The 144,179-nt window shown below is 39.4% G+C and overlaps 1 protein-coding gene and 2 pseudogenes across 4 annotated transcripts; 2 read left to right on the top strand and 1 right to left on the bottom strand.

The window, feature by feature from the left end:
* The first annotated feature begins 39,345 nt into the window (after positions 1 to 39,345).
* Positions 39,346 to 97,751, top strand: FTMT (ferritin mitochondrial). 4 transcript variants are annotated; one of them, XR_012124978.1, is made up of 3 exons: positions 39,346 to 40,564; positions 59,346 to 59,418; positions 82,864 to 83,039. XR_012124978.1 is itself a non-coding variant. In XM_073221511.1 (3 exons), exon 3 carries the CDS (start codon positions 96,387 to 96,389, stop codon positions 97,104 to 97,106), a length of 720 nt encoding a protein of 239 aa, XP_073077612.1. In that variant the 5' UTR covers positions 39,352 to 40,564; positions 59,346 to 59,418; positions 96,114 to 96,386; the 3' UTR covers positions 97,107 to 97,751. The 4 variants fall into 4 exon arrangements, 3 of the variants coding, with proteins under 3 accessions (XP_073077612.1, XP_073077614.1, XP_073077613.1); XM_073221511.1 differs by lacking the exon at positions 82,864 to 83,039 and adding an exon at positions 96,114 to 97,751 and having other exon boundaries at positions 39,352 to 40,564; XM_073221513.1 differs by lacking the exons at positions 39,346 to 40,564; positions 82,864 to 83,039 and adding exons at positions 48,952 to 48,996; positions 96,114 to 97,751.
* A 12,789-nt stretch (positions 97,752 to 110,540) lies between these two features.
* LOC108396699 (zinc finger CCHC-type and RNA-binding motif-containing protein 1 pseudogene) lies at positions 110,541 to 111,313 on the bottom strand (annotated as a pseudogene).
* Positions 111,314 to 126,508: 15,195 nt separating this feature from the next.
* LOC108396697 (U2 small nuclear ribonucleoprotein auxiliary factor 35 kDa subunit-related protein 2 pseudogene) lies at positions 126,509 to 127,831 on the top strand (annotated as a pseudogene).
* Positions 127,832 to 144,179: the final 16,348 nt, after the last annotated feature.

The following is a 144,179-nucleotide window of genomic DNA, read 5'->3' as shown; positions in this document are numbered from 1 at the left end:
ATACTTAAGTCATGCCAAAATATAAATACAGATTTTAAAAAGCCTGTAGTAGTATTTCCCCAGGTGTGTTCTATGGCATTTTTCTGTGATATGTTAGTAAAAGTACTAGAGAAAAATGCTCTTGCTCAACTAAGTCAGAAAGCACTAAGTTAACAGAATTCTTTTTGACTTCAGGACTTCTCAGAACATTTGACATGCTCAAACATTTACTGAATTTAAAAGGCAATATATTGTGTGGAGTTTCATATCTCATTTGATCTGGAAACCATAGCACCGAGCGTCCATTTGAAGATGTGTTGCACAGCACATTATGGGAAATACTGGTCTGTTATTCATGAAGCAGATAAATGTGTAATGGAAATGTGCAATGGCAAGCCTATACTTTCTGTGACGATGGTGTGTGTTAGAGATCGTGAAACAAGCAGCTCTCCTGTACTCTTTTTTTTTTTTTTTTTGAGAGGGCATCTCTCATATTTATTGATCAAATGGTTGTTAACAACAATAAAATTCTGTATAGGGGACTCAGTGCACAATCATCAATCAACCCCAAGCCTAATTCTCAACAGTCTCCAATCTTCTGAAGCATAACGAACAAGTTCTTAGATGGTGAACAGTGCAAGGGCAGTCATCACAGAAACTTTCGGTTTTGATCAGGCATGATGAACTATAAACAATCAGGTCAAATATGATTATTTGTTTGATTTTCATACTTGATTAATATGCGAATCCCACATTTCTCCTTTTTATTATTATTATTTTTAATAAAATGCTGAAGTGGTAGGTAGATGCAAGATAAAGGTAGAAAACATAGTTTAGTGCTGTAAGAGGGCAAATGTAGATGATCAGGTCTGTGCCTATAGACTAAGTATTAATCCGAGCTAGACAAGGGCAACAAAACATCCACGGATGCAGAAGATTTCTCTCAAAACAGGGAGGGTGAGGTTCTAAGCCTCACCTCTGTTGATCCCCAATTTCTCACCTGATGGCCCCCCTGCGACTGTGCCTGTCTTAGGTTGTTCCTCCCTTGAGGAAACTCTCCTGTACTCTTAATCAGCACACAAAATGAGAGGTCTTTGGGCTACACATGAGGAAAAGGAGTTATTTTCTGCAAGTCAATGGACACTAACTGATGCCAGATCATTTTATGACTTGCTTTTGCCCACGAGTTTCTATAGGCCAATATGAAAGGACTCACAGGCCCTTTAATCCACATCATTGTGAAAAAGGAAAGTTAAAAGGAATGGTGTAGAATTTTAGGTTATACAACTGTGTTTTGGGTCACAGTGTTATTTAAAGTGAAGCTTATTTGGAGAAATGCAATACAATAAAGTTTAGTGATCATTGTAAGATAACTTAAAGTCATAAAATAAGAGTCAGGCATTAAATAAGCTAATTTATATCTTTGAGATACATATAAAAAACAGTTAACATTCAAAGTGCAGCCTAAGTTTTTCGAGTATGTACTTCCGTGGAGAAAACTACAAAATACAGACTGAAGTTTATTATTCAGACAAGCACAATGCCTCTTTGGATATTAGGCTTCCATGTAAGTCACTTATTAGCATATGACTTTGGATGAAGTACTTCTCTTCATGTGCAGAGTGCTCAGAAGCCAAATGGGAAAAATTATAATCATCACACATACACACACACAAACCATATAGTCATTGTGAGGATTAAAGAAGTTAACAGATATAATACATTTAGGACAATTCTTGGCACAGAGCAAAGTTTCAATATGGTTTAGACACAATCGTTGTCATCACTATCATTATTATGCTAAGCTCTCTGCTAGCATATAGCATATATTTGGGGATGCTCACAAAAAAAGCCAGCGAGACAAGTTCTCTGCTTTCCAGAAGTTAACAACCCTGAGAAAGATGTAAATCAATCAAAGAAACAAATGCAAACTTATGCTGCAGTGAAACAGTGCACTGCCATGGACTCTAGTAGGGGGCCCACTATATCTAGGCTGGTTAAGGAGAATACCTCAGAAGACATTTCTAATGGTATTTAATGAACAAATAGATGCCAGCCATGTGAAGAATGTGGGAAAGTGCCTTCCAGGTAAAAGAACAGGACATGGAAATGCCTTTAATAGCAAAAAAATTAGAGAGTCTCAGCAGGAACAAGAGACACACTCATGCTAGGCTATTTAGAGGTGGAATTAGTGAAAGAAGCATTTATACAAAGTTATGAACAGGGAGGGCAGCATCATGGGTCTGATAGTGAAAAAGCTGTTTCCACCCCTAAGCCAAAGGGCGGGAGAGGGCAGTGGTTTCCAGAAGGCAGAGGGAGGGAGGAATGCGGATCAGGTTGCCTTGAGAAACCTCGACCAGCTACAAGAGAGAACAGCCAGGGAAGAAATAACCTCTCCCTCAGATCTCCTGCTAAGGCACCCTACTAGCCAACCCAGGGGCCCAAGAGACAAGGACACCATCAATGTAGTGTATAAAGGTCAGTCTCCTGGGGCAGAGAGCAAGTTGGAGGAAGAAGGAGGGACAATAGGGCCAATGAAAGATATCTAGCAATGCGAATTAGAGTAACTGGAAAAAAGACTAGTATGAATGGAATATAGGGATTGAGCAGAGGAATGAGGACCCAAATTGAGCACCCAAATGAGGGTGGGTAGACAGGCAGTGCATGATTTACTCAGGGGCACCAAAAGGGGTTAGATTTTATTCCAAATGCAATGAGAAGGCACTGAAGGGTTTTCAGAAGGGAATGATGTGTTTTCTCAGCCTAGAATGTGGAGAACAGATTGCAAGAGAGTAAGTGGAACTAGGGAGACATGTACAGAAGGTGTGGCAATAAGCTAGACAAAAGCATGATGATGGCCTGGATTAGGTGGGGAGCAGTGAGCACAGGGAGAAGTGAGCACCTTCAAGTTTAGGGTAGAACTGACAGGACCTTCTCGTGGATTTGCTGTTTGGGTAAAAGGAGCTATCAGTGATACTTACTGGATTTCCAGCTTGAGCAATGGCTTGAACGTAGTAGCTACAGGGGTAAGACTGGGAAAGAATAGATTTGAAATTAGACGATAAGAGGGTTGGTCTTGGATATGTTAAGTTTGAGATGACGCTGAGACATGAGGTGAAGATGTCACATAAGAGCAAAATAGCTCAGTCCTAGCTCAGAGAAGCCTTGTAAGAGAGTCATCAGAATTATTGGTGATCAACAACATGCTAGGAGAATACATGCAATCATCCAGAAACAGTATGTATTAGAGAAAAGGAAAGAGTGTTTCCAATGTACCTAGGTCATTTTCATCTAAACCAATTGAGTCCTCAAAAGAGAAAAACATTTTTTCGTGCCATAGACAGCAGTAGTGGTACTATGAAACCTATGGACCCCATCTCAGAATAATTCCTCCCAATGTACAAAGTAAAATACACATGATAATAAAAGAAAACAATTATTTTGAAATACAGTACTTCTCAATTAATATCAAATTTATAGCATAGTAAGTTATTTGTTCATTTTTAATGTATTAGGTTATGATGGAGGTCAATCTAGTAACTGCCACAAATTCAAAGCAGCGATAAGCCTAGGTGATGCTTTGTAATATCTGTAACAACTGGAATATGGTATGAAAACAATGTTATTTTGACTAATGACAAAGGCACAGATACCTTCATCCTCTTCTTTATGTGCCTATATTCAAAATGAAGCAAAAATTCCTTGGTAAGTTTCCACACAGATATCTGTTTAGCCATGTCAGCAAGGAAGTGTGTGTGTGGCATTTCCTATGAATGAATAACATGAAAATGCATATGGAACATGAGACAGTAATCCTGCAGCAATCGCAGTTACTCTTCGCATGGTCCTTGTCCTCTGCGTTATCTCTGTCCTCAGAAAGGCAGGTGGAAATCCAAGTGCCTTACAGCTGCTCTTTCCTCCACTCATCAAGCAGCATCCTGACCTGACCATGGGCCAGGGCATAAAGCATCCCTTGAACCTGCTAAGCTCTCTACATGGAGCTTATGTCACCTAGGTCACCGCACGGTTTGGTTCCTTAAATCACTGGGATCTCTAATCAAATGGGACCTCAGCCATGAGGCTTTCCCTCACCGCATAATACCACATACAGTCCCTCTCTCCACTAATGTCTACCTGCCTTTTTTTTTTTTACAGCACTTACCACTGCTTGAAATTATATTCTGAGGAGGGAATACTAGTTTATTGTCAGACACCAGATGGTAAACTCCATAAGGCTGTGGCTTGTTCTTGGGCACAGCTGCTTTCACAGAACCTACACGAGCAACTGGTGCACAGTAGCAAATCTCTACGTATGTGTGGAGGTAATTAATCTTCTTGATGGTTAAGGGGACACTTGTCCTTGACTGGTTGTGGCCATGACTGCCACTCTACTTTACACATGTCTGTGTCTCTCGATATCCATCTTGCACCTGTGATGAAATGCATCCCTGGCCCTTGTATAATTTACAGGAAGTCTCTCTTGTGATTACATCTTCCTATTTCATCCCCACCTTCTGTTGAAGTGCCCTGTCTTCACCCTCGGGAAAGCTCAGATCTCGGAGTAGAAACTCTGTTTAGATGCCGTACTCCAACGTAACGTCCTGTTTACCTCTGAGGACAGTGGCACCATCACACTGTACATTCGTGTACCAGGCTAGAAAGGGACTTTGCCCCACAAGCCACTGGTGTCTGAAAAGTCCTTTGGGGCCACCTAAAAAATACAATTAGAGGAGAATGTTTCATGATGGTTCGAGGAGCCCAGCTTTGGATATGTAGAATACTAAGTGCTTATAATGTAACTAAATAGACACATTGAGAAAACAGTTAAGAATGTAAGTATTAGGAGCTGGGAGTCATAAGCATATAGGAGGTTGTATTCACTGAGCTGTGGATTTTGTCTCCCAGGAATATGAAAATACAGACAGCAAAGGGACCCTAAAAACACCAACATTTAGCAGAATTATGATGATTTTCTTTGCTATTAAAATTCACAATTTTCTATAATACAAAAGCAGAGATGTCTGGAGAAGAAGAAAAAGCAAGTTGCTTGAGAGCGGTTATCAGTATGATCTTTTGCTCTCAAGTGGATTTTTGTATAGAACAATAGCTATTGAAGTGTGGCAGGACCCTTTAAAAATAAACTAACCTCCAAGATGAGTTCATGGGACACTAACAGATACTCTTGGGACGAAGCAATGGAAACCTCCCACTGCTTGTCAACCAAACCTGCACCAAGCCAGGACCTAGACTGAGCCGCACTACAGTATCAAGTGCTCAGCACTGCTTTCTGTCAAGTGCTGCCTTTTGATGTCTTGCTCCTGACAGGTAGCTGTTTCCAGCAAGGCCATCAACAACCGTCAGATGGTAGAAGCTGAACATGCCAAGGTCCACTGGGGCTCCCATGCTTTTGCACAGCCTGTCCTCTTGATGTAGAAGCATTTCCCTCTCCACACTTCCCTTTCCCACCTCCTCCGCACCTGGGCAAACACTCCCCCTTCGTCACCCCCGTGCCTGCCTTTAGTCATTGCTCATGCAGTGCATGTTCCTGTTCAGCTCTCTCTGACCCAGGAGTCTCATGTTCACCACCATCATCTAACCATCTATCAAACTATGTCAGCCAATTTGTTAGCTTGCAAGGCAAGCAGTCTCAGACCCTTCACAGATTTTGACAGAAGCAAAGAGTGATGTGTCCAAATACCCTCAAAATATATCTACCCACTTTCTGACACCTGATAGTCCATTCCAGTTTCCAGATTTACCCTAGGCCTTGCTAAATTCCAAATATTCCTTGAGAAGAAAAAAAGAAAAAGATCACATAGGAAAAAAAATTAACAAAGCATAGGATCACAATTCTAAGGATATTATGAAAAAGATGCCATTGAGTCATGAATGGAAGAAATGGATACATCAAAAGTGTCTGCTGTTACCCAAGGCAAACTTCTTCCCACCAAATTATTTTGATGCCAGTATTTCTGTTCCAGCTTAACTATTTTTATATTTTCAGTATTCATTTTGTATTTTCTCCAAATTCACCAGCCTCAGCATGGAAGAAAACATCTATAAACCACCACATTTTTTCAACTTAGGGAAAATAACCTCTTCTTCATTGATTTATTACCAAAATCCTTGAGCAGTTTCAAGAAAGTTTTGGTTTCTAATATTTTAATCTTGAAATAATTTAAGGTGAGTTCTTAAATTAAGAATTGGAGTAAATCAGCAAAGGAATTAACAGTGCCTAGCAAGGATACATTTTAAAAAATTTTTACTGAAAAAGATTTAAATCACTGTTAACTTAGACTTATAGAACAATGTTAATAAAATTCTCACCAGTTATACTTTTTAGTTATCATTAAAAATCTCCATATACTTCATGGATATTATGATAATTAATGTTTACCCTACTCCTGGGATATGAGTGAGCATGTAAATTATTCTATTATATAATTAGGGACCCAGGGCTTACAGCCAAGTATTCTGTCACTTTCCTAAGAGGGAAACTTTCTAAACCATAAATAGAAACCGAGAGTTAACTGCACTGCTTATATCTGGACAGTCTATCATAAGGCCCCATGGGTATAATGGTAGGAGAGTTACTATGAATTTTAACAGCTTTCTGAAATCTTTATGATGGAAGCCTGTATTTAGGCTTCTAATCACCTTGAATTTAGCAGTCATATTCAGGTATTTCTGGCATTCTGTGTATGGGAAAATATACATGTGTTGATGTTGTACTGACAAAACGTGTTCTTTCAATTCATTAATTAATTAGTTTTCATTATAATGCTTCAAAGATTGCCCTGGGATTTCAGCTCAGTAGTCTGGGAATTCTCTGTGGTTAATGTATTCACAGTAAAACTTGTGAACTTCCAATCAGAAAGATGGGAATTCAAGAATGAGAGAGGAGAGCCAAGCCAATGTTGGGCAGAGTGAGGGCAAGTACATTAAAACTGCACCTCCAGGTATGCTTCCCAGGTACCCCTGCTACAACAGGTGATACTGGGAGTGGTCCTAGATAGAAAGCACTGAGATGCGGGTTTGGAAGTGGATCTTGCTACCCACCGGCAATGAGGACCTCCACTGCTAATGGCAGATGGGGACCTACCATCGCTGGTCCAAGTGGCCATCCAGTTGTTAAAACTCTCCAGAGCCATAAATAGGGATGTCGTGCCAGTGGCAGAAAATAAATTAGGAGGTGCATTATTTTGAGTATCTGAGAAACAGGGAAGAAATAGGAACTATAAGACAATATAACTGGGTGGTTATTACTAAGAATAATTGATGTTCAAATGTAAGATAAGAACAGAGAGAGCAATTAGTTTCTGATTGATAATTAAGTATGAAAGCCAGAGGACCTCCCTGGTAGCTCACAAAGACTCACTAACCTCTTGCAGGAGGCCGAGTAAATTGACCCAAGACTCAGCTGGAGCAGCCTAACTCCAAATAAGATTAACCCCTCAAGCAAGGCAGATCTGCTCTGTCAGCCTAAGAGCTCTGTTTGTACAATAATGACACCAAGCTGCTCTCCGTGGGACCCAGAGCTGCAATGTGACTAGCTAGGCTACTCGGGTGAATCAGCTGACAGACCGGACAACATTCACGGTTTGGGCAGTGGGAAAAGATGCCACGTGCCACCTTAGGGAGTGAAACCACAATGCGAACCGACGGCGCTGTTGGGCTAGGCCGTGCTATCTGTTGCCAAAAACACACAACTCCTGAGAAACAATTCCTGACATGCTACTGAGCTACGGAGCTTGCCCAGGAGGCCCGGACAGACCTCGCTGCCATAGCTGCCCATCATGAGTTTGGTACTCTCAGACCCACCAAGTCATATGAACAAGTGGGCCAGCAACAATCTGCCTTGGATGGCGTAGCACAGCAGAACCAGGAGTCACAGGAGCGTGGAGCCTACACTTCCCCATCATGGCTGTTGCACCCGCAGAGCTCTCGGTGCTCACACCTATGGTCACGTGAGGGGTCTCTCACGACCAGCTGATCAGGGCAGGAAAGCCTGGGGTGAGGTTCAGAAGTGGTTTAGCTTGGTATGCGGATGCAAGGCAAATATGGGCAGTGGTTGTACTGGCCTCACTCCGGGTGACTTGCAAGACAGTAGAGAGAGAAAAATCACCCAATATGCAGAACTTTGGGGCAGTGCCCCTGGTCATCCACTTTCTGTGAAAAGCAAAGTGGCCTAAGAGAAAACCTAAAAAGGGCTTCCTCTCCCATGGATAAGAAATATTTTGCTGTTCAGTTGAATCACATGCTTGGATTCTAGTCAAATGATCATGCTTCCTTTTTGTTGCGTATATGATCAGAAATAGAAACTCTAGCTCCATGTATTTTTTTAGGCTTTCTGAAAACCCTGGGCCAAATAAGACCTAATTGTGACATCTCTGCTGACCATCATTAAAGAAAACTGTTTTTTTAATTGGATTTTGGTTTTAGTTATAGAGCAGGCATTAGAATCCCATCTCATGACTCGCTGACATTAATTTGTTGAGTATGCAGTTATACATACAAGAAAAAAGAGTCCTGTGTTTGGTTTTGATAAAAAGGATGTAGATTTCACTGAATCCCAAGGACAATAGGGACTTTATTTGATATTGTTTCCTCCTCATAAAATACCTTTTCCCAACCTTCACCTTCCTTGGAAATTTCTACCCATTCTTTAGAGTAGAACTCAAATTCTACTTTGTGGAATGAATCATCCCTCACCTCCAGATTAGGTTAGGATTCCTATTAAATACTGCCATTCCAAACTAGCTTCTTGTAGAACCTATTACAATTTTAATTAAATAATTAATAATTAATTATTTTCCTAATAGAATATAAGCTAACTGATGTCTGTCTTGTTCCTCACTGTAACACTATTTTCCAATTAAAAACCAAAATATTTCAGTAATAGGTATTTTCCCTGATTCTCGTTTCCCATTTACACTTCTTTACAATGCCTTGCTGTAACCCTCAGGGGTGTTTTGTTGAAAAGAAAGTACATGGTTGGTATAAAATAGATTGACAGAGAGGTATGGATATGAACTTTTAAAAGCAAACACAAGTATGAGACAGATCCTAGGGAACGTCTGTTCACTGGGACGACATCTCTTGGGCATGCTCCTAGATTCAGCGCAGCTCTCCTCTCTGCTCTCATCTTCTTGCTCTTCTTTCCATTTCCACCCTAGAGCCTCTCATATCTTTTCATTACAAAATTATAGGTTTAGCCAACTGGGGTCAGAAAAGATGCTAGTTATTAATGCCTAAAGGAGTTACCCTTCCCAGGACCATTTACATTTTAGTAGAAATCTATTAAAGATAAATAGGCTCAGGGCCCAAAGGAATGATGTTCAGATGATTGAATTTCACACATGCAGAGAGATTTGGTCACCTTATCTCACTTTTTATCATCTTTTATGTTTGGAGCATGAAAAGTATACTGTCCATGAATACTTAAAGATTGCCATGTCTAGCTCAGAGATCTTGATGTGTTTTGTTTTACCAATCCTCAGAAGGCAGAAGGGCAACATTTTTTACAGCTCTACTCTTATTTGTTCCCTTTAAATTATTATAACATCAAAGCATCTTTTGAGAAAAAGAAAATATAAGCAGCAACATGAATGCAACTATTTTCACTTTTGCAAATTTCATGTATGTCTTTACATAATACAAAATATGTTAAAACTATAATCCCAGTTCCATACAAATTTGTAATCTACTTTAATTTACTTTCAGAATATAGCTTCCCATGATTCTATATGGTTTTCATAGTTACTCATTTTAATAGCTGAATAATTTTCCATTAACCTGATGTAACATAATTTACCTTTATGTTCTTAAAATTAAGCCTATTAATATTTCAGTGAACATATAGCACATGTAACTTTATACTATTTTTTAAATTAGTCCTGTGGAGTTAAATACTAGTAGAGTATTAAAGACAAACAGAACATTCCTATGTCTCTTTATTATTATGATTGTCTCCTTATATCTGCTCTCCAAAATTCTTGTATCAATTATAATTTAAACCATTTTAATAGGGCATCAGACCCTTAAGAAATGAAGTAACCTACCCAAAATAAAAAGCTTTATTAGTTATAGAGCAGGCATTAGAATCCCATCTCATGACTCCCTGACATTAATTTGTTGAGTATGCAGTTATACATACAAGAAAAAAGAGTCCTGTGTTTGGTTTTGATAAAAAGGATGTAGATTTCACTGAATCCCAAGGACAATAGGGACTTTATTTGATATTGTTTCCTCCTCATAAAATACCTTTTCCCAACCTTCACCTTCCTTGGAAATTTCTACCCATTCTTTAGAGTAGAACTCAAATTCTACTTTGTGGAATGAATCATCCCTCACCTCCAGATTAGGTTAGGATTCCTATTAAATACTGCCATTCCAAACTAGCTTCTTGTAGAACCTATTACAATTTTAATTAAATAATTAATAATTAATTATTTTCCTAATAGAATATAAGCTAACTGATGTCTGTCTTGTTCCTCACTATAACACTAAAACAGTATCTTATGAACAAGCCCTTAATATTTATTGAATGAATACCCAACAAATGGAGCATATGACTTATGGTCAAATTAAAATATTAAAGCAGTACTGAATCACACTCACCAAAAATATTATCTTTTATCTAAAAATTTTCCAGTGGAAACTTCCAGTTCAAAATGATGAAATCATTGTAAGCATTTTAGGTTATTGACTCCAAAAATCACAGTAAAATGAGCCTGGTGGTGTGGGGCCAGGGGTATTTCTTTTGTCCAAACCAGCCTTAGTCCTAAATGGGCCCTATGTCCCTGGGTCTCAGGGTGTAGCTTCCTCTGGGGTATACAATAATGAAGACCTGAAAATGTTTTAGCTTGGAGCCAGCAGTTATTGAAATTGGGGTAGGGTAGGGAGAAACATCATGTGTTAATCGTAGGGCTACTGAAAAAACACCCAGATTTGCTCCCAGCTAGGCACCTAAAATCTACTTTACAAGGAGAAAGATTTTCCTAGTGGCCATTCATGCTGTTGAGTGTTAGGAATGGGGAGAGCGGCAGGTTAAAGCCTGACGTGATGCTAAACCTCCTCAGGAGACCTGCAGGAGTGCCCTTGGGGAGGTGGCAGGAGGGAAAGCACCCCCCTTGGGGTAAACCGTGTTCATGACTTCCCGCCAGGGAAGAGCATGTTCGCATTAGCGGCTTTCATGGATGAAAGACTGCCTTGGGTATTCCCCAACTTCGCAACAAAAGTTGTTTTCTGAGTGACAAAATCTTTATGCTCAAAGAAAATTCATATCTAAGCATTCTGCTGAGAGTAGAAGCATTAGGGTAGGCAGGCATATGACTTCTGACTAGAATCTACCTATGCAAATCAGCAGAGGCCTTTATCCATAGACAGGAGCAGTCAAACAAGGACCACCATAGTACTTAATAAAAATAACAGGAAAAACACATATTTAGTTTCCAAGTTTTAAAAACAGAACCTTGGGCCAAATGTCCATATTGTAAAGAGAAGCTAACTCAAGAAACAAACAAGCTTGCTCTAGTTTTATAACAAGAGAGATGAAAGAAGATTATTACTGAACGTTCTTCTTCCAGGATTTAGAAAGCTGGGAAGAACATTTGTATCTACCATAAAAACAAGAAAATGCTGGACAAATTAAAGAATATACATATAATTTTAAAAAATCTATTAGCTAAGTCCTCAAGGTAATGGAATAACCTAAGATCCAGGGGAAGACAGGTCCCTCCTCAGAGAGAGGGGGTGTGAGCTCTGGCAGAGCATGGGGGGAAGAAATTCAGGCACCGTACGAGCAAGTTATGATTATGAGAATTCAGGCAAATTCATTTTTAATTGCTTTATTAGTTAGCATTCTCCAGAGAAACAAGACAAAGGAGAAAGAAACAGAGAAATAGAGAAAGAGATTTTAAGGAATTGGCTCATGCAAACAATTACAGAGTCTGGCAAATCTGAAACTTGCAGGATGGGCCAGTAGGCTGGACACCCAGGAAAGAGCTGATGTCACAGTTCAAGCATTTCTCGCATGGCAAAGGGGTCATCTGCAGGCAGAATCCCCTCTTGCTCAGCAGAGGTTAGACTTTTGTGCAGACCTCCAATGATTGGATAAGGCCATGCCATATTACGGAGGGCAATTGGCTTTACATAAGGTTCACCTATTCAAATCTTAATCTCACCCAAGAAAACTCTCACAGAAATATCCAGAAAAATATCTGACCACATATACATAGGTTCACCTATTCAATTCTTAATCTCACCCCACCCAAGAAACTCTCACAGAAACATCCAGAAAAATATCTGATCACATATCCAGGCACTATGGCCCAGCCATATTGACACATAAAATGAACCATCACAATTGCTGAAGTCTGAATGTGGGCTAGCAGGAGAGATGAAACTCTTGGGAAGCTATAGACAAGGAAATTTACTCCCACTCACAGGCTCCTTTCCAGTGATCTCCACTAGGTGTTCATGAGAAAGACTGGGGCAAAGGGAGACTGAGGAGAGCCTTCCTTGGCATTGTGGGTCTACTAGAGTGAAGGGATTGTTACTGGGAGAAAGGCCTAAAGCTGCAACCAGACCCTTCTCTGCACAACAAAATCTTCAAGCTCCTCAGGTATAAAAGGAAGTCCTGCCACCCTGGCACACAGGTGCAGATGCGCTATGGCTGAAGGAAAAATCCTACCACTGACAGAGGACCAAGAAATATATTCCTGGGTCCAGAATCCTATAGCAACCCAACACTCACTTATGGGGAAAGGCAGGAAAACTAGTCCAGCACAAAACTGCACAATGTACAAGGCAGAGATTGGCTGCGACGGGGACATGGTGCAGGACCCCAGAGGAAGCTGCACCCTGAGACCCAGGGACATAGGGCCCATTTAGGACTAAGGCTGGTTTGGACAAAAGACATACCCCTGGCCCCACACTACCAGGCTGGAGAACACCAAGGACATGCAACCACATTTCTGCAGCAGAGGCTAAAGCGTCAAGAGACACACACTGTGGCACAAGGAAAACCAAAAACTGAAAGTACAAGGAAACATTGAGAAAAGCCTTCCAGCAAACCAGCCCCCAGCTTCAACATGAGGAAGCACTACAGCTGTTCAAAGCTGGTGGGGCATTGAGGGTAATTATAGCAACCGAAAATTTCAAACTCAGATCAACTTCCACCAAGATAGACTAGGTACCTTATACTAAGGGCATAGCATTAGAAGAGACCTACTCATGTCTATCAATAAATATTATTTCATGCAGCTTTCCTGTACTACACATTATACTCATAATCTAGTAAAAAATTATGTGACATACGTACACTGAAAATAACTCACCATCCGAAGACAAAGAAATCAACAGAACTGGACTCAGAGATGACTCAAATGCTGAAGAACACAGTAGAGGATGACAAAGGGGAAAAAAAGGAAGTCTAAGAAACAATTTTAATAACTGAAAGCCAGATTTAAGTCTTCAGATTTTAAGGGATATTTAAATATATAGCATAATCAATTTGAAAAAATCTAAACTATCCTAGAGATTTATCCTAGTAAAATTCAGAACCCCAAGAAGGAAAGATAAGAAAAGATGACTTGGGCCATAGTGCCTGGATATAAGTTTGTTAATAGCACCTAAAAAGAAAAATAGCTACTTTCAAAAGTATAAAAATAAGATTTGCCTCAAATTTCTTGTCAGTGAGTGTTATTGGAAACTAGGATATAGAAAAATGTCTTCAAATTGTTGAAAGCAAGAGAATTTGAATCTAGAATTCTATATTAGAAACACTAGATTTGATTTTGAAAGCAAAAGAAAGGTATTTACAGTTATAAAAGAATAAGAAAAGATGAATTGAAGGAATAAAAAAGAACAACAAAAAAAGAAATCTAATAGAAAGGTAACAAGAGATCCACAAAACAGTGACAGTAACTCAGGGGGGATCTGACATGAAACTGTAGAATGACAGTTTTTGGGTAGATTTAGAGAGCAGTCCATCCCAACCAGACCAAATAAAAAATATGACTAATAGGCTGCATTTTCTTAATGATAATCCATAGTTGAATTAGATCACCAAGTAAAAAACCATTTGTGTGAGTGCTCTAAATTGCTAGTTTACCATATCACAAGTCAACTAATATGTTAGGGGGGTATTTTTTACAGAAATTCCTCGGTTCTTGTCCCCACAGCAACAAAGAAGTGAAGGGCAGAGACACAGTAGTGAAGCAAAATACAAGTTTTATTTAAAGTTACTTAAAGAGAGAAAAAGTACAGGCAACCTCAGGGAGGAGAGGTGCCCTGAAAGGTTGAAGAAAGTGTAAGAGGAGCACACTGAAAGGTTGGGAAAAAGTCAAAGTTACGCCCTTACAGAATCAGGCGACCTCAGAGAGAGGAGTGCACCAAAAGGCTGGGGCTTCCCCTTCTTAAGGATTTTTCAGGAATGTGACAAAGGGCTAGGGGTCTGGACTTGTTAAGTGGTCTCTGAATATTTAGAATTAACTAGCACAAGAAATTTATTGCTCTGATTTTTCCCTGAGATACGCACCATCTTGGTCTGGGAGGATATCAAACAAGAATCCCTGCCTAGCCCCATAAGGTGAGCTGAGCTATTATTGTCTGTTCACTAAAGGGTAAGTTAAGAATCTTACTTCTTAACTTCCTGGGTTTTAAAATGCAATCTTATCTTTGAGATGGAATCCTTCCTGCCTTTTACTATGTTGTTTACAGCTGGGCCTGCTTGCTAAATTAGTTGCCCAGGTTGCAAATTATTTGATTAGGGGATGGGGGAGGAAACACTGCATACAGGTAAAGTTAAAAAATAAGCTGGGCCTGCATGATTAACACTATAAAGACATGGGCTATGCTGAGGTATACTCCTTTATCTGGGGAATATTCAAACATTTTCTGGCCAAGTTGCTCCTGGCTTTTTGATATTTAACTGATTAATTGATTAACTCTGAGTCTTTTCTGGGTTTCTAGTTTTAACTGGTTAACTTTTTGAGTCCCTTGTGGAGGGCTTAACTGGCCTTAATGCTCTTTCCAACCTGTTCATATCTATTTATCTGCCTAACAGATAAACTCTCATATTGATAAATAAAGAAGGTTCAAGACAGACACTTAGAATCATGGACAAAGGGAGTAACAGTTATTACCTCAAGAAATAAGATTATAGGATGAAATAGAGGTAACTTTCTACTTTTCATATTCCACTCTTGGTAAAGCTTGTGTTTATTTAACTATGTAAATATGTTATTTGTATAGTGATTATAAAGATATAAGAATGGGAACCCCAATGATTGCAAAACATTCATAGTTTCCCAACTTTTTAAACCTCCATGAACTGTTTGGACTTGTCAAATTAAATCTGGTGTGCCCAGCCATATAACTGTTACATGCAAATTATGTTTATGCAAAATAAATACCATTAAAATAAAGCAGAAGAGGGGAAAGGGGGTGGGATTAAGCAGAAGAAAAGATTCAGCAATTACAGCTTAAAGTATTATTTATTTTTAAAATATGCAATACAATAAAAACCCCTTTGGGTTCAATGAAAGTCTGGCAGTTTATTAGATTTGATTGGAGTGATATTAGACTTGAAAATGTGTGCCTTTGGGACTTAAAAACAATTATCGTTGAAAAGCAACTATTCATTGTTCATATCACAATAATGAAATTCTAAGTAATAAACCATTATTTCTACATATTCATAAATTGAAAGTAGAACTTACAGTTCTTGAATCCATGTTTAAAGTGGAATAATTCTAAAATGAGATTAATCAACATCTCTACTCTAAACCCTAAAAGGAACTTACCATTTTCTTGCCTTTATTACTGAAATGAACCCATTCCTTTCATAATTTTCTGGAGTTAAAAATGCACAAAACCATTTGATATTAGTCTGCTGTGTTATAGTAATAAACAACCCATAAGTCTCAATGGCTTAGAATGACAAAGGATTGTTTCTCATTGTTGTTTTGCTTGGGGTCCCCTGTTCCCCAAGTCCTTTTATTTGAGAATCCAGGCTGAGGGTGAGACATCTGCCTGGGACAAGCAATTCTCATTGCAGGGGGGAAATGATCAGGAGAATTGGTGGAAACAGACACCATGGCTGTTGAAGATTTCTGCTTGAATGTGCTTATTTAACTTGTGATGATCATATTCCGTTGGCCAAAATGCAACACCCATGGGGAAGAAATCTCTGTGTCACACAGTGGGCACAGCAAGTTACATGGATATGGATGAGAATAACAATCCTCTTTCAAAAAGAGGTAAATTTCAGGAAACACTAATGCAATCTCCTGTAATCCCTTTCTTTTCCTTTTTTACTTCACACTCTGTCACACTCACTTTGGGACTGTATGCCAGATGATGAAGTATTCCACAGAGGAACTGGAAAGCTGGATGGGGTTGAATTCTTGCCAAAAGTTGAGCTGCGTAAATTGAATAATGAAACTATTTTAATCTTCCTTAACTCCACAGAAATTCTGTGTTTTTGTTAAACTGATGCTTCAAATTATCTTTTAATTATATGATAAAATCGTAGATTTATGATTATTTCTGTATATAATTTTTAAAAGGAGAATAAAAAATAAATATATGAGATACTTTAATTAATCACAAGATTAAAATGGGAGCTGAATTGGACATCAGATGAGTTCTGAATATTTATTTTCTCAGCTGAGCAGAAAGAGCTGTGTAATTCCAATCAGAGCTGTGCAAAACAGACAACTCAGAGAAGAGTTTTGTAGGAAATAATAGAATTTGTCATACTATGTGATTTTTCTCCATCTGTATGTGGCGTATAAGCAGGTCAGACTGCAGACTCTGAATCTTTATCAATATCATTGTACAGCATTTATTAGTAACAGTTGTCCTGAATCTCTTACCCAGCTATCATCATCAATCAATAGAATGCCTGGTGTTAAAATTCTGGCACTACTTAACAACAAATGATTCAAAGAGAAAATGTTCTCACCTAGATAGAGGATAGGAATAAAAATATATTGTGATGGTTATTTAGTGGTTTTTATTACAAAACTCAAGGCAGAAAGTATAGCTGTTATTCTGCAAAAAAAAAAAAACTAAAATAGTACTCAGAAGGTACTGATTGCTCTAAATAACTAAAAACTGTAACATACATATATTCACCTCTGTATCTTGTCATTTTATATTCAAATCCAAGGCTGCACAGGTGGGGAAAATGTCCTTTTCTTCTTCAATTTTAAGGCAAAATACTCAACTAATAACGTAAGGTTTCCAAGTAAAACCATATGATGCATACCTAATTTTATTTTCCTTCATTAGTAGCATTATTGTAATTGATAAAAAGTAAGCCAGATGTATATACAGGGAAAGTCCATGGGATGAAGGGGAGACAAATTGAAGTTTTTGACAAAGTAGGAAATATGACAGTAAAAATATCACTGTAAATTTCCCATTTCTGTTTCATTTTGTAAAAATGCATTTAATATATACTGAGAACATACAAAAAAGTTTCTGACATGGGGAGAAGTGTATTATAAACAGTCCAAATTTGAATCTCAGTGCATGTAGCTATGAGAAAGTCAAGTTGTTGGAGCATCATGTATAAAATGGGGAACGTAAGATGTACCTCAAAATATTGTAAGAATTAGAGAGAATGCATATAAAGAACCTAGCAAAGTTCTCAGAACATAAGTGGCATTCAATTTTTGCAAATTTTTAATTCTCATTATGGGTGGTTTAATCTTTTTTCATATTAGTAAATATTAAAAATATCAATAAGCTACTCTGGTGCTTAAACAGTCTATTCAAAACATTTGGGGAGGGTAGTCTATGCAAGACAATGTATTAAGAGTTACAAGGGATGCAAAGAGAAAAGGGGACTTGTTTTCATCTTGTATAAATATGGTAGTGAAGAGAAATGAGAGGACTTGGCTAGAATAAAGCTAAGTCATTTTGTTGTCACTTTTGTGACTAAGGACAGTCTTATGCATTCTGGATATTCCTGCATGTATGGGACAAACAGTGACCTTTCTATACATGTTTTATCATGGTACAGTGGGAAATAGATATTTGGTCTTTGTCCCTAATTCCTGACGCAAGCTTCTAAATCCCCTGTAATTTACTGAATGATAGGAGCCTTTTTTGCTCTAATAAGGTGATGGTGGGTGGGATCCTAGATACCTTCAGGGTAAGGCTGGTCAGCAAAAAGACCAAGGATGATAGAAGTGTTGAACTTGCAGTGCCTCCTCTAGATCTCTCTGGAGATGGCTGAGAGACCACAGGCTTTGGTATCACTTATGGCCAGTGACTTAATCAATGGTGCCTATGCAATGAACCTTCCATAAAAACCCTAAATGATGAGGTTGGAGAGCTTGCAGGTTGGTGCACACGGGAAGCTGCTGGGTGGGTGGCACACCCACTTCCCATATACCTTGCCCAGTGTATTTCTTTCATTTGGCTGTTCCTGAGTTATATCCTGCATAATAAACAAGTCAGAGTAAGTAAAGTGTTTTCTTGAGTCCTCTGAGTTGTTCTAGAACACAATCAAACTTGAGGCAGGTCACAGAAACCCCCAATTTATACCCAATTGGTCAGAAGTACAGATAGCAAACCGGGACCTGTGATTGGCGTCTGAAGCGGGGCTGGGCTCCTCCTCCTCCGGGTCTGTGTGGGCTTCAGGTAAGTAGCATCAGAACTGAATTGAATTGTAAGACACTTGGTTTATGTCCAGAGAGTTCGTGAGTTGGTCAGTATGGGGAAAAAATCTCTACATAGTTGGAATCAAAAGTTTTAAGGGGAAGGTAAGTGGAAATAGTAGGTAAAAAACAAAAGAAGACAAAATACTAATAGGAAAGATATTTCAACTGATTCCTATTTCTCTAAAAGGAGAGAATTCATGGGAAGACAGGATTCCAGAGCAGTTTGATACACTTTAGGACACATAATGAAGGTTTCTTTATTGACTTTCTCAGTCAAGGAATTTCAATGGTGTTGTGAATTCCCTAGGTGGGGCAGGACGAGGGAGAGATGTTACTCCTGAGATGTCCTAGACATTACTAACAGCAGGATAAATCAAAACTGGGGCAAACATAATGGCTAACAACAGCTAAGGTTTAGTCCAAGGAGGTGTTAAACTCTTATCTAGGGTTTTATATGTATTTCAGTCTTCTTCCTAATATTTTTTATAGTATGTATATATACATACATACATACATATATATATGTGTGTGTATATATATATATATAAAATCAGTCATTAAACAGGACACTGGCTTGTATTTTATGCTGAAATTCTAATGAGCAACAACCCAAAGCAGCACCATTTACTCCCCAGAACAGTCAGATTTTCTAGGACCAGTCAAACAAAGCTAAACTGCAAATGTCACGAGGAACTATGGGTAATAGGAATAGGAATAAAATTATTTGTCTAGAGAGGAAATATTTGCCTAATAAATGCTTTAAAATATTTATTTTATTTCAATGATAGGAAAATAACAGATTTTAATTATATTGAATTATTGAGTCTAAAAATTAAGACAAAACCTTGAAAGGTATCCTTTTATAATTATATGGGTAATATTGCACATGGTTTATAGAATGTAGAGACTAAACTGCTTCTGGTATTTCCCAAGATAGGCAATCATTTCATCTTTATCTAACTAACACATAAGAAATGACAACAGATTAAAATCGCAGTGTGTACTCCCATTAAATATATTAGTCTGTCAACTATAATTAAATATATCAAATAGAGCAAAATTCTGACCCATAGAGAAATAGAAAGTATAGAGTCATATTTTAGGAATTTTCAAACTAAAGAAGAAAAATAGAAATTAAAGAAATAGACCCAATGCTAACATTCATTCTCCAAAATAATAAAACAATATTTTATTAACATGCTGTAATTAAAGTATGAACTTTAATACAATCATTTAAAAAGCCAAACTATAAATAGTATGACAGAAAAAATGTGTTTACATGCATGCTTTGGATAAATATTTTTTTGTTATGCACTTATTTTGTGTCAAATAAAAATCTTAACCACAGTATCTAATACCAAGGCAAGATGATTCCTTTACCTGGAGTGAGAACATCCCTGGGGAATGTAACATATCAAGAGAGTTCAGCACTGCTGACTCATATTTTAAAAGCTTTCATTACCTGAAACTGACAAAGGTGGTATCAGAAAAAAATTGTTTCTTGGTTTAGATTAGCATGAGGTCACAGATTTGCCACTGGAGAGCAGGAGAGCATCTTCATACAATCCCCTTCATTCAAAAGTATTATGTGTTATGATTTCCTGTTCACCCCTAGTCTCTCTTTTCTTCTCCTCTTTCTGATTTCAAGTGTTCACCTGTGAGCACTCATCTGATATTTCTACTCAAATACTCTGTTGTCTAAAATTTCTATGCACAGTATTCCCACCCCAGAGGATAATAATGGCAATAAAAATAAAAATAGAAAAAGATGAGTGTGTAACTAGTTGTTGTCATTGTTAAACACGACCATATGGAAATGCCATTATCATCATTGTTCCTGAAAAAGCTGAAAATTAAAATGGAAAACCATTCAGAACATAAAAAACAAAACCCAATAATGAAAATATATTTAATTTATAAATAAAAGTAATTAGTATCTTTGGATAAATAATTAACAAATAACTCCTGTATAAGGAAAATCAAAATGGCATATGGGAACAGATTATTCTAGAAGATTATACAAAGGAAACAAAATTATACATTCAGTAAGAATTAATGGGTACCTATCAAGTATTAAGTCAGCCAGGATGTTAATTTTGACTGTCACAATGGGGTGGTTTGCTGTTTTTCTCTTTCATCCAAGAAGAAAATGAATTTGCTAATTGAGAGTTCTGTATTATGAAGTGGTTTCCCCCAGAGTTTTCTTCCTTCCATTTCACTGTTCCTACATTCAAGAAAATACACAAAATATTATTTGCTGACCCAGTTCTTAGTTAATTTTAAATGATCTCTTCAAAATCTCGTTAACTTCTCACAGGCTCAGAACAAAAGAAATGATTAAAACTTCTCATCTGTATTGCAAAAAAATTTGAGAACATAAAGTTTACACCCTACAGAGCTAGTGATAATTGCAACAGAGAGGTGGGGGAAAAAATTAAAAATCATGAGAAAAGTAATTCTTAATAGCTGAGTTCACTATTCACTGTCAGGAACGCAGTGCTGTTGAAGTGTTCAGAAAGCCATCAGAACCTGCTGGGGCCAGGAGGTACTGATTTTCAATTCATAGCAAAATCATGTGAGCATCTCATTTGGAAAGTTCATGACCCAGTTCTGAAGGAATATTCTACATATTTATTTGCCTTGAACTCAGCTCAGCCAGTCTTTTTTTCCTCCTCAATCAAAAGGCCATGATTTTAGGACATCTTTCTCAAGAAAATGTATTATCTTTTTAGTGTGACAGTAAAGAATCTGAGAGTCTAGGAACTTCCTAGTTGGAATATATTGAAATTGGAAGTGGTGGTGAAGTCTAAAACACATAATGAACCCTAGATTCAATCTACATATCCCCAAAAAAGAAAATGCATTTAAAAAGTCCTACTCAAATCACATATATCAAAATTGATGAAATGTAGCTACCAGTGAGGCCTCTGGTATTATTTAACTCAGAGCATCATCAACAAAGCTGATGGGAAGACTGTCAGGAATCAAACTATCTGCTGAATAAACTGCTGTGTAGATGCTGCAATGAGAGGTAAGGAAGTAACATTAATTTGGGGATCACCACTCAGTGGCAAGTTATTTCTATTTTAAAATTCAAAATAGAAGACAAATACCTTCAATTAAAAATTTCAAATTCAGCACAGCTTTGTACCACTAGAATTGTACATTAACTTTATTCAGTTTTTAGTGGCTTGTGTAGCTTAATATTCACTATCTCGTGCCTCATTTTCTTCCCTTGTAAAATGGGTGAGACAATTCATACTAAGGTTGCTATGAAGATCAAATGAGCCAATATGTGTAAAACAATTACCTTGGTACCAAGAAAATATTCAAATAATAGCATATCATTACCCCAATATGAAAAAAAACCCTGGTATTTATTCTAGCCCTATTATATTCTGGGTGCATTCTATTACTTTTTATTTAAATTTTCACTAATTCTCTAGCAGCTCTAAAAGTTTTTATTACTATGCCTGATCTATAGGAAAAAAAGACACAGAGGGATTTGATAGGCTATAGAATTACTAAATAGAAAGATCAGGATTAAAATGAATGTTTGCTGGACCCCAAAACCCATCTAATTTCAACTATACCAAACTGGTCTTCAAACTTTACATAAGTAAGGACACATAAAAATCTCCTGGGGAATTTGTTAAAATAGTTGCTGGATCTCATCAAGAGAGGCTAACTGAGAAAGTTGAGGTGATAACCATGAATTTGTCTCTGTAACAAGCTTATAAATGATATGGATTCTCTTGTCCAGGGACCTCATTTTGACTGAACCATGACATTACAGACTCTCAGAAAAGGCAAGAGAAACTGGGAGTAATTGCCTCCCTGTTTGAGGGATCTTTATGAAAACCTAGAGACTGATATATCAAAAGGCTAGATAACATACTTATATTCAATGTTATCATTTAATTATCCAGGCCAAAGGTTGACTTTAGTATTGTATCTGGGCCAATTGCATTTCTTCTTCATTAAATGGGAGTTTTGAATCCCCTCTGTTTAAAAAAAAAATCACTCTCAAAACATTCTTTGTTTTCTCAATTCCCTAGTAAGCCAAAGAGAAGAATCTTCAGGAATCTCTAAACAGGAAGATTTTACAAACTTTATCTTTAGAATAAAATAATTGATAAAATATGCAAATAAACACAATATTCACAGTAAAATGCTGTGCCTTTACTGCTGTAGATGTATAGCACACACAGTACACATAATGACTTCACATGGGACTTGGTAAGGATTCTGAGTATTAATTCATTTCTATGAAGGTACTTTTACCTAGAGGAAGTAACTCAGTTATCCTAGTCTTAAAAATACTTCAAGGAAAAGACTCAACAAACCTTCTGAGTAGCAGATATTACCTTTTAAAAATATTTCTAAATACATCTGTTGAGAAAATGGGAATTTCTGACCAGGATTCCTGCCTGGCCTTAATAGCAGCCATTGTGTGTGTAACAAGAGCCCATTTGCACACTTTTGGGATGTTTCCTAGGGTCAGAGCCACTGGTCAGTCATGGTAGTACCAGCCCAGGGGAGGGATGGATAGGAAACACCCATTCTCTTCTCCCCTCACTTCATGGTATGTAACTGGTCAGGCATTTGCCAGTCACCAGAGACCTGCCCACAGAGTTCCTCCTGGTGCTAGGAGTGGGGAAACAGCATGTGATTGGGAAGAGCTGGGGAGAGAGGAGAGACTGAGACCTACTGCATGACAATAAACCCACTTTTAAACCCCCAACTTCTTGCCTTTGCCTTTATTTGGTCTCATTGATTTCATAGGGAATTTGCCCCAGTGGAGAACCCCCTCTGCCCAGAGCAACAACATCTATTGATCAAAAAATGATAGGGAAGACCCATGAAAGAGAAAGCATACAATTAAACAACAAATTGTGCAAAATCTGAGGCAGGTGATCATGCATTCATTCACTCCAGTCTATCTGAACTCATTCTGTGGTGAAAAATTCAGCTGCCTGTGTATTTGACTTTTCAGCAGTTCTATTTATTAGAAAGTTTTCTCTTTTATCCCAAAGTAGTTGACCTATAAGCCCAAAATCCTAAGCAAACATTTGCATATGTTGCCAAGTGCATCTGCCATCAACTCAGTGACTCAGAATAGGTTCTGACCATTGACTTACCTCATGAATTCTGTCTTCCTGCAAAATGTCATTCTTCCTCTCTGTGCCACTGTGAATTTTATAGCCTAAAAGTTCAATACCTCCTCAACATATCAACCTTCCTGTTAATTCGAAAGCAGCAATCCACCCTCCTCCAAATGACAAGTCTTCCCTTTTACAGACTAGACATTTCCAGTTTTCCCCACCAATATAATGTACTTTCTAGATACTTGTGGTTTTTCTCTCCTCCAGACTTGATCGATAGGTATTTTGAGCCATCTTACTACCCACAGCATTTTTATGTAACTGAATTCATGTAATTAATGTTCTCTAAATATAAATCATACCATGTGTAAGTTAAAATATAATTTATTAACAGGCGGAGGACCTGAACAGACATTTCTCCAAGGAGAGAAATACAGATGGCCAACAGGCACATGAAAAGCTGCTCCACATCACCAATCATCAGGGAAATGCAAATCAAAACTACAAAGAGATATCACCGGTTAAAATGGCCACTATCCAAAAGACAAGAAATACCAAGTGTTGGCAAGGATATGGAGAAAAGAGAACCCTCCTACACTGTTGGTGGGAATATAAATTGGTGCAGCCACTGTGGAAAGCAGTATGGTAGTTCCTTGGGAAACTACAAATAGAAATACCATTTGACCCAGTAATTTCACATCTAGGAATTTACCCCCAAAAAACAAAATTCCTGATTCAGAAAGATGTGTGTTTATCACCCTATGTTTATCACCAATTCACAATAGCCAAATTATGGAAACAACCTAAGTGTCCATTAACAGATGAATGAATAAGATGTGGTACATACACAATGGAGTATTATTCAGCCATAAAAAAAGAAATCCTGCCATTTGCCACATGGATAGACCTAGAGGGTGCCCCATATACGTACATCATAATATGATCAGTGAAATAAGCCAGGCAGAGAAATACAAATTCCATATGATTTCACTTATTTGTGGCCTATAAAAACAAAGAAAAACAGAATGAACAAAATAGCAGTGGATTCATAGACATGGAGAAGGGACTTGTGGTTACCACTGGGGAGGGGTTGGGGTGGGTGGTTGGAGATAGTGAAGGGATAAAGTGGCACAAAAATTCTCAATCATAATATAAGTTGGTCACAGGGATAATAGTAGAGCATAGAGAATATAGTCAATGATTCTGTAACATCTTCCTATGTTGACAGATAGTAACTGCCCTAGAGGGAGGTGAGGTTTTAATAATATGGGTAACTGTTGAACCACTGTGTTGTGCACTTGAAGGCAATATAAGATTGTATATCATGAACATGTAACTCCATGGTGATGATGAAGAGAAAGGCAATTATGATTATAATGACAATGAAGTAAAACAGTTCCAGAACACCGAGTGACTAGCATATAGTAAGAGCTAAATAAATGTCAAGTTCAAACGAAAAAAAAAAGATTGAGTGAATATCAAGGATATTTCAATAAAAAAAGAAAAAATAATTTATTGTTCTTCCAGGATTTATACTAATAAATGAAGAGCATTTTAAAGGTTCAATTTTATATATTCCTTATATTATATATATAATATGTAATATATATATTAGTACTACTCTATTTGGCCTAATGTTTAATCTCACCCTGGAAAAAAATCAAACAGTTCTATAGATATTTTACATTTTTCACATGCTCTGTGTTAGTGTACTTAACTGCATCTCATAATAAGTCACACAAAATAGAATAGTATACATTAATACAAATAGGAATCTTCATGCTTAATCTAATTAAACATTATATTGTTCTTAATGGCAAAAGAATTTAAACATCTTTCCTCCCAACTTGAAGACTTCCAGGCAACATACAGCAGCAGTTTTAAATTATCTGCTCCTAAACTGTACATTGTGCTGTGAGGTTGTAGAACAGCACACATGCAGAAAATGAAACTTCAAGAGTGCCCAGGGACAATATACGCTGTAAGAACTGACACAAGTAAAGGAATTTCTACTGTAAGGACTCAGAGAATAGATAGGATAGACAGTAGCCAAGTGGACTACAAATTGTACCATATTCTGTTACAGCACATTGTCCTTTGACATATTATGCATAAGGCAAGAAGATGTGTATTACTTTTAACATTATTTAAGGGTACTAAAAGTCAGTTTGCTGTCAGAAATAACTAGAAAGACTTAAATAAAAATACATTTAAATCAGAATCCTGATTATCAATTCATTCCTATATATCTATTGCTCACTTGGCTAAGGCTCAAAGGGACCGCAAATTTTAATGAATTTTGATGAGGGAAAACAAAGAGAACACAAAAATAGATGTTTGATGATGGAGCAAACTGAGAATTTTGCCCAGCATTTGATGCCCTATGGTTTTAGGATAGCTATAAAGATACTAATCATAATTTTACTAAATATATTTTTTTGAGGACTTACAATGTAATTGGCACTGTGCTTAGTATATCAAGTACATCACCTCATGTATTCCTCATAACCACCATCAGACAGGTCAGGTGTTGCCGAACTAGAGCGTGGGAGCAAAATCTGACCTGCCACCTGTTTTTGTCAAGTTTTATTGGAACATAGTCATGCTCATTCATTTACATATCACCTATGGCTGTTTTCACCCTACATAGCAGAGATGGGTAGTTGTAGCAGACATACATCCTGCAAAGCCTAAAATATTTGCTTACAAAAAGTTTGCCAACTTATGAGATAGATGCTATTGATTTTACTTTTTTTTCAATTGAGGAAACAAAGGCATCCAGTTTACTGTGGTAGGTGATACTTTATGATTATCTTTGAATAACAGTAAAACTCTCTTGGGTTACATTACAACCATATAATTAATCGACCTCTCATCGAAAGAAAGTGTGTAGTTTTTCCTCTATGGTCCATATAATCTCAGATAAAATCTCACAGAGGAAGATTTTAACAAACATGTAACTAAATGTTTTTACATTTGCATATTCAGCCTTTCAAATGCATAGATGGTGATGAATAATTAACAAATTATTTTCAAGTTCCAACTAATTTCCGCCCCCCATCCCAGCCATTTTCCTTTCTCTTTTATAAAGTGAATCTAACTTACATTGTAAAGACTTCATATGAAAGAAGGTATTTGCTTGGGAAAGCCTGAATTCCAAAAACGCTGTTATAATTTGAGAATACAAGTGCTTTGGAGAGAATACTAAATCAGCCGACTGGACAATTCAGAAGTTTATGATTAAAAAAGTATTTTTAAAAAACTAAATAGCATGATAATTCATAAAGGCTATATTGGTACCTTAAATGATTATCTTTTAAATTAAAAAAATTATCTATCTTTAGTTAAAGGAGGAGGCACTATCACCACTAAACTATCAAATAATTACATTCCCCATAAACCCTCCTTATTCCTATAATTTCCCCTTTTAGCTTAATCTAGAAACCATCTTTTTTGGATGTACAATTCTACTATGTGTTTTTATCTTCTTTTATCTCAATTCTCAACATAACAATAATGGTTAAAAACAAAAAAAAAGCACAAGAAGCAGAACAAAATCCTATTCTAAGCCACCTAAAAACTACTTGAGTCCAGATGGTAGAAACGTAAGGGGAAGGGGAAAAATAGTTAAATGTATTACACACCCTGTTAGTTGCCTCAAGCTTACTTAAAATAGCAGATATCTTGCATTTTTGTTATTGACATGTTAATGAAGGCTGATTTATAAGTGACAAAAAGCATGTCGAAATGTACTCATAATATGCCTTTATGCATGTATCATCCTTAACATACATATTTTCCTCCTACCACTCACAGTTTTAAATGTAAAATACAATTTAATATGAATTGAATGGCTCATATTCAAACAACTTTCCAATTTTATATATAAATTGTTGCAGCTTTTGCTATCTTGCTTCAAATAGACTCCAGGAAATGTGTGACTTCTTGCAGCTCAAGAACTTAAAAGAAAATTATAGTTTCTGATGCAAAGTCGTATTCTTAAATTGTTATAAATTCAGAAGAAAATGATCAGTTCTGCTATTTAGCAAGTTTAGTAGCATCTCAGCTTTTGTTAGCCAACTCTTTTTATACAAGTTGATACACAATTCTGACAATAGATCAAGGTATTTTCCCCTTACACAAAGTCTACGAAGAGCACAAAGTATGCCAGTTTATATTCGAAGAACTGGGTGCCTCTCTGAAATAACTTTAGGATTGCTATAGCAATGGGTACTAACACTGAATATGTGATAACCATAAATCACTGAATATCTCTAATTATCTCATTTGTTCATGGTTCTCCAAAATGAGGACCGTTAACTTCAAGTCCACAAATACCCTTCAAGAAGTCCATGAACTCTCTGAAATTTTATAGGAGCCATTTTTTTCCCCCTGGAGAGAGGATGCCCATCTATCATTAGATTTAAAAAATCAGAGACATTAGTAATATCAAATTGTTTGGGATATTGAGATTTTGTTTAAATCATAATGAAGTCTGTCACATAAATATTAACCTCTGGCATTATAGCAAATAACCAACATATAGAAAAATATCTTTAGTAGCCTTTGAAGGGTAGTCACCAAGCAGTTTTCTCACACCTGATGGTGATATTTTTTCTCTTCTCCTACCTCTGTACATTTAAGATGAGTTTAAATACATTGGTCATTTCAAATCATATTTTATTACTATATTGACTGTTAAAGTCACCAAAATATTTTGTCTTTAAAGTCACCATAATTTTACATTTCCCTTATTTTTTGATTTTCCAAATGTAGGAAAGGTCATAGGTTATTTTCACTTATTAATCCTTTCATTCACTCATTTCTTATCACCACATATAGAGTTCTTTGTTCCCAACAACAGAATCCCTTCTAAGCAGAAAAGGACTTATTAAGGGCATTAGGAATTTTTATTTCAGCCAAAGAACCAAATTGGGATACTAGACAGCCAGGATAATTGCAGTCAGAACATAACTTCAGTACTGTTCTAGTAAAAATGTCACTGTGACTTCTGCCTGCCACCTCTTACACTATGGATCAAATATTTGACAGCTGCTACAAGAAGCTGATTTCCCAGACTCTGTTAACACACTAACGTCTTGTAGCTTCTTCTTGGATAGACCAGTGGAAATGTTGGGAGAAGGCTGGAGAAAAGAGTTAGCTGTGGCATTTATTCACTTAGGTCCCTCTCTGTTCTGCTAGGTCTCCTCAGTAAGGCTGTTCTTCAAGGCACCTTGCCTTGTACAGCTCCCTCTCCCTCTCTGTTCCAAAACAATACCTGTTTCTTATTTCCTTACAGTACAGTTAGAAGTCATCTTTGCTGTTGCTAGAATAGGGCTCTTACTGTATTTATTGGGATCTCCTATATGCTATCCAGACCTTTATAATCAGTCCCCTTGTAAATAGTGTGTCCTTTGTTTTCTGTTGAGATTCAGAATGATCAAGACCAGACTTGCACTTTCTTATGAAGACATGTTTTACACCCTAGAAAAATCAATATTCTCCCCACAAGATGCTTTCTCCCTACACTCAACTGCACATAAGGGAACTTAATCCTACAAGTCTCAGCCATAAATCTGCCTGGTAATCCTCAGATAACATGAACATAAGTTGCAAGGAGTTTGAGAAATTTCTTTTATCTTTTAAGCCTCAATAATTTATGAAAGTTCACCAGATGGAGATAGAGTGGGCACTGCATGAACCAGCACATCATTTTCCACTAAAAAGCACTAATATATATATATATATATATATATATATATATTTACTTATTTATGAAAAGTTGACCTGCCATGAAGTAATGTTTTCTACAGTATTTATCATTTATGTGCTTTGCCTGTATTGTTGTACGCAGATTGTACATTAGTAATCAAAGAGGGTAACTCAACAGTAACCAAGAAGCTGTGTATATTAATTATCAATAGCATAGTAAGACTGAAAAAAGCGAATATATGCCAGAATATATTTTTCATCTTTGTAATAGAAGTTTATTCTACCAAATACATCCTCAAAAATGTAGATATGAGAAAAATTCCATTTATTTTGTGAATTCCATGGGAGCAGAAAATATTAGACTGTGGCCATTGGACTACAGTCATGGAGAATATTTCCAGGATGTGATAGAGTTTTTTAAATGACCACAATTCTTCATTTCTCCAATGAAGAGTCAGTGTCTATTTCCTCAACACTTGAATGTGGTTGAGCTATGAATTGCCTTGGTCAATAGGATATAGCAAATTGTAGTGCAAGCAGAGATTTGAAAAGCATTTGCATAGTTCAATACTCATTAGATACTCCTGGGATCTCTTGTCCCCACCCTCATAGAAGCCTTGGCTAGCCTGCCAGATGACAAGAGACACATGACTTAGTTACCCCATCTGTCTAGGTACCAGCCAGCCAATCACCAGACAAGTTTGGGAGGCCATCCTGCATTAGCCACCCTCCAACAACCTGCCAACTAACAGCAGGCACATGAGTTAGCTCAGCTGAGCCGAGCCGAGCCAAGCCCACCTCATGGCCAAAGAGTCAACACTGAGGTCCAGACCAAATTGCAGACCCACAGAATAATCAGCTAAAATAATGGCTGTTTTTCAAGTGACTAAGTTTTGCAGGTTTATTGTTATTTATTTATTTATGCAAACAAGCCAATAGATGAAAAGTACCTAGAAGGAGTGTGGTTTTGTTAACTAACCTAAAATACATGGCTCTGAATATAGGACTGGGCAGTAAATTGAAGCTGGGAAACCAGTGAGGAGACTGTTGCAAAGGCTGACCCATGCTATGCACTGAGAAAAACTGGAAAGAATATTACTTGTAAAAATACATCAAGAGAATCATACACCATGATCAAGTGAGATTAATCTCAGGGATGCCAAGATGGTACAACATTCAAAAATCCATCAAAATCACCTACCACATCAACAAAAAGAAGGACAAAAACCACATGATCATCTTTATAGATGCTGAAAAAGCATTCGACAAAATTCAACATCCATTCATGACAAAAACTTTCAATAAAATGGGTATAGAGGGCAAGTATCTCAACATAATAAAGGCCATATATGACAAACCCATAGCCAACATCATACTTAACAGTGAAAAGCTGAAAGCTTTTCACCTAAGATCAGGAATGAGACAGGGATGCTCACTCTCCCCATTTCTGTTCAACATAGTACTGGAGGTCCTAGCCATGGCAATCAGACAAAACAAAGAAATAAAAGGCATCCAGATTGGTAAAGAAGAAGTCAAAGTGTCACTATTTGGAGGTGACATGACATTGTACATAAAAAACCCTAAAGACTCCAATCCAAAACTACTATAACTGATATCTGAACTCAGAAAAGTTGCAGGATACAAAATTAATACACAGAAATCTGTTGCTTTCCTATACACTGATGATGAACTAGCAGAAAGAGAAATCAGGAAAACAATTTCATTCATGATTGCATCCAAAAGAATAAAATACCTGGGAATAAACCTAAACAAGGAAGTAAAGGACTTTTACCCTGAAAACTACAAGACACTCTTAAGAGAAATCAAAGAGGACACTAACAAATGGAAACTCATCCCATGCTCTTGGCTAGGAAGAATTAATATTGTCAAAATGGCCATCCTGCCTAAAGCAATCTACAGATTCAATGCAATCCCTATCAAAATACCAACAGCATTCTTCAACAAACTGGAACAAATAGTACTAAAATTCATATGGAACCACAAAAGACCCCAAATTGCCAAAGAAATCCTGAGAAGGAAGAATAAATCTTGTGGGATTATGCTCCCCAACTTCAAGCTCTACTACAAAGCCACAGTAATCAAGACGATTTGGTACTGGCACCAGAACAGACCCACAGACCAGTGGAACAGAATAGAGAGTCCAGATATCAACCCAAACATATATGGTCAATTAATATATGATAAAGGAGCCATGGACATACAATGGGAAAATGACAGCCTCTTCAACAGCTGGTGTTGGCAAAACTGGACAGCTACATGTAAGAGAATGAAACTGGATCATCATCTAACCCCATACACAAAAGTAAATTCAAAATGGATCAAATACCTGAATGTAAGTCATGAAACCATAAAACTCTTAGAAAAAAACATAGACAAAAATCTTTTGGACATAAACATGAGCAACTTCTTCATGAACATATCTCCCTGGGCAAAGGAAACAAAAGCAAAAATGAACAAGTGGGACTATATCAAGCTAAAAAGCTTCTGTACAGCAAAGGACACCATCAATAGAACAAAAATGCATCCTACAGTATGGGAGAATATATTCATAAATGGAATATCCAAGAAGGGGTTGACATCCAAAATATATAAGGAGTTCACACACCTCAACAAACAAAAAGCAAATAATCCAATAAAAAAATGGGCAGAGGATATGAACAGACACTTCTCCAAAGAAGGAATTCAGATGGTCAACAGGCACATGAAAAGATGCTCCACATCGCTAATCATCAGAAAAATGCCAATTTAAAACCACAATGAGATATCACCTTACAGCAGTAAGGATGGCCACCATACAAAAGACAAACAACAACAAATGTTGGCGAGGATGTGGAGAAAGGAGAACCCTCCTACACTGCTGGTGGGAATGTAAATTAGTTCAACCATTGTGGAAAGCAGTATGGAGGTTCCTCAAGAAACTAAAAATAGAAATACCATTTGTCCCAGAAATTCCACTCCTAGGAATCTACCCTAAGAATGCAGGAGCCCAGTTTGAAAAAGACAGATGCACCCCTATGTTTATAGCAGCACTGTTTACAATAGACAAGAAAGCAAGCAACTTAAGTGTCCATCAGTAGATGAATGGATAAAGAAAATGTGGTGCATATACACAATGGAATATTATTCAGCCATAAGAAGAAAACAAATCCTACCATTTGCAACAACATGGATGGAGCTGTATACAGGGTATTATGCTCAATGAAATAAGCCTGGTGGACAAAGACAAGTATCAAATGATTTTGCTCATTTGTGGAGCCTAAGAACAAAGCAAAAACTGAAGGAACCAAACAGCAGCGGACTCACAGAACCCAAGAATGGACTAACAGTTACCAAAGGGAAAGGGAAGTGGGAGGATGGGTGGGAAGGGAGGGATAAGGGGAATATGGGGCATTACGATTAGCACACATAATGTAGGCAGGGGGCACAGGAAAGGCAGTATAGCACAGAGAAGACAAGTAGTGATTCTATAGCATTTTACTATGCTGATGAGCAGGGCTACTATGGGGTATGTGGTGAGGACTTGAAAATAGCGGGAATCTAGTAAGCACAGTGTTGCTCATGTAATTGTAGATTAATGATACCAAAAAAAAAAGATGTACTCAGGGGAAAGTATGTAATATAGTCTTAAATGCATTTGTTAGAAAACAAAAATGCATTTAGCTTAGGAAATTAAAATATAAACCAAAAGAGAGTAGAAAGAAGAAATTCAGAAAGATAAAAGCAGAAATTAATGTAAAAGCAAACCAATTAATGTGAGACTCTGATTCTTGTCTTAGCCACTAACAAATTTGATCAAGAAGAAAATGATTACTATTATTATAAGAGCTAAAATCGGGCACCATGTTCCAGGTACTGTGCTAAGCACTGTAAATATATTTTCTCATTTAATTTTCATGTCCACCTGATAGGAAAAGATACTATTACTATCCTAAATACATCCTTTCCCCTTCCTGTTCTATTTTCTTCTTTAGTACTTCTCTCTAACATACCAGATAATACCATGTGTCTTACTTTTTCATCTCATTCAATGTTTGTGCTAACAGGACATTTTTATATTTTGTTCATTGCTGTCTTCTCAATACGTAGGCTGGTGTCTGACATGAAGTAGACCCTCCAAATTTTTTTGACAAGTTAGTGACATAATCCCTGTTATACAGATGTAGAAATTGCAACAAAACAGTTAGTTGCCCAGGATTAACCATATGGTAAGTAGCATCACTAGAAACATGAGTTAGCCGGGTGATATCAGAGGCCATATTGCTAATATTATACCACATTACCTGTTATTATTAGTGTTATTAGTTATTATCATGACTATAAATACACAGGATATGAAAATTATAAATGAATAAATGTACATAAAAAAAGAATATTACTTGTACTAACATGGAAGACAGATGATTTATCTGATAAATCTGTGGGCATTGACAAGATAGCTTCCAAGCAAAATGTTCAGAGGGTCTGTTGGCTTCTTTTAGCTTCTGGGATAAAATAGCCTACAAGACAGATATAAGCTAAAAAGAACTGTTAGGTTTTCAGACAGAATTTACAGGGAAAGCAAAAGGGCAGTTGGACTAGAAAATGAAATTGTTTCTCATCTCCAGTATCTCCAATTGGCGAATTATTTTCAAAATAAAATGCAGATTGAACTGAGAACAAAGATCAGATAGAAGACGCATCTGTAAAACTCTGTCAAAATCCTGAAAGATTCAGGGAGGTACCAGATGGCCTCTCTGAGATACACACAAGGCTTCTCAGAATAGTAAGTATGTGGTTACCGAAAAGCTTAACCCCTTCTAAAGGGCACTTATTAGGTTAAAGAGACAGTCTCAATAACAATTGAGATTTTAAATTTTATTGAATAGACTAGAATTTCATATATGGAAAGTCTACAAAATGTTTATGGGAATTACCAGTAGAAGGGCCACTAGTTTAGATTAAAAAGAACTGAGACTGTTAAAATTAAAAACAAACAAAAAATCCTCTGTATCTCAACTTTCTATGGGAGGAAGCAAGATGAGAAAGCTACTTAGTTGCAAACACAGACAAATTTTGTGGAAAAAAACAAGAACATTTCAAAGGATAGAGCTAAGAGTCCAAAGGATGGAATCTAGATCCATGGAGAACTGCAAACCAGGAAACCACTCCCAAGGAAAAGTTAGGAATTTTGTTTTGAGAAACCACATCTATGGAGCAGCACTGGGTCCTAATCAAGAAACATTTCCTCGCTGGAATTAGAAGATCTGACAGCATTTGCCCTGTGGGATTTCAAAATTACAGGGATCATGCCTGCTGTCTGCCTCTTGTTCTTCGCCTTTTTGGATGGAAAAATCCACTGTAATCATCCCTGTCTCACCTTATAGGCTGGGGACAGATAACTTGCATTTTTAGCTCACAGTTTTCTTTAGTTCATAGGAGTAAGAGGAACACATCCAAGGATCCATATTCAGACCTTATTTAAATCATGAGATTCTGGACTTACAGCCTAAAGCTGGAATTAAGTGAGACTTTTTGGGGAGTGTAGGAAAGAGATTAAGTATTCTGAAAGTGAGAGGAAAGTAAATTAATTGTGATCAAGGGAGAGACTGTAGTCGATTATTAAAATACAACTATCCCCTCCTCTTATATAAAGGCCAAAAATATATGCCCATCTCTTAAACCCAGGTATGCCATGTAATTTGCTGTGTAAATGAGAATTAGCAAACATGCTACAAGCATAGGTTTTGAAAAGCTCTTGCACATTAAACCTTACCTACTTGTTGCTCCTCAGACTTGGCCACTAAGCCAATACACCCAGGTTAGCCTGCCGGTCAGTAAGAGACACATGACATTGTTCCATTTATCCCCACCTGAGAGTGATCAACAGCCGATGTGAATAAATTCACCCACAGTCAGCCAGGACTTAATAGCCTGCCAAGTAACAGCTGAGCAATTAGTAAACCCAGCGGAGTTCAGCCCAGCCCAGCCTTAAGAACTGCCCAGCACAAACTGCTAAACGAAACAAAAGGTCTTTGTAAGTCACCGTATTTGTTACACTAGTTTGTTACACAGCAAGGGCCAACCAATATACAGGACTAATCTACTTCCATAGAGACATCTGGATGTAATCTTGAAAGAACAACATGAAAGTCTTCTATATCCTCTATGGAGAAGTCTGGAAATCAAGGTTGTTGAAGATTAGATTTTTTGTTTATTTGTTAAAAGGCAGACATTTAAAAAATGTATGTCGACTATCACCCAGGAAGTAATGTCTTCAAACCCAGAGAGAATACATTATACTGGGGAAAAGAAAGTTCAGAGTTAGAGTTGAAAGATGTTGGGGAGGAGGTCATCCAGAGGACATGACCTCTGGCTGACCTGAGCCCTGGCTCTGGGCAGTTGGAGGCTCCTTACCACTCACAACCCCACCCTGCCTTGGAATGTACCTCTGCTCACCATTCCCACAGTGGGAGCTGTTTTCGAGGACAAAGCCTTAAGAGAGCAATGTGTTGCTGAGACCATCTGGAGAATATACATGACTGAACCCAGTTAAAACCTCTATAGTAAAAGCTTTTAGGATTCTGGTGGGCATGTGTGGAAATCTACTTGTTTTGAGAGATGGTATAACAGAAAAGGAATGAAATAATCATGAACTCTCTAGAGTTTCTTAAATACATAAGAGGTAAGCAGCTAAGATGCAATGAAAGGCTATGAGAGGGAAGTTTGTGACCCATGAAGTTGATACTGCAGGAAGCTTGAATGAAAAGTTGAAAGGCTTTATGATTAGCCAGACTAGATAGACAGTGAGGCATCGCCATACACTATTTATGCAGCTCTTTACTCCTTGCTCAATCCACCCCCATGGGATACAGCAGTAATAAAAAGTAATACATGAAAGTTCAATTGAATTATACTAAGCAGCATATATAAGGGTTGGTAAATTGCATGCCAGTCACTGTTACACAATTAACTCAATAAAATCTGGCATAAAGTATGCTTAAGAGAACCAAGAAATACAGTTAAAATACAGAGGGGCTGGAAAACACTGCTCCTACTTCACCTAACATAGCACCCCAACCTCCCAGGTTCATCCTGTGACCCCGGAACTTGCTTTATTTTTCTTCACAGCATTCTTCACATTTTGACGTGTTGCATACTATTTATTTCTTGAGTGCCTCCCTCGTTAGAATTGTTAGAAAGTGCGTGAGTCCCAGGAGAACAAGAAGTTTGTGTTGTCTGCTGTATCTGGTGCCCAAGGCTTCAATGTTGGTGGGCTAAACAAGGACAAACCTGAGTGGGCGCTTTACTCTAGCGTCTCACAAATAGGCATGATTAACTTTTCTGATCCAGGTGTTTTGGGTTGTGCTTTAGGTGACCAAAAAGTGGAGAAGTGCCAGAAGGAGAATCAAGTACCAAACCTTTGCTACCAGGCCCTCGTGGATGTGAGTTAAGTCCCAAAGAGTTAGCGTTTAGGCGAACCCCCCACGGCCGAGCCACATGTTTCCAGTGAGGCGCTGCTCCGCCATCCACGGCAGTGACTGAGTGGGCGTGTGGAGCCAGCTGGGGACAGGCTGGGTGGGAGGGGGCCCTAGGGCCCTGGGGCCCTGTCTCCCAGGGACAGTAACACGTGCTCGGCCCTCCTGCTGGAGGGGCAGGGCTGTGCTGTGCGGCTGGGGGAGCAGGGCTGTGCTGTGCGGCTGGGGGACAGGCCGCCCAACTCCTACCAGCCAGACTGCCTGATAGCGCGTAAAATGTACGTGCGTGTGTCACTGAACCACACGCCTCCAGCTAGATGTGAATCTAGACGAACAAACTTGTTTATCAGAAATTCAAACCTAACCGGCGTTCCGGACCTCAACGGCTGCCCTTCCTGTGCTGCGCAGGCCTGGCCCCCGCCGCAGGAGTCCAAGGCATTGCTGAGCCCGCCAGGAGGGGTACCCCAGCCCGTCTGCCCCGCGGGCCCCCAGGTGTTGGGTGGCGGGCGGGGCGGGCCTCACCACGCGGTTCTGCTCCCCCAACCCGGAGTGGGCCCACCCCCAGTGCTGCCGGCCCGGGGCCGCGGATCACCCGCCCTGCGGAGGGAGGCTCCGGGCCCAACAAGCAGACCCCCGCGCAGCAGGGCCGGGCCGAGCGGGGTGGAGGCCGCCAGGGGTGAAGAGGCCGAGAGCATGGCTGTACTGAGCGGAGCGGCCGGCCTCAGGCCAGATGCCGACCGGGCGGCACCGCGACGGGCCGAGCGGGGGGCCGGTGGGCGGAGCGGGTGCTCTGCGGGCAGATGCGGACGGCGTGAGGGCCTGAGGGCGGGATGGACGGGCACCTGTGGGCGGGGGTGGGGGGCCAGGGGTTGGTGCGGCTCCTACCCCCATGGGGGACACGCGGGGTCCTGCCGGGTGCAGGGCTGCCGGGCCGCTGACTCTGTTTGTGGGGTCACCGAGGGTCTTGTTTCCCCCTTTCGTGTTTTTCAATGGCGGTTGAGCTGGAGGAAGAAGGGAGGGGACCTGTACCTCCCCAAGGCCTTTCCTGAGCTGTTGTACACCAGGCTCAGCTTTGAAACATTTACAAAATTTTTTAAAAATGTCAATTCGAAATAACTTCAGAATTTAAAAAAGTGAAACGAATGTGAAGAATTAGCACAGCTATTCACCTTGGTTCCCATACATTAGCATCTTGCTTACCAGAATGGCTAGCAAAGCCAGGACACGAACGTCTATGGTCTCAGAATCGTTCACTCCTCTCGCCCTTTCTGTGGCCAAGGACCCAAGTCAGGCCGAGTTGCATGTTGTTGTCCTATCCCATTGGGAAAATTTACATTTTAAACAGTGGAGGGCCCCTTCCCCCTAAGAGCCTTCATAGTGGCCCTAGGAGCACCAGGTCTCAAAGAGTTTTCTTCTGGGTGCCAGGGTCAGTCGCGAATATCTGGCTGTGCCTCTGGGTAGCTCTGCACAGGGGGTCTCCCTTTGCACTTTGACCCTTCTGGCCCCCGGCACTCAACCTCTGCTGGTCCTCTTCCTACATCTCAGGTTGATCACCTTCTGTCCCCTGGACTCTAAAATTCCTCCTTCCTATCTCATTTTAACATCTCATTTTAACAAGTTTATTCTGATTGTGGTGTGGACAGCTGGCAGAGGCAGACAGAAAGGCAGATGGTGGCACCTATGGAGAAAAGTGGGCAGGCCGAGGGGGATTTAAAAACGTGAGACAAGTCTGGGTTGAGTGGGGGACAGGGGAAGGGCTGATGAGGGAGGGAGGACTCCTGGGACTCAGGCTGAGATGAATGGCTGGGGTAGGGTGGTGCCATTCCCAGAGGCTGGGAGCACTAGGTGACTGGGTGCCTTCATGTACCAGGAGTGGTGTTGGCTTCTGGGGCCACAAAGGTAAGTAAGTTCTGCACCTGCCCTGCCACCTGGGCATGCGGTGGGGCCTGTGTGGAGTGACAGAGGTGAGAGTGTGAGAGAAGGACACTGCAGGGGTCAGCCTGAGCCAAGGCAGGGGCTGCTGGGCAAGGCTGGGCACCTGGTTCTGAGTGCTTCGACCTTCCTCCAGGGCTTGAGGGAGTGTGACCCGGGGAGGCTCCTGATAGGCTGTGCGGAGGGGCGGGTGTCTGTCCTCACCAGCTGGAGGCTGTGTGAGTGGACAAGGCCCAGCCTAGGGCACAACAGAGAAAAAGATGATGAGATGAGTGGCTGAGGATTGGTGGGACTCTGAAAAGGCAACATGGATCACACTCCCTGACCCAAAGCTGGCCACATGTGGGAAAAAGTCAGTCTGACTCTTATCAAACGCACTGAAACTTCACTTCCTACTTACGTACCCCTTAGTCAAAAATTTCTGTGGCAAATATATGGCTGCTACGGTAGGTGAGAGAAACAGATCACAGTGAGTCTCACATCATTTCAGATTTTGCTGCCAAGCATTTGTTGACAAGTTCTGAAAAAATGTTCAGTGTTCACCGAAGTTTTGACTTCTAGGAAATGTGGGTTAGAGGTTATGGGTCTGAAATGATACCTACACATACAGAGAGCCAGTTGTGTGTGCAGCACACACATTGGCTCTTACTGCCTTCACAACGATCCTGTGAGGTCAGTACTGTGAAGATCCCATTTTACAGGTGAGGAGATGAGGGCACAGAGAAGGTAAGTGATGTGCCTATCATCACACAGCACATCACTGTTGGCTCTGTAGTTCACATCCTTACCAGACTGCAGACTTGGGAATGGGAGGTCTGGTTGGGCAATGAGCTTTCCTCCCAAGCTGGGAGTTAAGTGCAATCTAAGTCCAGCAGACCAGAGGAGGACGTGGGTGGGGAGGCGCCCTGTGGACAAGCAGGTATGTGGGCTGGCTGGGCTTTGAGAAAGTTCAGGTAAACAATGTCATAAAGTTTTTTAAGGAGCTTCTTCATGGAGTCTATAGAGGGGAGATGACTGCATTCTGATTTTCTTCCTCTACCTGTGCAAGATACGTGTGCTCTAGAGCCCCACAGATAAATGCTTTCTGCCGGCCACTGCCTTGTCCCTGCAGACATAGAGTTGCTTACAGTTGTGCAGGTACCCCTGTGAGTGTGCAAAACATGCATGTGCTGTGCACACATGTGAGTGTGCAAAACCTGCATCGAGATAAAACAGAGGAATAGGTTAAGAAAAAAATGGGACAATTTTGAATATCCCACTCAGTTTAAGAAAGAGAACCTTATCAAAACCTTACAAAGCCCCTGTCTGTCTGCCCCAGTCGCCTCTTTATTCTGCAGAGGTAACTGCTGTGCTCAGGTGCCTCTTAACCACTTTCTCACTTTTCTTTATAGTTTTACTGTGTATACGTATGTATTTCCAGATAATATATATGTTTTAGTCTTGTGTAACTTTTGGTCCTTACAAAATGAAATCACTATAGCCCATTTTCTGTTTTTTTGTTTTGTTTGCTTGGGTGTTTCTGAGATTGGATCGGCGATGTGCGTGACTGAAGTTCTTCATTCGCTTTCCCTCTTGTATTCCATTGCATCCATTCTGTTGGTGGAGTGAGGCTGCCTCTGGTTTTTGCTCCCGGAAAGAAACTGCTGCCATGGGCGTTCTTGCCCTGGTCTCCAGTGTACAGGTACGGAAGTTCCTCTCGGCCAGTGGTTCTCAAACTTGATGGGATTGGCGTGGGGAGGGGAGCTCAGGGGATGGGGACACAGGTTGTCATAACTGGGAGGCCGGCTGCTGCTCTGTCCCTGGGTGGAGGCCAGGCATACTGCTAAGCATCCTGCTATGCCCAGGGGAGCTCCCTCCTCTCCCCGCTATGCTCTCCTGCACACTGAAGAACTGTCCGGCCCCAAATGCCAATGCCAAGGCTGAGAAACCCTGCTCCCGGTGAACACTGAAGGTGGGCTGTGGGTCGGTGGGGTTGTGCACGTCCAGCTTTAGTAAACACTAATGCACTGTTCACATTCCTCCAGTACCACAGGGCCCTTGCATTATTCATTTTAACCTGATACTGCCTACCCTTAAAATTTTTGCCAACATGGTACATGTGAAATGATATTTCATGGTTTTAATTTCATTTCCTGAATAGTCATGGGATTGAGCATCTTTTCATGTTTGCCTCCTGTTTATATTTCTTCTGAGAAGTGGCTCCTGGTATCCTTTTGTCCATTTTCCTGTTGTGTTATCTGTGCTTCTCAATTATTTGTGGGATTTCTTTGTATATCCTAGATTCTATCTCCTAGTTATGAATCCCTTATATTTGTTGCGTATAACTATTCTTCTGATGAAAGAAAAGTCCTTAATTTGAATGTGGTAGAATTTATTGATCATTTTCTTTGTGATTAATGCTTTTTGTGGGCAGATGGGGTTCCTGCCTGTTGCCCCAGTGAATGGGGGTCTCTGCCTCGAGCAGGGCTGGTGCCAGGTCACAGACCGGGGACTAAAGTCAGCAGGTCTGCTGCCAGGCTCAGACGTGTATGTCTTCCACAGATTCACTGGGAGACTGTGGCAGAGAGGGGCTGAAACCAAGTCTCAGAACACTTTGGGGTTCACACCCTGTGCTGAGGTTAGCAGGCCAGCAACCAGAGGCACTGGGAGTGCAGGATTGAGAACAGGGCTAAACCCTGGACACAGGGCTGCTTCAGGATCTGTACTGGTCCCCGGCTGGTGGGCCTGTTATCTGGAAGTATGGACAGTGGCTCTCCCTGATTCCCTTCGCACATGGGCCTGGACCTGAGTGGGGGCCCCTTTAATTTGTAGGCCAGACTGTGTTTGCTGAGCTTGCCAGCAGGGGCTCGAGCCTGTCTTTTCAGAGCAGTCTCCTTCATCGTGGTGTTCTCTGGGCTCTGAGCCTTCTTCATGGTTCCCAAAGCTCCCATGAAGGCGCCGTAGTCCGTGGCTAGCTACCAGGTCACAGCGTGCATAGGGTGATGCACACTGGGGGCTCCCATCCCACTGTCATGGTCATGATATCACTGCTGCTCTCTGTCTGTTAGGACCAAACACGTCAGTTCAACGTGCAGGTCTTAGCGATGTTGTCTGATCATTAATCATTGGAAGAGGTGTGCCAAAATCTCTCACTGATGATCGACTGGTCAATTTCTGTCATTGTCTTCATTTTTACTCTATTGTGAAGTCGTGTTATTAGATGCATAAAGTTTAAAATTATATTTTTCTGGTATGTCAAAACTTTTTCCCTTATCTTTCTGGCTATGCTGTTTTTTATTTTGTTTTATGTTATTTTTAATTGTAAAAAGCACATAAAATAAAATGAATTACCTTAACCACTTTTAAGTGTACATTTTAGTAGTGGTAAGTATGGTAGCACTGTTGTGCAATCATCTCCAGAGCCTTTTCATTTTGCAACCCTGAAACTCTGTACCTTTTCAATATCAACTCCACATTTTCTCCTCCCTCCATCCATGGTAACCACCATTCTACTCTGTATTTCAATGGATTTAAATACTTTAGATACATCATATGAGTGAAATTCATCTTTTGGTGACTGGTTTATTTCACTTAGGGTATTACCCTCCTTTCTTCCATGTTGTAACATATGAAAAGATTTATTTCCTTTTTAAGGCATAGTAATACTCAGTTGAAGATATATACCACATTTTTTTATCCATTTGTCTACAGAGGAGCATTAACTCCCACCTTGGCTATTGTGAATAATGCTGTTATGAACATGCGTGTCTCTTTGAGACCCTGTTTTTAATTCTTTTATCCCCAGAAGTGGGATTGCTGGATCATATTGTAGTGCACTTCTCAATTTTTTGAGGAACCTCCATACTGTATTACATAGTGGCCACACCATTTTACATTTCCATTAGCACTGCACAAATATTCTAATTTTTTGACATTCTTGCTAGCATTCTTATTTTCTGTTTTTTTCTGTGGTCAGCCTAGAGAGGGTGAGTTGATATCTCATTGTGGTATTCGTTTGGATTTCTCTAATGATTAATGATAGTGATATTGAGCATTGCTTCCTATTTATTGGCCATTCATATATCTTCTCTAGAGAAATAGCCACACAGGTTCTATGTTCATTTTCTAATTGTTTGTTGTTAAGTTGTAGGAGTTCTCTTTATATATTTTAGGTATTAAATTTTCATCAGATGTACGATCTGCAAATATTGCCTTACATTCCTTGAATGTCTGTTGGCTTTCTTGATTATATCCTTTGATGTACTTTTAAGTCTGATATAGTCTCATTTGTATATATTTGCTTTTCTGCCTTGGATTTTGATCTCATACTCAAGAAATTATTGCTAGATCTACTGTCATAAATCTTTTCCCCTATGTTTTCTTCTAAGACTTTTTGTATATAAGTGCCCAACTTTATTCTTTTGCATGTGGAGACCGTCTTTCCAACCCCGTTTGTTAAAATAAACTGCCCTTTCCTTATTAAGTGGTCTTGGTATTCTTTTTGAAGATTTTCTAACTCAGCACATGAGGGTTTATTTCTGGCTGTCTACTCTGATTCATTGGTCTATATGGCTGTCTTTATGCCAGTACCACTCTGTTTTGATATCTGTGAGTCCTCTAACTTTGTTCTTTTTCAAAATTTTTTGGCTATTTGGGGGTTCCTTGATATTCAGTGTAATTTTAGGATAGATATTTTTTATTCCTGCAAAAGCCACCATTGGCATTTTAATAGAGATTTCATTGACTTTGTAGATCACTTTGGATAGTATTGATATATTAGCAATATTAAGATTTCTAATCCATGAACACAAAACATCTTTGCATTTTTTGTGTGTTTTTCTAAAATTGCTTTCATTGATTTTTTTTCTTTTTTTGCATTGTACAACTCTTTCACCTCCTTGGTCAGGATTGTTCCTAAGTATTTTACTCCTTTCAATGCTGTGGCAAATGGAGTTGTTTCTAATTTCCCCTTCAGCTTGTTCATTGTTAGGGTATAAAAATGCAACTGATTTTTGTGTATTGATTTTGAGTTCTGAAACTTTGCTGAGTTTATTAACTTTTCTTTTGGGTCTTTAGGGATTTCTATATTATAAGATCATGTCACTGAAAACAGAGATAATTCTAATTCTTCTTTCTCATTCAGATCCTTTTATTTATTATTCTTGCCTAATTGCTGTGGCTAGGATTTCTAGTACTATGTTGAATAGAATGGCCAGAGAAGGCATCCTTGGTTTGATCTATTCTTAGAGAAAAAAGTTTTCAGTCTTTCACTATTTCATATGATGTTAGTAAATTTTTTTTCACAAATAGACTTTATTATGTTGAGGTGGTTTTCTTCTGTTCCTAGTGTATGAAGTTTTTATCATGAAAGAGTGCTGGATCTTATTAAGTGTTTTTTCTGCACCAGTTGGTATGTATGTATGTTTTTATGTATCTGTTCATGTGTCATTTTATGTTAGTTAATTTTTTATATGTTAAACTATTTTTGCATTCCAGAAATAAATCCCACTGTGTTGTGGTGTAGAATCCTTTTGCTGTGCTGTTGAATTTGCATTGTTAGTATTTTCTTGAGGATTTTTGCTTCTATATCATCACTGGTGTTGATATTTAGTTTTCTTCTGCCATCTTTGTCTGGCTCTGATACCTATTTTCAGCTCCAGAATTTCTGTTTGGTTCTTCTCTATAGTTTCTGTCTCTGTTAAATAAGCATTTTGTTCTTTGCATTTCCTAATTTTTAAAGTTGTTCTCTATCGGTGTTCTCTTTTTTGATCATTGAATATCTTGAATGAAAATGTTTGAAATTATTCATCAAGAAATTCAGCAATCTTTCTTTCTTTAGTATCCCCTCCTGGAGTTTTGTTTTTTTTTGCATTGGGCCATATTCCTGATTGCCTTACATGCTTTGTGAGATCTGTTGTTGAGGTTTGGCCATTTGAAAAACAACCTTCTTTCCCAATCTTTATAGACTGGCTCTGTTAAGGGGAATACCTTCACAAGTCAGCTGATCTAGAAGTTTGAGACCTCTTCAACATTTCTGGTGATGTCTTCTCTGGACTTGTGTTTGTGTTTTTAGTTGCCTCAGTGTCTATAAATTGCTTGCCCCTATTTCTTACCAGGAACTAGTAATTTTTTTGCATTTGCTTATATTGTACTGACGTAGCTTCCAGACTCTGCCATCATTCTCATCAGTGCTCTAAGTCTAGTGAGATGGCCCCCAGACAAACCTAAATGTTAGGCACATGGTCCACTCTTGTTTCCATCCCAAGGGAAGAGTCCCTCCTATGGGATGTTTACCCCAGTTGCATCTTACTGTGCAGAGTAGGGAGAGATGCATGTGTGCATAAAATGCCATGAACTTTCCTACCCTCTGCAATGGAATCCATTCTTGGTTTTCCATTGACCTGGGGACTGCACAATCTTGGGTGGCTTCTAGAGTTCTCACAGTTGTATTCTGGGTCCTATACTGTTGTTAATTTGTGTTTCTTAATTTATCATCTGCTGACATCACCTCCCCCTTACTGCATTTTGGTAATTTAATCTATTCACATTTAAAATATTTACTGATATGAAAATATTTATGTTTTGTCATTTTGCTTTCTGTTTCTCTATGTCTTATAGCTGTTTGGGTCTCTTTTCCCCCATTAAGGCCTGCTTTGTTTTTAGCTGATTTTTTGTAGTGACATGGTTTGATTTCCTTCTCATTTTCTTTCATGTATATTCTTTAGATATTGTTTGTGGTTACTTTGAGATTGTATAGAGTACCCTTGTGTTGTAACTATCTAATTCAGTTAACACCAACTTTACATCAGCTGTGTATGTAAGTACTTCTCTTACAAAGTTCTGCCTCCCCATATATTACTGATGTAACAAGTTCCATCTTTATAGTTTTTATGGTTTTATCTTTTAGATGCAGTAGAAAACAAAGAGTGGAGTTACAAACCACAATGACAGTACTGTTGTTTTTTATATAAGTCTGTACATTTATTGGTGAATTTTATATTGTTTTCAGTGTGGCTTTGAGTTACTTTCTAGCATTCTTTCACTTAAACTTGAAGAACTGTTTAGCATTTCTGGTATCACTGGTCCACTGGTAATAAATTTCCTCAACTTTTGTTTTTCTGCATTTTTCCCTCATTTTTTAAAGGACGTTATTGAAAAATATAGAAATCTCGGTTGGCATTCTTTTCTTTCAGCACTTTAAATGTAGCATCTCACTGCCTTCTGGCCTGCAAGGTTTCTGTTGAGAAACTGCCTGATGATCTTATCACAGACCCCTTGTACGCATGAGTCGCCTCACTTGTCCTGCTTTCGAGATTCTTTGGCATTGGCTTTTCACAGTGTGTTTAGTGTGTCTTGGAGTGGGTGTCCTTGAGTTTCTCTGACTTCAAATTTATTGAGTTTCTTGGATTTGTAGATACATGTCTTCCCTCAAATTTGCAAAAATTTTGGCTATTTTTTTTCAAATAATTTCTGTGCTCCTTTCTCTGTTTTTTCCTCCTGAGAGCCCCAGAATGTCTGTCTATGTTGGTCTACTTGATGGTGTGCCAGGAGGCTTTTAGGGTCTGTTCACTTTTCTTCATATATTTTTCTTTCTGTTTTGTAAGAGTTGATAATTTGAATAGTTACCTGTTCATGTTTCTACCTGTTCAACTTTGCTGTTGTACCTCTTTAGTGAATTTTTCATTCACTTACGTTCACATACTGTTTTCCTTTAATTCTTTGTCCATGTTTTCCATTAACTATATGAGCATATTTCAGGCAGTTCTTTTAAAATCATTGCCTAGTTACTCTGATATATAGCCTTCCTCAGAATTGGTTCTGTCAACTTATTTTGTTTTTTTGAGCCATACCTTCTTGATTCCTTTTATGCTGTGTGATTGTTTGTTGAAAATTGAACATTTTTTCTATTATAATGTAACTCTGGAAATTAGATTTTTCCCTTCCCCAGATTTCACTTCAAAAAAAATTTTTTTTCAAATTAAAGCTGTAGTAGTCCATTTGTTTTGAGACTTCCTAATGATTTTTGAAAAAGCTGTGTTCTATCATGTGTGATCACTGAAGTATCTGTTCATACAGCTTGTGTTCAGCTATTGATTTGGCAGTGATTTGCTTGAATGCCAGGAGCTTAAACAAAAGTCATTGTCCCCAGCCTTTGCACATTCCGTCTTGCTGAGGAACTCCTTTATCACTTCGCTAGGATAGTGTTAATCTTGGAGAGCCCAAGGTGAAAGTTATAGGTCTTCTCAAGAGTTTTCTGAGCATGTGTCTTGCCTGGGCTTTGCACATGGTTGCCTAACTCCACCCCATGTACATGGCTGCTTCTAATGTGCTGTGTTCCCAGATAGTCTCACTGACTTCTCCTTTGGGCCTTTGACAGTGTTATATGTCTCCACCCATAATCCCTTGCTTCATGCATGTGTGGATTTCTTCTGCCTCATAGCTTTTACTAGTGGTGTTTGCCGCTTTTCCCATGGGCATTCATAGTTATGCAAAACAGGGAGGAGTGCCTTTATCAGTCCTCTAGTTATTCCAAGGCAGGTTAGAACAGAAATATAGAAGTACACAGCAATTGCAAATAAGGTCTGCTCTGTTCACTCTGGTTTGAGGGGAAGACTGTGAACTGGGCTTTTGCCTGCTCAAGACTAACAGCACTGCACCTCTGGGGCTGGGGTAGGTTCAAGCATGAGTAAGAAGTCTGCAGAACTTTCCTTCTGCTTTAAAGATGGCTTGTTATTTACTACTACTTTTTCAGTTTAGTTAAGATGTAATTGACGTGCAGCTCTATATAAGTCTAAGGTGTTCCACATGACTTGACTTACATATGTTTTGAATTGATTTCTATAGTAAATTTAGTTAGCATGCATATCCTTATATAGTCACAAAGAAAATACTTTTTCTTTGTAATGAGAGAGTTTAGGATTTACTGTCTTAGCAGCTTTCAAGTACACCATATAGTAATATTAACTATAGCAATCTTGTATAATACTTCCTCAGTACTTACTTTTCTTATGACTGTAGCTTTGTACCTTTAAATCGCCTTCATCCAATTCTCCCTCCTTTTCCCCTCCCTCCCCAGTCTGGTCTTTCTTCTATGAGTTTTGTTTTTAATTTTTTTTAAGTTCCTTACAAAAGTGAGATCATACAGTACTTGTCTTTCTTTGTCAAAGTTATTTCACTTAGCATAATATCCTCAGGGTCTGTTCATGTTGTCACAAGTGGCAGGATTTCCATAGTTTTTACTGCTTAATGATATCGCACAGTAGATACATACTACACTTTATCCATTCATCTGTCAGTGGAGTCTGTTGTTGAAGCTCTCTGTTGAATTCTTAGTTTAGTTATTGTGTTCTTTCATTCTCATTGTACTATGGTACAATACTATTGTATTTTTCAGCTGTAGGATTTCTATATTTTTTATAGTTTCTGTTTATTTGTTAAACTTCTCATTTTGTTCATGCGGTGTTTTCCTAATTTTCCTTAGCTGTCCATGTGTGTGTTCTTGTTTCATTAAACTTCTTTAAGAGGACTATTCTGAATTTTTGGTTGGACAAGTCATAGATCTCCATTTTTTAGGGTAAGTTTTTGTGGCTTTATTAGTTTCTTTTGATGGCGTCACATTTTCCTGATTCCTCCCCGTCCTTGTTTGCTTATGTTGGTGTCTGCACGCCTGAGTGAGTGGTTTTCTTCCCCAGATTTCACAGGGGTGCTTTGCGGAGACAGTCTTTCCCATGCAGGTTGCTCTGCGGCTGTACTCAGCTCAGGTGGGGCTTGCTGCCACGGTCTGTTTTGGATGAGGCGGCCGCTGGGTCCCTGAGTTCCGGGGACGTGGTGCTGCTGGCGGAGAACAGTCGGGTGGTGGTCTCTGGTGTGACCCCTGTTCAGGTGAGGCTGCAGGACAGGCCCTGTGGTCATCTGGGCTCTCGCCAGGTCCTTTGGGTGGTCAGGACTGGGGGCTTCGCTGGGTGAGCAGGGCTCTGAGTCAACTTCCTGCCTGAGCCAGGCAGCAGAGGTGGAGCCTCAGACCAGCACGCTTGCTGTGTAGGGAGTCCTACCGAGGCGGGTAGGACTGTGCACCAGATCGCTTGGCCAGGTGGGGCCGCTGCGCTTGCTGCGCGGACAGGGAAGAGCCTTCTGGTAAGGTGCCACTGTAGGAGGGGCTACGCAGCCTCCGTGTAGACTGCTCGGGGGTCCTGGTCAGGCGGGCTACAGGTGTGTTCAGCAGTGAGTGGGCTTGAATTAGTCTCCCTGCCTAGGTGAGGCCAGGACGGCTTTTTATTAATTGCTCAGTTGCTATAAACCTTTGGCTGTTTTCAGAGCCCCTACGAGGTTGGTTCAGACAGGTTCTTGTTGCTTTTTCAGTGTTTCTGTGGAAATGAGAGCTTTGAGATTCCTAGTGCTGTTTTACTGATGTCACTATTATTTTTGGCTTTTCAATTTGTTATGTATTTTAAAGTTTCTATTTGGTTCTTTTCTGTTTTTTCCTTTTTTAATATTTTTATTTGACATTGACTATTTGGTGGTTTGCCATTTTTTGCTTATTTTTAAAAATGTGCTTCTCCCTTTTTTTTTCTCAGTTTTGTTTATACTCTATGTGACCTTTTTATTTTTATTTAAATTTCTTGTTTCTTGTTCATACTGTTTCATGTAATTTGTTAAACATACACATTTTATATTATTTTTTCTGGTGTTTATCTTACCTAGAGTCTGCGAGTCTGATTCTGCTGTCTCTTGTTTCTGCTGGCTCGCATTCATGGTGCTTTGTTTCCTTGTTTATTCTATGCCTTAGTCTTGCTTTCTTTTCCTTTTTGCTCCAGGCTGACACTTCATGTGCTTTGGAACTGCTGTGACTGGAGTTCTTTGGAGTCAGTCTTACTTGGGGCATATTCCTCCTGAGAGGTTTTGTCTGTCTCCACTATTCCCCTGGGGTGCATGACCAGTGGAGGTTAGTTTCTGTTCAGATTTTTCCTTGAGGTCATTGGGATCACTAAGAAGTGTAAATTGACCTCATAAACCATGATCACAGATTCTTAAGAGCGCTCCTCTCCCCCAACACATCAAAAAGGTTAAATCAGCATGTTTACTTCCCAGCTGTGGGATTGACAGTGGGATTACTTACCACTCATCCTGTATCCTGAATGCAACATTCGGCAGGCTCTTTATGCAGTCTCCTTGTAGAGAGGAGGGAGGAAAACCAGGGGAGTCTGAAAAATTCCCGTTGAATATTGTGATAGCTTTAAGTGGACCATTGGGAAGGGAAACTGGAATTATGTGGAATGCATGAAATACTTTGAACTCTTTAAAAGCTTAGGTCTGAGGCAGATGGTGCTCCGAGTAAACTTTGTAGTGTGGATGTTTTGTTGTGTCTTTAGTGAAAATGATCCTGGCATGATTAAAAATCACTGGGAAATATCCATTTAAAGAGATTGACAATGCTAGAGGAAAGGAATAGTCTATAGAAAGGTTCTAGGAAGGCAGAAAAGGATGGGCTCCCAAAACACAATTAGGAGACTAACCTGACATATGTGTAGGGGTATTTCTTATAACTTTATTAATAGAGGATGAGGATGCAGGTAAATTTGTATTTGTGGTAATAAAAAAACATGGTTCCCATCTGATATTTATTTTCTCCATGAAATTGAGAAAAAGAGGAAGAAGGTCAGATGTTTTAGGAAAGCATGTGAAGGTTTAAAATAGCCGTTGTAGAGTGTATTGACCAAGAAAGTACAGTAGGGTTGCTAGGAAGTGTAGAGGCCAGTCAGGGTTACCCATGGGGGATTTATCATAGAATCTCAAATATTTCCTGCCTCCTGGTGTGCTCTGAAAAAGACTCAGAATGTTGCTTTCATCCAGGATTAACTAGAGGGAGTTTAAGGTATTGGCAAGTGTTGATCATGTACCCAAACTGGATAAAAGAAGGAAAATTAAAAGGCCTAATAACCCTTTGAGAGAAGGTGAAAGGGGTCAGTGAACTGGTGGTTTCAGTGAAGTCACAGACCATGTGGTGGATGAAGTTGAATAAGCAAGCTGATGGAAGTTGTGATCTCATTGTGGAGTATCTGGATTCATGATTTTAGAAATGGAGTAGTTATTAGTGATGACAAGGGCTACAATTGGGTGGCTGAGATGGAATAGATTAGTCCATTATAAAAGAGGAAGTCAAGAGGTGAGGATGTAATATCAGATGGCTTATTCAAGTGGACATCTACCTCACCCAGAATGATGGCAAAACTTAGGATGGAGAGAAACTGTAAATTGGTTGCCGATATCTTCAATGGATAAGGGATGAATGATACTAATAGAGGGTAAGAGAAGGTGTTAAGGCTAAATCCAAGAGTCTTGAAGAAACAGGATGAGGTTGATAATATTATTTTGGTGAGAAGAATTTGAGGGCTTGTGTGTGCCAGGCACTCTTGCAAGTCACAGAAAACATTGTAAGTATTGTAAGGCCCTGTCCTCTGAGAGGAGGTCAGACTATAGAACAAGACAGCCACATGTGCAGTTAGTGACAGTACAGAGATCCTACCTACAAAGTATAGTGGGAACCTCAAGGAAGAACAGGTTATGTTTAGCTGAAGAAATCATTGAAGGTTTCACAGGAGAGATGATATCTGAACTGAAGTTTATGTAGTTCCTCAAGTGGAAAAGGAGAAGGACATTACAGGAAGAATTATAAGATGTATGGTTCTTAACAATGACAGACGAACATAAACTCAAAATGATAGCATCCCTTCTCGCAGTAAGCACTATCGTAATACGGAGTTCTTTATCATTATAATATCTCCATCATCTGTTTTTTTGTTCCAGAGTTCAACATTGTTCTCTAATGGGATGATTAAAAGCATGTATCTGGTGTGTGTATGTCCTTGTGTTTTTGGTGTTTCTTTTAAAGTTATGCTTGAAATAATATATTACCAAAAATAAATACGGAGGTACTCTATAAATAAATACAATACAATTCTTTGACGTATTTGCTATTGCTGTTACAAACACTCCTTCAGGAAATTAAATGTCTCCCATTATGGGTGAAGTTCTGTTTTAAACCACAAGGATACAAAGATGAACATAATAGTCTCTGATGTCAGGAAATTCATCATTTATTATGATCCAGAAACAGGATGTATGGGTAATATAAATATACTAACCACAGGGGATGCTATGACCTTTCTAAAAATCACAACTGATTTCCCATAAATCCTCAACTATGTTTTTAGAATGTTGAATTAATTCCTTTGCTGTTTATGGAAGTGGTTTGATTTCATCAAACTGAATACAGTTAAAAATTTGGTTCAATTGGGAATCTATGTTTCTTCTTGAATTAAGTGCCTTCCTAATTTTGGCTTTATTCCTCAAAGGTTGTGAACATGTGAAAAGAAGTGAAGAGAATCTGAGTTGTTTTATTTTATTTTATTTTTATTTGTTTATTTTATTTTTCATTTGTTTTTATTTTGGTATCATTAATCTACAATTACATGAAGAACGTTATGTCTACTAGGCTACCCCCTTCACCACGTCCCCCCCATCACCACGTCCCCCCCACATACCCCTTCACAGTTACTGTTCATCAGTGTAGTAAGATGCTGTAAAATCACTACTTGTCTTCTCTGTGTTGTACAGCCTTCCCCGTGCCCCCCACACACTATACATGCTAATCGTAATGCCCCCTTTCTTTTTCCCTGCCCTTCTCCCTCCCTTCCCACCCATCCTCCCCAGTCCCTTTCCCTTTGGTAACTATTAGTCCACTCTTGGGTTCTGTGAATCTGCTGCTGTTTTGTTCCTCAGTTTTCGTTTGTTCTTATACTCAACATATGATTGAAATCATTTGGTACTTGTCTTACTCTGCCTGGCTTATTTCACTGAGCATAATACCCTCTAGCTCCATCCATGTTGTTGCAAATGGTAGGATCTGCTTTCTTTCTAATGGCTGAGTAATATCCCATTGTGTATATATACCACATCTTCTTTATCCATTCATCTACTGATGGCCATTTAGGTTGCTTCCATATCTTGGCTATTGTAAATAGTGCAGCAATAAACATACGGGTGCATCTGTCTTTTTCAAACTGGAGTGCTGCATTCTTAGGGTAAATTCCTAGAAGTGGAATTCCTGGGTCAAATGGTATTTCTATTTGAGGCACCTCCATACTGCTTTCCACAATGGTTGAACTAATTTACATTCCCACCAGCAGTGTATGAGGGTTCCCCTTTTTCCACAACCTTGCCAACATTTGTTGTTGATTTTCTTTTTGATGGTGGCAATCCTTACTGGTGTGAGGTGAAATCTCATTGTGGTTTTAATTTGCATTTCTCTGATGACAAGCGATGTGGAGCATCTTTTCATGTGACTGTTGGCCATCTGAATTTCTTCTTTAGAGAACTGTCTTTTCAGTTCATCTGCCCATTTTTTAATTGGATTATTGGCTTTTTGTTTGTTGAGGCGTGTGGGCTCTTTATATGTTTTGGATGTCAGCCCTTTATTGAATCTGTCATTTATGAATATATTCTCCCATACTGTAGGATACCTTTTTGTTCTATTGATGGTGTCCTATGCTATACAGAAGCTTTTTAGCTTGATATAGTCCCACTTGTTCATTTTTGCTTTTGTTTCCCTTGCCCGGGGAGATATGTTCATGAAGAAGTCACTCATGTTTATGTCCATGAGATTTTTGCCTGTTTTTTTAAAACAGTTTTATGGTTTCATGACTTACATTCAGATCTTTGATCCATTTCGAATTTACTTTTGTGTATGGGGTTAGACCGTGATCCAGTTTCATTCTCTTAACATGTAGCTGTCCAGGTTTGCCAGCACCATCTGTTGAAGAGACTGTCATTTTCCCATTGTATGTCCATGGCTCCTTTATTGTATATTAATTGGACATATATGTTTGGGTTAATGTTTGGAGTCTCTGTTCTGTCCTACTGGTCTGTGGCTCTGTTCTTGTGCCAGTACCATATTGTCTTGATTACTGTGGCTTTGTAGTAGAGCTTGATGTTGGGGAGCGAGATCCCCCCCCACTTTATTCTTCCTTCTCAGGATTGCTTTGGGTATTCGGGGTCTTTGGTGGTTCCATATGAATTTTTGAACTATTTGTTCCACTTCATTGAAGAATGTTGCTGGTAATTTGATAGGGATTGCATCGAATCTGTATATTGCTTTGGGCAGGATGGCCATTTTGATGATATTAATTCTTCCTAACCAGGAGCATGGGATGAGTTTCCATTTTTTAGTGTCTTCTTTAATTTCTCTTAAGAGTGTCTTGTAGTTTTCAGGGTATAGGTCTTTCACTTCCTTGGTTAGGTTTATTCCTAGGTATTTTATTCTTTTTGATGCTATTGTGAATGGAATTGTCTTCCTGATTTCTCTTTCTATTAGATCATTGTTAGTGTATAGGAAAGCCACAGATTTCTGTGTGTTAATTTTGTGTCCTGCAACTTTGCTGAATTCTGATATTAGTTCTAGTAGTTTTGGAGTGGAGTCTTTAGGGTTTTTTATGTACAATATCATGTCATCTGCAAATAGTGACAGTTTGACTTCTTCTTTAACAATCTGGATTCCTTGTATTTCTCTGTTTTGCCTAATTGCTGTGGCTAGAACCTCCAGTACTATGTTGAATAACAGTGGGGAGAATGGGCATCCCTGTCTTGTTCCCGATCTCGGAGGAAAAGCTTTCAGCCTCTCACTGTTCAGTATTATGTTAGCTGTGGGTTTATCATATATGGCCTTTATTATGTTGAGGTACTTGCCCTCTATGCCCATTTTGTTGAGAGTTTTTATCATGAATGAATGTTGAATTTTGTCTAATGCTTTTTCAGCATCTATGGAGATGATCATGTGGTTTTTGTCCTTTTTGTTGATGTGGTGGATGATGTTGATGGATTTTCGAATGTTGTACCATCCTTGCATCCCTGGGATGAATCCCACTTGGTCATGGTGTATGATCCTTTTGATGTATTTTTGAATTTGGTTTGCTAATATTTGTTGAGTATTTTTGCATCTACGTTCATCAGGGATATTGGTCTGTAGTTTTCTTTTTTGTTGGGGTCTTTGCCTGGTTTTGGTATTAGGGTGATGTTGGCTTCATAGAATGAGTTGGGGAGTATTCCCTCCTCTTCTATTTTTTGGAAAACTTTAAGGAGAATGGGTATTAGGTCTCCTCTATATGTCTGATAAAATTCAGTGGTGAATCCATCTGGCCTGGGGGTTTTGTGCTTGGGTAGTTTTTTGATTACCACTTCAATTTCATTGCTGGTAATTGGTCTGTTTAGATTTTCTGTTTCTTTCTGGGTCAGTCTTGGAAGGTTGTATTTTTCTAGGAAGTTGTCCATTTCTCCTAGGTTTTCCAGCTTGTTAGCATATAGGTTTTCATAGTATTCTCTAATAATTCTTTGTATTTCTGTGGGGTCCGTCATGATTTTTCCTTTCTTGTTTCTGATCTGTTGATGTGTGTTGACTCTCTTTTTCTCTTAATAAGTCTGTCTAGAGGCTTATCTACTTCATTTATTCTCTTGAAGAACCAGCTCTTGGTTTCATTGATTTTTTCTATTGTTTTATTCTTCTCAATTTTTATTTCTTCTCTGATCTTTATTATGTCCCTCCATCTGCTGACCTTAGGCCTTATTTGTTTTTCTTTTTCCAATTTTGATAATTGTGACATTAGACTATTCATTTGGGATTGTTCTTCCTTCTTTAACTATGCCTGGATTGCTATATACTTTCCTCTTAAGACTGCTTTTGCTGTCTCCCACAGAAGTTGGGGCTTTGTGTTGTTGTTGTCATTTGTTTCCATATATTGCTGGATCTCCATTTTAATTTGGTTGTTGATCCATTGATTATTTAGGAGCATGTTGTTAAGCCTCCATGTGTTTGTGAGACTTTTTGCTTTCTTTGTACAATTTATTTCTAGTTTTATACCTTTGTGGTCTGAAAAGTTCATTGGTAGGATTTCAATCTTTTGGAATTTACTGAGGCTGTTTTTGTGGCCTAGTATGTGGTCTATTCTGGAGAATGTTCCATGTGCACTTGAGAAGAATGTGTATCCTGTTGCTTTTGGATGTAGAGTTCTGTAGATGTCTATTAGGTCCATCTGTTCTAGTGTGTTGTTCAGTGCCTCTGTGTCCTTACTTATTTTCTGTCTGGTGGATCTGTCCTTTGGAGTGAGTGGTGTGTTGAAGTCTCCTAAAATGAATGCATTGCATTCTATTTCCTCCTTTAATTCTGTTAGTATTTGTTTCACATATATTGGTGCTCCTGTATGAGGTACATATATGTTTATAATGGTTATATCCTCTTGTTGGACTGAGCCCTTTATTATTATGTAATGTCCTTCTTTATCTCTTGTTACTTTCTTTGTTTTGAAGTCTATTTTGTCTGATACTAGTATTGCAACACCTGATTTTCTCTCCCTATTATTTGCATGAAATGTCTTTTTCCATCCCTTGACTTTTAATTTGTGCATGTCTCTGGGTTTGAGGTGAGTCTCCTGTAAGCAGCATATAGATGGGTCTTGCTTTTTTATCCATTCTATTACTCTGTGTCTTTTGATTGGTTCATTCAGTCTATTTACATTAAGGGTGATTATTGAAAGATATGTACTTATTGCCATTGCAGGCTTTAGATTCGTGGTTACCAAAGGTTCAAGGTTAGCTTCTTTACTGCCTTATTGTCTAACTTAACTCACTTATTGAGCTATTATAAACAGCATGGTAGCTATTTCTCTCCCTTTTTATTCTTCCTCCTCCATTCTTCATATGTTGGGTGTTTTGTTCTGTGCTCTTTTAGGAGTGCTCCCATCTAGAGCAGTCCCTCTAAAATACCCTGTAGAGGTGGTTTGTGGGGGGCAAATTCCCTCAACTTGTGCTTGTCTGGGAATTGTTTAATCCCTCCTTCATATTTAAATGAGAGTCGTGCTGGATACAGTGTTCTTGGTTCAAGGCCCTTCTGTTTCATTGCATTAAATATATCATGCCATTCTCTTCTGGCCTGTAGGGTTTCTGTTTAGAAGTTTGATGATAGCCTGATGGGTTTTCCTTTGTAGGTGACCTCTTTTCTCTCTCTGGCTGCCTTTAATACTCTGTCCTTGTCCTTGATCTTTGACATTTTAATTATTATGTGTCTTGGTGTTGTCCTCTTTGGGTCCTTTCTGTTGGGAGTTCTGTGTACTTCCATAGTCTGAGCTACTATTTCCTCCCCCATTTTGGGGAAGTTCTCAGCAATTATTTCTTCAAAGACACTTTCTATCCCTTTTTCTCTCTCTTCTTCTTCTGGTACCCCTATAATGCAGATATTGTTCCTTTTGGATTGGTCACACAGTTCTCTTAATATTGTTTCATTCCTGGAGATCCTTTTATCTCTGCATCAGTTTCTATGCGTTCCTGTTCTCTGGTTTCTATTCCATCAGTGGCCTCTTGCATCTTATCCATTCTGCTCATAAATGCTTCCAGAAATTGTTTCATTTCTGTGATCTCCCTCCGGACATCATTCCTTAGCTCTCGTATATTTCTCTGCATCTCCGTCAGCATGTTTATGATTTTTATTTTGAATTATTTTTCAGGAAGACTGGTTAGTTCTATCTCCTTCTCCGGTGTTGTGTCTGTGCTTTTTGTCTTAGATTCTGCCTTTTCATGGCGATAGAGATAGTTTGTGGAGCTGGGGTGAGTGACGGCTGGGAGAACGTCCCATCTTGTTGGTTTGTGGCCTTCTTCTCCTGGGAGAACAGCGACCTCTGTCGGCTTGTGCTGGGCAGATGCGTGCAGACGGGGTCTCTGATTCTTGCCCGGCCACTATGGAGTTTAGCTCCGTAGTTGCTGTGGGCGTCACCTGCCTCAGGCAGCTCCTCCGATATGGTGAAGCCGGGTTGCAGGGGAAATGGCCGAGAGGCTGTTTATCTCCATGAGGGGCTTCCGAGCCGCCCTGCTACACAGGGGGTTAGAGTGCCCAGAGTTCCCCAGGATTCCCAGCCACTGGGCTCAGTGTCCCAGTACGCTTCTGTCCAGCTGTGGGTTCCCTGTCCCTTTAAGAATTTCAAAAAGCACTCCCTTTTCTTTGTCCCCGGGATGCCGACTGTGGGGATCGGCTCACAGGTCTTACTGTCCTTTTTCCCTAGTTTCCAGCACCCCACACACGCACTGTGTATCTTCGCTCCAGTGCAGATGGCTAGGGCTGGGTGTTCAGCAGTCCTGGGCTCCCTCTTCGTCCCTGCTCCAACTCCTCTCCTCCTGCCAAGAGCTGGGGTGAGGGACTCTTGGGTCCCACCAGGTTGCGGCTTGTATCTTACCCCCCTCATGAGGCACTGGGTTCTCACAGGTGTGGATGTGGTCTGGCTGTTGTCCTGTGTCTTCTGGTCTCTCTTTTAGGAAGAGTTGTATTTGTTGTATTTTCAAAAATATATGTGGTTTTGGGAGGAGATTTCCGCTGCCCTACTCATGCCGCCACCTTGGCTCCTCCCTTAGAATCCTAGTTTTTATCTGAAAACTTGTCAGGAGTGTGAGCAGACTGGAGTTAAAAAAGTTAGTCACTAAAACTAATGTTCCTGAGACTAATGAAATGTCAAAATTTGTTTTTATTCAGTATTCACAAAAGTGAAGGGTGGGACCTAGAGGAATAATTAAATATCTTACTCATTCAGCACTTTGTTTTATGTGTGGAAAGGATATGAGTGAGATTAAATGTGCTGTGTCAGCATATCATTATATGGTTTGGACCTTATTTACTTTAAAATATGTGATGAATTCTTCTGATTTTTTCCCAAACTCTCCTTTCCGCCATTGTGGAATGAAAGCCCTTTTGGGGTTGTTTATGTGTTTTATGTTATTGGAAGTTACTTTAAGATGTTGCTATAGTTTAACAAATGTACTAATACTTTGGATCAGTTACAAAGATTTTATATCACTTTATTCCTTGAATTGGTGATTAATTTGAAATTCTCAGTGTCTTGTGGAAGTGCTTATGAAAACATGTTCAACCTAAGTTTTTTGAAAATGTACTTTGTAATTTTAGTTTCACTAGTATTAGAGGAAAAATACGCTATTTATAGTTTTTATGCTTTAAGGTGTGTTTTATTCCTGATTAACTTCTTGTTCCTTCTTAATAAATATTTCCTCTCCAGTATAATTAGATTTTTAACTTAGATATTCCATAATTCCAGAGAACAAGTTTTCATTTAGTAAAATTTAATTCAACCTTTCATTATAGCTTATGAAATTTGTATTACGTTAAAGTGTTATTAACCTGTTAATTAAAAATATTATTTGGCCATCCTATTAAGGAATAGAAGGCCAACTGTTAATGTTAATAGTCATTAATATAATGCTGGAACAATGCTTCTTTTTGCCCAAAACTTGAGTTTGTTGATGGAATTGAGTTTGTTGAGGACAGTACAGTATGGCCGAGTGTTATTTAGAGATTTATTATGCCTTTTTAAAAGAAATGAAGAAATTTTTCATTTGAGATAAATGCTTTTCTTGACTACATCTTGTAACTTCTGCAGGGGTACTGAAGATGCACTGTTAAAAAACCAGAGACAAGCACAACGATTGCTTGAAGAAATCCATGCCATGAAGGTAAGGACTTACTACATGGGTGTGTGCTTGTATGTGTGTCCATGTCTCCTGTCAGCCTACACTTTGTGGGTGTGCAGGGGATAGGGGTAAATGGTGTTATTTACTTGAATATTAGTTCGAGTTGACTAAGACTTATTTATGTGGGTCTGTTTGGTGCAGAATGTAGCACATTTTGAAAATTGTAATCTTTAAGCTTGCATTTTTTCATGTTTTTTCTGGAATTTTTCTGGAATTTGTTAAAGTACTGGACTAACTTGAGCAAAACCATGCCAAACTAAACTCATCTATGTTTAATGATGCCCCATGCCTAAGGTTTTTGTTTTTACTTTAACGTCAGCTATAAAGTCTAAGAAGTTCAAGCATTGAATGCTCATACTGTTTGGTAATGTGCATGGTGATACTGGAGGCTGACATCATGCTTTGCCTATTGCCAATTCAATGAATTTTTGTGTGGTGGTGTCAGCATTTTATTCAGCTCTGTAGGAACTTGAAATAAAATTAGTGTTGGATCAAAATGATCCATATTTTTGTTTCTTTCAGCCAGATTCTTCACTAGCATAATTTTTAGGTCTTCTCACTGCTGTTACTTTGTGGAAACTTTCATTTACCGAGTGACATACTATTAAATGTCTGGGAGACTTTTACTGCAGAACTTACAAACAACATTTGGTACCAACAGTTATCTTAATTGTAGGGTCATTTTGCATGTATATTTGACTATTATGTTTTGGTATTCTAAGTTTTGAGATAGATAAGGAAACAGGATAATTCTCCAATAATATTGTAACTGAGGTAGATTATTACACTTCTCACCATGTTTTCCTTTTGAAGAGATGGTTAAGTGTTTTATAGGACAAAATTACAACAGTTAATCTGAGTGGAAGTTGTAGGAATGGTTATTCTTTGATGTGAGGTATGTTTTGTGAGGTATTTCCATTTGTTTTATTTTCACAATACTGCCGAATTAATGGAATCCATATGACGCATCATTCTCAAAGCTCCAACCCCCTTCTCATCCAATCATTCAGTAAGAATACCCTATATTTGACTTCTGATTACCATTTGTGTCAATTTGGGTTACACATTATTTGTGCTTTTTTGTATTCTTTTTTTTTTCGCTATGAAATTCCTACAGAAATAAAATCTTCAGAGACCTTTGTTCTGAGGATGACACTGAGATGGGAATCACGATTTATCCTCTTGCCTCTTACACTTTTCCTTAGCCAAGGCCCTCACTAAATTACAGTCCTTTACCTAGATTTTTCCATATAATTTCTTCTGAATAGTTTATAATCATAGTCCTAAATTACCTAGAGGCTTTGAACTACTATACAATTGCTGATTTTATTTTATCATGAAAGGATGCATTATATATAATAAGGCTATGTGCATTGTGTGAAGAGTTTGAGAACAGAAGATTCATTACTCTTTAGAATATTTTCCTCTGTAACTCTCAGTAGTTGCTTTAATTTGATTAATTGGAAAAGGAAATCCTATTTGATTTATATGTGGAAGGTGTTTTTTCTTATCCCTAAATTTCGGCAGCAGTAAGAAATCAGCTCAGTCATAGAGTCCATAGGTTTATAAGACCTTTATGGAAAGGTTTTTGTTTTGTTGCCTCATAGAAAGCTAAGGTTCATAGCCTGTATGTTCCTTGAATTCATAAAATTAGTAGTGTATAAATTCTTTGAATTCGTGGTAGTGGTTAGGGTAGTCTAGATAGGTTGCTGTGACTTCAACACTTTTTTAATATTATTTGAAAATTGCTTTAAGTTTAAATGTAGAAACCAGAATAAAAAGAATACAAGGAAGACTGTGTTTGTTTTTGTTACATGTCAAATTTCGTTTCTCATTCATGGTTCTTTAACAGAATTGGTCTTCCTTTCTAAGAGAGGCAAATAGGGCACTTTTAAAAATTGAAAGTTCATTTGTGATTTCTTAAGTAAGTGTTTATCATACACATGGGAATAGCAAAGTAATGGTCACAAGACAGAAAACTCACAGTTTCAATGAAATTTGGAGAAAAACCTCTACTTACTCTCATTTTCCAAATGGATTTTTTTCCCTTGGCTCATATACTGCTGTTTTTTTAAAAAAATTTTTTATTAAGGTTTTATTGATATACACTCTTATGAAGACGCCACAGATTCATTATTTGCCTTCTCTATTTGTCTATGGGTCTGTTCTTGTGCCAGTACAAATTATCTTGATTATTGTGGCTTTGTAGTAGAGCTTGAAGTTGGTGAGTATAATCCCCCAGCTTTATTCTTCCTTCTCAGGATTGCTTTGGCTATTCGTGGTCTTCTGTGGCTCCCTATGAATTTTAGAACGATTTTTTCAAGTTTGTTGAAGAATGCCATTGGTATTTTGATAGGAATTGCATTGAATCTGTAGATTGCTTTAGGCAGGATTGTCATTTTGACAATATTTATTCTTCCTATCCATAAGCATGGATGCGTTTCCATTTATTGGTATCTTCTTTAATTTCTCTCATGAGTGTCTTGTAGTTTTCAGAGTATAGGTCTTTTCACTTCCTTGGTTAGGTTTATTCCCAGGTATTTTATTCTTTTTGATGCAACTGTGAATGGAACTGTTTTCCTGATTTCTCTCTCTACTAGTTCATTGTTAGTGTATAGGAATGCTGCAGATTTCTGCATATTAATTTTGTATCCTGCAACTTTGCTGAATTCAGATATTAGATCTAGTAGTTTTGGAGTGGATTCTTTGGGGTTTTTTTATGTACAATATCATATCATCTGCAAATAGTGACGGTTTAACTTCTTCCTTGCCAATCTGGATGCCTTCCATTTCTTTGTTTTGTCTGATCACCATGGCTAGGACCTCCAGTACTATGTTAAATAACAGTGGGGAGAGTGGGCATCCCTGTCTTGTTCCCGATCTCACAGGAAATGCTTTCAGCTTCTCGCTGTTCAGTATAATGCTGGCTGTGGGTTTATCAGATATGGCCTTTATTATGTCGAGGTACTTGCCCTCTGTACCCATTTTGCTGAGAGTTTTTATCATGAATGGATGTTGAATTGTGTCAAATGCTTTTTCAGCATCTATGGAGATGATCATGTGGTCTTTGTCCTTCTATTTGTTGATGTGGTGGATGATGATGATGGATTTTCGAATGTTGTACCATCCTTGCGTCCCTGGAATAAATCCTACTTGATCATGATGGATGATCTTTTTGATGTATTTTTGAATTCAGTTTGCTTATATTTTGTGGAGTATTTTTGCATCTATGTTCATCAGGGATATTGGTCTGTAATTTTCTTTTTTAGTGGTGTCTTTGTCCCTCTTGGTTTTGGTATTGGAGTGATGCTGGCCCCACACAATGAGTTTGGAAGTATGCTGTCTTTTTCTACTCTTTGGAAAGCTTTAAGGAGGATGGGTATTAGGTCTTCACTAAGTGTTTGATTAAAATTAAGTGGTGAAGCCATCTGGTACAGCGGTTTTGTTCTTAGATAGGTTTTTGATTACCAGTTCAATTTTGTTACTGGTTATTGGTCTATTCAGATTTTCTGTTTCTTTCTGCGTCAGCCTTGGAAGGTTATATTTTTCTAGAAAGTTGTCCATTTCTTCTAGGTTATGTAGCTTTTTAGCATATTCTCTAATTAAAATTCTTTGTATTTCTGTGGCGTCCATAGTGATTTTTCCTTTTTCATTTCTGATTCTTTTTATGTGAGTAGACTTTCTTTTTTTCTTGATAAGTCTGGCTAGGGGTTTATCTATTTTGTTTATTTTCTTGGAGAACCAGCTCCTGCTTTCATTGATTCTTTCTATTGTTTTATTCTTCTCAATTTTGTTTATTTCTGCTCTAATCTTTTTTTGTCCCTCTTTCTACTGACTCTGGGCCTCATTTTTTCTTCTTTTTCTAGTTTCGTTAATTGCGAGTTTGGACTGCTCATATGGGATTGTTGTTCTTTCCTGAGGTAGGCCTGTATTGCAGTATACTTTCCTCTTAGCATGGCCTTGGCTGCATCCCACAGATTTTGCGGTATTGAATTATTGTCATTTGTCTCCATATATTGCTTGATCTCTGTTTTTATTTGTTCATTGATCCATTGGTTTTTTAGGAGCATGTTGTGTAGCCTCCATGTGTTTGTGGGATTTTTCATTTTTTTTGCGTAATTTATTTCTAGTTTCATACCTTTGTGATCTGAGAAACTGGTTGGTACAATTTCAGTCTTTTTGAATTTCCTGATGCTCTTTTTGTGGCCTAGTATGTGATCTGTTCTTGAAAATGTTCCATGTGCACTTGAGAAGAATGTGTACTCTGCTACTTTTGGGTGTGAAGTTCTGTAGATGTCTGTTAGGTCCATCTGTTCTAATGTGTTGTTCAGTGTCTCTGTCTCCTTACTTATTTTCTGCCTGGTTGATCTGTCCTTCAGAGTGAGTGGAGTGTTGAAGTCTCCTAGAATGAATACATTGTGTTTTATTTCCCTTTTTAATTCTGTTAGTATTTGCTTCACGTATATAGGTGCTCTTGTGTTGGGTGCATAGGTATTTATAATGGTTATTTCTTCTTTTTGGATTTACCCTTTTATCATTATGTAATGTCTTTCTTTGTCTCTTGTGAGTTTCTTTGTTTTGAAGTCTATTTTGTCTGATACAAGTATTGCAACTCCTGCTTTTTTGTCTGTATTAGTTGCATGAAATATCTTTTTCCATCCCTTCACTTTTAGTCTGTGTATGTCTTTGGGTTTAAAGTGAGTCTCTTGTAGGCAGCATATAGATGGGTCTTGAGTTTTTGTCCATTCAGTGACTCTATTTCTTTTGATTGATGCATTCTGTACATTTACATTTAGGGTGATTAGTGATAGGTGTGTGCTTATTGCCATTGCAGGCTTTAGATTCATGGTTACCAAAGGTTCAAGGGTAACTTTCGTGCTATCAGAGTCTAACTGAACTCACTTAATATGCTATTACAAACACAATCTAAAGTTCTTTTTCTTCCTCCTCCATTCTTTATATGTTAGGTATCATATTCTGTACTCTTTATCTATCCCTTGATTGATTTTGGGGATAGTTAATTTAATTTTGCATTTGCTTAGTAAATAGGAGTTCCACTTTCTTTACTGTGTTTTTATTACCTCTGGTGACAGGTATTAAACTTTAGGAACACTTCCATCTACAGCAGTCCCTCCAAAATACACTGTAGAAATGGTTTGTGGGAGGTAAATTCTCTCAGCTTTTGCTTATCTGGAAATTGTTTAATCCCTCCTTCAAATTTAAATGATAATCTTGCTGGATAAAGTAATCTGGGTCAAGGCCCTTCTGCTTCATTGCATTAACTAGATCATGCCACTCCCTTCTGGCCTGTAAAGCTTCTGCTGAGAAGTCTGATGACATCCTGATGGGCTTTCCTTTGTATGTGATCTTATTTCTGTCTCTGGCTGCTTTTAGTAGTCTGTCCTTATCCCTAATCTTTGCCATTTTAATTACTATATGTCTTGGTGTTGTCTTCCTTGGGTCCCTTGTGTTGGGAGATCTGTGCACCTCCATTGCCTGAGAGACTATCACCTTCCCCAGATTGGGGAAGTTTTCAGCAATTACCTTCTCAAAAACACTTTCTCTCTCTTTATCTCTCTCTTCTTCTTCTGGTACCCCTACAATGCGAACATTGTTCCATTTGGATTGGTCACACAGTTCTCTCAATATTCTATCATTCTTAGAGATCCTTTGGTCTCTCTGTGCCTCAGCTTCTTTGTATTCCTCTTCTCTAATTTCTATTCCATTTATCATCTCCTTGACTGTATCTAATCTGCTTTTAATACCCTCCATTGTGCTCTTCAACGATTGGATCTCTGACCGAATTCATTCCTAAGTTCTTGAATATCTTTCAGTACCTCCATGAGCATGTTAATGATTTTTATTTTGAACTTCCTTTCAGGAAGATTCATAAGGTCAGTGTCCTTTAAGGCTTTCTCAGGAGTTTTATTCGTAAGTTTACTCTGATCCAGGTTCCTTTGGCGTTTCATATTTGTATATGGCACCCTCTAGTGTCCAGAAGCTCTACTCTCTGGAGCTGCTCAGTCCTGAAGCAATGTCAGGGATCACAGGGGAGTGGTATTGGTGCCTGGGGGGAGGAAAGAGCTGTTTCCTGCTTCCCGGCCTCTATGCCTCTCTCCACTGCTTGAACCAGTGGGCCGAGCACACAGGTGTAAGCAGATCTTCCCTCTGATGGGCCTGACACCAGGGTGGGGTTTGCCGGTTTGCGAGCCAGGTGGGTCTGGCTGGGAGAAAGGCGCAGTAGGCTGTGTATCGTGGAGGGCATCCTTGGAGCTGTGTAGGCAGCCAAGGTGCTAGAGCACGTGAAGGTCGTGAAAGCTCCCAACCTGCTGGGCAGAGTGCACCCAGACAGTTTTGTCTACCTGTCCTTTCTCCTGAGCAGTGAGCTCTGTGCAGTCCTTGCCCCTTAGCAGCCCTCTTCTAAGGGCTTCCTTGTTAGGAAGTTTCTCAGACTGCCTGCCTTTCTTTTGTCCCAGAGCAGCTGGATATGGATCCAAGTGGCTGAATCTCAGTCTCTCCAGGAATTCTTCCTGTCCTAGCTTTCCAGACCCTAATCATAAGAGTGTCATGAAAGCGCCATGAAATGTAGGTTTGTGCTCCCAGAGTAGATCTCCGGTGCTAGGTATTCAGCAGTCCCAGGCCTTCTACTCCCTCCCTGCTCTGTTTCTCTTCCTCCAGCCGGTGAGCTGGGGTGGCGGCGGGGCTAGGGTCCTACCAGGCCTCGGCTCTGGTATGTTACCCTGTTTCCTGAGGTCTGCTCTTCTCTCCAGGTGTGTGCAGTCTGGTGCCGTCCTCTCCTGTTGCTCTCTCAGGATTAGTTGTATTAAGGATATTTTCATATTATATGTGGTTTTAGGAGGAAGCCTCTGTCTCACCTCTCACACTACCATCTTTAATCTCCTCCACTTCCACTTTTTTAGGGCCTGAAAAAGTCTGCATACTCGCTTTAGGATGTCTTCCTGCCACATGGCTTTTAGGTCTAGAGTCTAAATAGTCTCTTCTCGATCCTCCTCCATGTCCACTTCTCCTCCTCCTCCTCCTCCAACTCCTCCTTCTCCTCCTCCTCCTCGTTCTTGCTCTTCTGCTGAGAAAAGACACGATGGAAAACCTGGCAGCCTCCAGAATGCCATGTGACAGGTGCCCTTCCCAGGCATGGTGGAAAGGAGTCTTCGGTAGAGAGGGAGGGAGCTTCCTGTTCCTCCAAGACCTGGGTTGAGTCACCTCAGGAGGCTCAGTACGAGGAACGTCCTGATGCCACTGAGGGGTTCCTCCTCCTCCTCCTCCTGGGAAAGGAAATTGCAGACATGAGAAAACTAGAATAATTGTGTGAAGTCTGTAGGAGTTGAGATGGTCATTAGAATATTCCTATGTGGGCACATGGCCTGGAAGTGCACACATATGTGAAATCACAGAATGCCGTGTGACACACATTTTATCTGAGGTATGTGTGTGGTGTGATTATGTGGGATTGAGGTTGTGGAGGTCTGTGTATGTTCTGGGACATACGTGGTGAGTGCTTCTGACATTGGTAAGGGGGTGGTGAATGACGGTGTACATGTGTGTGTGGTGCGACAATACACGTGAACAGGGGTGGTGCGTGTTCTTACTGTGAAACAGTTAAAGACAGAGCATGTTGGAGGAAGTGTGCTTGAGCTTCCCAGAAGCACAGCTCCCTGAGGGGCTGAAGGTTCTGTGGGTGTGGGGTATGTGGAATAGAAAGCCTGTATATGAAAATGCATTCATTTCAGGGCCTGTGAGTTTTTGAGTGCTTAGGCTGGCTCTAATGGGGGAGCTGGAACAAGTTACCTGTGTGAGAGGGTGTACATTCTTTACAGGTTAGTGTGTAGACAGCAGAGTCTGAGAATGATTGTGTGAGGAGGGAAGGTGGAAGTGTGTATCTGTGTAACACTTGTAGAGGATGGGAAGGACGCATCTGGAATGAAGGGATGTGTGTATGAGAGAAAAAGTGGAAGGAAGGAATAGTGGGGCTCTATCTGGTGTGAAGAAATACAGGTGTGTATGAGTTTGTGCTGATCTGAAGGAAGAGGTCATTGAATTCCCACCCTGTTACCAGCACAGCCCACCATCTCACAGCTGTCCCAGTGTTCACATGGGGAACTGCCCTATCCTTGAAAGGACACCCCCAATTTGTCCCTCTGCAGAGGCTTCAGCCTTAGTTCCTCTGCCCTGAAGCCCTTTCCTGTTTCTGAAGGGAAAGTGGAGTAAGTAGGGATTGGGCTGAGCCACACCAGGTATTCATCCCGTGCAGCCTTTGTGTCTCCCTTACCGTACTCAGCAGCACCCGGAAGCTTTCCTGGAGACACGCAGGAGAAATACTCCGAGACAGAGGACTCTTCTCCTGGTGTCTGACTGCGGTCTGGGACCACCACACATGCCTCCTGCTGCGGAGAATCCTCTGGAGAATTCTCGAATTCTGAGGAATGGAATACAAAAAAACAGATGCGGCATATTCTAGGATATATATCCATTCAAAAAAGACATGTTGAGTGGGTAATCATGTTAGGGAGAGAAACCCACCCATCGCCACCCATGAAATTAAGCATTTGAAACTTCACTTGCTCCAAAATATAAGGAAACAACAATTATGAAAATTGTGTGTAGTAAATGTCACTAATAGTGGGTTTCTTTTATGTGATATTTCTAAAGATGTATACAGAATTGATTTCTGTATTTCTCCAAGACTCTTAACCTCCCTATTCAGATCTTTTGAAAACCTCTTTCATAGGAGGCTCACACACACACACATGTTACATTTCTGCCCATGGATTGGCAACAGACACCCTAGACAGTTCTTGGACAAGGGATCACTTATGGCCCCTGCTGAGGGAAGGGACTCAGTTCTGAGCCTGGGCCATCGCATTGCCCCGTCTCCTGCCTGGCTCTTCCTTAGTCCCTTATTGCTCTCGGCCCACACCATGGTGAGTAAGACTGTCTGCAGAAGCGGTGGGGAAGTAGTGTGTGTGCCAGGTTGGGGAGTATGAGCTGCCAGTGACTGCAAAGAGGAAAAGCCTTTCTCCCAACCTGCCCTTTCCCTGGACTTCATTTCACTGCTTTCAGAGGGGGACTGGGCCCTGGGCTGGGAGCGCGCTTCCTCTAGAGCCAGTGTAGTTCTGACCATGTGACTAAGTTTTCTGCAGTGGGAAATGAGTGGCAGCCAGGCATAGGCATGAAATCCTCCTCTGTGCGCTCCCATGTTCTTTCCTTTTCTGGGATGTTGATAACCTGGGGTCTATTTGAAAGTGAGTGTTAATCATAAAAAAGTTTCTATCAGCAGGGAGACTTGCCCTATTCCTTCACATGTACTAATTGTTACATAAGAAATAGGTACATTCCTTCGTGTATTAGTTACTAAGGCCTAATCTACTCCAACTAATGAATCTACCCCATTAGTGATATAATGTGTTTGAGAATCAAATAATTGAACCTGTTACGTAGTAAGCAAGCCATTATGTTAGAAATTACTCTGTGTCTTCCCTTGGCTTATTTATGCTGTATATGTGTGTAGGTGTGAATTGGTGTGAATGTGTCTTATGTGTCACAGTTTACACTAAAAACTATCTCTGAACGTGCTGTGTTTGTATTGAAGCTGAGTTGAAGACAGACTCACTTTCCAAGCCTCTCTCCTAGGCCCCACTGGAGTGTGCTGAAATCCCAAACATTGTTGGAAATGTCACGTTCTCTTCATGAACTACCACTGGGACCCTCGGTTTTGGTCCTGATCTGTCCCCTCCCACTACTGATCGATCACCTGCTCTTCCTCATAGGACTTGTTTACTTTTTAAAACCTCACAGTCACCACAACTATTTCAGTTTCCCATTTTTCCAGAAAGAGCCACTTTCTCAATTCAACCATTGTGGCTCAATGATATTGTGTGTACATGTATGTGCAAGTGTGTGTGTGTGTGTGTCCTGCTGGTTTTTTTCTTACATTTCATAAAGGAGCCTCACATTACATCTCATACTCTGAGACAGTGAAAGAAAGGTCTCAATGTCTGAGACAATCTGAGAAATCAATTCATTTTCTGTATGACTTTACACTCTGATCCCTGCATCTCCAATTTTAGGTAGTCAAACATTTTTCCTAATTTTTCATGTACCTCTTTGAGCCACACTTCCTTCATTAACTGGAAAAAGTATTATTGGAAAAATTTATAAAATTATAAAAAGGAAATAAAGGGAAATACATTCTATAAGAAATATTATACTAATCAATCACTACATCTGTGATACAGGAGCCCAGAGAGGCTCAATGTGGGGAACACAGGTCCTGAGCCACAGAGACAAGGACCTGGTCACAGGAACCTCCTCTCGGCCCTCAGATGATCTGGTCCCTGAGAACGAGTGGCACACCCACACCTTCTCCACCCTCCCACCTTCCTGCCCATTCTCTCCCGTAAGTAGGAGTCTTCACTCCTTTTTTGTTTAGAAGATGGTTTCTAGCTCCCCAGTGCTCAGAGAATATCACTGACACAAACCTCCTGACCTCCTGGCAGCTTTGGGGCACCTGTGTTTTCCAGGTGTTTCATTTTCCGTTTGTGCTTCATGGCTCAGCACTTGAGAGAGTGAGTGACCGAAATCAGGTGCCTTCTTCCCCGGAACTCTGCTACCAGAGGTTCAAGGGATGACCGCCAAGAATCAAGTCAGTATATCCAAGAACAGCAAGCGACTGGAGAGGCTCTCTCCGCACTCACTCACTCACTGGCCTGGCTAGTGCTTAAGTACATCAGTAGGGCCATTAAGATGTAAGACAGACAGGGTTCCATAGCATTCTGACACGTGCATCAGAGCAGACCACTGATGGGGGGATCCCTTTTACCCAACAAACTCTACCATCAACTTGAATTTTTATCTTGCACTTCATATCAGACCCTGAGAACCAATGATATGGATTAAGCAAAAGACAGTTACTTTATGTATCTAGGGTAACCCCATTACTAAATCTCCCCAAGGGTGAGGATAAGGCATTACCTGAGAGAACCAGGCCTAGATCCATGCCTGCCCCATAGAACATGGTGACTAAGGAGAATTATTAAGTTAGTAGTCAATAAACATTAAAGAGGGAAAAAGAAAATCTTTCACCAAAGTAAAAGGGTTCAGATTAGGTCTAGAACTAAGAGAAAGAAGCTATAGAAGCTAATACTGTAGCTACCCTATAGTAATAGCTTCCTGTCGCTGTTACAGCAAATTACCACTGCCTTAGTGGCTTAAAATACAAATTTATTATCTTACTGTTCTGGAGATCACAAGCCCATTATGGGTCTTACTGCCTATAATCAAGATTTTAGCAGGATTGGTCCCGTCTGGAGTGTGTAGGGGTGAATCTGTTCCCTTTTCCAGGTTCTAGACGCTGCCTGCATTGCTGGCTCACCTTCATTTCCTTCATCTTTAGGACACATCACTCCAACATCCACTTCCACTGTCACATGGCCTCTCTCTCTCTCTCTCTCTTCTCCCCCCTCCACCCATAAGGACTCTTGTGATTTCATCATCCCCACACACGTAAACAAGGATGATCTTCCCCTTTCAAAATCTTTAAATAAATCCCATCTAAAAAGCCTCTTTTGATACTTGCAGTAACATATTCACAGGTTCCATGAATGAGGAGGTTGATTTCTTTTCCAATGGGGTGAATGGAAAGAGATTTTCTCAGCTCCCACACCAAGACAAATACAGAGTGTCAGAGTAAGTTCACCAGTAGTAAAACAGAGGTGGCTGAGTGAGAATGGGAATCCCTAATTAAACAAGAGCAATAGGAAAAAGAAGAGAGCATAGCAACTAGGTTAACATATCGAGAAAAGGAAAGCCAAATGAAATAAAGAAAAAGAGCCCCTGTTTGAAATTAAATGTAACCCAAGAATAGATAAACAAATACATTAGAATTCTTCATGCTATAGAACTGGCAACTGGCTTCAATACAACAAGAGCGTCAAGACAAGATGACAAGCCAGAGCAAAGAACTAAAAATGGAAAGCTGAAAGGGGGAAAAAAAACTGAACAAGGTCAGAACAGGAGAAGTAAACAAATTAAGACCAGAAAGAAACAGAATAATGCTTCAAACTGGAAAACTGGCATACCCATTTGACAGCAGTATAAAGGAAGGACAAATTATACAATTAATGAGAAGAAAATAGATAAAAAAAGAAAGGTGAAATGATATAACAGTAGAAAGGTTAGCCAATAAGTCAGACAATTATGCAAGATATGACACAGTAAAATACCCCTCGCAGTGAAAGAAGACCTGAAACCACAAATTCCTAATCCGCGGTTATTTTTTTTTCCTTAAAGGATAAAACAAACAAAATTCTTCAGGTATCCTAAGAGAAAAGGTCATGGCAAGTGCTGAAACATGAAACTGGCTTTACTCTTCCATGAAGCAACACATGTTGCTTGAAAATAGTAGAGTTCTGCAGACGTTGAGAAAAAGAAGGTGTAATACTGCGGTATGATCTGCAGCCAAGTTGTTTTCAAGTGTAAAAGCAACTGGCAGAAATGGTCAGTGTTACAAGGGTCATTCCTGGAAAAGTCACTTAACTCTGACATAGAGCCAGCTCAAAAAATGAATGAAAATGCCATGGAAAAGAAACAGAAACAAAACCCAAATGTGATGCTTCATGCCAAAAGACAGTAAAATACTGGCGATAAACATCTGAGGGTGGAGATGGGAATGGAAATTTTTACTACTTTTTCTTCCCATTCCTGTACAAGGCCACCATTGCCCCTCTAGCATTTTTGGTCATCCAAAGACATCCTGTATAAAGTTCAGTGATGTCCCTTTCTCCAAGTAGACGCAGCCCCTCCAGGGCATCCTTCAGAACAGGAGCCCAAGCCACGCTTCAGAGCTCACTGTCTTCTTCTTGCATCCTTGTTCTTAGTTTCACAGGATCCCCTCAAAATAATGTTCTTCAGAGTAAATAAGGTTAAATCCTTTTCTTCCCTGCCTCTTTCAATGTGGTTTTGTTATTTATTTGTAATACAGTAAGTCTGTTTTTTATTTTATGCTTAGTATTCCATTTTGGGTTCTCGTCACATTTAGTTGAGGTTTTTGTGACTTTATGTACAGTAAAATCCACCGTGCTTTTAGTTCCGTGAGTTCTGACAAATGCGTGTTTATGTAACCGTCACCAGTTGTGACAAAGCCAATTCTGTCACCCCCTAAATTCCCTTACAATGGTTTTTTTTGCAGTCAAGCCATCCCTGCTTCCTAGAATTTGTCACTTTTGAAAAGTTTTTAAGTAATACTTGAATACATCTATTAATAGTTTTTAATCTTTTAATTTTTTGAAACCTGGTTATGTTTTTACTTGTCATTCTTCTGTCATAGTTGTCTCATTGTGTGAGCCCTTTCTGTAGGTTTGTTTCTAGTCTAGATTCCATGTGATCCTCAGAAGTTCAGTATCACCAGGTTCAGAGAACTCCTCCGGGTAAAAGCTGGTTAATGAACTAACTTCCCCATCAGAGTTGTTTCATCTTTTTTCCATTGTTCTGTGTGAATTCTTGTATAATGTGGGTATTGGTTCATTGCTGGTTATATGCATTGTGAATATTTTCTGATAGCTATGACTTTGACTTTCATTTTCAGAGCTTTGTTGTATAAATGTTATAAGGTTTGCTGAGAATCCTAAAACAACAAACATTTATAATCTCACAGTTTCTGCCTGTCAGGAATCCAGGTGTGACTTGGAGCTGAGTCCCAGTGGCTCAGTGTTTATGTGAGGTTGCAGACCATCAGCAGGGGCTGTGAGCTCATCTGAAGGCTTGACCAGGCAGAGGTGTCCCTCAGGATTCAGTTCACTGTGGGTTGCTGGGCCGAGGGCTTAGCCCCCTCTGGCTGTTGGCCAGGGACTCCCTCCATTCTTTCCCGTGGGGAGCTGAGATGTTGTCCTGGCTCCCCTTGGGGACAGTGGATGAGAGAGAGTGTGTGTGCAAGGGGGAAGTCCCAGTCAGTCTGTAGCCTGATCTCTTTTTGCTGTATTCTATTGGTTAGAAGTAAGTCATGATGTCCAGCCCACTCAAGGGGATAAGATTACACAAAGGTGTGCATATCAGGAGGTAAGGGTTTTGGAGGCCACTTGAGGGGCTGCCTACCTTAGATTTGTTGGACATCTGACATAAAATTTAGCTATTTTCGTTAGGTTTTTATGTTTTCCGTATGTAAAGCTTCTCTATTTTGTGGTCATTAATACACTTTAAAAGTTTTGCTTTTGCATAATTTGTTCTTAATACATCTACGACTTCACTGTCTAATATAGGAGCTACTAGGCTGCCATATGTCACTACTTAAATTAAAATTAATTAAAACTACATAGTTGAAATTCAGTTCCTCAGTCCCACTAGTCATGTTTGTATGTATAGCAAATGTTGAATAACCAGCTGCAGCTCATACCTGCCCTGTTGGACAGCACTGATACAAAACCTTTCCGCCATCACTGAGTTCTGTTTCGGTGCTGATCTATAGCCATCTGCTAGGGCCGATTTCGTCTCCCAGAGGACACTTGGCAATGTTGGAGGTAATTTCACTTTCACAACTAGAGGAATTGTTATTCTCTTGGTATCTGGAAGCCTAGGATACTGCTAAACACCCCACGGTACACAGGGAAGTCCCCATACCAAGACTCATTCAGCCCCAAATGCCAGCAACCTGCTGATGGGAACCTTGCCCTGGAGGGTCTGTGTGAGACGGGGGAGGTGTTGTTTTTCCCTCTGACCAGCCAGTCAGCTAGATGCCAGTTCCCCTGTGCTCAAAACACTTCCCTCTGAAGCTAGAAATGGTTTTCCTTTAAATGGTAGAGAAAGTACTGTTAGCCTTGCTAATCAACATATAGGCTTTTAAAATGAGTTTCTATTTTCTTACAGATTGTTAGACTCTATGTGTAATGACAACCCCATGTCCCAGTTCATCATGGCTTCAACTTCAAGATTCAAGTACCATTTAATGAAAGACTTATGTGAGAAATGGCTCTTCTGCTTTTGAGAGGTCAAGGCCATGACATTTTTAGCCCTTAGTCCTGGTGGCCCCACTGAGCATTGGGTGCCCAGGAAGCAAAGAGAAAGAAGAGAGAGGAGGCAAGGGGAAGAGTGGAGAAAAGATGGGGCAGACAAGGGTGTGTTTGGCATAGGGGCGACTCTAGCTACACTTGTACATGAATTGTACACTTAATTTGTAGACATAATTTGTTCACTTATCTTTTAAAACACAAGATGATTGGCCCCAGGGCTGCAGCTGTCCCTCAAAGCTCTCCCTCTCCAAATATTTGACCAGCCAGGTACACACAGTGCTTGAAGGCTGGGGGCAAACAGCGACTAGGTAGTGAGGCCAGCAGGGACCCTGGCCGGGCAGGCCTGGATCTGCTGCTACCTGCCAGGTGAAGTGGCGGGGAGTGGGGGTGGGGAGGCGGGAGGTGGCCACTGTTAGCCAAGAACCTGTCTCAGGCTGAGGTCCATGTTATCTCCTTGAAGGCTGGCTCTTTATGGGCCTGTGCAGAGCTGGAGGGAAACCTTACCTATTTGGGGGTCACACCTGCTGTGCCCTAGCCTCCAGCCTGGGGCTTGGCAGTCATTGGGAAGTAGGGTGGACTGACTCTCAGTGCAGTCTGAACCCCAAAGCCTGAGGGCAGGCCTGGGAGAAGTAGCCTCCATGGTAAAGCCTGCATCCTTCCCCAGGGGCGGGGCTGTTCTCACATGAAGGTCCGCCCCACAGGGGATCAGGGGCCGTTGTGCCCACCTTCCCTGTTGGTCCATTGTCACAACCAGAGTGATGTGTCTTGCTCCTCACTGCCCTGATCTACCCACTGGACAGCTCCCTGTGACAGCTGAACAGCCAGAAGTCCTGATCAGGGCCTGTGGGACCCAGGGGGCCCTGAGCCAGCAGCCTCTGCCCTCATCCCTCACTGGTTACTTGCTGTTTGCAGACACCAAGACCCTTCCAGCTCAGGGCCTTGCGCCTGCAGGCCTTCCTGTGCCGCGGGCTCTGTCTCCTGCTGTCTGCAGGGTTCAGTCCCTCACTTTTAGGCCATCTTCCCTGTCCTTCACTCATCATCTGTCTGAAATCATCCTGCTCTGCTGCATTCTCTGTCCCATGCCCACACAGCCCTCCCTCATCAGTACCTTGTGCCATCCTGCAGGGCTGCTTGTGTGTTGATCTGTCCCTTAGAACAAATGCTGTGTGGCTTGGTGGGGTGGAGGGTGCCCATGGCCAGCCTTGGGCAGTGCCTGTTGATGGTTGGCACTTATTAGTGTCTCTAGGCACCTGTTTAGTGCTCCATGCACGGGGAGAGTGAGAACGCAGGGGTTTCCACATTTCCCAAATCTGTTTGGCTGCTGAATTGAAGCTGGTCTGTAGTAAGATAGCTGCTGTTGAGGGAGGCAATCACAACTCTGAGTCTGTTGGTCCTGAATTTGGGTAGAGTTCATATAGGGAGAGTCTGAGAATTGGGAAAGTGAGGAAACATTTGCCAAAGAATAAGAGAAAGCAGGAAAGAAGAGCCACTGCGGCCACTGAGTCTGGTGCCATCAGCAGGCATCGCTTCAGTGGCCCAGGCTTCCTGTTCATGGTTCCTGTTTCTGGGTGACAGTCATGCACCTGGACTTGTCACTAGAGGGGACCCTTTATTTAGGAAGGAAAGGGACTGTGGAACACCCCCTTGATTGCCTCTTGTGTTAAAATTCTTTGGCACTTGGTGGGTAATCTGGCAAATTCCATTCCTGCACTGGGCCTGGTGCCAGGATGCTTTGCAGAAGGAGGGCGCTCCTTTCCGTGCCTTCCTGGGGTTCTTGGCTGACACGCTTTCTGCCACCCAAGACAAGCCTCATGTCTAAGTTCCCTTAAGCCTGCCAGCTACCAATCAGGAGTGGCCTATTTCTATTTTCAGTCTCTATCTGCCCTCCATGTACAGTGGCCAGTTTTCAAACCAACAAAATATACAAGTTATCTTCTTCCAGTAACTATTAGCCATACAGGAGACCTAAAATATGTAGCTTGACAATTCTAGTGCTCAGCTGCTTAGTAAGTAAAATAAATGAGTTGGATAAGATCATATCTGAGTTTCCATCTAGCTTTAAATATTTTGCTTTTCTGATTTCACTTTGAATTTTGAGACCAGTCTGGCCATTAAATGAATAATAATGTTTTCCACAGTAATTGAATTTCATATAACTATATTCCTTAATCTAGGTATGTATGGAAGATTTATATTCATATTTCAAGAAAGACAATAAGCATATTCATAGCTTGCTCTATCAAAAGAAATAGATTCATAATTACCAATATTGTACAATTGGGAGTTTCACCAATCAGCCTTTTGAAAAGTATTTATTAAATACCTATTAGATGTAAACTATTGTGCTTGACACATTATAGGATACAAGAGCGTTAAACCTAGAAATTGCCCTCAAAGACCTTACTATTCATTGGAAAAGAATGATATTTAGTTCTTCAGAAGCAAAGTCTAAGCTAAACCATAACAATATGTGAAAAGTAAGAGAATAGGCTATGGAACCAGATTGCTGGAATCTTCTCCCGACTCCATCAGTTATGTATTGTGCATCTTGGACAAGTGATTTGACCTCTCTGGGCCTATTTCCTAATTTATAAAAGAGATGTATCAATAGTACCTACCTCTTAGGTTATTACAGAGAATTAATTTAATGAAGTGCTTAGAACAGTTTAAATGTTACCATAAATGGAGTGCTAAGCAGACAGGAAATGTTATAGACATGCTATATCTAAATGTAGAAAGTAAGCAGCAAAGAATGATCAGCTATTCCACCTGAACTGCTCTCAGAGACAAAAGCCAGCTACCTCTAGAAAAAAGTCAGCCAACTTTCAGTCTTTAATCTCACGCTCTATCTGTGTTGTCATAGTATTTAATGTTACAGGTGACCTTTCATGACAAGTGAGAAGTTCATACTGAGCCTGCTGTGCTTTCAAACAGCTGTGAGAATCAGTCTAGCCAGAGCAGACACATTATCATATATATATACATGTAAATTCCATGTCTGTGCTGTGCACTAGTGTATCTCTCCCAGGAGATTGCACACAGGAGGCACCCAATGAATAGTCTTGGACTACACTAATGGATATGTTGAAAGTAATTTTAGATGTTGTAGAATACCAACGGCATTATTAAAACTGCAAAGCTAAGTAGGTACTATTACTCAGACTTTCTTTTTTCAACTACAGACACACAGAAAACGTTTCGCTGGTGGAAAAAATGAATAACTCATCTTCAATTAATTTTAGAGATTACATTCATTTAATAATTACATTCATTTAATAATAGCTTTAGGTTTCTAGAAAGTTTCTTTTTGACGTTATTTGGGGCCTAAACGTTCATAATGCTATAAAAGCCACCTTAAAGTGGTGCTCAGTGAAAGTGTGCAGCAGTAGCCTTTAAGGGTGGGGTATCCTTTAAGGATGGGGTGGGGCATGTCAGCTTGATCTGGGTACTTGTTAGAGATGCAGAGTCCCAGGCCCCCTCCCTGACCTCTTGAATTAGAAACTCTGGATGTGAGCCCCACATGCTGCATTATAACAATCTCTGCAGGTGCTTGTTAAATGCCAGACTGGGAGACTCCAGGCTTATAGCAGCGCTGTGTTCCTCGATGGCTTTCTTGCAGACTGCTGAAGGAACAGACAGCACTCGGACTTGAAAGACACACACAATTCTTGGGCTATTTTAGGAACTGGTTCCAATATTACAAAAATAAAAAGACAAAGGCAAGCTCACTCTTTTTGTCTGAAAACAATAGAAAAGAACTGTTCTATCAGGGAAATTTCTTCAAACACTTGTGCAGGACTTTTAAAAATATCTTCTACCACATAATGATGCTTGAAGTATTTTTCTTTCTTTTAGGAATGGTTGATTTAGTGAAGGAAACAAAAATATCACACAGTACAACGTATAAAGTCACCAAAGGAAAAAAGCCAAAACTGAAGATGGAAGAAATAATAATTTCATTGCAAACATGAAGATTTCCAAAGCCATGAAATTTGTCTAAACAGGCACTTGCATAAAATAAAAATAAGTTTATATGTAAAAGGGAAGAACCACTTTTCCCATTTTGACTTCCATTCAGACACACTTGTAAATTAAAAGTAGAGATCAGAGGGAAAAAAAAAGGAGAAAGACAGGGAATTTAGGATCACAGTCTTAAAATACTGCCAAGACATTGTCTATACTATCAGTTTTAACAGTAATTGAGCATCTGCACTGGAAGCAGCACTGTATTAACTATTTTGGGAATTAGAATTTAGCTCAGTACAGCTCCTATTTTCACAGAGGACACAGTCTTAACAGAGAAGCAATCTATCTACTTGACAATAAAAGTGCATGTTAAAAGCCCTAGGGAGAAAGCAGACATTTCACTTTAGCATACAGAATTACAAAACCATGCTCCAACACTGTATCCAGTGTTTTTCAGATGGACCAGAAAAATAGAGCCCCAGTAAGATAAAATGATGCTTGGTACAGGCCTAGTACAGTGCCTCAGACATAATAGGTACTCTGTAAACATTTGTTACTAAACTTTAGAGTATATTCTGTTCTCTTTCTTTTCATAGTATTTACTTTTTATTATTAGCTCTTTAAGTGGCTGTGTTAAAATGCCAACCAGCAGGAATTTAGTCAGCAAGAAAAAGAGAAGACACAACTAACTACACTAACAATAAGAGTTTCAGAGTTTGTTGTAAGAAGATTTAAGTGACTTAATGAGGAAGAATTAGAGATTGAGACTCTGGGGCATGCAGTGATGAAAATGTCAGTCTGAATCAATGCATCAGGACAATTGAACTCCAGCAGTATGTAAGATACTCTAGAACATGTTATCATGCACCATAGGAGCAAACAAAACCTACAGAGCTTAGGTTTCTTTTCTGATGAATGAGAGTATGAGACATGTATAAGAAAACTCAATATAAGGTGATAAGAGCCAGTTTTATGATGGACAATGAGGGCTGCAGAGGTCAGTGTCCATCAGACAAGAGATTTACATTAACGGGTGGTGGGAATTTTTTAGGTTGGTTTGGGACTCCCCCTTCTGCTGCCTTTTAAGGATAAAAGCATTACCTCTCTTTCTTCTCCCCTTTTCCTTCTCTTCCCACACTCCCCAAACCACAAATACCGAAGAGCTCATAATGGCAAGGTGGAGGGTATATGATTAGAAAAATCAGAAAGATAGTAAATGAAGAGAGAAAGGATATCATCTGTGATCTGTTCCAAGAAACGACCAACCAAATTGTTAGTCAGTTAGACATGAGCAGGAGGGGAGAAAGGAGGGTGGCAGACCACCCGTCCCTGCCCAGAGACCGCCTGTCTCCTTCAGACCAACCTGTTTGCAGTTCAGCACAAAGTGACAGGCAAAAGCTGCGGGTCACTGTGATGGCCCCAGCCTTGGAGCATGCGCACTTAGGGACGGCCTGGTCGGTCAGTGAGCCTGACGCCGTCATAACGTCATCACAACATCATTTACACTGCGGTTTTGGCCCCACTGTGGGTTTCGCTTGGGCACTGGTGGGGAAAATGACAAATACAAATGTGAAAAGAGGCTGAAAGGGAGGAACCAAGCCAGATCCAAAGGATGGTGTGAAATGACAAAATGGGAAGAGGAAGCCAAATAAGGTCCCCATAAAAGACACAATGTGTCAAACCAGTGGGAGGCTACCCACCCTCAGGGTCAGCCCACTCCTCTGTCTCTGGAGCATAACTTTCCTTTCACTTTGTTCAACAAACAAAAAGAATTTGCAGCTTTAACTATCTATGGGATCTCTCAACTGAATTCTTCCTTCTGAGAACACAAGAACTGAGGAATTTCATAATCTACCACCAGGTACCAAAAACAAAATAAATGGATGTAGTGGGCTGGGGGAAAGAGGAAGGGCAGGAGGTAATTACTTTATACAAAATATACAAAATACCAATGGTTCGTCATAAAAACAAAACTCAATCTACAGAACTAACTATAATTGTTACTGAGTTTGTGAATGGAACTAAGATTTTTTGCTAACTTGCATTCACACAACCTAAACGGTTTGCAAAGTGATTTTGCACACATCTCATTACTAATTCACACAACACAATCAGGGAGAAAACAGCTGCTCAAACAGCAAAGGCGAACGGCTAAAAGTTGGATGGATCAAGGACTCAAAATCAAATACTCAAAATAGTGCCCTTTGAAGAACCAAGGGTGACCATGCCCCCTGGTCTGTATTTACAATCAGGAAAAGGACTTCGAGGACAGGAGCAACTATTGTGTATTGAGCACTGAGTGTGCTATCAGTTCAGTGTTTACCTATCCATCTGGGAGGTCTTCCCCGCCCATTATACAGGCCTCTGTCCACATAATCCATAGTCTCCACCCAGCAGTACTTCCAACAGACAGAATGAGGGAGGCGTGCTGCTGCGTGACCAAGGCTGGGTCAGCTCAGAAGAGACAAGAGTGTTTCTGTGCTCTGCTCTCCCTTCCCCCGCCCCCATTCTCCCTCTCCCCACCTCCTCCTCCCTCTCTCTCTGACATTCCAGCCATCGCACTCTGAGGAATTCAGCCCATCTGCAGAAGCCACATATAATTGTTCTAGGTGACAGCCCCAGCTGGCATCCCAGTCAACATCCAGCCTCATCATTTCGCCAGGCATGAAGTGCAACATGATGGACCCTGACGGGAATAGCCCAGTCGAACTCAGTGAGCCCTCAAATTGTTGTTGTTTAAGTCATTAAGCTTTAGGGTAATTTGTTCTACAGCAAAGAACAACTAGTACTTAATTTTTTACCTGAATTACTTCTTTAGAGAAGGCAATTCTCTAAACAACCAGGTGATGAATCTGTACTGTTTGGGCATGTCTAAAACCTCATTGTGTAGGGACAGGATGGGGAGGCAAGGGCAGAGATGGCTGCGTAATTTGTGGGGCCCAGTGCTGAATGAACACGAGGGGCCCTTTGTTGAGAAAGCAGGAAAAAATTAGGTTCCATGTACATAAAATGCTTTCTCCTTTCTTTCACAGTCTCTCCAACCATTTGGCTTTTTTGTTGTTGTTATTTCATGCCATTTTCATTGAAGAAAAATTAACATTTTAAATTATGAGTATAATTCTTACTGTTCATCTTTATGTGATTGCTAGTTTCAAATGCAAAAATCAAAGCATTTAACTTATCTGTATAATCGCCTTTCATATGTGACTCCTTCCCAGAAGATCCCACAAGCCCTCTAGGAGAGAGAAACACAAGCCAGACTCAGAAAACCTGAAAGGAGCAGGAGAGGTCCCTCTGTGCAGGGACAGAGACAGGCTAGCAGGTGTTCTGGGGCACAAGGATTGTGGGACAAGTGTAGGTTGTCACAGGTGACACAAGCGTGGGGCCATCGAAGGACGCAGGCACGCACACATCCCCTGGGCCTGCTGCAGATTCAGGAGCTGTACCTCAGAGGGGGTGAGGTTTGGAGAGGTCAAGGTCTGAGTCTCTGTTCAGTACCCTCTACCAGGATAGACAGGCAACCCCCAAAGATCTTTAAACTCTGTACTAGAAGACAGTCTACCCAGATTAGGAGAGGATAAGATGCCAGAGGTAGCCCCCAGCAGATGGACCATGGGGCAGGTGCTGCTGGTCTGCACTAAGGAGAGTTAATATCATTCTAGACTCTAGGACACTGAGGGGACCACATGCCCAGCCTGACCTTTCCTGCAGGACATGGGGGCTGGTAGAGATTAATGGGGTGGAGGGTGGGAAGAAGGATGCTCAAGGGTCCCAGGATGCCAGAGAGTCAGGGAACAGGGACACCCATCCAAGGAGGTGGGATGGTTGTGAGCCAAGGCTCCAAGCCCCTGTTGCTTGCTCCCTCGTCCCATGAGACTTCACTTGAAAAACAGAAATTCAAAGGTTTCATTATGATTTGTCAGTGGGGTTGCTTTATTGGACATGCAGGTTGGGACATTGGGATGCAAGCTGTTGGTTAGGGAGATGGAGATTGGATGAAGTATTGCACAGTATATATGCTAATATCACTAGGACAGGAATCAGAGTTTCTGAATTCTAGTTCTACTCTCCACCCTTTTTTATCTTTGGTCTTCTCATCCACAAAATGAAGGTTTGTATTAAGTGATCCTTTGGTCCAGTTATTTACTCTTTAATAAATAAATGCTTAGTGTTAGAGGTTGGAGAATGTGCTAAATCCTGAAATTACAGGGGTGAACAGAAGTAACATGAAGTTTATAATGCCATTAGGAAGAGAAACAGTCAACAAGTAGTTTAAAATGTAATAATATAATAGAAGTACAAGGTGCAACAGCAGCCAATGGGGGTGGGAAGGGGTCATCTTTCTTCTTTTATGTGTGTAGGAATACTTCCCAGTGGGAGGAGTGTTTAAGACTGGAAGGATGAGTAACTGTGAGTTAAGTAAACTGTGTTTCTTGGTTTGTAGGAGAGAGGGGAGCGGGATTGAGAAGCCATGGAGAAAAGGCAGGGCATTCCTGGCAGAAAGAACAGTAGAGTCACAGCACTGTTTCTGGAACACATATTGACTGTGTAAGTAACACACACCCAAAGCTAACAAATATACAGGAAGACAAAGTGGGTTCTGATCAACACATGAGAATGTGATGATTGAAACATGCAAACCAGCACTGCTGCCCCAGAAGCAGGGAGGAGCATACGTCTGACAAAACAAGTGTGTTTCCCAAATGCAGAGCCTGAGATAAGGATTTTGCGTGTGAGTTCATTTTCAAGGTGATTGCAAGAAGCATAGGTAGGGAATGGGGATATAAGATGGAAATAAAGCTGGCTAATGAAGGTCTTATTGTTCTGTGGGTAACTGGAACCGATTCCTATTGGAGACCCTCTGAGAGCAGAGAACATGCCCTCAGAATTGTCTTCTGTAGGTAAGAAACCTGCATTATTTTCACCAATTCACATTCTTTGATGGTTAGGAATTGTCCCAGGAGAGCTCACACCCCAGTGCTGCTGGTCTGACCCATCTGTGGGTACAGCATACTCCCGGGGCCAGAGCATGGCTCAAGCAGAGACCCCAGCAGCCAATGGTGTTCTTCCTGCAGGTGAACTTGAGGGCCAGCTGAAGAGATGTGAGCGGGCACTGAGTGTCTGACTGAGTGCCATTTAAGTATATTTGAAAAACTGGATTTTTCCCAGTCTACTAATAAAAAGTAAGACTGAACTACTGAGTATAGTCATGTACTCATGTATCAGAAATAACCAATGTAATAAGTTAGCATATGCCAGAGGAACAAAATTCTAAGTCCAGGTACATCATGGGCTTCTAGGAAATGACTTAAAGAGTTAAAAAAAATCCATAGTAAAGTAACATTTAATCATTTATAAGAGGACAGTGTTCTCAGAACTGTATTTTAATAGCAGTCTAAAATTATATCCCCTAATATTAAAAATATGGCTTTAGTCACTGGAGAGATTCAGGTGGCACTGAGTGATTTCAAGAAGTGTAGGAAGATCTGAAATATTAAAACCTTAAATGTGAAAGGTTATCTTCTCTGCCTGGACAATGACTACAAGGGTAAAAATATGAAAAAATAAGAGGATATCCACAAATGCAGGATAAATTACAAGGGAAACAAAATTCTTAAAAATTAGGCAAACAATAGAATTTTTATTAACAGTATCTAATATACCAAATATATACCTGAAGGGAAATATATGCATAAGTCACTGTAATCACTGCTATGAGCAATTTTAAAAAGAAAAATGAATACTACAGAGGAATTACTGTAATGATACTTAAGTCTTCTAGAGACTCAGCTGAGTTTTGGGCATATATCTCAACCTACCCTGAAAATCTCCAAATGATTTTCCATGCCTAAGTCTTTATAGTTAAACAGCTTCAAAAGATCAGTCAATCTTGGATGGCTCATACATTCGTAAATGCAGCATTTGTCAAATTGGTTTATGATGCTGAATTCGACTTGTGTCAATATGATTAATGTTTCTGTTCATGGCCAATGCTACGCATACTTACCATAACTGAGGTGTCACAGAGCAAGGAGCCCCTTAGAGATTCCAAAGGGCCACTAATGGGAAATGACAGAGCAAGGCCTATCTTTTCCTTTCAGTGGCCCATGAGCTCCAAGAAGCATGTGTCCCATGAAACTAGGCACAGATAGGAGTGTGGATTCCACTGAGATAAGCAAACAGATATAACCTGTGCTTTTTCCGGGAAGGCAACATCTCCTATAAAGTTCTTTTGGACTTTTAAAGAATGGCTGAGTTAGGAAATCATTTAAGAGTCATCACCTGTGACCATTAAGTGATATGACAATTCAGCTAAGCTTTTCTTGTTATAGAGCAAGAGACTTTATGGTTTTCTTAATTTTTCCCACTTTAATATAGACATTTTTCCCATCCCAGGGAGAAACAGTTATCAAAGTTTGGTAGAGAAAAAAATGTGTCAGAAAAAATTGCACCATCAATGTTTATGTAAAAAGTTTATGTAAAATACTTACATAAAATAAAATTCTTAGTCAACAAACTTCAGGACTTGACAACAGATTACCAAAAATTTTTCTAGTAGTTGGCCCTCTTAGGAGCAAAAATGTGAATTTTTCATTAACAACTGTTGGCCAAGATACAGAGTCCTATTTTTTCCACTTATGATCTGCCATTATCACACTTATTCTTCAAAATCTTAGTTTAACTTTTCAAAACATACTTTAACTCTTTTCTTTCTCTTTTTATTGCTAGTTCATTACTATATTTGGCTTCTACAAATCTAAAATAAAAAAGTGCATTACAGACTCTAGGTGACTACCAAGGATGTCAATATTTTCTTGGATCATCTCCAAACAGTGCAAGTACAGGGTTCCCAAAATGGTCTTTTGCTTTTCTTTGATTTACAAAGCAACTGCTGGAAACATTACCTCTTTAACAATTATGGTGTAGTTTCTGCAAATTGCCACTGTTACTAGCTCCCAGGGAACCACCAAAAGTTAGCTTGAAGAATATGTTTTGAACATTTTGGAGAGGAAAATTGTTTCCACTGAGTATCTGCAGAAAACAGAATATACCATGATTTTCAAGGACCCTGTCAGTGCCAGAAAGTGTACTTGTCTAAGTAGACCCTGAGGGATGAACAAAACCATAAAATTTTACATTTTCTATAAACTTAAGGCTGTGACCACCAATAATTCTCTGACCACTGTCTTCCCTCTGGATAGTAACACTCAAATAATAGGGTTTCCAGAGAATTATGAAAGCCAACTCTTTATAGTTATAGATCTTCAGTCAAGAAAACAGCCTTGTCTTTGGCCAGCTTATATGCAGTTCTCTAATTGATGAGGATGTTCTAAACCACTGGTAAAGGCCGAGTCTCTCCTTAAAATTTTATATAAATTAGATATCCAGTCCTGGAAGATGGTTCTGCTGGTCTCAGATCATCTCTGGCCACCTGAACTCTGTGTGCTAGCAGGCCTCTGATGTTCTTATGGAGTTAATCTGAAGATGTCATTGCTTTCCCAAAATAATCAGCTATTTGGGTACTTAGTAATGCTGAATTCTAGTAAGGACCAATGGAATGTTCTTGAACCATAGATATTACAACTAGGCAAGGCTACCATAAAGCTAGCTCACTCGTTCCCCACATCTAACACCTCGTGCACACAGTTCAAATCTGTGTCTTAGTAAAATGACACAGCCTGACAAGTTTTAGACAATGTTGTTGAAAGAGCAAGTGCTGAAGTTCTGCCAAGCTACCTCTCCCGTATCCATGGCATCGAGCACCTCATGGTTCTGTCACATATGTGAAATGTTAGAGAGGAAGGTCGCTAATCACTTTGAAAGAAAGCAGTGATTAAATACAGAATATTGTCACTTCTACATTTTATTTCATTTTATATCAAGAAATGTAATCATTGATTTAGCTCTGTCTTTGAGACAGCTTCCTCTGACCTTTCCACAGCTCATTCAGTGCAGTAGGTGAGAAGAGCAGGAATTCATCTCAGATTCGTCCACGAGCCTCCAGTACCACAGGTGTCACAGGGCTGCCTGATTAGCCTCGTTAGGCAGATGCCTGTCCAAAGGAGTGGAAATGCTCACACTGTGCACAATGCTTTCCTTTCTCATTAAGCCTGACATTTCAGAACTTTAATGCAAACTAAAAGTCCATGATTGTGTTGGACAGTGCTATGAAATTGTGCCCAATACACGAACACACTACAAACAAAGAAAGGAACAGAGAGCAGTGGCAGAGTACATGATGCATACTGTGTAGTGATGGTCACTTTATGACAGTTACCCAGCAGCAGCAGCCGAGTCAGATTTCAGGCTGCCATGGGCAGCTGCTAGAATCCTGGCTACCAGCGCAGCCTGTGTGATTGAGCGTTCAGAGTGGACTCTAACCAGAAAGCTAAGCACATTGTCTTTGTCTGCTCCTTATTGTAAAATGGCCTGTACTCTCCACAGTCAAATTTTTATCTAAATTCCTCATTTTATATTTTTGACCCACATTTCAAGGAAATTAAACATCTGCTTCACTTTTGGAAGTGGAGATCTAACCAGAGAGTACTGACAGCCACTTGAAAAACAAAGCAATGGTCAATTAGGGATGGGCTGTTGGATCCAGCTAAACTATCATTATAATTTAAGGCTTGAATTTTCTCTGGAAGTTGAGACTAGCAAGCATATGCACACATCACTTTATCATTTTCACACTGTTACACCTCTTTGCTATATTGACAGAGGTTTAAAACTCAGGTGTGTTTTTCCTAAGATAATAATCATTGACCTATGTAGGAAATACATTGGAAGTGGAAATTCTACTCTGAAAAGTACTTTGAAATCATTTACAGAAACTATCATAATCAATTTGTCATCATTCATTATACCAATATATACTCAGAAATACTATGAATGTTAGATTTCGTGTATAATTTTTAGTGAACAGCATGTTCCCATGTAAAATACTTATCTGTAACTTGAGCCCTTAGTAAAACACACTTGGAAATATATTTCAATTTTATTTATTTATTTATTTATCCTTAGGAATAATAGGCATAGATAACCTGAAGCAAATTTTTGAGGTAAGGCCAGAAAAATCATGTTCTGGATATTAACAACATATCCAACTATATGGTATAAGTAGCTGTACAAAACTCATTTTAGATAGATATACAAAGATGACCTGAGAGATCAAAAGATACAATAGTCTTAAAACAAATGGATTTAATTTCATCAGTTTCTGATTCCTATTTCTAAATTTTTCACCTTTCACCTAGACATAAGTATGCCTGAACTATGGGAATCAAATACACGCTAGCAAATATAAAATTTTCCTTCCCTTTTTACACATAATTTCTCCCTAAATAATACCAATAACATGTAAAATAAGTGACTTCAAATACTATGTAGAATATCTGCATTATCCAATTCATGTTGTCCTTAGAAAGAAAGCACTTGAAAATTATGTCCATTAAGGAAGTAACAGATGGCTCAATAAGGTAATGAACTGATAAACATGGTATATTGAGTATCTATTGCTACAAAATAAAATTAATGACTGAAAACAACAGTTACTATCTCCCAGTTTCTTGATAGGGATGCAAGCACAGCCTAGCTTGGTGCCTCTGGCTCAGGGTCTTTGATGAAACTATGGTCCAGCTGTTGCCTAGGGCCACGTTCTTATCACAAGGCTGGGCTGGGGCAGGCGGCCTCTCCAAGGCTCGTCAGGCAGTTTTTGGAAGGCCTCACAACATATGCAGCCAGGGTTACTAGCTTGTCCTGTCCCACAGGTCTCCCTCACACCACAGCAACTTGCTCCTACACAGAGTAGAAGATCTGAGAAAGAAAGAGAGAGCGTCCAAGATGGAAGCCATAGTGTTTATCCATCCAATGTTGGAAGTGACATCCCGTATTTTTTACCATATTCTGGTCATCAGAAAGTCAGTGAACCCAGCTCACACACATTCAAGGGATGGAATTACACAAGTGTGTGGTACCAGGAGGTAGGGATCATCCTGGGTGAAGTAAAGATGGCCTTTCACATACAGCCCTGGCACTCTACTGCAAATATATCCATTAGGTCTCAGTTCTACTTAACTGGCAGCCATCTCTCAATTGTGATAATTTATTTGAATATCAATTGGATATCTGGGTAATTCAGTTATTTGCACTGAACCCATTATTCCTGGACCCATTATTCCAATAAAGCACACTTAAATACAATTTATTATTCTATATAAAGTAAGTTATATCTTCCAAGATGGGCCATTTTTGACATTGTAAGAAATAAATTTGAACTTTTTGCACTATTTATCACAGCTTTAAAATGTAATTTCTAGTTATCAAATAATTGTTGAATGTCATTCTTTTCTTTGGAAGTGAGATTATGGAATCTTTTGGTATAGTATTAATAAACTCAAATTTGAACCATAAATCAAATCTGATGAAGAATAACTTCTCTTTCAGGTTGGCAAGAATATTTTTCTGGCTCAGCATAAAGGGGTTAATTAAATTGTGGATAGAAACAAGCAAAAATATAAAAGACTTGGAAAGTCGATTCACTCCAGATCTATCATTGCCTCAGTTATTAAAAATAAAAAGGAGAAAAACAAAGAGTACTAATAACAAATACATATAACATCCATACCTGCTACTCACATAGCTGCCATTCATTTCCTTATTTCTTAAAGTAAAAAACTGTATCCAAATCACTTACATTATTCTTTACACAAGTATCAAGGATTAAATATCAGTTTCTTCCATGAATTACCACCTTTGCCCTTCACAGTTTTCTAAAGGGTCCTTTCTTCATACATCTGTCTCAAGCTGTTACATTTTTGGTTCTCCTGATTGAGGCAAAACGAATTGTAATCAGATCATTAGAATCACAGATCCCTACTGCTTATTACATTTTTTTAACTAACAAGGTATCAGGCCAGTCCTGTGATTGAGTATTTCAATTGGTACTTCAGATGTCACTGTTGGAGGAGTAATTCCTTTCAGAGTATCTGAATCCCTGACTTGACTCTTGCTTAAGGTTGACCCTAAACTGAAACTATTCAATAGGACAAAAGACAGATACTAATGATCACACATATCTGCAAAAATCATACTTCAGAGCACGATACTCTCCTAGGCTTTAGAATATCCTCTGTTGACTCATCACTTTCAAGGCCATTTAAAATATTTCTAGCAATCACATAAAGTCCATGCTACCAATGCTATGATTTAGATCATTTAAAATATTTATTTAAATAGGTAACTTTGCTTTCTGCTTTTGTTTTGTAAGTAGAAGATATTATTCCCAATGTAGGAGTTATTCATAAATAATAATGCAGGCTTACATAAGAATTTTTCACAGGAGTTATACACACATACACACAAATGGTATATTCAGGCTTGCACATACATGAAGAAACATGTAAGAGTTTGTTATTGAAAGTGATGCTGAAACATACTTTTGCCATGTGTAGAAGGCACATGATGAATGCATCTGTATCAAAGTAATAATATTTGAAATTGTAAATTTAAAAGGAAATAATGCTAGGAAGTAAGTTTCACTTAAAAATTCAAGCTAGTTTCATAGGCCAAAAAAAAAACACAAAACTGACTACCGACTAAATAACATAAATTTCTATTTTAATTCCTAGTAGAAAATAGCTCTTTTAACCATTATTTGAATGAACAGACTTTAAATTTGAAACAATGTGGCTGTCCTTTCCTCTGGGTGTGCTTGCTTAAAGTGAAAGTCTCATTCAAGATTTTTATAAACACAGAAAACATTACACCTTTCTGGAGCAATAAGAAGGTGTGTGTTTCGAGAAAGAGTAGCATACTTAAAAGATACCCTTGTGATTTAGCAGTTATTTATCACCTGCCCCAAAATGACAGCTTTCACATATGGGAATGTACATTATCCAGAGGTAGGAGTGGCACAGTGAACCTGCTGTTGGACTGCCTACTCCCTATCTTGTCTCCACCTCGCCCTTTTGTCTGTCTTGCCCTAACAATACAACTCAGCCATTCCTCTTCCTTGACATAAAATACCACTTAGTAATTATTCCTGGTCAGTAGTTTTCCCTTCTTTTGCTAACTTGCCTCCATTTAATACCATTACTAAACACTGAAAATTGCCTGAATCAGATAAAGCTTTCAATATATTCGGCTGTCATATCTCTATGATGGTCCTACATGGTCTTGATGTGTCCATCTTTAAATGATTATCTGTTCCTGAGTGGCCTCCACAGAGTTCTTGTGAAAGTAAGTTAGGGCATAATGGTAACAAAGCGTTACTAGCTGTATTACTATGCTAGGGCTGTCATGACAAAACGCCACAGACCGGGTGGCTTAAACAATACCAATTTATTTTCTCCGAGTTCTGGAGGCTAGGAGTCTCCGGTCAAGGTGCGTCAGCAGGGCCGCCTTCTGGTGAGAGCTCTCTCCTTGGCTTGCAGAAGGCCATCTCCTCTCTGTGCTCACATGGCTTTTCCTCCATGCAGCACAATCCTAGTGTCCCTACCTTTTGTAGGAACTTCCACTCTGTCAGATTAGGAGCCAATCCTTATGACTTCATCAAACCTCATTATCTCCTGAAAGGCCCTGTCTTCAAATACAGTCACATTGGGAATTAGGACTTTGTTGTATGGATTTGGTGTGGGGTGTGAGGGTGGACAATTCAATCCATCACACTAGCCAACCTGCGGCAATCTAAAAGAGCTGGCCCTTAGTTATGTCAAATCTTCAGGGTCGCAGGAAACTGTAGTTCATACAGGATTCGTTCAGCTCTAGGCGGCTATGGCATTCCATTTGGTAGCACCATCACAGACTTTCAGCTGCCTCTGGACTTGGATCTTAATATACAGACCATGTATATATGGACTTGTGTCTTTGTATTATTGGAGCAACCAGTGTCACTTCTAGAGGAAGTTCTTCTAACCCTTCATTTACATATCAGGAAATAAGGCAAAATATTTACCAATCACTTATAGCAATCCATACTACTATCCTAGAGGGGCACCAATCCTTATCACCCAAATCTCTTTTTAGGTAGAATTTATGACTTGGAACCATTTGAGTGAATCAGTGAATTATTCCTTCATTTACTCATTCATTCATGAACTACATATTGTCGAATGTGCTGGTCAATGCCTAAGACATGGAGGATGCAGAGATAAAGAAGACAAAGTCCTGGTTCTTGAACAATGTATATGAAAACTGTATTTGAATTAATAAAATTTGGACCCTCAGACCTAAAGCTGAAGTACATTATCACTATCCCAGTTTCTATAAAATACAAAGGTGGATTAAAATTCAAAACCTTCCAGGTCAAAATGGCTGCTAGGCCATCCAGTACCTTTAGGCAAATGAAAAGCTGGCAACACCCCTGGGCCCAGATTGGCACATGAACACTGCTACTGTACAATGAGCATCCCTTTCATCAGTGGACACAGGCAGGATTTTGGCCACCTGTAGAGCCCTCAGCTGCACATATTTGTCCAAACAACACAAACCACACAGTCACACCTGGCAGTCCTCTTCCAGGTGTCAGGACTCAGAAGGTATTCGGGAACAACATGGACCACCTTCCAAACATTCCATCTTAATGCCACCCTTATAATCCAAATAGTTAACCCGAGAAGATTAAAGTCGAGATTTCAGGGCCAATACAGAGTTCAAGGAGAAGAGTCAGGAGAATCCCAAAGTCAAAAAACGTGAACAACTATGAATTCTATAACAATGACATTCCAGCAAACTTGTAGATTGATTTTGTCCTAGGGAAATTTTTGCTACCAGAGAAAGCAAGAAAAAGTACCTATACATCATGCCTGTTGCAGCCATCTGCTTTCTGGATTGGACTATGATGAACTATGAAAAAGAATCTAAGCTGTAAGTGCCTGTGCCTTATGAATACTTACTAAGTGCAAAGCAATAACGGCCTACTTTATGCAGAAAGAAAAAAAAGAGAAAGTGAGATTTGAAAAAAATCAGTTGGGTAAAAATGACTCATTTCTAGTTACAGAAACAATTACTGGGTGAAGGGGGCAGTCTCCAAAGTGTCCTGCATACACTATCCTAAAACAGTTTCATATTTCATTTGTTTTAGTGTTTTTCCAGTAGACATGCATGAGTGCCTGTCATCAATTCAGTGAGTGAGAAGTCTGAGAAGAACACTTTTGTGTATCATGAAGATAAATACACGACTTAGCTTCAGGCTGATAATTAAATGAAGCACAAAACTGTGATGTATTAAAATTTATTGCAGATTTTTGGACAGAAGTGTATTCATGCACAAAGGCAACAAGAAATTGTTGTAAAGGTTACCGAACTGAAATTTGTATGATTATTATTACCCTGGGGAAAAAAAAGTAAGTAGAACTTGTATTCTCTTAACGTTGATTCCTTGACACATGGCGTAAGAGCTATCACTGAAAGACTGAGACTATTCAGGAACTAACCTCATTTGAAGGCAGAATAGAGAATAAAAAGAAATTAGAAAAGGAGAAAAAATGTCTTCATTACAAGTATAAAGCAGTAGAGTTACTTTTCACCTTCTCTTTTCCTCATTATTTATGACCACTCCTACCTAACAATGTAAAAGTGGAGAGTGTCATTTTAATATTACCCAAGGTAGGTAATCCTAAAAGAGGATTTATTTGAAATCAAATGCCTTAAAGAAAATTAGATGATAAAATGTGATCTATGTGTTACATAAATCAAAGCGGGACTGAGTGAATAACAGTCCACATTCATATAAAGCATTTCTGCATATAAAATAAACATTTTACCTGACATATCTATAGAGGAGAAAAAATGGATATTGTTATTCCTTTGGATACTGAAATCATCAAAGTATAGAGGTTTTCTGGACAGCCTCCCATAACTTAAAGTGAAGCCATCTCCTAATATATTTTATAAAAGTGCTGATATGCTATACAGAAATAAGAATTTCTACTCCTATTCATTTGGGTATCTGAAATCATTTTTTTGTGTTTTGTAAGTGTCAAGCATTGTGCTAGGCCTGGAGATTTAAAAATGAATAAGCTTAGAGGCTTTGCTCTTAAAGACACACACAACCATACACACACCACATATACACAAAGAACTATAACATGGTATTATATACTCTCAATATAAACAAACCTTTGACAACAAAAAAATGTGATGAATCCTGAATGACGAATTACAAAGAAGGTAATATATTTGATAAAATTTCACCAGAAAGTGAAGGAAGGGACAAGAGGAAGGTGAGGAAGCAGAGGGAATCTCAGGCAAACACGAAAGCCTAGGGCTGTGTTCGAGGAAGAGAAGAAAGTGTTAAAACAAACAAAGGAAAATGAGTTGTGAAGAGCAATGGGCGATAGTGTAGGTTTGTTTCTTTGGCAGAACAGCATGAATTTTACTATGAATACTAGAAATCAAAATGCCCATAAGATAAAAATAAATCCTTGTATTTTCAAAGTCCAGAAAAATATATGACTAAATTTTTAATGGAAGAAACATTTTTAACAAATTAACATGGGATATTTCAATGTGTATTGTACTTGATAGCATTGCTTTGCATTCCATTTCATGTAATGCATTTGTTTTGTATCTGTGTTTTATTACCTTGGGGATAAGCATTTATAGGAAGAACATCACTTCTCCTAAAACACTAGTAGTAACAGTTGACATTAATACCACTGTAAAAAGAAAACATTTTCAGAAGTTCTCTGTAGGGATCTACATGTTAGTAGTAGCAGAAGTTTGGGGACAATAAAAGCAAAGATGGGTACAGAGAAGCAAAACTTAGGTGAGAACTTGCTTGGTGAATATCAGTCACATTCTGCTAGCAGAGTTTAAGGGTACCTAGATTTAGGTACCCTTGCACTTAAAGCTCATTTGAGATCATAGAATTTACTACAACACTATGAGTTTGGTATGTCCATGCAATAAAAGGATTTCTGCCTCACTACCTATGCATGATATCAACAGTATAGTATATATGTAAGAATACTTTATAAGCTGTACAATTCTTTATTTTCTTTCCTATTATTGCTTACCAAATAATAGAAAATGGTTGATTTTGAATAATTAAATATAAATTATCCAATAAAAGCTATTAAAAATATTTTGAGTTTATTCTGCATTAGCACTGTGACACATACCTTTGTAGAATTCTGTTTTTTAATCCTTTCAACAACACCCAATGGAAAAAAGCAGGATCCTAAATCTACAACTGAGGAAACTAAACTACAAATCTGACTTTCCCAAGGGAAAATAGGAAAGTAATTTAGAGAAGGTAATATGCAGATAGTATAAAGAAGACCTGGATAGAAGTAGTGCTCATATCAAAGACCCAGATATTAACCATAGGAATTTAAATAATCATTAAGAAAAGAAATGAGACAACATATAAATGGGCAAAAGATTTGAACATACACTTCACCAAAGATACGTGGTTGGCAAAGAAATATTTGAAAATATACTCAGCATCATCAATTATTATGGGAATGCAAATTAAAAATACAATTTTTAATTTTAAGGTTTCAAGTACCAGTAAAAACCTACTAGAGTGGCTAAATTTTAAATTAAAATTAAGTAACCAAGTATGAGCAAGGATGTGAAAGAACTTGAACTCTCACATGCTGCTAATGGGAAAATGGTGCAACCACTTTGGAAAATAGTTTGAAGTTTCTAAATAGTTAAACATACACTTACCACCACCTGATCCAGCCAAACATGGATGGATATCAAAATAATTTGCTGAGTGAAAGAAATCAGGCAAAAAGGAAGACATATCATCTGATTCCATTTATGTAAAATTCCAGAAAACACCAATTAATCTGTGTAGTGAGGGAAAGCAGATCCATGGGGGCATGGGACGAGGTGGGGCCACCAGGCAGAGGGGAGGGCCTGCACAGCACACAGGGGCATGAGGAAGCCCGGGGAGGGGATGTGTCACGTGTGCTCATCACCGTCATGTCGGTGATGGTTTCAAAGACATAGGCATACATCAGACCCCAACATGTTGTACATTTTAAGTATCTTCAGTTTATGTCAATTATACCACTACAAAGCTGTTAAAAAGATTCATATTTTGTGTGCCTGTGATACATATTTTTATTATGTATTTTTAGTCTGTGAAAATTACCAACATTTAACACCAGTTCTCTCTGAGTAAAGGAAGATTAGGAATATTCTGAATTTTCTTCTGTGAGCTAATAATCCTCAAAACACTGCAACAATAACATTCTTTTAAAACCAAATGCCATTTTATTGTCCTTTTTAAAAATATTTATCTGCCCTAACAAAAAACAGAAAAGTAACATCAAGTTTAGAGCTAATTTATAAATCCTAATTGTCTCAGGCCTGATTTTTCAGCAGTGAAGATAAATTTTATATTTAAAAAGAAAACATGTCTTATTTCTTTTGAAAGCCCTTACTACAGACTCTTGAAAATTTACCCTCTATACTGTCAATTATTTCCATACTTAAATTGATAAAGTAACCAGAAAGTCAGTTTACAAAGAGCACCTTGGGTGTGGACCGTCGCCCTCTAAGATGGATCAGTGGTGGCCTTTGTTTTACCCTGTTCATTGCGTTGCCTCCCTGATCCCTCAGTCCTTGGATAGGAAAAGGTCCAGGGGTGGGGGTGGGGGTAGAGGGGGGGTATACAAGTATGGCTTGGTTTGGACCTTCTTTAACAAGTCCCAGTGCTTACTTTTTTTTTGACAGCATTTTTAACTTAGGTGAACAGATAAATTACAAACGCCCGCGAGCAAAAATCTTGGGTCGACAGTGGGGTTGTGTAACTATCACCTGTCTGTGCTCAACCGCCGCCGGCACCCGCACCCCCAGCCGCTGAGCGCGTGGAACTCGTGCCACTAGAAGGGAAGTCGCCTGTGACGCAGCTGCCGTCGCCTAGGGCCGCGTTCCGATTCGGGCCTGAAGACCCTGGTGCCGACAGCGCTGACCTGGGCTCAGTTTCCCCACTTCTAAAGAGGAGCCATGCTGTCCTGTTTCCTGTTCCTCTCCAAGCCCGTCAGCCCCTCGCTGGTGTCCCTGTGCCGCGCACGCCCGGGCTTTGTGCTCACGCCGTGCTGGATCCCTGGGCGTCTCTGGGGTCCCCAGCCTGCCGCCCCCCGCCGCCTGCTGGCCACAGCCACCTCTTCCGGGGACCCAGTTGGGCCCAACTCCCAGGTGCGACAGAACTTCCACCGCGACTCTGAGGCCGCCATCAACCGCCAGATCAACCTCGAGCTTTGTGCATCCTACGCGTACCTGTCAATGGCTTATTACTTCTCCCGAGATGACGTGGCCTTGAACAACTTTGCCAGGTATTTCCTTCGCCTGTCCAGGGAGGAGACGGAGCACGCAGAGAAACTCATGTGGCTGCAGAACCAGCGGGGAGGCCGAATCTGCTTGCAGGACATCAAGAAGCCCAACCAGGACGACTGGGGAAGCGGGCTGAATGCCATGGAGTGTGCGCTGCTCTTGGAAAAAGATGTGAACCAGTCATTGCTGGAATTGCACACTCTGGCCTCAGACAAAGGTGACCCCCATTTGTGTGACTTCCTGGAAACCCACTATCTGAATGAGCAGGTGAAGTCTATCAAAGAACTAGGGGACCATGTGCACAACTTGATTAAGATGGGGGCCCCAAATTGTGGCCTGGCAGAGTACCTTTTTGACAAACATACTCTTGGAAATGAAAATAATCAGAACTAAGCTACAGGCTGCCTTCCCCACCACCCAGGGCATACCAGCACCCAGTCAGCTGTCTCCTGCTTTCCTACCCTTAAATTGCATCTCCATCTTTATATTCTTCGTTATACTGTCCCAATGAAGTGATTTGTAGAGAAAAACGCATTTAGCCCCATGTTAACAAGGGCTAAAATCAAGATCATTTTCCCCTGCCTCAAAGGTAGCCCAGGTGTAAAAAGGACTGCAAAAAAATAGCTGCTGAAAGTAGATGCAAACTAAATTCCTCCAGTTACTAAATACTACTCCAGACCACAAGCCTTCACTAAAATTGTGTGATTTTCAATTCAACAATTGCCTGTTATTATCAAGACCTTATACTAAAGGCTAAGGTGGAAAAATGTGTAAATATACAAATAACTATATACCAAGATGAAGAATATACATAGTACTGGAAAAATCATCATACATGCAAAATTCTATGACAACTTTTATCTTTTTCCAAAGTGTGTTTCAAGAAACAGTAATGTCTGGAGATGATCTGGTTTTAAAGGATTTTGTAATGATTCTAGAAAAGCTATATACGGTACCAGTACTGGCTTGGAAAGTCAGGATGTACACTCTTGCATTGTAAGGGCTCTGGGAGGTCTTGCAAATAAAAAGAAAAAACAAAAAGGCTTAGATTGTTTTTGTTTGGGTCAGTGTATCCTAAACATATCTGATCTCAATGTGTGTGTGTATGTGTGTAAGTGATGATAATGTAACTATCCAAGTTTGTCTGATTACAGATACACACATGGCCTCTCGGCACCACAGCCTCACTTTTAACACACCAAAAGGAGTGAACACAGCAGAAAACCCCTTCTGTGGCTTTTAAAATGGAGGGAAAGAATATTCGGTGAAAAAGTCAGGAAGGATTCCAGAATGAATGAGGCATTGGCTGGGCAGATGTTTTATTGGGTAGTTGAGGGGCAGGAGCCACAATAACAGTAATTCCAATCAGTAGAGGAATATTTGGTGAGCAGGTCTTAGGCTAGACTAAGAGCACTGGGTGGTAGTTAGAAAGATAGGTCGTAGCCCAAGTGCGGAGGTGAGAAGGATGGGTTTGGGCTTCATTTGGCGAGCAATGGCAGTGCTCTGAAGGGCTCCCAGAAGAGTACTGTGCTGAGCCAAGCAATCAGAAGTCCAGTTGTAAAGGATAAAAATCTGAGAACAACCGAAATGTCTGTGCTAGTGTGAGTCCTCTGAGGAACAGATGCCATGGTGGGATTAAGTGTATAAGAAATTTATTAGAAAAATGCCCTTGAGAAAAAATGGCAAAGATTCTGGGAGAAGCAGGAGAGCCTTCAGACTCCAAGTCTGATTCTGAGGGAAGGAAGAAAGGAAAGTTGTGCAGAGTTCCAAGGAAAGTCCTGTAAAGCCACCAGGGTGACCTCTGGCCAAAACCATCCTTGGAAGCTTCCTAAATCTCCAAGAAATGGGCCTGTGTAGGAACATATCCGGTGCTCAGTTATTGACAGGATGGGACCGGCCGGCAGGAAGTGGAGCCTTGCAACAAACTAAAATGAACTGATTTTAGGGCACAGCAGCTGGGGTCCTTGCCGAACTGTCACCCTCACAGTCCTAGATCTGTGAGGCACATGTCCATGTGTGTGAGGCACGAACTCGGCAAAATGGTTTAGGTTGAAATGCCATAGATGGAAAGCTCTGCCGCTATTAAGCATGATATTGTCAGGCAGGTAACAAAGTGGGCAGAAATTCTCAATATTAACAACAAATGTATTATAAAACAGTGTTATACTATATGATTGTATATATATATAATTGCAGGGAAAATTCTGATAGATATGCTTATAAAATGGAAGTACATATACCAACAAATGAGGCTAGACAATCTCTTAATGAGATTATGTTTGATATTTATTTTCTTTCATTATTTTTTAACAGAAATTTCTTATCATGGATAGCTCTTAACAGTATTGTCATCATGAGGAAAGTAAAAACACAGGAGAGAAAGCAATAAGGGCCTGAAATATGGTGAAACCAGTGGAAATAGAAATAAATATATCCTGTTTAGAGTTTAGAGGCAGATTTTGCAAACAATTGAGAGAGTTACAGAAATGGGGTATAGGAAGAAAATGGGCAGATGTCAGCCTGTGTTACTGGAGAATAAGGGGTTGAGAACAGGGATCTCAACAGGAGGAGTGATTGGGATGGGGGGGTGGGTAACGATTTGCTTTTGTTTATGCTAATCGATCTCACTTTTCATGCTACCCTTAGTTGGTTTATCAGGCTGCACAGGAATCCTATCACATTTCTTTAGAAAATTTCTTCTTCAGTTCTTCTAAATGAGTGTTTTTCAGACTGTAGATTGCAAACGTTAGCCTGTCATGAAATTATGTATTGAGCCACTATCCACCTTCTATTAATAAAATGGAATTGAAATGAAAATAAGTGAAGCAAGAAGATGGTCTCTAGAATTCTTGTTTTGCATGTGTGTGTGCATGTATTTACATCCTGGATAGGGATATTTCTTATTCTAGTTACAGCTACAACATTCAATTGCCATTATCCTGGATAATTATCTTATACATCCTCATCTCTGATCTCCCTGTCTCTTCCTCCTTCCCATTGTCAGCTGATAATCCTATTTATCTGAGAATTTAGAAGTAATTACAGGGAACTTCCCACTTTCTCATCATTGAGGTGTTCACATACTTACATCTGTATTCATGTACAAAGCTTTTTGTTCTACTACAGTGGTTGAAGCATCTATGTTGTTTTGGAGAACCGACCTCCTCTGTGTCCTGAGTCCCAAGCCTCTGACATACTCAGGGACACAAGGACATCACACACTTGTCCTTTCACTGGCATCATCAATTTTGCCCTTCCTATTGGTTGATTCTCATGAGAAGCAAAAATGGCACTTTTTATCCTCATCTTTAAAAAAAAAAGTGTCACCTTTGGACTTACTTTCCCTCCGGCAAACACTAAGCTACCACCCTCTACTCTGCTCTCTTTTACAGCACGGCTTCGGGAAAAAGTTATTTCTGCTCCATCTCCAGTTCTTCTGTTTCCTTGGGTGCCTCCCAAGTAAGGCTGTGTTCACTGTTCACCACCATACCACCCTTTATGTTTTTCTTTCAAGGTCATTGGTGACTTCCATGAGGAAAAATCACCTGGAATGGTCATTTTTCAGCCTTCCTCTTTCTCAGCCAGCTGGCAGGACTTGTCATCTCCCTCTTGAAACACTCATGTACTATTGTTTATCTCTATCTCCCTTTCTCATGTCCCCTCATCTTCCAGAACTTTACACATTACAGTGTCCCAGTACTCAGACCTCAGTCTCAGTCGTGGACCTCTCCTCTTATTTGTCTATGTCTCCAAAGATCTGATCCAGCCCTGTGACTTTATTTAAATATACATCTATTGACAAATAACATGCTTACACACTTTGCTTAACCTTGCCTCTGAACTCCAGACTTAGATATCTGAATACTGCATTGCTATCTCTCCTCAGATGTGCAATAGGCATGTCATATTTAACATGTCAAAACCATACTCCTGATTCCACCACCCTCCACAGACTGTTCAACCCAAAGTCTTCTGCTTCATAAGTGGACACTATATTCTATCAGCTTCTAAGGCCCTGTCTTTCTTGACCAAGCGCCCTCTCTCTCTCTCTCTCTCTCTCTCTCATATTTCACACCAGCGCTTCAGCAAATTCTTCAAAACACATCTTGAATGTTACCACTTCTAACTGTCATCATTGTCACTTGGGTACAAGTTTCCATCTTCTTTCCTGCCTTATTACATTTTACATTGCATCCTTGATCAGTCTCACTTCTGCCGCCCTTGAGCACATACAATCATTTCTCCACAAAGCAGCCAAATATTCATTTCTCAGTGTAAATCAGACATTGTGACTTCTCGGCTCACGCTCTTCAATGGCCTCTCTCAGTGGGAGTCAGAGTCCAAGCCCTCACCATTCCCACAAGGCCCTGTGTGACTGGAGCCTTTACTTCTGTGTACCATACAGAGAGGGGCGTGTGTGTGTGTGCATAAGAGTGTGAGAGGTGGTAAGATTGTAAACTGTGTGTGTATATGTGTATACATATTTCCATATATATATATGGTCAAAGAAGTACCTCTCCCTCTCTCTCTCTCTCTCCATATCAGCTATCTCTATCCTCAGACCTCAGAGAAAGGCAGAGAACAACTTCTTGCTCACTGTGCTCCACTCACCTTTGCCTCCTTGTCCTTCAGGGCCTGTTCCCTCTGTTGGGAACACTTTGCCCCAGATGTGAGGGCTGTTCTCTTCTCCCTGCCCTTAGATTTCTGCGCAAGTGCCATTTTATAGACGCTTTTCTGAGATTCAGTCCAAATCAGTGGCCCGTTTTCCCATCACTCTATCGTCTCATTTGATTTTTCTCATTTTACTCACCACCACCTGACATATTGTTGATTTTCTTGTGCTTCCTTCTCTCACCAGAGTGTGAGCTCTTTGTCCCTACAGTTCACTATGGTCCCCAGGGCTCTAGAACATTCCTTGTCTTTTCATAGGTTCTCAATGAAGGTAAGTCAATGAGTGAGTGAGCCAATGAAGGTATCCGGATGCCAGTTAGAGAAGTCCCTGGTCAGCATTTTTCAATAAGTTAATATCAGAGAAGTGAATCTGTAAGTTATCCTTATGGGGAGGATAAGTAAAGCTGTGGAAAAGCTGCATCAGCAATGGAGAGAAGAGAAAAGACAGAGGAGAGGTCCCAATGGTGAAGCTTGGAAAATTGGAGAAACTCAATATTTAGGGGAGATTATATACATAACCCTTACAGGATACAGAAAAGGATCATAAAAATACCAAGACCCAGAAAATGACACCCATCCTCGAAGCTGTGGGAGGACAGTCTCCATCAAGGCTGCCGAGTCCAGTGGAGATAAGGTTCAAAAGACCATCAGAGTTGGTGATCAGTAGTCCTGGGCAATTTCAGAAGGGTGGCTTTTGACGCGATGGAGGTAGAAGGCCATATTCGTAGGGTTAAGGTAAATGAGGCAGAGAATACAGAATTCTCTTCTGAAAAGGTTTTCTTTTTGAAGTGATTGAAGGAGCAGGGGGGTACAGCAGGGTTGTGAGTGTTGCAGACTGAGGCAAGAAGCTGAAGGAAAGACTTGGGAAGTGAGTGGTGGAATGAGGTTCTGGGGAGAATGGAGCGCAAGACACCGAGCCCAGGCCTGGCCTGGAAGTGTCTTTCCTCCCAAACCAGAATGCATGAACGAGGTGAGACGTCCCTTAGACCGTAAGAGGAGAATTGGGGGCACTTGCGTTGGTTGAGCTCAGACTTCTCAGTAAAGCAGCGAGTGAGGTCATCTGTGCAGATATGGCTACCTCTCTACAGCAGTGTACCAGTTAACTTCATTTATCTGATATTGTTACAAAAATAGTAAATATACTATTGTACAGATGGGATATAATCTTTACTCTTTGTTTAACATTTAAAGCAAAGACTGGAGCTTTCACAAATCAGAAAACATAAGCCTGGAATCGAGCCAAGTGGAGGTTAGATTTCTAAAAACCTACTATACAGAAAGCAGTGACTCCAAGCCCCTAAATATTATGGTTGGTTGTATTATTCTTGAACACAAACTCCCAGTAATGACAATATCCAAGGCTTTCAGACTTGGAGGAAAATACAGAGCATATTTCTTGTAATACTGGCAGCTCTTGAAAATCATCATCCTTCACACTCAATTGCTAACCGGTTTTGTGCAGTTCATTTAGAAGGGTAAAGCTGCCTTGGAGAACCGCTTCATCTGCATGCCAAGATACTCCCAGACAGAGAGTGAGCGTGTGTGTGTGTGTGTGTGTGTGTGTGTGTGTGTGTGTGTAAATTTCTTACTGAAACTTTGACCCACATTTCCCGAAGCCAAGAAAGTTCGCTTGATTTTTTAAAAATTTGAGCTTCACCTTCAAGCTTTCCTCTCCCCACTCACAGGCATTAGAGAAAACACTGAGCACTTCCACAGTAACGAAGTGAGAGGTATGAGGTATGTGTGGTGGAGAAAAGGGAGCAATACAGGTTCTACACAGGCTCTCTCCTGAGACCCTCCTCGCCGGCTCCCCTCCGTAAGTGTACCAAGAGATGCATTTGGGAAGCACGAAACTAGAAAACACACAATTGCTAAGCAGAACTGATAAAGCTAGGATCTCTGCTTACAACACACTGAAGCACAAACTGTCAGGCAGCATTCACTTTATGAAATCAGAAAGGTGACCAGGCTCTGGTATATACTGCCAGTTTTTCTAAGCTTCCTACTTCTATTGTGAAAGATTGAGATACTTAATAGGTATATTTGTTTTTGAATTAATAAATGAACAAATGTGTGTGTGTGTGTGTGCAAATGCACACACAGGCACATGCTTGCTAAGTGTCAGAATTCTAGGGGAGGACTGCCTGGCAGTCCCGGAGAACAAACCAGAGACGTGCTCTCGGGGTTGGGCTCCGTCCAAGTAATCTGGTCTGTTTCCCAGCACAGATGGTGGTCGAACAACCTCCTGAGAGACATGGAGATGTCTAATGTTTTTGGATATACCTTAGTCTCTTTCAAAACCCCTGAGCACCGTATTTTCATAGGCTGAACTAGCAAAAAGAATTTCCAGTACCATAAAAGGATTGTCAGATGAATAAAATGCCATTGCCTGATCTGTACGCAGATCCTAGACAGTGTAGTCTGGTCATTAAGAGCCTGGACTTATGAATTCAGAATACTTAGGTAAGAATAGCTGCTCTTCCATGTGCCAACAGTGTGATTTGGAGAAAAGAAATAAAATACTTAGAGACTGATTTTCCTCTGCCATATTAACAGGGGTTATTGGGGGATTAAATGAGACAAAACATATAAAGTTCAGCACATTGTCTGGTACTAGCAAACACTCAATAAATATTAGCTGTCTAGAAATGGTATTTATACCATTAAAGTGGGAGACAATTGTGTGACTGTGTTTGTGAATAGGTTGCTTCTATATGCAAAGAATATCTCTGGAAGGATAATGGCAGTTGCCCTCGATGAAAAGAACCTGGTGGCTGAGAAATGGGTACTAGCACGATTTTTTTTTCACTGTTTCACCTTTCATATCTCTTGAACCATTTGAAATGACCACCTTTTAAAAAATCCTAAAATTGAAATACAGCAAATCAGAAAGAGCTGCTATTAATTTTACTTGCTTCTAAGCAGTGCTGATATGCTGCATTTCTCTTCATTAGGCTAAGAAGTAACCCAAACACAAAGTTGGAGGAGGATTCATGTTTCTCTCCCTTTTCTCTAGCCTAAAGCACCTCCCAAAACTATTTGTTTTGCTCTCTCCTTAGCCATTGATTAAATACACAGGCAATTCTCACTTCATATTGTTCCAATATGCATGAATTTCAGTTCCTACAGTTTAAATAGCACCAGTCCCTCAACAACGTGGGTAAAATTTCAGTTACCATGGCATATTTACTGTGAAAGAATTGTGAAAAGACCAAACTATTGCTGTAAGCTCTTTGGTCCACGAATCACTGTATAAATAGCATATGCACATCACGATCAGCTACCAACTACATGGTTTCTTTCAAAGTCCCTTGGCAATTGTTCACTGTGCATCAGTTGTTCAGTTTACCTTCAGACAACAAAGCATATAGTGGTGTTGCCACCTTACTTCTCAGCAAAAAAAACCACAGGTCCCATTTTGTAATTCTGGGCAATTCCAAGGGAGAATTGGTCAAAAGCTGAAAGAGTAACAAAGAAGTGAAAGCAATACTGCAGGAAATGAAATGGGTGCTATTGGAACTTATGGATATAAATGAGCAGTTTTGATAAAAATGATGAAGATACCATGGTGAAGTGACAACAGAACTCTTGGAGATATTTTACAGCATTGAAAGTGCAAAAGATAAAAATTTAGAATTAAAACTAACTGAAAGGGGTATGACAAATTCACCAAGAAATAAAAAGAGAGGCTGGCTTCCTATACTGTTATGTTATATATATTATCTTTTAAAAAGGCAAACACTGATCAAACTACACTTAGGAAATTTCTTCAAAGAAATAAAACACTTTGATTCACAATGTTTCTAATGTTCTAAATAACAGTGTACTAAATAAACATGGGTTTTACTATTTTTCATCTCCCTTTACATTTATAACTGACAGTAAAAAGTTTTAATGTTTTCACAAAACAAAATATTAAAAGTCACAACATTCAAAGTTTTCTGCAATGATTATTTAGATCTCTTTGCATGGTTTCAACTTGCAAGGTGATTTTTATGGCTTTGCACAGCCATGCAAAACAAGAATTATTTGTACATTTGATTAAATAGAAAACTGATTTCTCTGTTAAGAATATCATTATAGAGACTTTTTTTCTGATATTTGTCAGGCATTCTTCCATTTAAATAAGTGTCTTTGAATTATTATAGGTAGTAACATAGGAACCAAGCTACTATGAATGTAAAAAAACTAGAATTAGGGCCAGTGTGCCTATTTAAAGTTCAATAACAGTACTAAGTAATATAATATTAGCATTGTACTGGACAATTTATAAAGTTCCTTTTTCTACATTAACTTATTTCTCACAACAACCCTATAATTAAGGTGTTTCCACAGATGCAGAAACTGAGACCCTTATGTTGCACAATTAGACAGTGGTTAAGCTAGACTTGAACTCTGAGGTTTCAATTTCATGTTCTGGGGGTTTTCACTGTATCATTTTGCCTTCCTAGGGAAGGATTCAAGACCAAATCTATGCAGAGTTCCTCATCTGAGGCATTAAATACACCATGCTCATTTTCCCCAAGTGAATGTGCACTTTATGCTTAATTTTGAAGACTAAATGATTAGATCCAATTATACTTATTAATGGAATATAATGATGTCACACTTTTAATTATTAGATACATTATATTAATTGGCACTGAAAATGTCACAAATGTCAGCAGTACCTGAGTTTCATTTCTTGGTTGTTAATCTATTGTCCTTTATGAGACATATATACATTACTGGATTCATATAGCCATATGGCAAAAATGGTTTTCCTCTAACTGAACAGAATCCACACAAAATAATTGGGGGTCCTTTATTTTCCCCTTTATTGACATGAGTTCAGGAGAGCTTAATCCATTGTTGAAACAGGCAAATGTTTGATAGATTTGTTTCAATTATTTCCTTCATAAATAAATAGAAAATGTGCTTGAGGAATAACTTAGTTTAAGGATGAATTATGTAATTTCTGATGATTCAGCTTTTTGAAATACCTAGACACTGCACATTAGTAATCTTGAAAGGGCAAAAGACTTAAGTGTCTTTGATAACCAGGAAGGTATTTATGAAGAAGGTAGCTAGAGCAAGATAGGGAACTATATCTGGGTAATTTCAAAGTCACAAACCTGAAGGAATTTTAATGACACCAAGCTTCTACCTGGCGGCATGCTACCTGCATCCATTACTAATCTCACAGGGACTGCGTGCAAGGGAGGGGAGTCAGGAGTGAGGTGCGGTATGAGTGAACCAGGTGGAAATCTGTGAAACGTAATGATCTAGTATGGGAGAAAAGGAGGTGAGTTCATTATGTAATACAGGGAAACTGGTCAAGCATGAGTAAAGAAATGATCATTACAATATATGGAGACTAAAGAAGAGTTAGTGGGAATACAAAGAGTCACCATTATCAGGCAAGGTAAAAGGAATCCTCCGATCTAGGGGGAAATCTAACAATCATGCTGCACAATTCCCTTTCCCTCAACCTCTATGTCCAAACTGTCATCAGGGTCTGTGGATTTTTACCTAAGTGTGTCTTCACTGTGTCTGCCCTCTGCATCTTCACCACTAGTACCCTGGTTCAAGCCACCACGATCACTTCCCCAGAACACTGTCGTCATCTTGTAAGTTGTCTTTCCACATCCCATCTGCCCTGGTCTGCTCTCCAATAGGAGAGTGATTTCTACAAAACCAATATCTAACATGTTACCATGATCATACTCTGCTATGGTCCAGCATGACTTTGGGATTAAGACAAAATTATTTAGTTGGGCAAAAATGGCCCTGTACGCTCTGCCTCATGCCACCGCCATAACATCATGTCCCACCCTAGCTGCACCGGCATCCTTTTCGCCTCTAGAGCCTGCATGCCCCCTCCTGCCACAGAATATTGCCATGCTGCCCCATTTGGAAATTGCTTCCTTCCCTTCCTCATCTACTTGCTTCCTGTTGAATCTTCCATTCTGCAACCACTCACCCAGGGAAGAGCTCTTCTGTTTGCCCCTCCAGAACCACTCCTGCTTGTCTCTATTCTAATCTACAAGGGCATACCAGTGGGCTTGTCTGCTCTGTGTCCCATCAAACCATTTGTTCTCCCAGCTCCCACCCTTCAATGTCCTTGCAGGTTTGTGGCCTCCCTCTATAGACGCCACATCTCCTGTGAGGAAGGCAGGTGCCTCTACTTCACCCCTCTGCCTCTAGATTCTAATAACACCCGCTAATCCCTACTGCTTTGGGTCTGGGGTGGAAATGTCCAGCACCACATCCTTGTCAATAGCTGCTTTATATACTATCTTCAAATTATCTTATTGACTGTGCCAGATGTTTCCTGTCACTACCCTATGATCTTGACCCTGCTTCTTTCTACAACATGATCTCCTGATACTCTTGCCTTCATCCCAATCCACACAGCTCACAGTCTCTACTGCAACACAGTGTCTACTTACAGCTCCCTGAGTGTGCCCTTAGTACACTCTCGTCTTCTTCCTATGGTTCACCTGCCCTGATAACCACCCCACAATTCAGAAGTGTCCTCTTCCTGGAAGCTTTGACATGTTCAACATGCAACCTTCTGGTCTGTGATCCCATAATAATTTGAAATCCCACAATACCCTATCTGTCTATACCATAGCTTTTATCGCTTCATGATTGCCTGCTTATTTGTCTGTCTATCCTACAAGGCTCTGAGTCACCAAGTATTTAGTTTGTAGTCCTCAGGGCCTAATAAACTTCTCAGCATGTGATAGCTATTCAATAAATGCATCAAGCCACAAAGCTGTACGTATCTTCTGGCTAAAGTAGTTCAGAGCCTTACTATAATACGCTAAAGTGCATTGTATTATCAACATGCTTATCTATTTACCCAAGGCAATTTTTTCTCCAAATGTAGCATCTTAATAACCACAGTTACTATTACAAAAATACTGCAACAAACATACAGAATCATGTAACTTCCTCCATCAGCCATTTACTCCTTCTAAAAATGAAATCTTTAAGCTTACTTCTCAATCCTTCTTTCCTGAGCATTTTTTTCCCTTCTGTGTTGTCAAAGAAAATGCAGTACATTGAAAAATAAGGATGACCCTGAAAGTTGGGTCAAGAAATGTTTTGCGAGTTTTTTTCCGGGTAAAACATTATGAATTTTTCATAGCGTTCCTACTCCCATAGCACTTACAGTACTGATGCACAATTACCACTTGCTTAAATGTTTTTATTAAAATTGTTTTTCTCTTTTCTGTTATAGCTACCTCTTCCTCTCTCCTCCTGTTTCGACCACATTATCCCTCAACCCACTCTTTAGAGGATGTTATGATGTACCAACTAGATTTTCTTACTCCTTTCAGGATGAAAGTGCTTATTCCTTCAGCTGCTGGGGGTGGTGACAGCTGATGGCTCACAGGTGAATTCCCCCTTCTAAAGATGACCCTCTGCTAAAGAAAGCTGCAGTGAGGGCATCAGCCACCTGCTGGGGGCGTCCGCATCCAAGGACTAGGCAATGTTAGGGGCTGGGAGGAGGCAGACAGACAGGAGACAGCAAAAAGGCCCCCTAGCTCCAAATTGGAATGGCTGGGGGGTAGGGGGGTGGGAGAACATCGCAGGTCCAGAGGCCCCATGGGATCCCCTGAGCCGCTAAGCCCAGCCCTGCCCAGCCTAACCTGCCTTCCTTCCCTTCATTCTGAGGTTGACCGTAGGAGCGTTCCCCCTCACTCAAGCTTCCTGCGTGCCAGTCTCTACCTCAGGGTCTGTTCTCTGAGGAGCCTGAGATTGAGAGCCCTGGAGAAGGATCCCATGAAATAAACTACTATGAATTCTTCCATGCTTTGTACATTTATTCATGTACAAATATATATGGGCATATACATGTACACATGTAAATATATAAGATTTTTGTTTTAAAGGCATATTACAAATTCCCTAATTTTCCCGTTTAACAATATATAATGTCATTTCCTCTAGGCAATTTGTATAGCTTTGGTTCATTTTTTTAGCAGCTAAAAAATATGCTCTGATGTAGACAAAATATTTTCAACCATTCATCTTTTGCTGGGCATTCACCTTATTACAGTACTGTTTTGTTTTTATTTTGTCTTCCATGAACAATGCTGAAGTAAACATTATTGTTCAGATAACCTTATGAATCAGGACTTCTATTTCTGTAGAATAGGTTTCTAAAGGTGACAATAGTTTCAATAGTATGTATATTTTTTATTATAATATATATAATGTCGGATTTATTTCCAAAATTCTGTAAAAAAGTCACATTTGTACCATTAATGCAGAGAATAACTTGCATTTTTTATAAATTTTTTTCTTTTATAAGTTTCTTTCTTGCCCTCTGACATAAGCAAATGACTTTATGTGCAATTTCTTTTCCAGGATGAAATATAGAAAGGTCCCCCAAACACTCTTTTTACCAACTCATGGCCTGATGGAAGTAGAGATAACATAAAAATGTAACACAATTCTTTTTATAAGCAAAAGCATTACTTTCAATTGTAGGGCAAATACAGCTTTCTCTGAAGCTAGTGTTAGAATGGAGTTAGAGGTTATTATCAGTGTACTTTAATTTTATCTAAAACAATTTCTCTTTTTTATTCAATCTTTTAAAAGCAATAGAATGCATCCAATCTCTTTTCCCTCAGGATTGGATATTACAAAGTCTCTGCATGTGTTCAAAAGTCAGTGATAAGCAGTAAGAATTATTAAAACCAGAGATTTCTCAGGGTCCTGGAAATATAGATGTTCATTTTTGAAAGCAGAAAACAATAGAGTTCAACTCAGAAAACAACATATAATTTACCCTATTCAGATTTTTTTATATTAAAAAAAATTCTCTTGAAAATTTTAACATTTAATAAGCAGTAAATTATTCAACTTTTCAGCCTTTCTGAAGTTTTAGTTTTAAAGATAAAATGTATTTCAAAAGTCCTAGTGTAAACAATCAGACATGAATAAACTTTTACAATGAACTTCTCGAGCAAGTCTCTTTAACACATTTTTTCCTAGGATAACAATAGCATTATTATGATGGTATTAAGTTCTCTTTTATAGTCAAATGAACTGTTTTCAATATTAATGGTTATTGGGAAATCTTGATTTTTTTACTACTCTGCTAAAGCAAGATAGAAACATGATGCTTTAAAATTTTTTTCAATTCCCCATGAACTATTTTTTAGTGAAAAACTCCTTGGTACTAAGTGTTCTTATGCTCAAGTTCTAAGAGTAACCTTTAATCCCAACTGAACTTGATATTCCAAGATTTAAAAAAATGTTTAATGATATTTACATAATAAATAAAATTTTATTCACTCAGTTCTTCCTCATCACTGAAATATGTGCTTTTCTTTACCCTCGGACGTCCTGAATCATCTGATGTTGAGGGACCCCCTGGACTGGGTTTCCGTTTTTTTTGTTCTTATATCTGGCTTGCTGGAAAGCTATGGCCTGACAGGCTGTCAAGAGCAGGATCTTCCCCTTCTTCTTTACTTTCTTCTACTTCTCCAATTTCTTCTTCTGGTTCAGGAATTTTCTTCTTTTTCTTTTTCTCTTTCTTCTTTGGAGGCTCACGTTCTTCAAGCATATTTTTAGGACAGGCATAACTTTAGTGACCACCTTCCCCGCAGTCCTAGCACTTGGCTTTATGGAAGTAGCTGCGGGCCGGTGACCTCGGCGGCTCTTTGGTGTCCACGGCGATGCTCGCGCGGATCCCTCTGCCGAGCAGCTGTTGGTTGTTTATTGCCTTGGTGCAGTTTTGCACAGTCTTTATCCAAAAATAAAATAAATGCAACCCCTTTACTCTTCCTGGTATTTTTATCTTTCATTATAGTCACCTTTACAACTTTGCCGTACTTGGAAAATACCCGGTGTAAGTCATTGTTGGTCAGGGAAAAGGGCAAGTTGGATACATACGCTGCGCTTCTACTTGGGGCCAGTCCACCACTCATTTCTGCAGGTGGAGCGGCCCGAGGGCGCGGGGCGAGCCGTCGGCTCCGGGGAGGCTCAACCCGGGCTACGCCTCGTGCCCCACGGCGGCTTGGGCATCCCGAGGCCCGGAGGCGCTGGGCACCAGGAGGCGCCGGCAGCCGCCCCGCTTCCCCGTCAGCGGCGCAGCCAGGCCGCGGGGCGGGCCGGCGGTGCGCGCTCCCCATATTCAGATTTTTAATGAAGTCAGATGAAAGTTACCATCCCCAATTTCAAAAGCAAACCATTATGAAAATTCTAAAAAAAATAGAATAAAAACTTTTTTAAATTCTTAAGTGTATTTCTGATGATATACAACAAAAGGTACATCACACAGAATTCAACTATTGTGCCATATGAGAATTGGTGATTGGCAAGGAAAACAGTTTTCCTCTGTGTTTTAGCTAAATTAGAAGTTAATGAACTAAGTACTCTGGTGTAGCTTAAACATAAATAAATACACATCTATGACAAAGAGAGTTAATCAAATAGAGGTGAACAATACATTTTCCCAAGTATATTTTGCACAAAACTACAGACCGAGGAGTAATTATTTTTATGCATGGGCACTTGGCATTTTCAACCTGAAAAACCTTTTTGCTAAGTAAAGTCAATTCTGTTTATAAACTCAACCTATCAGTTGCTAATGTTAGGACACCATCTTGTGGGTAAGGCATCTAATTTGGAAACCTGTCCATTTGAAATCACATAGCAAAAGATTAAAAATGTTCTAAGTATCAGAGTCAGTCAATAGCTTCACCTTTATATCATTAGCATTTCTACATAAGGTTAAAAAAGAATACTGAGTAATTTTTATCAGAAGAAGCTTTCTCCCATTTTGTATCAGCTATGAACCAAATGTTACATTCCAAAATAGCTGTTAAAAAAGCAGTTTAATGAAAATTTTTACAGGGAATTAATGAAATACATAAAAGTAAATGTAATCTTTCATTTAATACTACAATATAGTGCCAGACGCCTTAAATAAGATGTAGATTGATTGCCAATGTATTGTCCCAGTGTTCCATATGGTCCCTATTATAAGAATATCTGAGGTATAGGAGAATCTCAAATATTAAATTTATTTTCACTTTAACACATATTAATATCTCCATTAACCTGCCTATATATGTAAAATAAAAAAGGCTTTACTACTTATAGGAATACTGATACAATTGGGCTTGATAGAACACAAGTAGATTAGCAGAGCATGGTATAAGTGTCTGGAGGGCTGGGCTCTAATCCTGCCTCTGCCACCAATCAGCCATCCATCTTGGACAACTCAATTCATTTATTATGTCTTAGTTATCACAGTTGTCAAAAGAAATAATGGCAGCCTATCCAGATTATTTTTGCAAATATATAAAATAGTATGTGTACAATTTCTGGATCTACCATAATCGAGGAAATGAAAAAAGGAATGGGTGTGATTTTATTCCAGATCCTGGTCCCAATCCCTGACCTCTGAAACAACTATAGTTTCTTCAGCACTTTTCAAAATTCTGTGGATCATCCTTGTAACTTTTCAACACATTTTTTTCTTTTAGTAGGTTATTTTAAGCTGGGTTCTGTCACTTGGAATAAACCATCTTGGCTAACACACCATGCATGTGACTTTCGGAAAGCTAGTACACCCACTTAATGGAGGAGGGATAAAAAAATGCAGGTTTAGATCAAACAGGTCTGGGTTTAATTCTGATTTCTTCACTAGCAGTTGTGTTAATGTGGGTAAATTACTGACCTCTCCTTGTCTTGCTTTTCTCATTTTCCTCACGGAATCAGAGGAGTGCTAGATTAAAGAGTATAAGGCATTCATCACAGTGACTGGGCTATGTCAAATAGGAAATGGCAAAAAGGGTACTTGATCATAATTGTTATAAATGGATATTATTTGACCTCCTCTCAAACTTGAAAAAAAAACAGAGCATGAAATATTTCTCATTCATAATACTTGCTGTTTTGCATTGATGCCCACAAAACATCTGGTCAGAAGAAGACTTAAATGGTACTTGTGATAGAATCTGAATTGATTTCCTCTAAATGATAGAAACTTTAAAACAACTTATAATTTCCCATAGTACACAGAAAACAATGCATCCAACTCTTCAAAAGACTTGAATCTTCACAGACCACTAGTCTATAATGAAAATAATTTATGAGAATCTTTGACTCACAAAGGTGACTTACCTTCCCCATAATGGATTTGAGGCTGCTTCAGTTAATGTGGTGAGTCAAGGTTCAGCAGCTTATTCAAATAGCTTAATCAGAAAAGTGATCAGACATTATGGTGAAGAACCCAGAGAAACATAAAAGATAGCCTTTAGTCTCTTTCTTCTTACTATGTAACCCTTTAAAAAGTAAAAATGCCAATCGGTTATTTTGAAAATTTCATAGTACATTGTTTTCAGCCACCCACGTGACTATAGATTTATTGAGCTCAAATTCCAGTTAACTAAAACAAAAGCAGTTCACAAATGGACAAAAAAGTCTCAGAAAATAAGTCAACATGTCCCTCATCACTTTTTTTTTTCATTTCAGAGTCAATTCCTGAACTTTTTTTAGGGTCAGTTCAATTCTCACTATTTCCTTGAATTCTTCCTTATCTACCCCAATCAGAAATGACTGCATTAGGCCATCTTATACTTGATTTTATTCCACATCTATAAGCTGGGGGTAAATCTAGACACTCCAACTAGACTAAAAATCTAAGGAAAAAAGCTGATTTTTAATTTACATAAAAGTATAAACCTCTTTTTTCATATTCAGATGGAGAATTCATTAAATGCATACTATTTGAACTCACTGGGATTGTCTTTCATTTCACATTTTTTTCATCAATCACAACTGGATCACATTACTCACTCAAAAATATTGAGGGTAATGTAGAGAGAGAGAGATCCAAATTCCTTTCAAAATATATATATTTTTAGATCTATCCTTCCTGTTAGCAAAACATTTCTGACTTGTCTATAGTTTTTGTTCTTGCTAGAGTTTTCTTGCACACTATCCTAAATGAGCAATGTGTTGGGAAGCATATTAAAGGGCTTAACCTTTAGATTAAAAAAAAATGTTCTTTTTCTAGTAAATTATGTTCTTGCATTTATCATTCCTTTTTAGAGATTCAGCTTCCATGATTCCATTCTGCTGATTTTAGGTGAGGGCCAACTGATTCCCTCAGAGTTGGTAGCATGGCTACAGTTGCCCTTTGTACTTTGTGCAGTATCTGTTCAGATATGTAATGGTTAAGGGTGGATTTTATTTTGAAATTTTTAGTTGCAGAGGCTGACTATGTCATTAGGAAGGGTTATGTTAAGGAGTCATATGGAGAAATCCAAGGTTACTTAGGGATGGGCTGCTAGTCTATCCAGCCTCTCAATCTAACTTTGAAAAATGTTAACTCCTGCTATATACCTTGTAAATGGATCCAGGCTGGGGGCTTTGATGTTCACACAATAACAAGTGGGTGGAGTGAGGTAATAACTATTTCAAGATCATCCCTATATGCCACCTACCCTCAGGTACTGATACAATCTTCTAGGAGCAGTAATTTGAGAAATCCATGATATTTTCTGTGTTGCCCCCATCTTTACCCTTTAAGAAAATTATTATTCTTCACGTTAGCACAATGTTGAGCTCTAATAGGATTTTAAGATGGATTTTCCACGAATCTTGTTTTCACGCCAATCTTAAGATTTCTTTCTTTCTGTAAAGATATGTCTCTTTGACTCATGGCAAAAGAGACATATTTTTTTAGTCACCTATATTTTGAGGTACTTGATAATATGTATCTTTCAATAATTTCAAATGTTAGCATGTCTATGTGTGCTACATAAATATTTTTAAACTATATTTTATATACTCTATGGACTTAGGAATTTCTGTTTTACTGAAATCAATAGTGCATTCTAACATGAGCTGGTAATTGGCAGCAAAGATTTGTGAGAAATATTCTGCATCTTACAGTATTGCTTTCAATTGAATCCAGATTGATTCAGTGCATTTATATTAAGAATTCTTCATTGGAAGCAATGGAGCTGAGCCCAGATTAAGAATGCTCCACTGCTTTCTAAGAAGTCCAGCCATAAAACTAATATTTAACATCAGGGACCTCTTGCCTCCCACCTCACTACAACAATATGTGCGTTGCCCTTTAACCCAAGACAATAGTCATCTTGCTCTCGTGGCACATTTCTCTTGTGTGTTGCATAGGAGGCTGAGGTCTGGTCAAGAGCATCCGATGATTACTGTTTTAAATGGTAGTTAAAATAGATGGATTGAAAATACCTTTTTGTTGTTCATTTTTTTAAAAGTTCTTATAGCCTGACAATTCTATCATCTCTCTTCTATGCCACAGTCCAACAGCTGAGATAATATTGCAGCATTATCATTAGAAATAAAAAAACAATTCTTGTTGCTCTTTCTTCAGTCCTGGTTCTGGATTATACTGAGTTGTTTACCCACCTGATACCCACTCTCCACTGTGACAGGAAACACACAGTAGAATCTGGAAGGTGGTTAAGAGGAGATACATAATTGGAGAATGATCAAAAGAGACAGAATGTCTGCAAAATTCCTGGTTTACGTAATGGTAAAATCAATCATTTAGGCCTAATTGCCACACATTTGAACTAAATTAAGAGACAGGGTTGGCTACAATGTATTGAATTAAGCACTCTTGTATATGTTGCAAAAGGCTTGTCATAAGAGATGAAAACACAGCCAAACACTATACTAGAGAGTCACAGAGTCATTGGCTATTTTAACTGAAAAATGCCTTTAAATGTCCTAACATGTTATTCACTCACCTTTTTTTCAAATGAAATAAAAAATAATAATTAATTCATGGTTGATCAATTTGGGAAGCGTGAGAACTGCTTTAGGGCAAGAATTAGAAATCCCATTTTTTAACAAGAACTGCATAAATTTAAAATGTTACAATGTTATTAAGAAAGAGAATTTTTGAAAATATGTACCGAATTTTAAAGTCAATAATAAGAAATATCAAATCTTATTAAGTAATTCATGGTACAAGAAATGTTAAACTGCAGTAGACACAGGTACAACTTCCATTATATTACTTTCTTCATTTTTGAGCTTCAAGAAACATTACCAGAATTAGTTATATGAATTTTAGCCCAATCTAAATTTAGAGGCTTGGGAAATCTTGATATGGTGCTTGACATATTTAAGATTTTAAAAATCTGATTGCAGTTTTGTAATTATAGATAGTTTATGTCTTGTTATTCTTCTCAAGTCTAACAGAAATAAAGTAATAGTAGTCCCTTGGGTAGAGGATTTTGGATTCTGATTGCATTAGGCAAGCAACCCTAGTCTGACCAAACTTTAAATGAGAAACCTCTGAGAAGCAGCCTCATAGTAGAAAGTATGTTTGAGACTCCAATATTGTTATAAATTGGGAGGGGTTAGTCTCAGTGTATACTGGACCCAAATAGCATTGGCCATTGAGGAGAAAATAAGTTAGACCAGAGACAAAGAGGGAGGCTGATTACAGTCAGCAGTACTGGTCTTGCTTGTCAAGTTTTACCAACTTCTTTTGTCTGTGGCACTACCATTCTGTCTGGAGGATTACTCTGTTCCCACTGACTGTGGTCTTCATAGGATGTCAGTTAAGGCACCATGCCAAAGGGAAGGAAAAACATTGATTGATCTAGATCAGTCTCTCAGCAATTAGGCTCAGGTATAGCATCAGTTGCAAAGGAAGAAAAGCTGTGGAGCTGATTCATCCCCGTGGTCATGGTATCTTGAACAGAGTCCATCATTTCCTGCTGCCTCCAGCCTCCCAGCCGCCTTTTCCAAGACGTGGCCCTACAGCTTTCTGTGAGATATACCCACATACTTCCAATAAATATATCTTCTTCTCACTCATATTAGCTCAAATAAATTTGTTACTTTTATCCAAATACTTGTATCCAAAATGTGTTTCACCAAGAAACTGTCCTAAGTCCAGAACTGGCCTCAAAGTAGAGGGAAAGGCTGCTGACAGCTGAAGTCAGTGTTGCAAGAGTAGTATTAGGCGATGAAGCCTCATCTCTCCTGCTTCTGTCAACACTTGACATCAAATGAAGCTCACTCCAGGGAAAAATGCACATTGGGAGAAGAAAAAATAGCAGGATATATACTTTGCATGAGCAATTATGTTGTCATTGTGGAACAATCAGTCTCTCCAAAAAGGCCAGCTAGGAACAATGATGCAGGTACTCTAGCTGGAGGAAGAAACGGACAGAGAATCAGTTATCCTGTCGGCTGAATTCAGCACAAGGGACCACAGAAGGAGTCAGAGGAGGGCTGTGGCCCGGGGCACCCGTCAGCGCTGGCGGAGCTGACCCCAAGTCCAGGGTAACAGGACGGATTCTGGACTTTAGCTCTTCCTGGGACCAAGTACTCAAAAAAGCTTTTGATTTACAACTGAAATGGCCCAAGGGCTGAGCAAAGCTGCACCAGGCCTTCCAGGTGGAGAGACTAGGCAGGGCTAAGGGAGACAGGCCACAAGAGGATAAAGATGCTTTGCTAAGAGTGGAGAGAATCAGTCACAAGGTCTGCCTTGAGCTGAAAAAAAGTTTAATATGTAATCTACCACACTTCTTGATATTTCCCAAGAGTATTTCTCAGCATTTGACTATGTTAGTCTCTTTTCTTGTTATGTCCTTTCCTTTATTCTTCTGTGGTAAGATTGCATGTTATATAGTAGATCCAGCTCAATTGTCATCTGTCTTTTAGGGAGAATTCTTGGCTCTACATTTAGGTATATGATGTTCTACATAATTCTGATTTAAGTATTTATTTCTCCTACTGGAAGGCATGGACAATTTCTAATTAATATATGGATTTGTGCACTGTGCCCTGCACATCACAGATGTACAGGAAATAGTTGCTGAATGAATGAATGCCAAGTTCGTGAAGGATGTAACTCCCTCCCCAGCTGAAATTATTTAGATCTCTCTTAAATGTTTTAAGTATTCATGAAAAATGCTTCAGCTGGAAATTAAACTTCATTAGCATCTGAGATACTGTATGCCCTCCATTACACACAAAATGAATTCTGTTACTGAAGGGCAAGAAATCTCCCCAAAAAATGAGGAGGAAGGAAATAAAATGCAGAGGAGTAGAGAGGAAAGGAAATATATGTCTCAAAACTCAGCTGTGGAAATATATTTCCATATTCCCTAGGTACTCCTTTCTGGTACAGAGACGGATTATAACAACATGGCACATTAGTTTATATTTCAGAATGCACGTAACATCAGTTGCAATGAAAAAGAAAATGTGCTTAAGTGTGCTAAACCTAACCATGGAAGTGGGGGCGTCTAGATTCTCTGTGGTTGATGAAAGATCATTCTTTGCTTCATTCAGATAGCTCTTTATTCCAGATGAAGGGCCTGAAAGTATTTTTTCATCTCTGATACCTGAAATCCCAGCTTTTAATGGCCACAGTCATCAGGATTACCTTCTCAGAAAAGAATGCTTCCACAATGTTAAAGAATAGTAAGTAGCTTGCAATGTACATACCTGAAAGAATTCCATTTAGAAGCTGCTTCTTTTTCAAATACAAAACCAAAATAATTTTAAAAGGAGTGATTTTTGCATCCTCAATTTTTAAATTCCTTATCCATAAAAGACCAGATTTACCCATGATGTAGGATGAATTTAAAAATGGAATGTTTAAATAACCATGACAGCCTATTTCTTGCTAACATATACGCATGTTCAAGAGGCAACAAATAAAATAGTCAAGGGCGAATTTGCTTCATAAAATTTCAGATAAATTTAGTTTCAGCAATTTTGAGTTCTGAAAAGTATATTAGTATGTAAAGCTATATGTACATCTTCTGGAAGGGTGGCCTTTTTCAAAGAAATCAGACTTTGTTTTGTTTTACGAAGAGAATCAGGAAAGTGTCTAAACAATTGTTTTCAAATGAGCTTATGAACTTTTGGAAGGTTGAAGTCTCTATTCTTGTTTCTTTGGGGATTCTTCCTATACCTTAAACAAGCTCAGTGCAAGCTGCACCCATCAAAGGTTTGACAGTTTACAAGACAACTGTAAGACAGTTGTGCCTGCAAGAAACGAAGTCGCCATTTTCACTTATCTTGCAGGAGGTTGACATTGTAAAACAGCTATTCAAATTTTCTATTAAATGCTGCTGCTGGTTCATTTATAAGAGTGGGAGGCTTGATTCCATAATCACAGAAATTTGAAGGATTGATCTCCCTTTTCAGATATCAGGACCTCAAAGCATAAATGTTACACATTAGAATATACACAGTAAAAGATAGAACCTCCTGCATAAACTGTCTTTTTTTCATTAAGACTTTGGAATAATTATGTCACATTAAGTACCAAAGAATGCTTCTTTGCCAATTGTTATATATAATATGTAACCTGAATCATCTTTTTTGAAGAAAGAAATGATCCTAATTAGCAGAGGGTCATCCTAATGATGTAGCAAATTTTTAATCTACTCTATTGGTTCACTTTTTATTGTGACTTTTTAGAAATGCAATACTACTACAAATCTTCAAATGGCCCCAAATTCTCTGGAGACACATGAAATGATTGAACATCTCATTTTCCCCTAAAGGGAGAGAGGGAAACAAGGTTCCCAATGCCCTGTAAACGCTCCCCAAAGTCTCTCATCAGAGAGTCCCTTCTCCGTCTTCAGGGCTTTTCCTCTTGAGTTTTCAAAACCAGCTTTGATGCATTAAAGCTTTCCTTAGAGCTTAGACTAAAACTGAGAGACTCTGGTGCTGCCATCTCTATGGCAGTGTAGCTGTCTGGGCCGCTGCTGGATGAGGGGTAAGGTAGAGGGGACTAATCATGCTCATGGTTTGCAGGGTATAAGGATGTCCTTCCTCACAGAAGGCTAAGAAATGCTATCCAATCCCTAATTACTTTTCTCATCCCCTTTCCCTGGGGCCCAGGGAAGGGTACAATCTCCAGCCATCCTGGAACAGCTGCAGGAATCAGATTTCAAGAGATCTCTTCATTCTGGGAAGTTCAACAAGAGGATTGGTTCTTCCACTTCAACCACTGAAGCCATGACCACCACTGCAAAATACCCACCAAGTGAAGAGAATGAAAGGAGAAGAGGCAAAGGATCATGGCTGGAAGGGGAGAGTTTTCCAGCTCCTTTGGTGTGTAGAGCAGTAGTGTCTCAAGGACTCTGAACAGATGAGTCCAACAAAAGTATATGGTAACAATAGTATGCTCTATATCAGGCTCTTGTTCTGCAGCCTGGGAGGCCATTCCACCTGCTGTAAATGTAATATAGCATAAATACATCACAGGGATTATCTATTGCTTGTACAACAGGACACAGTTAATTCTCAAAATCACCTGAATATGTACCTACTTGCACCCCTGATTTGTATGTCTTCATTTATGATCTGAATTGAAATTATCTCACTAGGATAATAATGCTTTCCCATGGTGGTTTATGCAAGGCAAAAGTGACTTTATAAACTTTTTTATTTTGTCAAAAGGAAATGAAAAACAATCCAGTTAGCAGTCTCTGTCATTGGCAAACTATTTAGAAAAAGAGCACATTGAGTTTCCTTTCTTACATCCTTGGCACAAATTTAAATGATGCAGAAGTCAAGCACCAAATTCTGGAGTTCCCCCCAGATTTCTCAGCAATGTCCTCTTCCCATTTGCCCTTTGTCCCTCCTTTCTCTCAGCCTCTGACACCCCAAATCCAGGTGTTACTTCAGCTTCAGAAATGTACTGGCCCCTTTCAATGAAAAACAACTTTGAGGCTCTCTGGTGTTGACAAATTATTTTATTGTTATGTTTGTTAAAATTGTATAAACATGAAACTAAGTATAAACTCCTTATGCTTAGAGCTTATGCTTAGACTTCTAACTCTAAAACCAAAACAAATTGACCAATGTATATAAACAAAATTATAAAAGAATAAAATTCACTAAATTAGCGAGATAGTTGATGCTACTATGCTGCAACTTAAAGTAAATATGCTCCCTGATCGCTTCAACATAGTGTTGTTATCATAGTTCCTAATGCTTATACTATCCTGTGATAGCAGTGATTCAATGCTCTAAGATGTTTCTCTGCAAAAACTATTGTGAAACCTTAAATTTTCATGCAGGTGATGTCATTTGGCCTTTACCTGGCTTGAAATGCATCACTTATGTATTAAGTTCTGTGTTGAATATTTTCTTATCATCTCACATCTAAATACCACTTCGCTTTAAGTACATTCTTAGACACCAGTACACAGTGGTTGTCCTTTGGGGCAATTCTTACATCCTGAGGACATTTGGCGACACCTGGTGGCATTTTTGGTTGTCACAACTGGGAAGAAGGGGTGCTAAATAAAATAGGAGGTAGAGGCCAGGGATTCTGCTAACCATACTGTACAGATCCCCACAATGAAGAATCATCACCTATTCCAAAACATCAGGAGTGTGGAGGCTGAGAAACTTGGCCAAGGCAAATGCCAACTGCCAACTGTCAAATCCTAACTTGCTACTTGGTTATAAGCGGTCCTCTGGATGATCCAAAATATGGTTCTATAAGTTAATTTTAGACATTAATTTGAAATTTTAAAAAGACAAATTTAAAGCCATTCTGTCTTTCTGAAAAAAATCCTAAACTCCATCAAACTTACAAAAATGAAAATTCCAAGGTAGTAAGAGCTGTCCTTTGAGTAAGATAAATTTTTTATATGAAACTCCCACCAGGGCCTAGGATTTCTGGTTCTTGATCTACTTATTTTTTAGTCTGTGTATACATACACATATAGAATTACTCTAAAATGCCAGTAAATTAAATTACCATCGAAAAATAATTGCTAGTTCCTTAACTGACTATGATATGATACAATATGAACATTAAATTTACTGCAGAATCAATGCTACATTGCCATCTAAGATCTGGGTATACATTTCCACAGAGTGGGGATGGATATGAGAAAGTCGTAAACTAGAATTATAGATTAGTCTAAAATGAGAGTGCAATTTAGAATACTAATACCATCCTCAAACTATCAAAAAAGGATTTATTCAGCACCTATTTTATGTGGCATGGTCTTTACGAAGGTCAGTCTCAGATTAAGTATGTGTATTTTTCCTCCCTACAAGTATCCATGTTGAATGGGCTCTAGACAGAATGTCTAGAAAATAAATCCATGGATAAAGAAAAAAGAATGCTTTAAAAGCCAAATTTGAGTTTGCTGCAACAGAAAATTTCAAAATTCTCTATAATTCAGTTTCTTTTCAACCTCTTCTAACTAGTTGTTGCTGTTAAAATGGAAAGCCACTGGCCCATGAGCATGTGCTGGGCCAGGTCACCAGACCAGGCCTTAATGCCCAGCCTAACTGCAGTGTCAACCTCCCCAAGAAATGTAGTCTTAGTCAGTCAGGCATTTTCTGTCCAGCATCAATGAGGTAATCTCTCACGTGAGCGCTCTCCACCCCCAAAAAGAAGAAGAGGTCATCTGCAGGATAAGACCCCCATGCTCTTCCACTAAGGGAGAGTGACCTTGCCTGAAACAATCCCTTCTTTTCTTTTGTTAATAACTTTTTGTCCCACCATCCTGTCTATAAAAACCTTCCATTTTGTATAGCCCCTCAAAGCATCTTTCCACTTGCTAGATAAGCTTCTGCCCCATTCATGAATCAGTTAATAAAACCAATTAGATCTTCAAATTTACTCAGTTGAATCTTGTTCTTTAACAATGCAAATGTGAATCATCCTTAATGTATGCACTTGCACATCCATCCTTCTCTAAGAGGCAGTGTTAAGACACCAGCCTAGAATCAAGCAATCTTCCTTTAGCTCCATACTGTCCTAATACCTAGCTGTGCGCCCTTGGGCAAGCTATAATCCATTGCCTGATTTGCACAAGAGATAATAACAATAGTTCTATTAGGTTTTTGATAGCTGAATGAGGTAATACAGAGAGAGCTTAGGACAATACCTGGCACTTAATAATTAACTCTTGGTTATTCATGATAATTAGTTCCTTCTTTGAGCCTTTAGAATGAGGACTAATTAAAATATTACAAAAAAAGCAGATGAAGATTATTAACTCACTAAAACACAACAGGATAGTTGAATTGAGAGGCATTATTCTGCCGGAAGTAAACTATTTCTTTTTTCTGACTGAAAGTTCCACTAAAAATGTGCCCATTTACTATTTTTTGAATCCAAATATTATTGTTTTAAATGAACAAATAAACATGTATTAAGCACCTGTTATGTTACAGAGAAGATGGAGTCTAATGTGGAGATTCAAAGATAAATGAGGCAGAAACTCTTCCCTCAAAAATTTAGTGGTCTAAAGGGAAGATGATATTGGCAGAGAACCAAATAACACAAAAAATTGCTTTGGCCCTCTACCTGGCTTGCATAAAAATGTGTTAGTGAACAGCCCAGAGACAGTGATAATGCAGGGAAAACAAAGAGCAAAATAATTGTATTTTCCATGGTTTTGACGGTCAAGAACTCTCTTTATAGAGATGTTGACTATAGATTTGGGGAACTCACTCAAAGCTTTTCATGGGGGTTCGTAAGTCTCTCTCTCTCTCTGTCTCTGTCTCTCTCTCTCTTTGTCTCTCTCTCTCACACACACACACACATACACACACACACACTACACTTAAACACTTGAAACACAGAGTGTTTTTCTTTTAATCTCATATAATGTTCAATAAAAGACTCAACAGAGTTTCACTTCAATATGGGCCCTAGAGAAATAGGTGATGGAAATTGGCCCCGGGACAGAAAAGACAGAACAGAGAACTGAAATCAGTGGCCTCTTGTCCTCCTTGCTGCGCTCCCCTTGTCTGGAGGTTCTTTGACTGGGAGTCAAGAATGATAAATCACAGCTGTACAGCCTTAGAAGTGGCGGCCTCCGCTGCCCCCTTTACAAAAATAAAAGGGGGGAAGCTAGTAGTGTAACAACTTCAGCCCCACTGATGTAGGAAAACTGTGAGAGCAGCTCTCAGCCCTGAAGCTAATTGTTCATTTCCAATCTACTGGATATTATAAGGGTTCACCTCCTGTCTCCTGGGCATTATAAAAAGGTGTTTTACTATGGAGTGTCTCAGTTCAATGGCATTGTATTAGCAGACAAATTTGTGTGTGTATGTGTGTGTGCGTGTGTTAGTATTACTCAAGCAGGAAGAAAGTATTAAAGGAAACCTGAAGATAATAATAGCTCACAGTTTTAGAGTGCTTACCAAAGTGCCAGGCACTGTCTGACGTCTGCGTTTAGATTTCCTCATCCAGTTCTCAAGGCAACCCTACAAGCTAGACAATATCCCAGCATTATTATCCCCATTTTACAGATGAGAAGACACTTGCACAGAAAGGAAAAATCTTTATCCCAAAGTTGCAGGCTTGTGAGTGGATGAACTGATATTTGAACCCAAGCAGCTGGTTCTGGGGCCCATGCTCTTAATAATTTGGCCAAAAGTAGCATACTAAGAAGTTGAATAGGAGAAAACTGGATTTTGAATCCAGATACTGCTAATTGACAGCCTCTGAGACTTTAGGGCCCAGTTAACCACTCCAAGCATCCATTTCTTTTAAATGTAGATAATACTAGGTTGACTTGCATGACATGGTCATTTTTAAAAATAAAACCAGAACAGTCAAAACACCAGCAACAAAGATCATCCAGTTTCCTCTGCTTCAGCCTAAGAGCAACAGGAGGACAGGAGGGCATGCAGGTGAGAGAAAGAGGTGCTGGCAGGGCTGCTGTGACGACAGATAAGGTATGGCGGAGCCGTGCCTGAGCAGAGCACCTGGCTGAAGCCAACTCTTAGGTACACACGTCAGCCTAAAAAGAGAGCTGCCCAGTATTTCTCGATTTACCCTATCGTCACTGCGAAGTAGCACATCAGCCTCAAAGCAGGGAGAGAAAGGAACATAAATTTTTTTTTCCTTTATTTTAAGAAAAAAAATTTAAACCCACCGTGGCAGGTCAGTCACTAAAATCCCGTTCACTCAGAGTGAGTCTGCATGCAGCAAGCCGGTCTCTGCCTCTGGGCCCCTCTGCACAGCCATCCCACACAGCGGTCCTCCAGGCCTCTGTCCTCTGCTCTGCTCTCCTGCAGCCTTGCAGCCCTGCCACCGTGTTTCGCCTTTTTTTAATTTTTAATTTTTTAATTTTTTTTTTTAAAAAAACAAAAAACAAAACAAAACCTCCCTCACACCCAGTCAGCCCAGCGTGCATGTTAAACCACGGCCACATTCTCCTCTGCTCTGGTGGGAAGAGGCCCCTGTGGCACAACAGGTTTAAAATGCTCCTAAATAAGCTCCCTTCTCCTGTAGCCTCTCGTGGTGGAGGATGCGGCCCCCTTTCTGTTACTCCTGCAATTTCAATGGAGCTCGGGGCGACCAATGGCAGTGGATGCTTATGTCAGCCAACCTTCACGTCACGCCTCCCGGCTCCCCACTATGAGGGCCTCTCCAGACAGGAGCCCCCGCCTCTGCCCAGGCAGGATCATAGACGTGCCTGTGTTGTCCTGAAGGCTGTGCCTCAGTCCCCGGCCTGGTGCCCTCAGGAGCTGGGCAGCGCAAGCTTGGCTGGTGTCACGTTACCAGCTCCTAGGAGACGCCAGTCGTTGCGCCTGTCTGAGGGCCACCATACAGGCCCAGGAAGGGGAAGGGAGCCAATGAGGAGCAATTACCCAGGGCCCCCAGATGTTGACGGCAGGGGACTCACACGCAGGACCAAAGGCAGAGGCATCGCTGGTGGGCGGGGCCGGAACTTCAGGCGGCGTGGAACCGGGCCAGGCCAGAGCGTTAGGGTCCCTTCCTTTGCAGGGGAAGTCTGATCCTATTTTCCAAGCGATACCCCAAGGCTGAAACCCAGACATCCATTCTGTTAAGATCTTTTAAAAAGGCCAACTGCCAACAGCAAAAAAAAAAAAAAAAAAAGATTCCACAATACTGGTTCTTTTCCTTTTCTTAGAAAAAGACTCAGGCAGAAATCTTATTGCTCCTAACACTGGTTTTCTAGAAGACAGCTGATGCGTTAAGGAGCCAAGAATCATAGAGGAAGGAAGTGGCCGAGGTGGGGAACGTCCAAGGGCGAGAAGGATGTGAGGAAGGTGTGGGGGGTCTGAGGCTGGGGGAGTGGCGAGGGCTGTGCGGCTTTTGCGCCTGCGCGCTCTTTGGTGCGCGCTCCATTTTGGTCCATTACCCTGAGAGCGGCAGCGTTAGTGAAATGGAGGTCCTCGGGGCGATTCCGGAGAAACTGAGCCGCAGAAAGTACAGGGCCGCCTTGAAGAAGGAGAAACGAAGGAGACGTCGGCAGGAACTCGCCCGATTGAGGGACTCAGGACTCTCACAGAAGGAAGAGGAGGAGGATGATACTTTTATTGAACAACTAGAAGAAGAGAAGCCGTTGGAGACGGAGAGGCAAAAATTGCATGAGGCGTGGTTGCTTCAGGAGCAGAAGGCACAAGAAGAATTCAGAAGAAAGAAAGAAATGGAAGACACAGCTAGAAAGCGGCAGGAAGAACAAGAGAGAAAGTTAAAGGAAAAATGGGAAGAAAAGCAGAGAAAAGAGGAGGAGCAGAAGCTACAGGAGAAGGGAAGACAGGAAGCTGTGCAGAAGATGTTGGAGCAGGCTGAAAATGAGGTGGAAAATGGTACCACATGGCAAAACCCGGAACCACCCACGGACTTCATAGTGGAGAGAAATCGAGCCAATTGTCCATTCTACAATAAAACTGGAGCTTGTAGATTTGGAGATAGGTGTTCACGTAAACACAATTTCCCAGCCTCGAGTCCCACACTTCTTATTAAAAGCATGTTTACAACGTTTGGGATGGAGCAGTGCAGGAGGGACGACTATGACCCCGAGGCGAGCCTGGAGTACAGTGAAGAGGAAACCTACCAGCAGTTCCGGGACTTCTATGCTGATGTGCTCCCCGAGTTCAGGAAAGTGGGGAAGGTGATGCAGTTCAAGGTCAGCTGCAACTTGGAACCTCACCTGAGGGGCAATGTGTATGTTCAATATCAGTTGGAAGAAGAGTGCCAAGCAGCCTTTTCTGTGTTTAATGGACGATGGTATGCAGGAAGGCAGCTTCAGTGCGAATTCTGCCCAGTGACCCGATGGAAAATGGCGATTTGCGCTTTATTTGAAATACAACAGTGTCCAAGAGGAAAACACTGCAACTTTCTTCATGTGTTCAGAAACCCCAACAATGAATTCTGGGAGGCTAATAGAGACATCTACCTGTCTCCAGATCGGACGGCCTCCTCCTTTGGGAAGAACTCAGAAAAGAGAGAGAGGCCAGGCCGCCGCGATGAATACTCCAGCAGGCCAAGGCGGAGGAGGAGCCCCAGTACAGCCCATTGCTACCTAAGAAACGGGGAATTGGAGAGGAAAAGGAGGAGGAATCACAGGACGGCGAAATCCCACAAACACACGTCACAGAGTCATGGAAGGCACAGGTCCCAAAGTAGAGGAAGGAAAAGGGACGGCAGCCAGGGTTACGGCAGCCAGAGCCAGAGCTCCTCCAGGTCCAGGAGTCATGGTGGGAGGGGGACAGGTAGTAGGGACAGAACCCCGTTCATAGTCCCAAATCCAAAATAAACCTGTTTTGTTCTTAAATGATTATATGTATCTTACTTACTGTGGCTGCTTCATAATTGGGTAAAGGGCTCTGAGCTCAAATGGGTTAAACAGGTCTGGCAGAACCCTGGGTAGTCTGGAACCTTATTTACTTTAACTCTCTGATAAAACACAAAATGTATACATAGCATGAAAATTACTTGTAATCCTAACCCTCAGAGATAACCAGTTGACACTGGAGTGTGGTGCATTAGCTGTTTTTCTTCTTATATAGGTGTGTACTTTTTTTTACAAAGATCAATTGTGGCTGCAAATGAATGTATTTTCCCCACAAAACATTGTCATATTCTAAGCCTTGTTCCTGTGTTTTATTCACTGTATAATGTGAATCTATCAATTTATTTAATCATATCCATACTGTTGGAGTTTTAAGTTATTTTTAATTTTTCACTATTAAAAAAAAAGCGCCGATGAGGCACAGTTCTAAATGAACACTGCGTTTAGAATACTCTTGCCATTTGCTTGATTCCCCACAGGGTTGTGAATGAGGTTTGGCCTGCAAATACTATGTATATTATAGCTTTACTTAGCCTCCGTAGTGCCCCTAGGTTTTGTCTGCTAAGAATCTCAAAAAGAATAGCATTAGGAAGGGGTGAAAACAATAATGTAGAGGTCTGTAGAAGGTTAGGAGCTTAAAAGTTAACTGAAAGAACACAGAAAATCAACATGGAATTATCCTATTATAATGCTTTTTGGGGGAATATTTCTACCTGCAGCATTCAAATCACTGTCCTTTTTTGCCATATTTATAGTAAGAATAGTACTAAAGCTATATAACTTTTGGAAAAAAGATAGAAACAATTTTCTATCCTGTCATCGACAAATAATTATGGTGGGCCCACATTTTACTATTATTTAGTTTTATAATAGGAAATTAGTTCTAACCTTTTGTATCTGTCTAGAACTATGAAAGGTATGAGAATTTTAACCTTACTTGCAAGCTACAAATTAGCCTGCAAAGGCTCAAGGGCACAGTTTCCAAGACATTATACTCCTAAGTCAGGAAAAAAACACAGTTCGTCTGTCATCGCATTAGTGAGGTGGGGCAGCAACATGGGACAAGCATCATGATTAATTTTTTCTGCCTATGATGAAAAATGCCAAGATGTCAATAGTATGGTAAGAATTAGGAGGGACTCCATCTTAAGACTAAGATTCCATTTTAAAAACCAGGGAGTTAGGAGGTAAGATTCCTAACGTATTTTTTTTTTTTTAAGATGGTAAATTTTATGTTATATATATTTCATTACAAAAAAAATTAATTAAGGGTAAATGTGAAGTCACATTTTTTTTTTATGTTTTTTTTTTTTTTTTGAGAGGGCATCTCTCATATTTATTGATCAAATGGTTGTTAACAACAATAAAATTCAGTATAGGGGGGTCAACGCTCAATGTACAATCATTAATCCATCTCAAGCCTAATTCTCGTCAGTCTCCAATCTTCTGAAGCATAACGAACAAGTTCTTACATGGTGAACGAATTCTTACATAGTGAATAAATTCTTACATGGTGAACAGTACAAGGGCAGTCATCACAGAAACTTTCGGTTTTGATCATGCAATATGACCTATAAACAATCAGGTCAAATATGAATATTCGTTTGATTTTTGTACTTGATTTATATGTTGATCCCACATTTCTCCTATTATTATTATTATTTTTATTTTAATAAAATGCTGAAGTGGTAGGTAGATGCAAGATAAAGGTAGAAAACATAGTTTAGTGCTGTAAGAAGGCAAATGTAGATGATCAGATGATCAGGTGTGTGCCCATGGACTAAGTATTAATCCAGGCTAGACAAGGGCAGCAAGACATCCACGGATGCAGAAAATTTCTCTCAAAGCAGGGGGGGTGAGGTTCTGAGCCTCACCTCTGTTGATCCCCAAATTCTCACCTGATGGCCCCCTTGCGACTGTGCCCGTCTTAGGTTGTTCCTCCCTTGAGGAATCTTACCTGTCTCTGGCTAACCAGTCATCTTCCGGGGCCATACAGGGAAATGTAAAGTTGGTAAGTGAGAGAGAAGCCATATTGTTTGCAGAGGTTAGCTTTTTACTTCTTTGCAGATTTATGCCCTGTGGCTTCTATGCCCAGCACTTGTCTCGAGGTATCTTTACCACCTGGAGGAATTATGATACTCGGTAAATTCGATCTGAGGCACGAATTCTATTTAAGGGTTGTAATTAGGAAGGAAGAAGAGAAGCTATAGATGTAGCATATGAAGGAAACTTGGGAGGATTGATTATTTCTTTGACATATCTTCTTGTATAGTACCTTAAGTATGTATAGGTTTTAAACTACTAACTAATTTGCACACACATATTAACATAATAGGAATACGGTGACATAAACAAAGCAAATCTATAATTACCATCCATCTCCAGTGAAGCCAAGAAAACCAGTTAGGCACCCTAGGCATTTGTGAAAATTTATCTATGATATGATGGATATTATCCAACTGTACTTGAACCATCAGACAAATTAAAGCAGCCCATTTCTGGGATCTGTTCACATCCCATATGTTCTTTTAACCATAGATAGTCTATAGTCATGAGATTTTGGGGTGCTACAACTTGCACCCCTCCCAACTCCTGGTTGAGTTCCAACAGTACAGATCTGGTCAAATTCGTTGTCTCACTGTATGCACATGCCAGCCTAGACATCTCCCTCCTCATTCTTATGGCAAGTCCAGGAGACGGTGGGCTGGATGCAGCCACAACCGCAGCATCGTCCGGATCCCTGTGGAGGCTTTTTGATGATCATCCCCCGGCACAAGTCCTCCAGAGAGTGCTGATGCCGGAAGCTCCTCCTCATATCGTATCTTAGTTCATTTTCTGGGTATCCAAGCTAGGCCTTGATCTTCTGCATAGAAACAAAGAGACCCTTTGCCCACACTTTGACATGCCCTCTATACCACTGTGCAGAACTCATTGGAGGTCAGCACACAGTAACTGCTTTTTTTTTTTTTTTTTTTTTAATTAAGAGAAAGGAATATTATCAGAAAAGAGTACCTCCATAGCTGATCATCTGACACCCTTTAAGTGATCAACATTAAGGATATTTAAAGCATGCGTTGATCTTTGATTTACCCATAGTTTTATCCTGTTAAGGAGTAATCCCCCTTTTCTTTCTTTGTTTCTTTCTTTTTTTTTTTTTTTTTTAAATTTTTAATCTACACTTACATGAAGAATACTATGTTAACTATGCTCTCCCCTATATCAGGTCCCCCCTAACAACCACATTACGGTTACTGTCCATCAGCTTAGCAAAATGTTGTAGAGTCACTACTTGTCCTCTCTGATCCTAACGTATTTTATGGTAATAAGCCAACAACTGACCCTATCTTGAAGCGAAGCAAGTAGTCCTAAATAATATGTTCCCAGTGCTTGAATGTAATCACTGTTTTGGAGAAGAACAGGATCAATAAATTCCTTGTGTTAAGTATATCTTACAGAACTATCTAGAGGACAGACTATGGATGGTGACATAATGTCTCTCACTGCAGATAGACATCATGAGACTGCATGTCAAGCCCGTGCACCCCCTGACTCTTTGCCCTATTCTTGAGTTCCTTAAAAGACATGAATCCTAAGCCTTTAAGTACACCTCCTCTCTGAGGCTGCCCACACTCCCCTTTCTTCAAGTGTGTACTTTGCCTTAAATGAAGTCTCCTTGCTGCTCAATGTACTTTGTTTTGTCTCTCTACTCTTTCAGAGGCAAGCATCTTTGTTATTTCTCTTTCGTTCAATTTTCTAGAGTTATGCACAAGTCTTCTCTGTTCTGTTGTACTTCAGACAGCAGAGAAGGGCTCCTGAGAGCTCTGATTTGGACTTGCCAGTTCCTCTTGCCTGGGTGACCCAGATGGGACTGCAGCTGTATGATCAAGCTCTTTAGGAGCCTGCCTCAAAATCTCCTTTCTTTGCTTTGAGAAGTCTTAGAACATAATCTCTCTCCACCCAGTGCTCTCAGCTACCCAAGATCCTCTGTTGGTAGGAACTTAGTTCCCACACCATGCAAGTTCAAGCAGACACTGGATGCTAGGTGACCCTGGCTTAAGGAGTTGGCATGGCATTTGCCCTATGCCAAGCAGGAGTTCAGTAAATTTCCCTTTGTTTCCTCTGTTCTTCCTCACTCTCTACTGCCTGAATAGCTGCTGCCATCCACTACTGCTCTCTTTAATGAATTCCTTCCTTACCTATACTCGTCGGACGTGTATGTGAATTCTTCCCTGATCCGGATCAAGAACTCTCCCCCGTCCAGGCTGAGGTTTCACCTAGTGTGCTGGGAGAAACCTCCCCAGACACAGCTGCCCAACAGCATGAGCAGTAACCAAAGTATCATCATTTAAGCTCTTAGTCTCAATCCCCATGTGTCACTGCATAAAGGGTGTAGGGACCAAGGGCAGGCTGCCCTGAGATGTGCCATTGTGACATGTAGATTATTTTGAGCTGAAAACCATCCTGGCCCAAAAGCCTCAGAAATAAACTTCCCACTCCAAGACTTCATAAAAAGAATTTAGACAGAACTGCTCCAGGAGGAGAGCTATCAGCACAGTTACATTATAATGTAAACCAGGGGTGGTAGACAGGGAAGGATGTGCCTAAGTCTGTTAAAATTCCTCTCTGTGCCCCCTTATTTTTCTGTGTGGCCCATCAAGTATTTTATTTACCAAACATTTATTGTTTTTGTATTCCTGTGAATTGCTTTCTTTTTCCTTTGAAGCCTCAGACAATCCCCCCACACCCCTGCCTTCTCCTTGGCTCAGGATGACATGTGCATCTCATTGTCCCTGACTGTTTTTGGAACCCATGGCTATGGCTTCCCAGTACTAAGTAATTAACTTTGTTTTATTTTCTCCTGTTAATCTGTCTCATGTCAACTTGATTCTCAGGCCAATTATAAGAATCTTGAGGGGAAGAAGAAAATTCTTCATGCCCAACAAGGGCCAGGTGACACCTGTATGTAGAGTGGGGTATATTACAGGAAAGAAACGTTTGATCTTAGAAGACTCAAATCTTTTATAATGGGCAGTAAGCCTGCTTGAGCTTTGCCACAGAGGCAGATGTTAACTCCTTATTATAGTGAACAGTTAAACAGCCTGCCCTTTGTTCTAGAGCAAGACATTGTCCTTCCTTTAGAAGGGTGTTTGCTATGTAAACACACTTAAACAGAGAGTGTAAGACCTGGCAGAAGTACCTTTGTTCATAAGAAATGCAGAAATGCAAGAGACCCATCCATAAAGAGTTCTTGAAATGGACAGTGTGAACCATCAAAACCAGAAGGAGATAAGCTATTGACTGTAGTTTCTATTCTTTGGGGTCAATTTAGCCACTGAACCATGTTGATTCCCACTCCCTTATTAAGTGAAATATAGAAAAATTTCAACAGATATTTTCTTTTATTCCTGGTAGATCTTATCTTGACTTCTTCAGTACCAGGGGTTCATGCATCCTATGCAGGATTTATTATTGACTATAAGGACACACATTCTTCTTCTCATACTCTTTCCCACTCCGGTGATAATACTAGAATGGAAATAGCTTTGGCTGATTTGGTATGGGTTTTTTTTGTGTGTGTGTGTGTTTATGTATATGTGTATGTGTGTGTGAGAGAGAGAGAGAGAGAGAGAGAGAGAGAGAGAGAGAGAGAGAGAGAAGAATAAAAACTTTAGAATACTGAAAACCATTAGAACTAATTTCTCCTTCCCATTCAGATAGACTACCTTATTTTCCACACAAGCCACAGTGAAGAATAATTATTCCATTTCTATCATGCAGAAGTCCACTATAAAGTAAGTGCCTAGTGTCACACAATATGAATCTAGTCAAGAGAAAATTTTAGATTCTTTTTAGAAAAACTAAAGGATTTCAAATTCCTAATAAGTATTGCCCCTGCTAGGCAACCAGGACTTCATTTAATCTTTCTTTATATTTCATGAGCCCCAAAAATGTTGGAATATAAGTACTATAGGCACTGTTGTTAAAAGATACCCTGTCAATATTTATGTTGACAATATGATAATGTTGACATCCAAAGATACCAATAAAAATGCTTTTTCATCTGGGCTAGTAGTTGTACCTTTGAGACAGATTTCACACAAATCAATTTTGATCCTATTAAATGAAACAAAGGTGGTAATACCTTGTAGAGGCTGCACTCATCCAAAATGAGAAACTCATCCCTGCCCTTCAAAGGCTGACATAGTAGGAATAGTGCAAATAATCCCAAACCATGCTGTAGTCAAGCTCAATGACTGTTTTAAAAGTAAGAAGTATTTACAAAAAACTATAGTAAGTGTACACAAACCTGAGTAGAAGGTAGAAAAAGAGGACTACAATAATATAAAATTTTAAATAAAATATTAATTTCATTTTAATTAGAGCAGGTTAGATTAGTAAATACTTCATGGACTTTGCTAAAGATTAATGATTTAATTTCTTCTCCATGATGGCTAAATAAGCATAAAAACTTACTTATGTACCCCCTCTAAAATCTTCAAAATAACAGAAAAATATAAAACTGGTTATATAGCAAGAAACTTGGGTCAGGCTAATCAGAATATAATTTTGATTTACTCTTATTCTTTTTCAAGACAGGCTGCCATTTGAAAGTTCTAGGTGCTTCTATTTTACCGTGCAGACAAGAGAACATCTCAATTTAGGGAAAAAAAATGCTTGACATTAGGAAATGTTATAGTATCTGACAAAATTAGAATTTTCTTTCCTCTTCAGCCCAGACCTTAGAATATTTTTACAGTAATTGGAAAATTCAAGGTATCAAAAGATAAAGAGGAGTGAAGCCAAAAGAATTTACATTATACCTCTGTTTCCTTGATTAGAGGCAGTGACAAAGGACATTCAGATTCAATTCTTGCTGTTTCCATCCTTCTAACAAAATTGTGAGTTTTCAGCTAACAGAATTGTGAGTTATCTAGGACCCTCAGCTGTGTAGTTCACTGGGGTTGTAAGGACAACGAGGTCTGCGAATAATCCCTAGCTATGCTGTACAGTCAAGCTCAGTGACTGTTTCAAAAGTGAGAAGCATTTACAAATATTTCTATTACCTCTCTGGCAGAGACTGTATGATCTTGTGACAGTTCATTTATAACCCTCTGTGTTGAGGTCTTTTCCTTCCTATGCATGCACAACAATAATGTTATGCAGCAGTATAATTGTACAACTCCATTCGAGTTCCCAGACCTGATTCCAATCCGTGTGTGCAGGGGTGGGGGTGGGGGGGTCTTCCCACACACGCAACACCAAGCATTCTCAAACTTCGGCAGGGTGTCCGAGAACTCAATTCTGATGCTATCTGTCCAGAGACAGCACCAAATTCCTCAGGCTGAGTGCTCCCTCCATCTTACAAGACTGCCCTCCACACCCCACTACAGATGCAGGCCACAGCTCCAGGCTGTTACCTGTGCTTCTGGCCTATGGGCTACAGATTGGAGGTTCCAACGACCTCCCCCTTAGGTTCAATTAATTTGCTAGAGTGGCTCACAGAACTCAAGAAAACACAAGTTTACCAGTTTAATGAAGAGTACCTTAAAGGATACAAGTTAACAGCCAGATGAAGAATACACAGGGCAAGGTCCCAAATAAAGGAGCTTCTATTCTCATGGGGCTTGGGGCCTGACTCCATGGCATAGGGAGGCGTTTTGGTTCCCCAAGCATGGAAGCCCTCTCTGACAGAGAAGCAGGATCCCAAAGACCGATAAAGCTCTTCTCAGGGGTTTTTGTGGGGGCTTCATTGCATAATCATGACTGACTAAATTATTGGCCATTGGCTCATTCAACTTCCACCCCCTGCCCTTGGGTGGGGCCCAAAAGTCTCACTAATATTACAAGATACCCATTTCACCTTTAAGACTACAGTGTCTTTAGGAACTGTGGATGAAGACCAGATATGACCAGGAAATACATATTTGGTCATCTGAATGACGAAATATGTGTTTCTTAGGACTTTTTTATTGTGCCCTGTTCAAACATTTCAGGTAGGCTTAATGACCTTACCTCATTTAGAGAGGAAAGAGCATCTCTGTTCTCTGAAAGAAATTAAATAGCAAGCTTTCATAATTTCTACAGAAAGAAATAGTTCTCAAAGAAATTTTCCAAACCTAACACATTATATCCCCTTGTTGGAATATGTGTAATTCCATCTGTGGAAAGATATACACTAGGCTTTACCTAGGAAAAATAGTCAGTTTGGCAAACTCATTTGTTTCCTATGAGAAAGATGAATTAACCTGTTATTTTGTCAAAGAGCCCAGAGATTTTCCTGAAGATCTTCTACAGACCATTATGAACATTGCACAAGACACTAGTTTGCTGAAGAACACAGTGAACGAACATCAGTTCTTCGTTCCTATTCCAGCTGCCCAGTACAGCCCATATCCTTCATGATTGTGCAATACCAACAGCTTCCAAACTAGTCTGATGGCCTTCAATTGTTCACATACCAAAAATCTCCCAGTGTGGTTAACATTTTATTTCTGAAATGTAGCTCTAAGAATATTACACACCCACTTAGCTTTTTCTCAACTATTTTTTATAGGATGAGTTTAACCTTCTTAGTATGGTAGTTTAGATGCTTAGAGAACCTAGGTCTAATTCGCCTTTCCAGTCACAGTCTCCTTCATGGCCTCCTATGCCCATCAAGCTGAATTACTCATCCCTTCTCTGAAAAAATGTCATGTATTTTCAAGTCCTCAATTATCTTTCAGTATTCTTCTCTGTTTGGAAACCATGTGGTTTGTGCTGGAGATAATTTTCAAGTTATGTTATTTTTGTCCACAAAATAAAATTAGGGTACAAGTACAAGCAAATAAGATATTTGTTATGTTACCAGGTTGAGTATTGATAAAGGAGGAATACCAAAAGTTTCTAAAAGGGAGAACACATGATATGGCCACTGGAAGAATCTAGGTTGAATAGACAGGTGAAGTTAGAAATGGTAGGACTGGGAGAATAGTAAGGCAGTGGAACAACTGATGGTCAAAGTTCCATTACAGAAATAAAAGAACGTAAGTTTGAGATCAAAGACATGAGACTTTCTAAGCCATGGTTGACTACTAAAAAATGAAAGATACATTTTTCTAAGTAAACAAAGACTTAAAAGAGAAATCTCCTGGACCAAGTGCACAAAGTTGAAAGACTTTAAGTTTAATAATAACTATGTAAAACTCCTCAGACTGAAAAGATTGCTTATAATCCATGTTAAGATGACTAAACATTTAACTTTCTGACAAGATTTAAAGTTTACCAATAGAAATAGCTTGATAGATTCCCAAACAGACAAGAAAGGTAACCCCAGCCCTGCTGTTTGAGTAAAAAATTTTCTCCATGATCTTTATTAATAGAAAAGACACTGCTGACATTCAGCATTTTTCCATGCTTTGGCTGTGTCCACCCACGGAGACATGAATAGACTTTTAGTAGACATATATCAGATAAACTGAAAATATTCTAGGTTGTCTGTCAAAGAGAAGGAAGGTGTCATAAATCATTATTACAAGAACGAAAAATATTATTTCAGTAGACACTTCAAAAATGGATGTAACTTTGAAATCAGCATTAAAGACTGAACATGATAACCAGATTTTATTCCTACAGTTGTTCGTCTCTATCTTAAAAAGTGAATAATATCAACTAAAAATCAGAAAGGTAGCAGTTAGATAAAGGGAATTTCAATTTAGCTATGTAGAGTCAAACCAAAGATGGTCTTAAATAATCAGCCAACCTTTTACAAGTTACTCCTCATTACTTGAGACATTGTAAATTGTTTAAGATGTCTATGGAAACTAGAAAATAACAGACCTTTCAATTTCAGCATTCTCAAAACCTGGAGGGCAACAGAGAAAAAAATGCATTGTAAAATGGTTCGTTGATGATATAAGAAATTGGAAAATAAAACAACAAAATCAATTTGATAATTTAAAAATTTCAAATACTTTTATTTGTAATGTGGTAATGATGCAGGTGACGACTTAAGTTTAGAAAATGTGCTGTTCCTGTTTATCACTGCAGACCATTATGAACATTAATAAGTCACAAAATAGTGGTATTCCCATATCATTTCTCCATCAATAAATTACTATTTAGGGTGTTATGTATCAGAAGAATAATTTTAATCATGCAAAGAAAGAAGAATTGAATTGGTGTCTTTATCCCTGTTCACTCATGAACTTTTTATTTTAACCTTTAAAGATAGTGTGATTATCTACAGATGATTACAGTACCCTTCATGTACTTAGGTGTCATGAGCTTTATCTCATGATGCTCTCACAGAAAGACACAAGATATGAGACATAAGATGTGATTTCTCAAATTAAAGAAGAAAACAATAAATGGAAACACATCCCATGCTCATGAATAGGAAGAATTAATATGGTCAAAATGGCCATCCTGCCTAAAGCAATCAGTACAGATTCAGTACAATCCCTATCAAAATACCGACAGCATTCTTCAATGAACTAGAGCAAATAGTTCTAAAATCCATATGGAACCATAAAAGACCCCGCATAGCCAAGGCAATCCTGAGAAGGAAAAATAAAGCGGGGGGAATTATGTTCCCTGACTTTAAGCTCTACTACAAAGCCACAGTAATCAAGACAATTTGGTACTGGCACAAGAACAAACCCATAGACCAATGGAAGAGACTAGAGAGCCCAGATATAAATCCAACCCTATATGGTCAATTAATATGTTATAAAGGAGCCATGGATATACAATGGGGAAATGACAGCCTCTTCAACAGCTGGTGTTGGCAAAATTGGACAGCTACATGCAAGAGAATGAAACTGGATTATTATCTCACCCCATACACAAAAGTAAACTCAAAATGGATCAAAGACCTGAATGTAAGTGATGAAACCATAAAATTCTTAGAAAAAAACATAGGCAAAAATCTCTTGGACATAAACATGAGCAACTTCTTCATGAACATATCTCCCTGGGCGAGAGAAACAAAAGCAAAAATCAACAAGTGAGACTATATCAAACTAAAAACCTTCTGTACAGCAAATGACACCATCAGTAGAACAAAAAGACATCCTACAGTATGGAAGAATATATTCATAAATGACATATCCAATAAGGGGTTGACATCCAAATTATATAAGGAGCTCACGCACCTCAACAAACAAAAAGCAAATAATTCAATTAAAAAATGAGCAGAGGTGTCGGTTCTCCAAAGAAGAAATTCAGATGGCCAACAGACACATGAAAAGATGCTCCACATCATAATCATCAGAGAAATGACAATTAAAACCACAATGAGATATCACCTCATACCAGTTAGGATGGCCAACATCCAACAGACAAACAACAAAAATGTTGGCAAGGATTTTGAGAAAGGGGTTCCCTCCTACACTGCTGGTGGGAATGTAAACTAGTTCAACCATTGTAGAAAGCAGTATAGAGGTTCCTCAAAAACTCAAAATAGAAATACCATTTGACCCAGGAATTCCACTCCTAAGAATTTACCCTAAGAATGCAGGAGTTCAGTTTGAAAAAGACAGATGCACCCCTATGTTAATCGCAGCACTATTTACAATAGCTAAGAAATGGAAACAACCTAAGTGTCCATCAGTAGATAAATGGATAAAGAAGATGTGGTACACATACACAATGGAATATTATTCAGCCATAAGAAGAAAACAAATCCTACCATTTGCAACAGCATGGATGGAGCTAGAGGGCATTATGCTCAGTGAAATAAGCCAGGCAGAGAAAGACAAGTATCAAAAGATTTCACTCATCTGTGGAGTATAAGAACAAAGAAAAACTGAAGGAACAAAACAGCAGCAGACTCACAGAACCCAAGAATGGACTAACAGTTACCAAAGGGAAAGGGATTGGGAAGGATGGGTGGGAAGGGAGGGATAAGGGGGATAAAGGGTCATTACGATTAGCACATATAATGTAGTGGAGGGAACACAGGGAAGGCAGTATAACACAGAGAAGACAAGTAGTGACTTTGTAGCATCTTACTACACTGATGGACAGTAACTGTAGTGGGGCATGTGGTGGGGACTTGATAATAGGGGGAGTCTAGTGACCATAATGTTGTTCATGTAATTGTACATTAATGATAGCAAAATTAAAAAAGAAAAGATGTGATCTCTGGTCTCAAAGGGAATCTTGTTAAAAAGCAGTGGCTCCACCACTCAAAAGCTGTGACATTTCAGGCAAGTGTCTTAACCTCTTTGACCCTCTATTACTATTACTTCCTTTGTAATGCATACTTATGATAGTTGTTGAAACAACAACTGAGATAAAATTTGTTAAAACTTTAGTTGTGTGCCTGACTTTGAGAAAGTATTTAATAAATGGCAGCTTGTGTTACTATGACTATAGAAAACCAGTAAGTGAGACAGGACAGGCAGAAAAGGAGATAAAATATCAGCTACTGGGACTAAGTGCCAGCAATAGAGTAATAAGCATTGCAGAAGCTCATAGCAGGGTTCACAAGCCTGAAACAAAGCAGTTACCCATATCTGCTCTCCTTCAGATCCTGCTGCTGGGTGGGCTCCTAGGCAGAAGAAAGTTCACAACAGAGATGGAGGGTGTTGAGTATAGCAGGCATGATAAAGTCCTGGGGCACGTGCATATAGTATGTTTCAGAACCACCGCAGTGTGGTCAGAAGCAGGGTTTTGGGGAAGACTTTTGGGGCCTAAAAGTAAAGATTTGGGAACTACATTTCTTATAATGTAGAAATAACATAAGAGAAGGCTGTAAATATCAAAGCAGGGAGTTTAGATACATTCACCAAATGAGAAAGAAACAGTTTCCGAAAGCCAGAATTTTTATACAGATGTATTTATGTACACTGCAAAGTTAATGCACATTATCAAAAGTTACATCATGATATTTCTCAGATTGAGTCTTTATTAAACAGTCAAAAATATAAGATAAAGCTTATTTTTCCTGGCCCTCAAAGTAACAAGTAATGTGGTCAATAAAGCCTGGTGCATAGTAAATACTCAATATGTGGCTCTTAAATTATAAATAAATTTTGTTTCTTGATGGTAACAGAAAATAAGGATGTTAGTATACAATTTTACCTTATAACCCCAAGCATTATGTTGTCCAATAGTTAACCTTGCTCTATTCTAACAACCAACAAGAAGGAAAAACTGAATGATTAGAATTCATCTCTCCCTTCTGCTATTGGACATACTAATGAGCAAAGAAATAGCAAAAAGCAGGAATCATGGACCAGAGATGAAGTCAGTAAATGACAAAAAAGCAAGTCACATAAATGAATAAGAATAACATCTCAATTGTGCAGTATCACAATACCCTTTGATAATTACTCTTTCAAAAGCACTTTAACAATGAAAATCATTTGCAAACAGCTATCACTTGCATAGTCCTAAAGGGCTCACATCTTAATTGCCCCCAATTGCACCTGTTATTGCTAAACTGACATATTTGCTACAACATGGGGTTGGGGTCTTCCCTTAATGTCCAGAATATGACTGGGGAACAGCTAGTGCATCCAGTTTTAAATACTGTTGGGAAGCAATAATGAATAAGTGGATAATCACACAGGCATGGGAGCCAGACTGCCTGGGTCAAAGCCTGTCCCCGCCAAGCTGTTTCATCTTCAGCAAAGTTCCTTAACCATTTTATGCCTGAGTTACTTATCTATAAAATGTGGATAATCATAGTACCTTCCCATAAAGCATACAGAAGTTTAAACATGTAAAACACTTGTAAGAGTATCAAGAAAATGTTAAAAGTCGATAAAAGTTACCAATTGTAAGTACCTGTGTGAACAAATGATAAAGGATTTCCAGAGCAGACAGTGCTTTCTATATATGACAAGGGGTGAGAGTCAAGGAAGAGATAATAGTTAGGCCTGAGGTTTTGTTGTGAAGGACAATGGAGAAAGGGCAAGTCAGAAAAACAGAAAAAGATTGGGGGACATGAAAGTGCCTTGTGGACTCCAATGGAAGGGAGGTCTGTCTTCTAGAAGTCATCGGAAGTGAACCCAGAATCTTGGAAGCTGGGATGCAGATTAGTAGTAAGGACCTCAAATTCCACAAAACATCAGACAACTGGAGCTTTTGAAGGTTTTTAAGCTTGCGAAAGACATGACTAGACATAAGATTTAGAAATAACTTGTAAAGGGTACTCATGCTACAAGTAAAATAACTGTAGCAGCCAGATTCATTGAAAGGCAGTGACTGTACTTGTTGTAAGGCTAACTCTGCTAGGTTTTTAAATCTTATGATATATCAGGTACCACCGTGTTATGATTTTATATATATATATATATATATATATATATATATATATATATATATATATATGTATAATCTCTAATCTTTAAAGCAACCTTGCAGAATAACTGTTGGCCATTACACGGTTAACAAGTTTAAGTAATCTACCCAAAGAAAGATGAACAAGTTTAAGTAATCTACCTAAAGAAAAGTAAAAGGCAGAGCTGAGTCTTCAAACATCCAGGTCTAGTGGGTGCCAAAGCCCCTGTTCTCTCCACAACATCTAGATCCCTCCCCAATCTGTTCTGTAGTATTAGTCCAACAGAATTAACAGTAAGGACCTCAACAAGGGTGTCAGCAGTGTAGATGGTTGCCTTCCAAATGCATTTAAGATATGGGACTCACAAATGTCTTGACTATGGGCTATGTGAAAAGGGGAGATGGTAAAAGTAATTTAAAATTTCCTGGCATGAGTTATGCACTTCTTGAAGAAAAGAAGCCCCTTTGATGAGAAAGATACCAGAATTAGTTTGAAGATTTGGTGGGTTTGAAGTGCCTGTGAGACATCCATTTGGAAAGATACAGGTGGCAGGTAGAAATAGAGCTTAAATCTTAGCAGAGAGATCAGCCTTTAGGGAGACTTACTAGATATCAGGAATTGGGTGATACTTAAGAAGGCAAGAGATGTTTGCACAGGGAAAACATGTGAAGGAGTAAGAGAAAGACAAGTAAGAGCTTTTATGAAAGATAACTGGATTAAGTCTTTAGTCCTTGAAAAACCTACAGTTTTAATCCAGGTAATAGTTACTGTGTCAAACTACTGAATTGCTGTAATGTCCATAAGTGACAGACATTTTCCAGTTCTTGACTGTCCTGAGTAGTCAAATGCACTAGAAACATGCAAAGCATTTTGTAAATTTATTGAGAGCCCTTGTATAGAACTCATTGACCATGGAAATCTCTCTACAAGAAAAAGGCAAGAATTGCAACAATAACCATTCATTAAAATTTGTGATACAAAATAGGAGCTCTGAAAAATCACTGCTAAAGTTGAACACAGACACAGATCTCCTGACTCCCACTTCAGATCATTATTCAGCGGAGTGACTACATCTGTCAGTACAACGTGCATCTGTCCCTCTTTGGGACTGAATTGAAACCAAATCAGTTCAAACTGTTGTTTAATAGCTCTAAAAGTGTAATTGCTGTTTAATCACTACTAAATTGGGCTTGGCCTTGATTTCCTGGCAAGTTTTATTTCATTAGTAAGATACTAAATTTCTTCCTCCATTTTTCTTATCTTCTGACACACATCTCTTTCTAAAATGACAATATGTGAATTATAATTTTTAAAATAAAATTATGACTATACCATAAGGCAAATAAGATTATAGTTAAGCATCCTTTTTCACTTAAAGAATGCTATCATTAAACATCATAAATATATAAGACAAGAACAGAAAATCTTTTCACAAGCACAAATTCCCTTTTACAGGGCAAACCAACCTCACTAATATATACTATGTGTAAATTATGAATTAAAATACATCTCACATTTGTGTTTAAATTATATCAAATTTATGCTCTAAAAACATATTAGGTTGCTACCAGCTTCCTTGGTAATCATATTCTTACCCAATGTAGAGAAAGCATTTACAGTCATCTAATAAGGAAAAATTAAAATTGTTTTTGTTGTGTTTTTTGATATCTATTTAAGACTAATGAGTGATGCATTACAATTTATGATATTAAATAAGTTATTTATAAGTATTAAATAATAATTTATTTTAAAATTAAGAGATAGTTTAATAACATTAGAGTATAAAGAATTAAACTCTAACCTTGACTGAGTCATTCTCATTTCTATCCCTCAGTTTTCTCAAGTATAAAATAAAATAGTTACTTCAAAATAACTGTGCAGTCTTTTTTAGTTCTAACATTTAATACGAAATGGCAATACCCAGGCTTCAGTAGAGGAGAAGCTTAAGACCAAACT

Source organism: Manis javanica, chromosome 14 (assembly GCF_040802235.1).
Source record: "Manis javanica isolate MJ-LG chromosome 14, MJ_LKY, whole genome shotgun sequence".
Lineage (NCBI taxonomy): Eukaryota > Metazoa > Chordata > Mammalia > Pholidota > Manidae > Manis > Manis javanica.
The sequence above is the reverse complement of the archived record's forward strand: the minus strand, read 5'-3'. Positions and strand labels throughout refer to the sequence as shown.

What these genes read in the sequence shown, in the direction of transcription:
- FTMT (XM_073221511.1), top strand. Translation starts at nt 96,387, where the DNA reads ATGCTGTCCTGTTTCCTGTTCCTCTCCAAGCCCGTCAGCCCCTCGCTG.